Source organism: Myotis nattereri, assembly GCF_964212035.1.
Source record: "Myotis nattereri genome assembly, chromosome: 1".
Taxonomy (NCBI): Eukaryota; Metazoa; Chordata; class Mammalia; order Chiroptera; family Vespertilionidae; genus Myotis; species Myotis nattereri.
In genome coordinates this window covers 130934998-131079176 of record NC_138075.1, presented here as the reverse complement: position 1 = coordinate 131079176, position 144179 = coordinate 130934998, and the positions used below count along the sequence as shown (strand labels likewise).

The 144179-nt window shown below is 42.1% G+C and overlaps 2 protein-coding genes across 5 annotated transcripts in view; both read right to left on the bottom strand.

Moving 5' to 3' along the window:
• The window catches only part of LOC308523140 (coiled-coil domain-containing protein 144A-like), a 64325-nt gene extending 11642 nt beyond the window's left edge, over positions 1-52683 (bottom strand). Inside the window, exons 1-10 of one of the 3 annotated variants that reach the window (XM_081096831.1) lie at positions 50578-52683; positions 46329-46505; positions 46059-46219; positions 28230-28290; positions 24042-24408; positions 23302-23924; positions 19243-19403; positions 10891-11068; positions 7870-8796; positions 5938-6090 (exon numbers count right to left, since the gene is read on the bottom strand). In XM_081096831.1, the coding sequence (XP_080952957.1) occupies positions 5938-6090; positions 7870-8796; positions 10891-11068; positions 19243-19403; positions 23302-23924; positions 24042-24408; positions 28230-28290; positions 46059-46219; positions 46329-46505; positions 50578-51588 (3819 nt within the window). In that variant the 5' untranslated portion in view covers positions 51589-52683. Of the gene's footprint in view, positions 1-5937; positions 6091-7869; positions 8797-10890; positions 11069-19242; positions 19404-23301; positions 24409-28229; positions 28291-46058; positions 46220-46328; positions 46506-50577 lie in introns of all 3 variants that reach the window. The other 2 variants (XM_081096830.1, XM_081096832.1) reach the window with 2 other exon arrangements.
• Positions 52684-60448: 7765 nt separating this feature from the next.
• On the bottom strand, positions 60449-138204 carry LOC308523158 (uncharacterized protein). 2 transcript variants are annotated; one of them, XM_081096860.1, is made up of 10 exons: positions 137616-138204; positions 92416-92589; positions 91071-91168; positions 89677-89744; positions 83849-83905; positions 81093-81126; positions 73513-73580; positions 66163-66219; positions 63234-63267; positions 60449-60741 (listed from the first exon to the last, which is right to left on the bottom strand). In XM_081096860.1, the coding sequence occupies exons 1-10, from the start codon at positions 137724-137726 to the stop codon at positions 60636-60638; spliced, it is 807 nt and encodes a 268-aa protein (XP_080952986.1). In that variant the 5' UTR covers positions 137727-138204; the 3' UTR covers positions 60449-60635. The 2 variants fall into 2 exon arrangements, with proteins under 2 accessions (XP_080952986.1, XP_080952987.1); XM_081096861.1 differs by lacking the exon at positions 92416-92589 and having other exon boundaries at positions 137616-138187.
• Between the last annotated feature and the right edge of the window lie 5975 nt (positions 138205-144179).

Sequence of the window (144179 nt, the reverse complement as noted above, 5' to 3'; positions counted from 1 at the left end):
CAAAATCCAACACCCTTTCTTGATAAAAACCCTCAGCAAAATGGGAATAGAGGGATCATACCTCAACATAATAAAAGCCTTATATGACAAACCTACAGCCAACATCATACTCAATGGGCAAAAACTAAAACCATTTCACCTAAGAATAGGAATGAGACGGGGATACCCACTTTCACCACTCCTGTTTGCTATCCATAGCCATCAGACAAGAAAAAGAAATACAAGATATCAAAATTGGAAAAGAAAACGTAAAACTGTCATTTGCAGATGACATGATATTGTACATAGAAAACCCTAAAGAGTCCATCAAAAATTATTAGACTTAATTAATGAATTTGGCAATGTAGCAGGATACAAAATCAAGCCAAGGAATCTATGGCATTTTTATACACCAATAGTGAACTTACAGAAAGAGAGATTACAAAAAAGTTCTATTTACCATTGCACCAAGAAAATTATGATACTTAGGAATAAACTTAACTACGGAGGTAAAAGACCTATACTCAGAAAACTACAGGACACTGAAAAAAATAGAAGAAGACATAAACAGATGGAAGAACATACCATGTTCATGGATTGGTAGAATCAACATCATTAAAATGTCCATACTACCCAAAGCAATCTATAGATTCAATGCCTCCCCATTAAAATACCATTGATATATTTTACAGACCTAGAACAAACTCTCCAAAAATTTATCTGGAATACTAGTAAAATAAAGTCCCCAAATAGCTGCAGCAATCCTGAGAAAGAAAACAAAGTAGGAGGGATCTCAATACCAGATATCAAGCTGTATTACAAAGCCACTGTTCTCTGATAAGGGCCTAATCTCCAAAATTTACAGGGAACTCATACAACTTAACAAAAAGAAGATAAACAATTCAATAAAAAAGTGGTCAAAGGACCTATATAAACACTCTTCAAAAGAGGACATTCAGAAAGCCAAGAGACATATGAAAACATGCTCAAAGTCTCTAATAATTTGAGAGATGCAAATCAAAACAACGAGGTACCATCTCACACCTGTCAGAATGGTTGTCATCAACAAATCCACAAACAACAAGTGTTGGCAAAGATGTGGAGAAAAAGGAACCCTCGTGCATTTTTGGTGGGAATGCCACTGTGGAAAATAGTATGGAGTTTCCTCAAAAGTTAAAAATGGAACTTCCACTTGACCCAGTAATCCCACTTCTAAGAGTCTATCCCAAGAAATCAGAAACACCAATCAGAAAAGACATACACTCCTATGTTCATAGCCGTATAATTTATAATAGCTAAGATATGGAAACACCCTAAGTGCCCATCAGCAGATGAGTGTATTGAAAACCTGTGGTACATATACACAATGGAATACTATGCTGCTAGGAAAAAGAATGGACTTTTACCATTTGCAACAGCAATGATGGACCTGGAGAGCATTATGCTAAGCTAAATAACCCAGTCAAAGAAAGATAAATATCACATGATCTCACTCATTTGTGGAATATAATGAACAACATAAACTGATGAACAAAATAGATCCAGAGACAGAGAAATACCAAACAGACCATGAAACCTCAGAGGAAAGGCAAGGAGGATGGGGAGCGGGGGGCAAGAGATCAACCAAAGGACTTGAATGCATGTATATTAGCCTAACCAATGGAAACAGACACTGGGGTAGTGGGGGCTTGTCCTGGGAGGTGGGAGTGGACGGCGAGGGGTCAATGGAAGAAAAAAGAGACATATGTAATACTTTAAGCAATAAATAAAATAAAATAAAATAAAATAAAAACAGACTGCTGACACTAAAAAAGAAACACACACAAGTTGGGAGTGCCTTTAAACTGCAGGTGGATGGAACCTGACATAATGTAGAGAAGAGTGAGAATAAAAACCAAAAGTGCCTCCAAGAAATGATGAGTGGAGGCCTGATGGCCCCTGAGGAGGCTGACAGCAAGGGCTTCTGGACAAATGAACAAAATGACACTGAAACAAGGATGACAGGGATTCTTTCTAGGAAGCTGGTGAAAGTGAAACTGATGAGAAAGATAAGCTAAAGAAAGACAATCCTATATAATAGCCTTATATGCAAAATGACCGAACTGCAGAATGGTCAGTGAGGGGTGGGGCCAGCAAGCAGGTCAGCCAAGGTGGGTGGGGGCAGGCAGAGGGAGGGGATGGAGATCGGGGGGGCGGGGGGGCAGAAGTGGCATTCAGCGGCAGAGGAGGGGTAATTTGGGGACAGGGCCGGCTGCTCGCCTGTGGGTGCTGTGCCCTGATCATCCTGCCGGTCACCTTCCACAGAGAGGGGCCAGAATGCAGCTTAGGCTCCTGAGGGATCCCAGACTGTGGTGCAGGCTGGGCTAAAGGACCCTCCTCCTGCCCCCAAGTGCATGAATTTGTGTGCACAGGGCCTCTAGTTAAATATAAAAGAAACAGGACTTAAGGATTTTAATTATCCATTTCCCAATTATTGCTTCTCCCACAGGTCCAATTGTTATATAATCCTATCTAATAAAAGAGAAACATGGTGATTAGCGTACGTCCGCTACCCTTCCCATTGGCTAATCAGCGAGATATGCAAATTAACTTCCAGCCAAGATGGTGGCCAGCAGCCAGGCAACTTGAAGCTAACATGAGGCTTGCTTCTTTCAGTGATGGAGGAAAACAATGTTCCCCGCCTGCCTTGCTGGCCTCTGAGCTTGCAGTTTGAAACATTGTTACAAATATAGAAGCTAAACAAAACCCCAGAAACCTGCTTTCAGCCCGCCGGGATCTCAGAGCTGGAGCTGATACAGTGTTTCGATTATAGAACCCAAACAAACCAGATACCTGCTTTCAGCAGCAGAGGCCTCAGAGCTGGAGCCAGAGCTAAAGCTGGCCCAGAATAAAAAAGAAAAGAAAAAAAGGAGCAGTTGGGAGCTTTAGTCACCCACCAGCCTGAAAACAGCCCTCAGCCCCTCACCCAGACTGGCCAGGCACCCCAGTGGGGGCCCCACCCTGAAGGGTGTGTGACCAGCTGCAAACAGCCATCATCCCCTCACCCAGGCTGGCCAGGCACCCCAGTGGGGACCCCCACCCTGAAGGGTGTGTGACCAGCTGTAAACAGCCATCAGCCCCTCACCCAGGCTGGCAGGCACCCCAGTGGGGACCCCCACCCTGATCCAGGACACCCTTCAGGGCAAACCAGCCAGCACCGACCCATGCACCAGGCCTCTATCCTATATAGTAAAAGGGTAATATGCCTCCCAGGACCAGGATCAGCGGAGCTGAGAGGCCTCCTGGCACCGGGATCAGCGTGACAGGGGGCAGCGCCCCAATCCCCTGATCGCCCTGCAGTTCTGTGTGTGACAGGGGGCGGGGCCACAACCTCCCTATCCACCCTGCTCTGTTCATGACAGGGGAAGGCGCCCAACCCCCTGATCAGCCCTGCTCTGTGACTGATAGGGGGGAGGTCCCAAACCCCCTGATCGCCCTGTGGCTCTGTGTGTGACAGGGTGTGGCACCCCAACCCCCTGATCGGCCCTGCTCTGTGTGTGACGGGGTAGAGCCATAACCTCCCCATCGTCCCTGCCCTGAGGGTGAGAGTGGCGGTGCTCCAACCCCCTGATTGGCCCTGCTCTGTGGGTGATAGAGGGCAGCGCCCCAACCCCCCCTCCACGGACCCTGCTCTGTGTGTATTGGGGTAGAGCAGGGTGGGCAAACTTTTTGACTCGAGGGCCACAATGGGTTCTTCAACTGGACCGGATGGCCGGAACAAAAGCATGGATGGAGTGTTTGCGTGAACTAATATAAATTCAAAGTAAACATCATTACATAAAAGGGTACGGTCTTTTTTTTTTTTTAGTTTTATTCATTTCAAATGGGCCGTAGTTTGCCCACGGCGGTGGTAGAGCCATAACCTCCCCTTCGGCCCTGCCCTGTGTGTGACAGTGGCAGCGCCCCAACCCCCTGATCGGTCCTGCTCTGTGGGTGATAGAGGGTGGCGCCCCAACCCCCTGATTGGCCCTGCTCTGTGCGTGACAAGGGGTGGCACTACAACCTCCCCATCGACCCTGCCTTGAGTGTGACAGGCGGCGGTGCCCCAACCCCCCAATCAGCCCTACCCTGAGCGTAACTGAGGGTGGCATCACAACCTCCCGATCCGCCCTGCTCTGTGCATGACAGGGGGCGGCGCCCCAACTCCTCAATCGGCCCTGCTCTGAGCCCGACCAGGGGCTGCACCTAGGGATTGGGCCTGCCCTCTGCCACCCGGGAGCGGGCCTAAGGCAGCAGGTCGTTATCTCCTGAGGGGTCCCAGACTGCGAGAGGGCACAGGCCGGGCTGAGGGGACCCCCCCCCCACGAGTGCACAAATTTTTGTGCACCAGGCCTCTAGTCAATATAATAAAAGTCTAAGTGACCCTTATGGCAGAATGATCAGAATGACCGGTCGCTATGATGTACACTGACCACCAGGGGGCAGACGCTCAATGCAGGAGCTGCCCTCTGGTGGTCAGTGTGCCCCCACAGGGGGAGTGCCACTCAGCCAGAAGCGGGCTCATGGCTGGCAAGCACAAAGGAAGTGGCGGGGGTCTCTCCTGCCTCTGTGGCAGTGCTAAGGAACAGCAAGCCAAGCAGTAAGGAGCGAACAGGTGGGAGGTAAGGAGCAAGGGATCCCGGATTATGAAAATGATGTTTCCTAAGCCAGCAGGCGGACATTCCTCTAGAGGTTCTAGAATGTGAGAGGGTACAGGCCAGGCTGAGGGATCGCCCCCCCCCGCCACCGCCTGCACAAATTTTGTCCACTGAGCCTCTATTCCTATATAATAAAAGGGTAATATGCAAATTGTCCCCTTGGGTGTTCATTTGACCAAGAGTTCGACTGGGGAGACCAGGAGTTTGACCGCTCACTATGACATGGGTCTGTGACCTCTCACTGACTACCTGAGGGTGGGGGTGATGGGGACAGAGGTGCAGCGAGAATGCGGGTTCTGCCAAGCTCGCTCTCACTCCTCCTGCTACCCTCTCCCAGGACACCAGGACTCACACACGTGGTATGTTCTGGGTGATCCGAGACACAGCCACTGGGCCGCAGCCACTGTGACCACAGGGGCCGGTCAGGCTCCCCATGGGTTTGCACAGGAGCCGGTCTGTGAGCCAGCCAGAAGAGCTCACACTGCCTCCCGGTTTCTGTGTGGTGCTGCTGGGCAGCCCAGAGGCCCACACTGAGCCCGGGCCTGTGGCATCTGGCTGTACTCACTAAATCTACGTGTGGGCACTCAGGCACTGTGAATTAGGCAGAGGGGGGCGCGCATAGGGGCCTGGGAGCCCAGGTGCTGCCCAGGGCGCAGAGGTCAGCTGGGACCTGCCCTTCCACACCAGACACTTGCTCTTCGATTGCTGGTCAGGCCTAGGAACTGCATCCATGCACTATTTCATGCACCAGGCCTCTAGTGCTAAAATAAAGAAAGGGCTCTGGGCTAACATCAAATCCAGGGTGTCCAGGAAGACATGGTTTAAGGATGAAGCCAAGACTTATAAAACCCTTAAGACCTCAGAAACATTTATGTGGTGCCTCAAAGGATTTTCAGAATGTATGAGTTTTAAAGGCACTGTCCTACAACACCTCCAGGGAGCCCAAAGTGAAGAACAATTTGTGAGGTGTTTATATGAAAACAATTTCTGAGGTTGCTTTTCGAATGGCATGAACTGCAATGTTAGTTAATAGAAAACAATCCTCTTGACTCCTATGAAGAATGATGCATAATTCTCAACGTTCCTAAGGGTAAATACTTAAAAAAATATACAAATGGCAGAATAAAAGCCAGGGTTTAAGATATAAGTGCACTATAAAGATAATACAATTAATCACAATGAAATACATAAGAAAGCTGCCATGAAAAGTAGTATCCTAAAACACATTATATTATTTAACCAGCTATAGTTTAACTGATTACAGGTTAAATTTCATACATACTTGACTTCTGCTTTGATCCAGTTTGTTCTTGAAATCTTGTTTCTTATCTTCTAAATGCATATGATGACGTGATTCAATCTCCAGAAAAAACTTTATTGTAGATAGTTTTGTTTTGGTACCAGCCAGTACTTGTTGAAGTTGTTTCACAATGGCCTAGTAAGATATTTCTGTTACTCATTTTATAAATCACATTATTATGAAATTATGTTAATAACACATAACTTCACATAAAGGACGGGGCAAAAGATTTACAGTTGTGAGTACATGAAACACAGAGTTTACTCTTGTACAGTTATTGACTAATTCTTGTATTATTCTCCACACAAACAACTATAAAAAGTATAAACCTACTTTGGCCCAACCCTGGATGTACCTTGTTAGAGTCATATATTATTATCATAATTTTATTACGATAATCTATGACTGGAAAAATATCACCAGTTACATCAATTCACCTCCTTTTCCTCATATGGACATGTTTCTGTTTGCTTAATCAGGTTAAAGTCACAGAAAATGTAACACTTCTGTCAAATCAGACAGCTGATTCAGCCCCACTCTCATCCCCCTCTCCTATAAGTCTCAAAGCTATGCAATCTACTGACATCTCAAAGAGAAATGGGTACGTAGGTGGATCAAGTGGTAGTAAATTCAATATTATGGAAAATTTTCTCTTTTTATTTATTTTTTTAATCAGAGGCTTAAATTAACTTCAGAGTTCCTCACACATTCAATTCCCTGTTCAAGTCCTCCCAATAGGTTCCTGACTTAGAAGAAAAGTGAAGTCATTCCAATGGCTTTCAAGGCCCTAGCTAACGAGGCCTTTGCCTTCCCTCCCTGCTACACATAAACCTTGCCACCCCTCACTAATCTGAAATGGAGATCCAATGCCAAGTTACTAAATCACAGAGAGCTACAATTCTCTTTTTCTTGGACAAACTTATTTCCAAATGATAGTAACGAGGCCTCAAAATGAGAAACATGAGCACTTTATTTGTAAAAGTATTCAAAGAAATTTTTAAATAGTAGTGGAAAGATTAAATCAAGTGTGGGTTTGCTAAAAGTCATCACATTTGTCCCAAATTATGATTTAATGAAAAGTAGATGCCTTTAAAAGAGTTGAGAGGTCATATGAATATATTACTCGAGACTGAAATATTTCCAAATTTAATTTAGCATAAATAAAAATAACATTACACCAACTAAAATGTATAAGAAGCTATTGAAGGGAAGGTAGTATATGATACAGCATCTACATTTCAGTTCATCTGGGAAATCTGAACTTAGCGGTGAAATTAATCCACTTAATTGAATCTTAATTTCAAAATACTCATTTTTGGTAGAGCATTTCCATTTACTTGCTTCCTAATGGTTTTAAATTGGGTGACAGAAAGATTAAAATTATTATTCTATTAATATAAGACTAAATTATTGATATAAACCTATATCTACTAATAATCGATAACGTAACCTCTTAAAATTTCATGGGCAGCACAACGTCTTTACTCAAAACAAAGCACTTTTTAGGTTTAATGTTCATCTCTCTGGTACAGCGTCTGCTTTAAAGCTGACAGAGCAAACACATTTAGAGATGGAATATTATATATATACACACATAAGATTGATTTCAGAGAAGAAGGGAGAGGGAGAGAGAGATAGAAGCATCAATGATGAGAAAGAACTATTGGTTGACTGTCTCCTGCACACTTCTACTGGGGACCGAGGCTGCAACCGGGCATGTGCCCTAGACCAGAATTGAACCTGGGACCATGCAGTCCTCAGACCAATGCTCTCTATCCACTGAGCCAAACCAGCTAGGGCCATGATCTCTACATTTTTAATATTCAACTAGATTCAACACTTATCCATCATCAAATATTACTCTGAATTTTCTCTTAGGAAGTTTGAAAAATACTTATCTGTCTGGATACTTACATCTCTTTCTACATGATCATTTTCACACTGATGTATTCTTCCTTTAAAATGATGCCATTCATTGATTAACTTCTTAATTATTTTATTCAGCATAAGATAATAATTTTCAGTTTCATCATCAAATATTTTTATGATATCTAGAATCTGATCTTGGATGTTAATTACTGTCTTTTCTTCTCTGTCAACTTTGTTGTGAGCCTGATCCAGTTGCTGTCGAAGCAACATATTTTCACTCTGTAGGTGAAATAGCCTCTCCTGTAAGGATTCCTGCTTTCCAATGTCTTTATCAACTTTACCTTGTTCCTTTTGATACACATGTTCAGTTTCCTCCTTTTGACACTGCTTTTTAATGAGGTCTCTTTCTAAAACCAATGTCCTTTCATTGAGAGCAACTCTTGTGTGATGAAGCTCAATTTCTAAGCTATTAATTTTAGTTTCCATTTTAGAAAGTTGTTGAGAAAGAATCTCATTGTTATGTTTTAGGTTAGACATATCAGAATTCATTTTGTCACATAAACAAAACCATTCATATCTTGCTCTCTGGAAAGTAAATTGTAGGTCTCCTTTTGCTGTCTGACAATGCTCATGATCCTGTACAGCAGTAGCCAGTCTAGACCGGTTTGATTCAACTTCTGCTTCCAGTCTTCCTCTGTTTTGTTGTTCATCCTCCAGTTTACTGTTTAGCACAGTATTCTCAACTCTCAGAACTTCAAGCTCCACATTGTGTTGAAATACTGTTTTTCTTAATGCCTTTTCAAGACGGTCAGTCTTTTCTTGGACAATTGCAATTTCCTCAAAACAGTTTTTTCCCATTTCCTGGACCTGATTTTTTACTGTGTTCATTTCCCGTCTTAGCCTGGCAATTGCATCCCACAACATGCGATTTTCATGCAATCGACTTTTTTCTTCGTCAGAACTCTCAGAAACCTATGTAACACAAAGAAGACTTTTAGCTAAAACATTGAAATGACATGTCATGATAGGCTCTGAAATTAAAGAATAACCTATGTTTATAATAAAACGTTGCGATATGTGGATATCCCACTGAAAAAAAATAAATAGAGTTGGATCCAAACCTCTAACTTTTACAAACATAAATTCTCCAAAGTTAAAAAATGTAATATAATATGATGAATTTTTTAAGTGAAAAAAAATCACAATAGATTTTCAGAGTCTCAGAATTAGAAAGGGTTTTTCTAAATCATCACAAGCCCAGAATGCATTTAAATAAAATACTAATAACTGTACACTTACAAGTTGATATTATAGCCTGAACATATAGCTACACCATAGTAAAAGTATAAACCACGCATGTAATAGGACAAACTAAATTTCCTAAAATTCTTTTTCCCCCAATATTATCCCATAGATATTCTACTTTTCTAATACTTTCATAGTCATTTATAAAAACTACCTATACTAATAACTGATAATCAAGCATTTTCCTAAGCACTTCTACGTCCATCATTCAGTTATCACAATCTGGAATGGAGGGGTTAAAAAGATAAGGAAGTTCAGGATTTTCCCCAGGTTTTCAGACTCCACAATTCATGCTCTTGCACCAGTCCATAGTTCCTCTCCAGTGTGGATACAGAAACACAAATGAAGCCTATGTTTCAAAAAACAAATGGTGACTAAGTAAAATTTACAGAGCTCTTTTTAGAAAAACACGAGAACATTTGTCGCTTCAATAACTTTTATTTCTTGTTCATGATGTTTGAAGTAGTATTAAATATGAAATGGGGGGGGAATACACTAAAATACTTAATCAATAAATTACCACTAAATATAGTATATTATAGCTTGCATTCTCTTCAAAAGTCCCTTGTATTAAAATGGGGCTCTGAGTTTAGCACAAATTGTTACTTTTCTCAAAAGCAGAAGAATGACATCTAAAATGTGATCTCTGAACCTGCTATACTTTCCTCCATAACATCACTGGGAGTAAAAACTAACCTCTATATTAATATGTCAAGGAAATGAAATTACTGCCAAAATCTGGAACATCTGTTGTTAGTAGCAATATCTTTGGGATAATGGAAAACACATCAATTCTTATGGAAAATATTAAAAGCCTTTTCTTTGGATGAAGCCATTGTGAATGTCACTACTTGAGACAAATGGTTTTGAATTAACAATATAATTTTATCCAATGGACCCCAAAAGCCCTCTCTCTTTCTTTCTCTCTCTCTCTCTCTCTCTCTCTCTCTCTCTCTCTCTCTCTCTTTCTCTCGCTGTTTAAATCCTCTATAGTTTCTATATGTAGAGTATTGTTGTTTTTTTAAAATATATACAAACTCACACATACTCACATACTGGTATATTTGAAAATGACTAAATAAACTACCTCAGAATTCATTTTCTTATGAGCTATTTCTATCACTTTTGGTTTGCAAAAGTGTTCAGTCAGAATTCCACCTTGTAATATTCTGGCATTCTGTTTTGGAGAAGGTTGCCTCTGAGTGTAATTTTGCTCTTCTACAACCTAGAGACACATTTCATTTAGTTTTTGGTCTCATTCCATTAAAAAAAAAAAAGTCCAAAGCTTAAGAGCAGTACCTTAAACAAGCTGTGAAAAGGAAGTAGCCTGTTTAAGCACAAGGATCGTTCCTTTCCGTGAAAAACTAAAATTGTAAGTGATTGCTACATTTGTCATAGAGCAAAAATACAGTATTCTGAAATAAAATTTATTTATGAATATTTGACTCGTTCCATCACAGTATAAAGGCAATTTAGCCCATATGTTAACATTTTTCAAGAGCCAGAAATAACACTTATTTTAATGGGTAGGCTCAATTTATTTTCCATTTCTTCATTTAGAAAACATTCACAAGCATCTCTTAGATGCCAAAGATAGTAATAAATTAAGAATAATTTAACTCATAAATGTCACAGTTCCCATTTAGAATGAGAACATCTTTTGGTTTGTTATAAATGTAATAATATACATGAAATGACAGGGATATAAATATTGATGAAGTACTGTTAGAAATAAGAGATTTTTCCCAAAGATAAATTTACCTCATTCTCTCCTATAATCTCCAGTGTGATGGCTTGTGTTCTAATGTTGGTTTCAAGTTGTGGGTTCATTTCAACTTCTTTAATAGAGTGCTCTTCTTTCTTTCTTAACTGCACCCTATTTTTTTCACATAACAGATCAGCTTTTCGTCTCTTCTCTTTTTCTTCTCTTAAGGTAGATCTGCAGTTAAATATAAGCAAAGATGTAATCAACATAAGACAAACCGTTATATCGTAAGATGTCTTATGTAAACCTCATGGTAATCACAAAGCAAAAACCTCCAGCAGATTCACAAAAGATAAAGAGCAGGAATCAAAGCACACTATGGAAAATCTTCAGTTCACAAAGGAAGGCAGCAAGAGAGGAAGAATGGAACAATGCAACTACAAAACAGCCAGAAAACAACTAAATAGCATTAGTAAGTCCTTACTTGCCAAAAGTTATTTTGTAAATGGATTGAATTCTCCAATCAAAGGCATAGGATGACTTGGGGCAGTGAACACACAATGCAGTGTATAGATGATGTGTTCGTAGAATTTGCACCTGAAACCTGTATAATTTTGTTAACCAGAGGCACCTCAATAAATTCAATAAAATGAAAAAAAAGTAGAGAATGTCTTGATGGATTATAATAAGACCTAACTATATGGTGGTTACAGGAGACGCAATTCATGCATTTTCTTAATTTTTTAAACCCTCACCTGAGGATATGCTCATTGGTCTTAGAAAGAGGGGAATGGAAAGAGAGACAGACAAACAGGCAGACAGACAGGGAAACATCAATGTGAGAGAGAACATCGATTGGTTGCCTCCCATTCATACCCAAACCAGAGATCAAACCCACAACCTAGGTATATGCCTTGACTGGGAATCAAACTAATAAACTTTTAGTATAAGGGATGGTGCTCCAATCAACTGAGCCACACAGGCCAGGGCTCAATTCATTCTTAAGACACTTAAAAGCTCAGTGTGAAGAGATGGAAATGTTAAACTTGAACCAAACATTAGACCAATGGATATAACAAATATTTAGAGAACAGTCATACATCTTTTTATCACCGCTTGTAAGAGATAGCTGCATTCCCATGTTCACTGCAGCATTATTCACAATAGCCAAGATATATAAACTAAGTGTTCACCAATAAATGAACGGATAAGAGGATGTGGTATGTATGTATGTCTGTTTGTATGTATATGTGTGTATATTAAGTATGTGACTGCACTTGTATGTGTATGTTTATATAGTAAACTAGAGGCCTGGTGCACAAAATTCATGCATGGGGGTAGGTGGGATTCCCCTCAGCCCAGCCTGCACCCTCTCCAATCCGGGACCCCTTGGGGAAAAATCCCTCCCTGAGATTGGGCCTAAACCAGCAGTTGGACATCCCTCTCACAATCCTGGACCTCTGGCTTCTAACCACTTGCCTGACTGCTTGCCTGGTTGCACCTAACTGCTGCCCCCGCACTGGACTGATTGCCCCTCACTGCCTCTGTGTGCTTGCCTGATCACCCCTAACTTTCCCTCCTGCTGGCCTGGTCACCGCTAACTGCCCCTGCTGCTGACCATGTCACCCCCCGACTTACCACCTTCCTGCCAGCCTGGTCACCCCCAACTGCCCCCCTTCACTGGCATAGTTGCCCCTCACTGACCCGCCTGCCGGCCTGATTGCCCCCAACTGCAAACTCCTGCTGGCCTTGTCACCCCCAACTGCCCCCACTGCTGGCCTGGTCACTCCTAACTGGCCCCCTTGCCAGCCTGGTCACCCCTTATGGCCCCTCCACCAGCCTGGTTACCCCACACAGCCTGCTGTTCAGTCATTTGGTCATTCCTCACTAACCCCCCTGCCAGCCTGGTCGTAGACAGCCATCTTGTGAGGGTGTGAGGTTTAATTTGCATATTACTAGTTTATTATATATTATGTGTGTACAGACACACATATATATGTACACACACACACACAGGAATTTTGCCAGGGAAAAGAGAACGAAGGAAATCTTACTGGTAGGGGAAAAAATAGAATAGTAGAGACTAGCTATAGTTATAACAAATATTAATCATGCTCTGTTAACCATGATTGTTTTGTTCTGATTAAAGAAATCATACCCTCATCTGGCTGGGAGTTCCCCCCAGTCCCTTTGCACTTGGAAGTTAACCTGGAAATGTGGGCCATCCTCCTTAACTACCTGTATCATGGAAAGATTAACCACCTTTTTGATGAAACAATGGAGTCCCAGCCTTCATTGGTGTAATCTTTACCATTATACCCATTTTTATTCCTTTTGCCTATTTCCCCATGCCTGTAATACCCATTTCTGTTGCATTTGGATCATACCCATTCTTATTTCTTCTGCCTACTTCCCCATGTAATCTTTGTCTTTCTACCCCATATAAGCAGCTGGCGTATGGTGTGGGGGTGCAAAATAGATTTTCTTGGATAACCTGCTGCTCTTTCATATTGCCAGCATTATTTAAGTAAATGTCATGTATGTTCATATAGGATTCAACCCTGTCTGATGTACAGCATGGTGATTATAGTGAACAATACTGTATTATATATTTGAAAGTTGCTAAGGGAGTAGATCTAAATGTTCTCACCACAAAGAAAGAATTGGTAACTATGTGATGTAATGGAAATGCGAACAAAGAATCTTAAGGTAATCATTTAAGAACATAAAAGTGCATGGAATAAACACACTGTATCCCTTCAAAATATACAGGTTTACGTGTGAATTATAGCTCAATAAAACAGGGGAAAATTAGAAAAAAATAAAATATCTGCATGTCATTATATATATAGTTAGAAAATGGTAATAACCCAAGTAGTTATGATTTTCTTTGAAAATGAAATTATTTGGTAACTTTTTCATCCAATCTTAAATGAAAAGCTAAATTTACCAACAGGAAAGTATAATTACTTTTTTATGGAATCAATTCATGCATAAGAATATCATGATTATATACATCCACAAAGTACAAAAATGCCTGGCTGGGTGGCTCAGTTGATTGGAGCATCATCTTATACACCAAAAGTTGCCAGTTTGATTCCCTATCAAGGCACATACCTGGGTTTCAGGTTTAATTCCTGGATGGGAAGCATACCAGGAGGCAACCAATTGATGTTTCTCCCTCCTCTCTCTCTCTCTCTCTCTCTCTCTCTCTCTCTCTCTCTCTCTCTCATCTCTATCTGAAATCATTAAGAATATATCCTTGGGTGAGGATTAAAATAAAATTATAATCTATATATAGCTATACAAATCACTCTCCTGGTTAAAACTAAATATTTAAACACTAAACATCAATGTTGAGCATCAACCCATGAACCAAGAGGTCACCAGATCAATTCAAAGTCAGGGCACACGCAGGGTTACTGGCTTGATCCTTGGTAATGAGCATGCATGAGGCCACTGATTGATGATTCTCTCTCATAACCGATGTTTCTATCTCTCTCTCCCTTTCCCTTCCTCTCTTTCTAAAATTAATAAAAACACATTTAAGAGGATCTTCTTGAGAGCAATTATTAAACAATTCCTCTTGACCCAAACTTCAAAAATAAGTCTCTAATTATTGAATATGAAATATTGAACATAGCTGATGGAAGAGCACCTACCCAGGTTTTGGGTTCAATCTCCAGTTGGGAGGCCTGTGGGACTCATGTCCTTTGAGTGAAACAGGCAATTAGAAGGTATTGGCCAGAGAAACAATACAATCTGACTTACCTTTTAATAGGTCCAACTGTGTTTAGATTGAACAAAAGACTAGAATTGATGGAAAGAAAATAAATAAAAATAAAAGGGAGGGAGAGAGGCAGGGACGGAGGGAGGGAAAAAGGAAGGAAGGAAGGAAGGAAATCAATTAATTGACTACTAAGCTAATCTAGATAGCAGACGGTAGTGACCTGACCTGGAAGATGTGATTGCATTCTGGATATACAGTAAACTCTGGATTTTTGTGGACCTTGAATTAACAGACTTCAGATTTAACAGATAAAACTTCTGGTCTGTATGTCATATGTGAAAATTAACACCCCATTAAATTAAAATGCTTTTAACCAAGATTTGCTTATAGTTAAATTAACAGATTATTTTTTTGGTGATTAACTCACAGTTATTTTTGACAAATTTTATCAAATAGGCCATATGTTGTAAAACCACTGTAGTAATTTCACCACTTATCTACAACTATACTCTGCATATTTAAATCCAAGAATCACAGTTCCTAAACAATGTTTGGCAAATGATTAGGACATGATTACACCACATGGCACCTAGGAATTGGTTCTGTTGGCAAGTGGAGTGACTTTCTTTAGAAGTGTTAACATATGCCGGCCAATTCCCATGTGCACTGAGCCGCGCCCCAGTTGTGTGCATTTGTTTACTCTCGGTGACTGGAGGATGCACACATTACTAGATCCATTCAGTATAAAGTTAAAATTATGTATGTACCTTAAAACACATCACTCCAACCTTAACCTTTAAAGATAATTCTGGCAACCAAATGAATATATTGCAAAAAGTTTTTAGAGGAAGTAGTGCTTGTATTGCAGAATGAAGGTAATGATGAACATATAAGAAGACAGTATATCTTACAAAACTTACCATTTTAAAGAGTTACTGTTTAAAATCAGCAATTTTGCTGCAGCATGAAAAGAAGTGCAAACATTAGAAACTGGTTGGAAGAATTTACTTGACAATGAAGGGAGACTTGCATTTAGAAGGTGTAGAGGTTACCGATTACTGTGGGACAACACAGAATATTGGTGGGCAAGTAGCTGAGGAAGATGTTTTACAGTGGTTAGAAGAAGATGAAGGTGACCCTGGGTACCACACTGGCTGAAAGTGAAATAGCAGATGAGCTGATGACCTGGGAAGATGAGGGTAGAAGTGAAGATAAGGAGGAAGAAGAAAGAACATGCCCCAAACATAAAGTTATCAGTGCTTGGATCTCATCTCCACGATCTAATAACATTTATTGACAATTCATCGGATAATAAAATTCAACTTCATTTACCCATTTTCAAAATATTAGGGAGTTAATAACAAAAATAGCAGACTTCAAACGTTCAAGCTAGATCGTTTTTTTCAAAGCAGGATTACCTAAAGCAAGCCCCTCAGAATCAAATATTAAAGTGACACCTCAACAGGAGTGTCTGTATATATCATTATCCAAAGATGATTAAATAGGAAAACTTTTTTCCTGTTCTTATAAAATTTAAATTTTGTTTTGTTTTTAGAACATTGTTCATTTGTTTAGTTAAATATAATTAAAATGTATTTTCTGTGAAATGGTTATTTCCATTTAGATTCCATACTTATTACACAGTCTCAAAACTATGGTGAATATATAAGCAATAATGTGTTTGGAAAACTCTTCTTTGAAATGAAACTTTTCATATCTACTTAATTTTAATTATACAAATGTGTCTACATATGTAAAAACAGGTAAACTAATTTGTCAATTTTTTCACATACACACTCAGAAAACCTACTTTATTATATATAACTGATTTTCATCTTTAAAGCACACCCCTTGCCTGAATGAGTCCCTTATATCCAGGTTCCACTGTATTTTGAAAGTAATCTGACAGGATTTGCTGAGACAATAGATGTGAGGTTTAAGACAAAGAGAAAGACAGGCTGACACCAAGTTTTTGTCAGAGCAATTGGAAGAGCTGTTATTTACTCAAATAGGAAAGACCACGTGAAGGGTAGATGTGAGAAAGACTATCAATAGATCAAATTTGGAGATCTTAAGTCTGCAACACCCAATAGCGATATTAAAGAGAGAGAGAGAGAGAGAGAGAGAGAGAGAGAGAGAGAGAGAGAGAGATCAAGTTCTAGCTGGTTTGGCTCCATGGATAGAGAGTTGGCCTGCGGACTGAAGGGTCCCAAGTTCAATTCCAGTCAAGGGCACATGCCCAGGTTCTGAGCTCAATCCCCAATAGGGTATGTGCAGGAGGCAGCCTATCAGTGATTCTCTCTCATCATTGATATTTCTCTCTCTCTCTCTCAACCTCTCCTTTCCTCTCTGAAATCAATATATATATATATATATATATATATATATATATATATATATATATATATTATTTTTTTAAAAAAAGAGTTATTAAGCAGGCAGTTTGATATATAGGTCTGGCATTAAGGAGAGAGATCTTGGCTGGGAATATACATTTGAAGATCATTCGTGTATACAAGGTAGTAAAAGTCAATTTTGGTAGGAAAAAAAGACCAAGGACTGAATCCCAGGACACCTGATTGTGTAAAAGGTGGGAGACGAGGAGAAATCAAACAGACTAAGACGGACAGGCTAGGCAGGCAAGGGGGAAACTAGGTGAGTGTGTTCTCACCCCCTGAAAACTCAAAGTCCTAAAAGCCAAATGAAAACAAAGTTTTCCATGGGGTCAAATATTGCTGATAGGTTATGTAAAGCCAGGTCTAAAACATGATGTCTAGATTTATTAGAGGGAAAACAAGTACTAATCTTGAGAAAAACCATTTTGGAGATGAGTTAGGACTAAAAATTACTAGAGTGGCCTCAACAGTGCATGGAAGGGAAATTAGAATCAGTGAGTATAGATAGTGCTTTTAAGGACTTTATACTAAATGGCATGACCTTGGATGATCTCATCTTCATGTTTACCTGTAGCTTTCAATCCTTTCATAATGATCATAAAGTATTTTTGTAATACTTAAGAGTTTTTTCATTACATACCTGTAATATTACATGGTTTAAAACATGCCAGACTAGGTGTTACATAACAAATTCACAAATTATACAACTAAGAGACCCCATGAAATTTTTCTAGTTCTATAAGATTACATAATCTGATTGTGATGCTTCTCATGCTTACAAAGATGACAGAAGGATTTCTTGCTAGATGAAAATCATCCAATCCTAGAATATGTGACACTACTTAAATGTACAAAGCACACTGTAATTAGTCATATTAAAATTGTGTAATAGAAATAAAGGGGGAAACATGCAGGTAATATTCTTACTTTATAAACTGAATTTTTGTCAATTGTGTTGAAAAATTGTGTGTGGTGCGTACTGAAATGTATTCTCCTTAAAAATGAAGGATAAAGGCACGCGCGCAGGGTACTTTTCAAACAGAAGATTCACTACATTAGGAGCACCTTGGTTTATATTGCAAAGGTCAACAAATGAATGCCTGCAGGCCAAATCCAGCCCAGAGCCTGTTTTTGTCAATAAAGATTTGTTGGAACACAGCCACACCCACTCCTTTACCTAGTGTCTATGATTAACTTCAGAGACCCCATAGTTCACGAAGCCCACAACACTAACTTAACTATCTGGCACTTTAGAGAAAAGCTCTGTCAGCCCCTCACTTAGCAGATTAATCCCCTGATGTGTTTTAATAGGTTTTTCACAATATGCTGAAGTTTTTATGTAAGATATGGAATAAATTGCCTTGTGAAATCCCTCAGCTTTCAGATTAATTTGAGTGCCCAATATTAGGAATAAAACACAAATATCTAGTAACCAGCAACTTAGGTGGAAACAAAGTAGAGTGACAGTGTAGCATATAACTTCCTTTTATAACTGAACGGATATTAAAAATATTCTCACAAAATTTGCTTAGAACATGACATTAAACCCAATGCTTTAAGTACAAGTACATTGTGAAACAATTAGTATACTGTAGACCAGAACTACCCCCATTTTTCCAGTGGCTGCATACCACATTATTTTATGTGTATAATAATGTATTACCTTATAGATAGGTATTTACACTACCTACAATTTTTTGTAAGCAATGCTATAATAAATATTCTTATACATATGTATATATGTAACATTTGTATTAGTATCCTTAATGCATAAATGTATATTATATATCCTTAACATTTGCCATTATATATACATCTATATTACCTATAATGACCTACTTTATGTTTTATATACATAATAATATATAATTGATGTCCTTAGAATTTGTACATGTGTGTATATCCAAGTCATGTCTTCTTGTAGGATCTAGTTCTGGAAGTGAAGCTATTGGGATAAAGGAATGACATACTTGAAATTCCAAAATTCACTCAATTATCCTAGAAAAAGGTGTGCCAATGTCAGGTACCAGTAGTGCACGGGAGCGCCTTTTCCTCTCATGTGCCAGTTCTGGTTGTTATTTTTTAAATAAAATATTTATCATTTTAAATTTAAAAAATGGTATCTCATTGTTTGTTGATTTACATTTTTTCTGATTACCAGGCAAGGATCAATCTCCCTAGTAAAAATATAAAATTTGTTAATCATGAATATTTGCACAAATTGGAATTTGTTTTATAGGAAAAGAGTAATTACCTGTTATTAAATACTGCTGTAGGCTTACCTATCAGAATCTTCGCTCCCCATAACAGGAAGCTGCTGCTTATCAGTTTGTTCAACTTTGTTTTTCTGACTCCTTCCATCACTGTCAGCAGCAGCAGCATTATACATGTTTCCTGACACTTTCCTTTCACTGCTTTTCTGCTTCTTTTTTTCTTCTTCAGCCTTTGATGAAAGTTTGATATTAAGGATATTGTTACTACCTTATTCATTAAAAATACTGTGTTTTCTTTAATTTTATCGTTTGGCTTTTAGTTTAATTGCCATGACTTTAATAATAAAAATATTTTAATAATAAAAATAATCAATAAAAATATTTTGTGTGTTTATTTTTATCATTAGAGGTCATTGAAATTGTTGAAAATTCTGCTTCATTTCTGTTTCAGTAAAGAAGCAGAATTTTCCAAAAGTTTTAAAAGAGCTGTCTTAATTTTGTGCACCGATTCACATCACACCCACACTTGGTTACCTTACCTACCCCACCCCATTTATCTAGCAGAGACAGAGAAGTAAAAGGACAAAAAATGCAAAATGTGTCCTCCTCTGTCTTTCCCACCTGGGTCTTGCATTACCCACCAGATTTAACGAATGTGACATTGTGCGTCAGTAACAAATAGGAAGCTATCCTCATTCTGCAGGAAGCTATTCCTTCCCCTCTTGCCTTTTACAATTATTTTTTCTTTAAGATCTTTGAGGGCATCAAAAAAGTGGTGGTATTCATAAAATATATGAACCACAGTTTACCACAGCACTGGAGTAGAGTGAAACCAATGGATTGTTGGTTAATGTATAATTCTGGAAAATGAGTAATGCTCCCCTAACGTTACATACAATCACTATAAAATCTTATAGCTAGAGGACATAGAAGTCGTTATCTACTTACTTTAGCCCATATTTACTGATAACGGAAATCAAGGTTTAATGATCTGTCCAAAGTTTCTAAAGATGCATTACCTACCATTTTATGGCACCAAAAGAAGAGATATCTTGTATAATAAAAACCTAATGCTAAGTGTCTGGTCATCTGGTTGGATATTCAACCAATCAAAGTGAAATATGCTAATGATATGCTAAGGCCATGCAACCGCTGTCTATGACGTTCATTGACCACCAGGGGGCAGACAGTTGACCAGTTGACCAGTCTCTATGACATGCACTGACCATAGTAGGCAGATGTTCTGACCGGTAGGTTAGGTTGCTGCTGGGGTCCGGCCATTGGGACTGAGCGAGATGGGCCGGGCATACCCTGGAGCCCTCCCACAGTTCCTCCCCAGCTGGCCAACCTCCTGTGTCCCTTCCCGGCCTCAGTCATGACCCAGTGGGGTCCCTCGGCCTGGCCTGCACCCTCTCGCAATCTGGGACCCCTCAGAGTATAATGGAGAGCCGGTTTCAGCCCAATCCCGCAGGCCAGGCTGAGGGACCCACTAGTGCACGGATTTGTGCACTGGGGCCTCTCATAATTCTATAATGCTGAATCAGATAAATAAACAAAAAATTTTATTAAATTAACCAGGTAAAATAAGTATGACTTTTGAAAAGTAATTTAATGCCTTAATGTAATGAGAAGGCTCATCCACTTTTTCTTATAAAGGAGCATAATGTCTCAATTTTTTTTCCATCTCAAAGCTCAGGTTCTCTTTTAGAGACAAATATTGAGTTTATGGCAAATAACTTATGTGACCTATATGATACATACATGTCAAAATGATAATTGCCATGCTTTTATTTTTGGAAGGTATTCTACATTTCTATATTTTTAATCTTTCAATTACATTTCACATTCAACATTTTTGTATTAGTTTCAGTTGTGCCGCATAGTGGTTAGACAATCAGATACTTCACAAAGTGATCCTCCTGATATTCCAAGTGCCCACATGGCAGCATACATACTTATTACAATACTAGAGGCCCAGTGCATGAAATTCATGCACAGGGGGGTGGGTAACCTCAGCCCAGCCTGCACCCTCTCCAATCTGGGACCCCTCAGGGGATGTCCTCAACTGGCAGTCGAACATCCCTTTCACAATCCGGGACCGCTGGCTCCCAACTGCTCGCCAGCCTGCCCGTCTGATTGCCCCTAACCACTTCTGCCTGCCATCCTGATTGACACCTAACTGCTCCCCTGCCAGCCCAATGGCCCCCAACTTCCCTGCCCTGTAGGCCTGGTCTCCCAACTGTCCCCCCCCTGCTGCCCTAGCTGCACCCAACTGCACCCCCCTGCAAGCCTGGTCGCCCCCTTACTGCCCCCTCTGGCCTGGTCACCCCTTACTGACCCCCACCGGCCTGGTCACCCCTCACCATCCCCCTCTTCCAGTCTGGTTGCCCCTTACTGCCCCCTCTTGCCAGCCTGGTTTCCCCCAGCTGCTCCTGCTGTGGGCTTGGTTGCCCCACACAGCCTGCTGCTCAGTTGTTTGGTTGCCCCTCACTAACCCTCCTGCTGGCCCTGTTGCCCTTACTGCACCCCCTGTAGGCCTGGTCGTCCCACGCAGACTGTTCGGTCATCTGTTCTGTTGTGATGGTCGCTTAGGCATATATATATATATATATATATATATATATATATATATAGAGAGAGAGAGAGAGAGAGAGAGATGATTGACTACATTCTCTATGCCAGTTTTTCTCAACCTTCCTAATGCTGCGACCCTTTAATACAGTTCCTCATGTTGTGGTGACCCCCAACCATAAAATTATCTTCGTTGCTACTTCATTACTGTAATTTTGCTACTGTTATGAATTGTAATGTAAATATCTGATATGCAGGATGTATTTTCATTATTCGTTACCCACAGGTTGTACTTGACATCCTTGTGACTATTCATTAACTACCATTCTGTGCTTCTTAATCCCTATATTTTTTGCCCAGTCTACTGACCCCTTTTTCTCTCACATCCATCAGTCAGATTTCTGTCATCTATGAGTCTCTCATAAATTTCTTAGTTAACCTATTTTGCTCTTTACATTCCACATCTTAGTGAAATCATATGGGACTTCTGTTTTTCTGTCTGACATATTTCACTTAGCATCTATGCTGTCACAAATGGCAAGGGTTCATTTATTTTTATGGCAGTGCCACACAACATAATGTAAAGCTTTGACTCAACAAACACATCTGAGCATGGTGATAAAAAATATATGTGGAAGTATATATGTTTGTTATTAAAATATCTCAATAAAATTGCGATGATGATATACGGTGCAGGTGGGTACTTGAAATATTGGGGAGACCAATTTTAAAAGTATATGATTATCTAGCCATTATGCTGTACATGTGAAACTAATAGAATATAATATTGAATGTAAACTGTTAACAAAAATGAAATAAAAATATCTTGAAGCGATCATATTAGAATTCTAAGTGTCAAGGTTTTGAGTAAACTGTAGAAGACTGCACACTACAGCACAAAATAGAGAGTTTAGCTGGGGATATTTGTTCATATCCCTTCTCTCAGTCATAGCTTCCTTCCATTTTATTGTTTCTGGGATGCAACATAAATTCAATTTTTTTTAATTTGATTTTAGGAAGAGAGCATGGGACTGGGATAGAGAGTTAAAAACATCGATGAGAAACATGGATTGGATTCGTCCTGCACATTCCCTACTATAGATCCAGTCACCACACTGTGCCCTGACCCTGAATCCAATCAAAGACATCTTGGTTCATGGGTCAATGCTCCACCATGAGCCATACTCCCTGAGCTATGGGATGTGTTGTAAATTTAAGCCAATGGACTTAAAAAGCAACAGCATAGTACTTATTACATATTTTAAACAATTTCCTTCATACTTTTCACTGGTTCATAGTACATAGGTCACATGGTACATAGCTAAATTAGTTGCCCAATTCAGAGGGAAGGCTGACAGAGAGACTTAAGTCAATTAAAGAACAGAAGAATATTTTCCTAAACTATTACTTAGTTGACAGATTCTAATTATACACACAATTACATATTTAAACAACCTCATTTTACGTACAATATATTTTTCAGAAGTGGAAAATCAGAATGGATCAGAGAATTGATAAAGAGAAAAAAACAAATAGTAGCAGCAACTGAAGTTCTACCTCTTTTTGAAGTTGAATTTTCTCTCTTTTCCACGCCAGGTGCTCTGCTTTGTACATGTCTACTTCATTCATAATCCTTTGTAATTTTTCATTTACATATACTCCAGGTGTTCTGTCATTGTGCAGTGCAGAGGAACTCTCATCTTTTAATTTAGAGTCCATGCTTTTACAATAATTAGCACGGCAATGATCTGCACATAATGGCTTCTGGAACACATCTTGATTTGGCTTTGTTTCCTTATAAGCATTTGTAACAGCAGGCGTATCGTGGCTTTTTATTTCAATGATGAGTCTGATTTCATTGCAGCAGGGATACTGCAATTCAAGGTGGCTTTTCGGATCACGGGACTGAGGTGTAGGTCTGATGCCTAATTTCCAATCCGTGGTATTTGGGTTCATATTTTTTGTCATCTGCATAGCAAAGTCTTGGTCTTCTCTCACTTCAGACGTAACTACTGGGTGTCTTTCTTTTTTATTTTCTGTATCATTATAAAAACTCTCCTCATTTTTGTTCAAAACGTGTTCAGCGTCAGGTTTGTGATCATTTCCAGAGTGTAATTTCCTTTCTCTTAAACAAAGCTCAGAGGATGATGATGAGGGAGAGTCTTCCGGGGACCCAGGGTCTGCATGAGATGGAGAAACAATTTTGAGAGAGGTTTCTTCTCCTTCAGGAAATGTTTGTAATGCTGCAGAGACAGACTTTCCAAGTGCATCTTTCCCCTCACAATCAAGCATTTTACCTGTCAAATTAGAAGGCCTTTGTCTTAAGTTTGCTTCTTCTTTAGAGTTATCACGTAGTGGCTCTTCCTCAGGGCACTCCGTCATTTTGAATTTTACAGAAAATTCATGTGACCTCTGCTTTGACTCATCTTTGGAAAGTTGTAAGTTCTTCCTCTGCTCTAATGTGCCTTGTTTGATGCCTATTTCCTCCTCCTTTTGCACAGAAGGGTGTCCTGAATATGCCGATGTATCCTCTTTGTCACATGCCCTATTTATTTGTGATTCTTGAGTCATTTTTTCCAGATGCAAAGGTGGAAGACAAATATGCTTGCTTTGATTTTTAGATGTCTTTGCTGTCGGGGTATGTGTTTCTGAAATAACTTTATCCTTAAGTAATCAAGTATGGACAAAGAAAAATTAGAATGTAATTTAAAATTAACGGTTAGAATTCCTAGTCTGTGACTACCTATTCCCCCAAATCAATGAATTGTAACTGAAAAGTAAAAAAAAAAGAAGAAAAGAAAAACTTGCCTTGGTCTAAATTAAAATAAAAACATGTGCCCTCAAACCTAACTGTAACACTACTGAAATCAAAGAATTCATTAGATGTTAAATCTATCAGAAATAAATTAGTAGCTAAATTTTAACATTACAAAGTCTTCCTCACTTAAAATATTTCACCTCACCATATCCTAAATAGTGAGCCACTGTAGTGCATTTCAGAAATTTTAGGGTGATTCAAAGTGGAGGCAAAAGAGGTGAAAGTTACACTCACTTCCTCTGTGGACCAGATTGGGATTACAACTCAATTATGTAACTACTAACCTGAATAACCAACTGAACATTATCTGAATATCATTCTTATAACCAAGGATCTACAGACGAAGCCTCAGCTACACTGGCAGGAAGGACAGAGACCCAAAAAGGGCTGTCCCCGCATCCACTTGTGGTGGCTGAGAATGCAGAGGCATGTCTCAGTGCAATGGTCCCCTGAGGAGCATGTGGTCTCAACCCCACGCTGGGCTCCCAGCCCTGAGAACCAGAGCCTGGAAGAGGAGCCCACAGGACAGCTGGTTGTGAAAATCAGAAGGGATTCTGTCCTCCAGGAAGAGTTGGGAGTCTGCTAGAAAAACAGGAGCCCTCGTAAAGGGCCAGCACACAAGTATCCTTCCTACCACCTACCCTGGGCCTATGAAGAAAGGGTGGCTCAGAGTGGCCTGGGAGTCCTGTGAGGAGACTGTTTTGTGTGGCTCTGGGAGAGAGCTGAGGGGATGGCCTCTGGGTGCCCTCCCTGTGCTGAGTCCCTCTCCCACGATGCCCACAGATGCCATCTACCCTGGGTCAAGCCCTCCCTTCGTTATGGCCTCAGCCTGGGGAATGTACTAGCCCATCGTCCTGAATCCTTGTTCAAAACCCTGTGGAGCTACTTATTGCAAAGGAGTGTGGGCCCGTGGTGTTTTGTGATCTCTTAAGGAGGTCGGGATGGACTCAGGGGGTGTCAGAGACTGAGTTGTGTGACTTTGGGTTGAGGGTCTTTATTCCCTTGCTGGTCTTACTAAAGCCACCATTTCATTGCTGAGTCCTCCCTCCATGCAGCCAAATCTTGGTCTTTGAGCCCTGATGAATTTTGATGGCCTTCCTCTAATGTCTCCCTGAGGCCCCACCCAACCACAACAGTCCACAGGTACCTGGTGGGTGATAAGTGGCATTTGTGTTCCCTGGGACTTGTGCTGAGTGGCCTCACACCCAGAAATGAAACCGAATTTGAATCTGTATCAACATGGCAAACACCACTTGCACCTACCTGATGACTCACTTACCTCATGCAACTCACATACCAATGGGAACTTCTTGAGTTCCCATTGACTGACCCCAACAGAAAGCTGGTAGGTAGAAGTAGCCCAAGTGTCCAAGTGACTTGGGCTTTTTGCTCAGCTGTCCCATGGGCTTGATGCTGGTGGAAAGAGGCACCTCCCAGGCACCCCCTGGCCCAGCAGAGGCAGTCACACATACTGGATCTCTTTATAGCTCCACATAGGCAGCCCAAGGGAGATCACAGGCAGAGACTGACATTGCCTTTCAGCAGAGACCCTTCCACAGGCCCCAGAACCAACACACCCAGGGTTGAGTGGGGGGACTTCAGAGCATGACCCAGTTAGATCCACAAGTAGAACACCCAAGGTCTGGACAGACAGCAAACCGAGCTGGCCTGAATTACTCAACATGGGGTCAGTCTTTGCACAGCAGCTTGTACACTGTGTGTAGTCAGCCAGCCTGAAGATCAACCCCATCCACAAACAGGCCAAAAGCAATCAAGACTTTACAAAAGGAGGGTTCACAGAACACTCACAGTGACATTCCAGGAGCACCTAACTGAGGTGATCAGAAAGATTGTGTCAAGGCATATACAAGAAGCAACCAAGGAATGCATAATTAAGAGGAACAACAAATCAATGTTTCTCTCTCTCTCTCTTAAGTCAGAAAGTAAAAAAATTAAATAATTTTTTTTCATTTTTAACAACCCAAAAAAGCCAGGATAGCAATAATTACATCAAATAAATGGAATTTAAAACTAAGGCTATAACAAGAGACAAAGAAGGCAGTTATATAATGATAATGGAATCAACCCGAAAACAAGAAATAACCTTTGTAAACATAAGAGCACCTAATTATATACAGCAAATATTGATATAATCATAGTTGGGAGTTTAATACCACATTGACATCAATGGATAGATCTTCCAAAAGAAATAAAAAAGATAAGAGCACCCTGAAAAGACACATTTTACCAGACAAATTCCATTTATTTTTTCAGAGAATTACACTGTAACACAGAAGGGTATACATTTTCTTCAAGTACACATGGAACATTTTCCAGGATAGACCAGATGTTAGACCATAAAAAAAGCCTTAGAGAATTTAAAAAGATTAAAATCATTTCACACATCTTCTCCATTCACATTTGTAGTGTTATCAAACTACAAATCAATTACACACAAACACACACACAAAAAAACAAACCACACCTGAAAACCCACAAACACATGGAGGCTAAATAACCTGTTACTAAACAGTGAATGGGTTAATAATGAGATCAAGGAAGAAATCAAAAGATACCTTGAAACAAAGGAAATGAGAACATGACAACCCAAAATCTATGGAACAGTGAAAGCAGTCCTAAGAGGAAAATTCACAGCAATGCAGGCCTACCTCAAGAAACAAGAAGAATCTCAAATTAACAATGTAACCTTTCACCAGAAGACCTGCTTTAAATGAGCCTATTGGATTGTTTTGAAAGGTGTAATATGATCTTAATTAGATCTGTTGATAATTATTATTATGAGAGTATTCTTTTTGTAGTGAGTATAGTCCACCAAACATAAAATAAACCCTGGGTACCACACTATGACCGAAAGTGAAATAGCAGATGAGCTGATGACCTGGGAAGATGAGGGTGGGAGTGAAGATAGGAAGGAAGAAGAAACAACATGCCCCAAACATAAAGTTATCAGTGCTTGGATCTCATCTCCACGATCTAATAATCCATTTTAAACTAAAAAATTCAGTAACATTTGGTACATTTACAATATTGTGCAATGATGCCCTCTATCTAGTTCCAAAACGTTTCATCACTCCAGAAGGGAACTTCATTCCCACAAAATTGAGACTCCCCATCTCCCCTACTGCAGTCTCTGGCAAGCACTTGTCTGATTTCTGTCTCTATGGACTCATTTATTGTGGAAATTACATATAAAAGGAATCACACAATAAAATAAACATATGTTCTGGCCTGGCCTATGTGGCTGAGTTGGTTGGCGCGTCACCCCAAGCACCAAAAGGTCACAGGTTCAATTCTCAGTCAGGGCACATACACAGGCTGTCAGTTCAATCCCAGTTGGGGCTCATGGGGAAGGAAACCAATCCATGTTTCTCTCTCATGTCAATTATTCTCTATCTATCTATCTATCTATCTATCTATCTATCTATCTATCATCTATCTATCTCTCTCTCCCCCCTAACCCTCCCTCTCTCTCTATAATCAGTTCTTAAAAAGGCATATCTCAGTTGAAAATTTAACAATAAAAAGACTAATTTTGCATTACAATCATAAATCAATGACAGGTAAGCCGCTATAAAATTTTAAGAGTAAGTTCCACACAAAATTAAATTGACAGCAGGAAAATTAATTTCACAAGGGAGCACGTTACCTTCAAGTCTTCATTGTGTGATGTAGGTCTTGAATCACCAATGCCAGGTTTGCTGCAAAGTCTTTACAGTAAAATATATAATAAAAATGAGTGAGTTCATTTCTTTCAAACAAGCAACAAAAAAATTTAAGTGAAAGATCTGTTATCTGTATAACAAATAAAGATTTTTTAAAATATATTTTATTGATTTTTTACAGAGAGGAAGGGAGGGAGTTAGAAACGTCGATGAGAGAGAAACATCGATTCAGTTGCCTCCTGCACATTCCTCACTGGGGATGTGCCCGCAACCAAGGTACACACCCTTGACCAGAATTGAACCTGGGACCCTTCAGTCCGCAGGCCGATGCTCTATCCACTGAGCCATACCATTTAGGGCACAAATAAAGATTCTTGATATAATTAATGCTGGTGCTCTGTTTAAAAAAAGGCTTTAGTTATCTATTTCTGCTGCCACCTCTCCCAATCTATAAACTATTTAATTGAAGACACACTCTGCCTGAGACTAATTTGTTTTTACCTATTAATGGCTGGCATATCTTTTGTTTCCTGAACTGGCACACATCTGATGACCTAAATCAAAATAGGAAGATACACTGTCCCTTCCCCCTTGTCTGACCCTGGTTTAAAGACTACTGGGTTTCAGTCAAAAATGGTAGTCTTGCCGAAACTGGTTTGGCTCAGTGGATAGAGCGTCAGCCTGCGGACTAGGGGGTCCCAGGTTCGATTCCGGTCAAGGGCATGTACCTGGGTTGCGGGCACATCCCCGGTGGGGGATGTGCAAGAGGCGGCTGATCGATGTTTCTCTCTCATCGATGTTTCTAACTCTCTCTGTCTCTCTCCCTTCCTCTCTGTGAAAAATCAATAAATTATATTAAAAAAAAATGGTAGTCTTGCTTCTTTAGCATAGAAACCACTTATTAAGGAGAATCCATTCCTTCCTTTTACCCTAAAACCATATAAAAAGTTCCCTGAAATGGTGGAAAGTTAAATGTCCAAATGTCAAAGAGCAAAGTATTATCTTGTTAGCCATCCCACTCCCAGATCACCCTCTGCTGGCTCCATGCCAGTCTCCAACATTTAAATCGCCAGCCTATGAGGCACAGACTCCTGAAACAAGCACAGGCTCAAATGGCCAAGAACAGGAGCTCTCTATTTCCCTGCTCCTGGAAAACAATCTAAAGGGAGTCTCAGTAATCCACGCATAACATAGGTGTGTTACCAACTACCCAACTCCACTACTGATTTGACAGCTTGTCCTGTCCCTGCCCAACTCTCAATGTACTTGGAAAGCACATCAGCTAATTGGAAAAAGTTATACAAATAACTCTCCTGGTTAATACTAAACATCTAAAACACACACACACACACACACACACACACACACACACACACACACACACAAAACGGGAATTGCCTTGGCCAGTGTGTGTCAGTGATTCAGCATCAACCCATGAACCAAGAGGTCACCAGATCAACTCCAAGTCAGGGCACATGCCCAAGTTGCTGGCTCAGTCTTTAGTAGGGGGCGTGCCTGAATGAGGCAGCTGATCAGTGATTCTCTCTCATCATTGATGTTTCTATCCCTCTCTCCGTCTCCCTTTCTCTCTTCCTAAAATTAATAAAAACATATTAGAAAAGGGGGGAGGAGCTTCCTGAGACCAATTATTAAACAATGCCTCTTGACCCAAACTTCAAAGATAAGTCTCTAAATATTGAATATGAAACAGTTTTCATTTTGAACATAGCTGATGAAAGGCAACTTTTAAACAGAACACATTTGGTTAGCCCTGGCCAGTTGGCTCAGTTGTTTGGAGCATTGTTCCATACACCTGAATTCAAGTTTGATTTCAAATCAGGACACCTACCCAGGTTTCAGGTTCAATCCCAGGCTGGGGCATCTGTGGGACTCATGTACTCTGAGTGAATCAGGCAATTTGAAGGTATTGACCAGAGGAACAACACTATCTGACTTATATTTTAATAGGCCCACTATATTTAGAATTGAACAAAAGACTAGAATTGATGGGAAAAAAGAAAATTAGGGGGAAAGGCAAGGAGAGAGGAGTAGGGGGAGAGCAAGAAGAAGGAAGGTGGCAGGAAGGAGGAAGGCAGGAAGGAAGACAGGAAGGAAAGAAGGAAAAAAGAAAGAACAAAATCAATTAATTGGCTATTAAGCTAATCGAGATAGCAGATGATGCTGACCTGGGCCTGGAAGATATGATTGAATTTTGATATACAGTCACCTCTTAAGTTTGTGGACCTTGAATTAACAGACTTTAGGTTTAATGGATAATACTTCTGGTCTGTATGTCATATGTGAAAATTAACAACCCATTAATTTGAAAATGCTTTTAACCAAAATTTGCTTATACTCAACAGGTGTTTTTTTTTTTTATTAATTCACAGTTACTTTTAACAAATGTTTTCAAAAAGCCATATGTTGTAAAACCACTGTAGTAATTTCACCAACATAAATACGTATTACTTATCGGCAACTATAGTCTACATATTTAAATCCAAGAATCATCGTTCCTAAACAATGTTCAGCAAATGATTAGGACAAAATCACACCACGTGGTGCATGGGTAATTGGTTCTGTTGGTGAGTAGAGTGACTGTCTGCAGCAGTTTTAACATGTGCCAGCCGCCATTCCCATGTGCACTGAGCTGTGCCCCAGCCGTGTGCATTTGCTTATTCTTGGTGACTGGTGAATGCATGCATTATTAGACCTATTCACTATAAATTTAAAATTATGTATTAAACACATCATTCCAACCCTCACCTTAAAATATAAACAAAAGGAAAGGACTTAATTTAACGCTAAATTGCAAATTAGAAGAGTCAGGAGTAGGTGTGTTCATCCGTGTCAGCAACATGGCATAAAAAAAGCAAACTGTATTTGACATTAAAAAGTAACAAAGATGACCCTGGACATTGTGGCTAAGTGGTGAGAGCATTTGCCTGCACACCAAAAGGACCACAGATTCAATTCCTGATCAAGGGCACATAACTGGGTTGCAGGTTCCATCCCCAACCCTGGTCCACTAGAGGTGCTTCTCCTACATGGAGGTTTCTGTCTCTCCCTCCCTCACTTCCAATCTCTCTAAAAAATCAATGGAAAAAATATCCTTGAGTGAGGGTTAACAACAAAACAAAGACACAATAAAAAAATATGTTAATATGTGGTACAGGGTAAACACCAATCACAGAAAACATGGGAAACTGATGAAATTGGCACCAGAAAGCAAATGAATGGGCTGGTGACACTTCAGTTGAGGAAGCATTGTTGAAGTGTGCACACAACAGCGTTCCTGTGGGCCCGGTGCAGGCAGCTGAACTGAAATCTGCAGCAGTTTAGTTTGCAAATCATATGAACACACCATTCAAAGCAAGTGATGGGTGGCTTGGGTGCTCTCACAAAAGGCACGAAATTATGAGAAAATGAATTTACGGTGAAAATTTAAGTGCTCCAACAGAAGAGTCTGAACCATTTAGGCAAAAATTAACAGAACATATAAATAACTCAATGTCACTACAGCCTCAGGTTTACAATGCTGACAAAAGTGGTTTGTTCCGGCTTCTGTGCCTGAAAACACACCAGCCTGCAAATAGCGGAAACCGACACGGGAAGAAAAGCCAGCAAGGACAGGATCTTGGCACTGCTGTGTGCCCACACAGATAGGTCATGTCCTAGTAAACTGACACCTGCAATCACTGGCAGAACTCATAAACCTGGAGTTTTAAAAAACAGAATGCGTCATCTGCCTGCTTTGTATGGCAACTCTAAAAAGGCATGGCTCAACTCAGACATTTTGCAAGAGTGGATTTTGAAAGCATTTTCACCTGCAGTCAGGAAGTTTCAAGGCGAAGAGCTTGGAATACCACCAGAGGATGCAAAATGTTCATTGCATTTAGACAATGCTCTTGCTCATCCATCTAAAAATACTTTCTGTTCAGAGGATGGCAAATTTAGATGTATGTTTTTGCCAAAAAAATACATCACGTATCCAGCCCATGGACCTGGGGGATAATTCTGGCAACTAAATGAATATACCGCAAAATTTTTTAGAGGAAGTAGTGGTTGTATTGCAGACAGAAGGTAATGATGAACATACAACTGGACAGCGTATCTTACAAAACTTACCGTTTTAAAGAGTTACCATTTAAAATCAGCAATTTTTAAATGTTGATGCAGCATGAAAAGAAGTGAAAGTGCAAACATTGGAAACTGGTTGGAAGAATTGGCTTGACAATGAAGAGAGACTTGCATTTAGAAGGTGTAGAGGTTACTCATTACTGTGGGACAACACAGAATATTGGCGGACAAGTAGCTGAGGAAGATGATTACAGTGGTTAGAAGAAGATGAAGGTGACCCTGGGTACCACACTGGCTGAAAGTGAAATAGCAGATGAGGTGATGACCTGGGAAGATGAGGGTGGGAGAGAAGATAAGGAGGAAGAAGAAACAGCATGCCCCAAACATAAAGTTATCAGTGCTTGGATCTCATCTCCACGATCTAATAACACTTATTGGCAATTCATCAGATAATGAAATGCAGCTCTATTACACCCATTTTTGAAATATTAGGGAGTTAATTATAAAAAACAGCAGACTTCAAAAGTTCAAACTAAACTTGACAGGTTTTTCAAGGCAGGATTACCTAAAGCAAGGGCCTCAACATCGAACATTAACGTCACACCACAATGGGAGTGGTTGGATATATCATCATCCAAAGATGATTATATAGGAAAACTTTCTTCTGTTCTTATAAAATTTAAATTTTGTTTTGTTTTTAAGAATATTGTTTATTTTTTAGTTAAATATAACTAAAGTGTATTTTTGGAAAAATGTTTATTTTAATTTAGATTGCTTACTTATCACAGTCTCTAAACTATGGTAAGTACATAAGCAATAATATCTATAGAAAATTTTTCTGTGAAACTAAACTTTTCATACACACTTAATTTTAAACAAACGTTGTCTACAAAAGTAAAAGCAGGTAAACTAATTTGTCAGTTTTTCCACATACACATTCAGAAAACCTACTTTATTATATATAACAGACTTTTGGCTTTGGGACACCTCCTTGCCTGAATTAGTCCCTTACATTGGACATTGGGGTCTCTCTTTAATTTGAAGATAACCTGACAAGAGTTGCTGACAGATTTGATGTGAGGTTTAAGATAAAGAGAAAGATAGGAGTTGAGTTTGAACCCAAGTTTTTGGCAGAGCAATTGGAAGAGCTGTCATTAACTCAAACAAGAAAGACCACATGAAGGGTGAGTGTGAGAAAGAAGATCAATAGTTCAATTTTGGAGATCTTATGTCTGGAACACCCAATGGCTATTAAAAAAAAAAGATACCAAGTAGGGAATTTGATATATAGGTGTGGCATTGAGGAGAGAGGTTTGGTCTGGAGATATAAATTTGAAGATCATTAGTATATACAAGGTAGTAAAAGTCATGAGAAAAAAGATCAAAGCCTGAATCCTGGGACACTTGCATGTGTAAAAGGAGGGAAATGAGGAGAAACCAGACTAAGGACAGACTAGGAAAGGCAAGGAGGAATCCAGGTGATTATGTTCCCCCTCCCCACTGAAAACTCAAAGTTCTAAGAGACAAATGAAAAAAGAGACAGTTTTCCATTGGGTCAAATATTGTTGATAGGTTATGTAAAACCTGGTCTAAAACATTATGTCTAGATTTATTAGAGGGAAAAAAGTACTAACCTTGCAGAAAACAATTTTGGAGATGAGGTGGGACTGAAAATTACTAGAGTGGGCTCAAGAGTGCATGGAAGGGAAATTAGAATCAATGAGAATAGATCATTCTTTTCAGGACTTTGTAGCTAAATGCACAGCCCTGGATGATCTCATCTGCTTCATGTTTAGCTGTAGCTTTCAATCCTTCCATAGTGACTATGAAGTATTTTTGTAATATGTAATACTTGAAAGTTTTTTAATTACACACCTGTGGCACTATATGGTGTAAAACATGCCAGTCTAGTGTTACATAATAAATTCACAAAATTATACACCTAAAAGATGCCATGATTTTTTCTAGATATATAATATTCACTAACCTTATTATCATGTTTCTCATGCTTACAAAGATGACAGAAGGATTCCTTTCTAGATGAAAATCATCCAACTCTAGAATATACTACTCAAATGTACAAAGTACACTGTAATCAATCATATTAAAATTGTGTAATAGAAATAAAGGGGGAAACATGCATGTAATATTCTTACTTTATAAACTGAATTTTTGTAAATTTTGTAATATGCAGTCCCTGTTGAAAAATTGGGTGAGGTACATACTGAAATGTATTCTCTTTAAAAAAGAAGGATAAAGGTATGCACTCATGGTACCTTTCAAAAAGATTCACGACATTAGGAGCACCTTGGTTTATCTAGTGTCTATGACAGATTTCAGAGACCCGATGGTTCATGAAGCCCACAATACTGAGTGTCTGGCCCTTTACCAAAAAGGTTTGTCAACTCCTGATCTAGCAGATTAATCCCTTGATGTGCTTAATAGCTTTTACTCAATCTTCTGAAATTTGTATATAAGATATGGGACAAATTGCCTTGTGAAATCCCTGGGCTTTCAGATTACTTTGAGGGTCCAATATTTGAACACTCAGGAATTAGGGACAAGCACAAACAGCTAGTAGCTAGTAATTTAGATGGAAACAAAGTAGAGTGACAGTGTAGCATATAATTTCCTATCATAACTGAGCAGGTATTAAAAGTATCCTCACAAAATTTGTCTAAGACGTGACATTAAACCCAATGCTTTAAGTACACTTCAGAAAAACAGGAATAACAGGAGTGAAGAAAAAGATGGTGGCTGGCAGGATGGAGGTGAGGGATAGGAAGTGAGTGAGTGAGGGTATGAAAGGAGAGTGTGTGGATGTGTGTGGTATGTGTGTGAGTGAGGGAGGGACAGTTAAATCTGGCAGGAGAAGCCGAGGCTGGCAGACCAGGCTCTCTGGGACAGGGAGAGACTACCACCGCTGCGGGCACTCCCCAGACTGCAGGACTTGGACTGGGAGCCCAGACCATCTTGAAAGGGAGAGTGGCCTCTTCTAGGAACTCATCAGCACCACCACCCAGATAGGCCTTGGACACTGCCTGTGACCTGCAGCCACTCCAGCCAAAATCCTGCTGCCATACCCGCAGACTCGCAGAAGCTGGGATCTCCACCTCTAAAGGAGCACTGCGCCTGCAGCAGTAAGTGCAGCTTCCCCCTCCCCAGTGGCAGACCTCCAACATCGCATTCATGCATCTCCAGTGAGCAGGTCTCCAAGGCACACCACTCCACAAACTTCTCTTAGGAGTCATTGTGAGCCCCAGCTGGGTGTGATTTTGTACAGACACAGGCACACTGCCCCCCAATAGAAATTCTGAATTCCCTCTGCCTGAATAACTGCCCACACACCCAGCTGCCCAACTTTAGCGCCAGGGCCTCTCAGTACCAGGGCCCCTCAATGCCAGGGCCCCTCAGAGTGCATCAGAGGTCAGCACCTCTGGCAGATGCACTGCCACAGTTGCTCATTCCCCCTGAGCCCACCTATCCACAGGGCACTTTGGGAAGCCTCAGTGAGCCTCCGCTGGGTCCGATTTTGGACAAATAGGGACTCACTCCCCGGGGCAGTAGAAATCTGAATTCAACCATCCTGGATACCTGCCCAAAGATGCCTCGATTAAGCATGCTAGGGCCCTTCAGAGTGCTTCAGTGTGCCTGTCTTAGCAAACTCAGGGCGGGTGCTCCTGTGTGCCACCACTGGGAACACGCACCTATCCACCACAGGAGCGTCAGCAAAAATTGAGTTTCCCCACCCCACAGATGCAGATCTCTGGACACTACAGTTGCATGCTTTTCCAGCGTGCAGTTCTCCCAAGACCACTGCTCCACAGGCAGCCCTGGGGCCCCGCTGTGAGCCCTGCTGGACACACATTTAAACAAACAGGGGTGCACTGCTGGGCTGTAGAAACACTGAATCCCCTCTTCTGGGATACCTGCCCACAGACACTGCAATCCAGTGGCTTCAGTGCCAGGGCCCTTCAGAGTGTGTCAATACACCCTGCTGGCAAACACACCACAGGTGCCTCTGTGAAGTGCCGCTGGGATCACATGTACCCAACCATGAAGGCAGCAGCAAAAGCCGAGTCTGCCCACCCCACAACTACAGAACTTTGGACACCATAGTCATGCCTTGCCAGAACAGAGGCCTCCTGAGCCCCAACACCCCAATAGGTGGTTCCTGGGTGCCACTGTGAGTCCCTGCTGGGCACACGTGATTTCAACCAAGGGCATAAGACAGCAAAAATTGGAACACTCCCTCCACAGCTGCTGACTTCTAGACACCTCAGTTGTGCATTTCCAGCTCACAGGCCTACATCAAGAGAACCCAAATAGCTCAAGTAGGGAGCTACACTAGACTACCAAGCCCAGGAGGCCTGAGAGGTCACACCAGTAGCACCATACCCAAAAGAAGCTGGGTAGCAAAGCAATCTGAGCTACAATTAAAACATTACAGCAAAACATGGGAAGACAAAAAAGCAACCCACAAAGGAAAGAAAAATAAGAATCACTAGAAAATGAGTTAAATGAAATTGAGGCTACTAACTTATGAGAGAAAGAATTCTGAATAATGGTTATAAGGATGCTCAAATGGCTGGATGACAAATACACACAACTCAATGAGAATCATAAGGAGCTGAATGAGAATGTCACCAACATGAAAAGGAACCAAGAGGAAATGAAGAACGACATAGCTGCAATAAAGAACACATGGAAGGCTTAAAAAGCAGACTAGAAGAGGCTGAGGACCACATCAGTGAATTAGAAGACAAGGTAGGAAAAAACACACAAACACAGGAGCAACTGGAAAAAAACTTAAAAAGCAAGAGGAGAGCCTAAGGGAGCTTTGGGACAATGCAAAATGAAACAACATTTGCTTAATAGGGGTACCAGAAGGAGAGGAGGAGAAGCAAGGAATAGAAAACCTGTCTGAAGAAATAATGACAGAAAACTTCCCTGATACTGGCAAGAAAAAAGCTACACAAGTCCAAGAAGAACATAGAGTGCTAAACAAGATGAACCCCAAAAGACCAACATCAAGACCCATCACAATTAAATTCGCAAACACCAACGACAAAGTAAGAACCTTAAAGGCTGCCAGAGAAAGACAGAAAGTTACCTACAAGGGATCTCCTATTAGAATATCAGCTGACTTCTCAACAGAAACACACCAGGCAAGAAGGGAATGGAATGAAATATACAAAGTGATGCAGAGCAAGGGAATGAATCCAAGAACACTATACCCAGCCAGGCTATCATTCAAAATTGAAGGTGGAATCAGGAGCTTCACAGACAAAAAAAAAAAAAAGGCTAAGAGAGTTTATTACTACCAATCCAAAAGGGACTGCTGTAAAAAGAAGAAAAAAAGACAAGAAGAAGCACAAACATTAAGAATAAAAATAACGAGAAACCAAGACGGCGGCATAGGTAAACACGGGAAATTGATGCCTCCCACAACAAAATGAAAAATACAACTAAAAGACAAAAAGGACATCATCCAGAATCACAAGAAGGCTGGCTGAGTGGAAACTCTACAACTAGAAGGAAAGAGAAAAGCACACTGAGACTCAGAGGAGGTGCGGAAATAAAGTGCAGAGGTACAGAGGCGCACGTGGAAAGGGTTGGCAACTGAGGACACAGTTGTCTTTTTCAATCCGGAAGGAGTCTCAAGCTCCCTACTGCTCTGAACTCCAGTTCCGGGCGAGTCTCTGGGGACCCAGACTCATACGGGGAGAAACTGGACTGTTTGGCAGCGGGGGGAACTCGAGGGCAGCTTTCTCTCAGAGGTGCTTGCAGCGATTACCTTACTGGGACACTGAGACACAGGGCCTCTTGGGTAGGACTGAGTTTCAGCCATAGCTGTTTGCTCTGCCTTGTTGCTTCCCTGAGACCCCGGCCCACCCAAGCTGTTAGCAGAGGCTTTTGCATATGAAAGGCCTGGCCCTTTGCAATCTGAAAATTACCTAACAAACTGCAGCTGGGTCAGAGAGTCCCAGAACTTCCAAAAGAAGGCCCAAGGCCCCACAGCAGCTTGCATTGCTTCACAGCTGGGCCTCATCTGGGCACCTCCAAATCCCAAACAAAGAAGAGGAATCTTCAGATATCTCCATAGCTCCTGCTGGGTAGCCTCAGGCAAAAGCTAAATTAGCACCTCCTTAGAGATCCAAGAGCCACTGCACCCAGTGGTCAGAGTGGGACCATCCAGATTACAACTCCTCAGATCCATAAGGGACACACTCCAGGGGCAGACTCAGTGAACACCAAAGCCCCACTGAAGCAAGTCCTTCCCCAGAAGGGCGTCTCCAGCACAGAAGTTCTCCCACTGCAGACACAGCTGATTCTCAAAGCCAATTGGCCTGGAGGTCAATTCCTCCCAGTGATACCTACAACAATCAAGGCTTAACTACAACAAGACTGTGCACAAAGCCCACAAAGGAGTGCACCAAGAGTGTCCACCTCAGGTAATTGGGGAGGCTGAGCCACTGGGCCCCATAGGACACCTAGCACAGAAAGCCACTCTATCAACACAGGGAAGTATAAAAAATGTGGAGACAAAGAAACAGGTCACAAATGACAGAAATAGAGGAAAGCAAACTACTGGATATAGAGTTCAAAACCACATTTATAAGGTTTTTCAAGAATTTTCTAGAAACCGCTGATAAATTTAGTGAGACCCTCAAGAAATCTAGTGAGACTCTCGAGGATATGAACAAGGACCAAGTGGAAATTAAGCATACTTGACTGAATTAAAGAATATTATACAGAGTTCCAACAGCAGACTAGAGGATCGCAAGAATTAAGTAAAAGTTTAGAAATACGAAGAAGCAAAAACACCCAACTGGAAAAACAAAAAGAAAAAAGAATCCAAAAATATGAAGATAGTGTAAGGAGCCTCTGGGACAACTTCAAGCGTACCAACATCAGAATTATGGGGGTACCAGAAGAAGAGAGAGAGCAAGATAGTGAAAACCTATTAGAAAAAATCATGACAGAAAATTTCCCCTACCTGGTGAAAGAAATAGACTTACAAGTCCAGGAAGCGCAGAGAACCCCAAACAAGAGGAATCCAACGAGGACCACACCAAGACACATCATAATTAAAATGCCAAGAGCAAAAGACAAAGAATCTTAAAAGCACCAAGAGAAAAAACTCAGTTACGTACAAGGGAGTTACCATATGACTGTCAGCTGATTTCTCAACAGAAACTATGCAGTCCAGAAGGGAGTGGCAAGAAATATTCAAAGTGGTGAATTGCAAGAACCTACAACCTAGCTGAAACTGGTTTGGCTCAGTGGATAGAGTGTCGGCCTGCAAACTGAAAGGTCCCAGGTTCGATTCCGGTCAAGGGCATGTACCTTGGTTGTGGGCACATCCCCATTAGGAGATGTGCAGGAGGCAGCTGATCGATGTTTCTCTCTCATTGATGTTTCTAACTCTCTATCTCTCTCCCTTCCTCTCTGTAAAAAATCAATAAAATATATGTATTTTTAAAAAGAACCTACAACCTAGACTACTTTACCCAGCAAAGCTATCATTCAGAATTGAAGGTCAGATAAAGAGCTTCACAGATAAGAAAAAGCTAAAGGAGTTCATCACCACCAAACCAGTATTATATGAAATGCTGAAAGGTATCCTTTAAGAAGAGGAAGAAGAAGAAAAATGTAAAGATACAAATTATTAATAACAAATATACATCTATCAACAAGTGAATCTTAAAATCAAGTAAATAAATAATCTGATGAACAGAATAAACTGGCGAATATAACAGAATCAGCGGCATAGAAAGGGAGTGGACTGACTATTCTCGGGTGGAAAGGGGTGTGGGGGGTGTGGGAAGAGACTGGACAGAAATCATACACCTATGGATGAGGACAGTGGGGGGAGGGTAAGGGCAGAGGGTGAGGTGGGAACAGGGTGGAGGGGAGCTATGGGGAGAAAAAAGAGGAACAACTGTAATAATCTGAACAATAAAGATTTAATTTTTTTAAAAAGAAGGATAAAAATGACCACAAACAAGTACTTTTCAATAATAACATTAAATGTAAATGGATTAAATGCTCCAATAAAAAGACACAGGGTAGCTGAATGGATTAGAAAACATGACCCATATATTTGCTGTCTGCAAGAGACCCACCTCAGAACAAAGGATTCACACAGAGTGAGAGTGAAGGGATGGAAAAAAAAATTTTCAGGCAAATGGAAATAAGAAAAAAGCTGGGTTGCGATACTTATATCTGACAATACAGACCTCAAAATAAAGGCCATAACAAGATATAAGGAAGGCCACTACATAATGCTAAAGGGAGCAATTCAACAAAAAGATATAACTCTGGTAAACATATATGCACCCAATATAGGAGCACCCAAAAACATAAAACAACTCCTGGAAGATATCAAGGGAGAGATCGATAGCAATACAGTCATAGTAGGGGACTTTAATACCCCACTGACACCACTGGATAGTCCTCTAAACAAAAAATCAGCAAAGAAAAATCAATCCTAAATGACTCACTAGATCAGATGGACTTAATTGACATATTCAGAATATTTCACCCCAAAGCTACATTCTTCTACAGTGCACATGGGGCATTTTCAAAGATAGACTATATATTAGGAAACAGGAAAAGTCTCTTCAAATTCAAGAGAATAGAAATTATAACAAGCATCTTCTCAGATCACAATGACATAAAATTAGAAATCAACCACAATAAAAACATTGAAAAAGAAATCTAACACTTGGAGGCTAAATAGCATGCTATTAAACAATGACTGGGTCACCAGAGAGATCAAAGAAGAAATAAAAAGCATCCTGGAAACAAATGACAATGAAAACACAACAATCCAAAATCTATGGGACACATTTAAAGCAGTCCTCATACGGAAGTTCATAGCTCTACAGGCCGACCACCCCCCCCCCCAAAAAAAAACAAACAAACAAAGAAAAACTGATAATAAATTATCTCATTCTACAACTCAAGGAGTTAGAAAGAGAGCAACAAGAAAAGCCCACAGTATCCAGAAGGAAGGAAATAATAAAGAGCAGAGGAGAAAGAAAAAAACATAGAGACAAAAAAAAAAACAACCCACAACAACAAACAAACAAACAAACAAACAAAAAAAACCACAATACAAAAGATCAATGAAACCAAAAGCTGGTTCTTTGAAAGGATTAACAAGATTGATGAACCTCTAAACAGGCTCACCAAGAAGCAAAGAGAGAGGACCCAAATAAAATCAGAAATGAAAGAGGTGAAGTAACAACTGACCCTACTGATATACAAAGTATTGTCAAAAAATACAATGAACAACTCTACTCCAACAAACTGGACAATCTCGATGAAATGGACACATTCCTAGAAAAATACAAGCTTCCAAAACTCAACCAGGAAGAATCAAAAAACCTGAATAGGCCAATAACTACTGATGAAATTGAAACTAATCAAAAAGCTTCCAGCAAACAAAAGCCCTGAACCAGATGGCTTCACAGGGGAGTTTTACCAAACATTCAAAGAAGAACCAAAGCCAATCCTTCTCAGACTATTCCAAAAAGTTCAAGAGGAAGGCACACTTCCAAGCTCTTTCTATGAAGCCAGCATTACCCTAATCCCAAAACCAGAAAGGGACACCACAAAGAAAGCAAATTATAGGCCAATATCCCTGATGAACATAGATGCTCATATACTCAACAAAATTCTAATAAACTGGATCCAGCATTACATTAGAAAGATCATACACCATGACCAAGTGGGATTTATTCCAGGAATGCAAGGCTGGTTAATATCCGTAAATCAATAAACGTGATACATCACATAAACAAATTGAGAAGCAAAAATCACATAATCATATCGATGGATGCAGAAAAGGTATTTGACAAAGTCCAACACCCTTTTCTGATAAAAACACTCAGCAAAGCCCTAACCGGATTGGCTCAGTGGATAGAGTGTCGGCCTGCAGACTGAAAGGTCCTAGGTTTGATTCCAGTCAAGGGCATGAACCTTGGTTGCGGGCACATCCCCAGCAGGGGGTGTGCAGGAGGCAGCTGATGGATGTTTCTCTCTCATCATCGATGTTTCTAACTCTCTATCCCTCTCCCTTCTTCTCTGTAAAAAATCAATAAAATATATTTTTAAAAATGCTCAGCAAAGTGGGAATAGAGGGATCACACCTCAAAATTATAAAAGCCTTATATGCCAAACCTACAGCTAACATTATACTCAATGGGCAAACACTAAAACCGTTTCCCTTAAGAACAGTAACAAGACAGGATGCCCACTTTTACCACTCCTGTTCTACATAGTACTAGAAGTGCTAGCCAAAGAGATCAGACAAGGAGAAGAAATAAAAGGCATCCTAATTGGAAAAGAAGAAGAACATTGTCATAATTCCCAGATGACATGATACTGTACTTAGAAAACCCTAAGGACTCCATCAAAAAAATATTAGAATGAATAAATGAATTTGGCTATGTTTCAGTATACAAAATCAATGCTAAGAAATCGATGGCATTTTTATTATGCCAATAGTGAACTTACAGAAAAAGTAATTTTAAAAAAACTCATTTACCATTGCACCAAAAAATTAAGATACCTAGGAATAAACTTAACTAAGGAGGTAAAAGATCTCTACCCAGAAAACTACAGGACGGTGAAAAAAGAGATAGAGGAAGACATAGACAGATGGAAGAACATACCGTGTTCATAGATTGCTAGAATCAACATCATCAAAATGTCCATACTACCCAAAGCAATCTATAGATTAAATGCACTCCCCATTAAAATACCGAGAGCATATTTAACAGATCTAGACAGAACTCTCCAAAAATTCATCTGGAATAAAAAAAGAAAAAAGAAACGAATAGCTGCTGTGATCCTGAGAAAGAAAAACAAAGTAAGAGGGATTTCAATACCAGATATCAAGCTATATTACAAATCCACTGTTCTCAACACTGCCTGGCACTGGCACAAGAATATACATATAGACCAATGAAATAGAACAGAGATCCCAGAAATCGACCCAAACCACTATGCTCAATTATTATTTGACAAAGGAGGCAAGAACATACAATGGAGTCAAGACAGTCTCTTCAATAAATAGTGTTGGGAAATTTGGTCAGACACATGCAAAAAAATGAAACTAGACCACCAACTTACACCATACACAAAAATAAACTCAAAATGGATAAAGGACTTAAATGTAAGATGGGAAACCATAAAAATATTAGAGGAATCCACAGGTAGCAAAATCTCAGATATATGCCGAAGGAATTTCTTCACTGACACAGCTCCTAGGGCAATGGAAACTAAAGAGAAAATGAACAAATGGGACTATATATATCAAAATAAAAAGCTTCTGCACAGCAAAAGAAACCATCAGCAAAACAACAAGAAAACCCACTGCATGGGAGAACATATTCGCCAATGATATCTCTGATAAAGGTTTAATCTCGAACATTTACAGGGAACTCATACAACTTAACTAAAGGAAGATAAACAACCCAATAAAATAATGGGCAACAGACCTAAATAGATACTTTTTGAAAGAGGACAGACATAAGGCTGAGAGACATATGAAAACATGCTTAAAGTCACTAATCATGTGAGAGATGCAAATAAAAACGACAGTGAGGTACCACCTCACACCTGTCAGAATGGCTATCACCAACAAATCAACAAATGACAAATGCTGCGAGGATTCGAAGAAAGAGGAACCCTTGTTCACTGCTGGTGGGGATGCCACTGTGGAGAACAGTATGGAGTTTCCTCAAAAATCTAAAAATGGAACTTCCATTTGACCCAGTGACCCGACTTCTAGGAATATATCCCAAGAAACCAGAAACACCAATCAGAAAGGATATATGCATCTCTATGTTCATAGCAGCACAATTTACCATAGCTAAGATTTGGAATCAGCCTAAGTGCCCATCAGCAGATGAATGGATTAAAAACCTTTGGCACATCTACACAATGGAATACTATGCTGCTGTAAAGAGGAAGGAAATCTTACCATTTGCAATAGCATGGATGGAGCTGGAGAGCGTTATGCTAAGTGCAATAAGTCAGTCAGAGAAAGATAAATATCACATGCTCTCACTCATTTGTGGATTATAATGAAAAACATAAACCGATGAACAAACACAGATGTAGAGACAGAGAAGCATCGATCAGATGCTCAAAACTCAGAGGGAAGGTAGGGGAGGGTGGGGGTGAGGGTGAAAGATCAACCAAAGGACTTGTATGCATGCATATGAGCATGAGTGATGGATGTGGACAACAAGGGTGAGGGTGAGGACAGGATTGGGGGATGAGGGGACATTGGGGGGATAAGGACACATTTATAATATCTTAATTAATAAAGAGGAAAAAATGTAAAAAAAATAAAAAAATAAATACACTTCAATGGTCTAACAATCAGTACACTGTAGACCAGAACTACCCTCATTTTTTTTTTCCAGTGGCTGCATACTACATTATTTTATGGGTATAACAAAGTATTTCCTTATAGATAGCTATTTATACTATCTTCAACTTTTTGGTATGCAATGTTGTAATAAATATCCTTAACATACATATGTATATTTGTAACATTTATATAAATATCCTTAATGCATATGTGTATATGATATATCTTTAACATCTATGTCACATTTTATATATATACTAGAGGCCCAGTGCACAGAATCGTGCACCGGTGGGGTCCCTTGGCGTGGCCTTGGGATCGGGCCGAAACTGGCAGTCCAATGCTGCCTGCTCTCCTGCCTGCTGCTCCTGCTCATCCAGGCCCAGCTGCACCTGCCCAGTCAGTCCCAATCAGGAGAGGCTCGCACAGCTGCAGCGGTGGTGGCCAGCCATGAGCTCTGCACCTGGCGCCCCTTCCAAGGGGATTGCCGCCGGGGGAGGGGGGCTGGGATGCCATCAGTGATCAGCCCTCTGGGTGGACAGTGAGGTGCCCTTGCTGGCCTGGGATCCGTATCCATCCTGCTGACATTCGCACCAGTTGTTGGGAGCCACCTGACAGCTGCTTTCACTAGTATATCTTTTTTCCTTGCCAAGCTTGCATGGAGGGGAAGTGGCCGTGGTGCTCGAGGCCGACTTCCAGGAGGCCAGTGTCACTGTCAGGATTGTGCCAACAGTGCAGGTCCATCAGCTGGTGGCTGCTGGGACAGGTCAGACAGCTGAACAGTGCTCCCGCTGTGGGAGCCCACTGACCACCAGGAAGAGCTCCTGTCGATCAGTCATCTGGCCATTCAGTCATTTGGTTGCTTAGGCTTTTATATATATATAAATAATACATATAATGACCAACTATATGCTTGATATACATAATAATATATAATTTATGTCCTTAGAATGTATACATGTGTGTTCATACAAGTCATGTTTTCTTGTAGGATCTAGTTCTGAAAGTGAAGCTATTGGGATAAAAGAATGACATACTTGAAATTTTGAAACTCAATTACCCTTCAAAAGAAGATGCACCGATTTCACCTCCCAATAGTGCACAAGAATGCCTTTTCCTCCCACATGCCAATTCTGGTTTTTATTTTCTTTAATAAAATAGTTATCATTATGAGTTCTAAAAATGGTATCTCATTGTTTGTTGATTTGCATTTTTCTAATTACCAATCAAGGTTCACTCTCTCTAGTAAAAATATAAAATCAATCAGTAATATTAGCTCAAGTTGGAATTTTTTTATACGAAAAGAATAATTACCTACTGTTAAGTACTGCTGTAGGCTTACCTGTCAGACTCTTCATTCTCCATAGTAGAAACCTGCTGCTTATCAGTTTGTTCACTGTTGTTCTGCTGACTCAATCCACCACTGCCAGTGTCATCAGCACCCTCATCCATGTTTCCCGACACTTCCCTTTTACTGCTTTTCTGATCCTTTTTTTCTTCAACCTTTGATGAAAGATTGATATTAGGGATATTGTTATCATCTCGCTCATTAAAAAGACTGTGTTTTCATTAATTTTATCATTTGGCTTTTATTATTTGGCTTTGTTATTACCTTATTCATGAAAATGACTGTGTTTTCATTAATTTTATCACTTGGCTGCTGGTTATCAGTGTGTTCATTGTTGCTCTGCTGACTCAGTCCAATACCGCCACTGTCCTTATCAGCACCATCATCCATGTTTCTTGACACTTCCCTTTTGCTGCTTTTTTGCCACTTCTTTTCTTTAACCTTTGTTGAAAGTTTAATATTATGGATATTGTGATTATGTTATTCATTAAAAAGGCTGTGTTTCCTGTAATTTTATGAAATTAATGAAATTGCTATGACTCGAACCAATAAAAATATTTTGTGTGTTGAAGTTTATTATTAAAGGTCATTGAAATTGTTGTCAATTCTACTTCATTTGTGTCAGTAAAGAAGATGACTTTTTCAAGATTTCTAATAGGGCTTTCTTAATTTTGTGCTCCTATTCACATCACACCCACACTTTGTTACCTAACATTCTCCTTACCCACCCCCACCCCATTTATCTAGCAGAGACAGAGAAATAAAAGGACAAAGATGCAAAATGTGTCCTCTTCTGTCTTTCAAACCTGGATCTTGCATTACCCACCAGATTTAGAGGATGTGAAATCGTGCTTCAGTAACAAATAGGAAGCTTTCCTGGGTCTGCACTAAGCTATTCCTTTCCCCATTGTCTTTTACAATTCTTTTTCCTTTAAGATCTTTGAGGGCTTCAAACAAGTGGTGGTATTCATAAAATATATGAACCACAGTTTACCACAGCACTGGAGCAGAGTGAAACCAATGGATTGGTGGTTAAAGTTCAATTCTGGAAAATGAGCAATACGATCACTATAAAATCTTATAGCTAGAGGATATACAAGTAGTCATCTACTTACTTTAGCCCCATAGTTACTAATAATGGAAATAAAACCAAGATTAAATGAACTGTCCAAACTTGGTAAGGATGCAATTCCTAGCATTTTATGGCACCAAAAGAAAAGATATAATTGTATAGTGCTCAATCAGATAAGTAAACAGAAAATTTTGTCAAATTAATCAGGTAAATTAAGTATGACTTTTGAAAAGTAATTTAATGCCTTAGTGTAATGAGAGGGCTCATCCACATTTTCTTATAAAAGAGCATCATATCTCAAGCTTTTTCCATTTTAAAAGTCAATGAACCTCAAAACTTAATCTTCTATAGAGAAAAATATTGATTTTATTGCAAATAATTGATGTGACATACATATATATATATATGTCAAAATGATAATTGCCATGATTTTAGTTTTGGAAGGTGTTCTATCTCTTTTTATATTTTTTTAATCTTTACATTGCAGTTCACATTCAACATTATTTGTATTACTCTCCGTTGTGCCGCATAGTGGTTAGACAATCAGATACTTTACAAAGTGATCCCCCTGGTATTTCAATATCCATCTGACACCATTCACACTTTTTACAATACTAGTGGGCTGATGCATGGATTTGTGCACATGGAAAGGAAATTAACTAAAAGAAATATTTTAATATTGCTGGTCACCCTTTCTCTCTAATAGAAGTGTCAGAGATGAAAGGAAATTAGATGCATATGAAAATAACATTTGAATTGATTACTAAATAAACAATAACAACATGGTATAACAACAAAGACATGATATAAAAACATTGATAAAAACAATGACTGATAAATTGATTAAACTTATTCTATATCTCCCTGAATACTACATTAAAGGTAAAAACATTTTCAGAGTTCTTGACTAATTTCCCTTGTGATAAAATATTTACAACTTTAATGTCACATGCTCTTTTACCTCGAGAGAAAGCAACATGTAACTGACCATGTCCGAAAACGGGTTCAGGTAGGAATATTCCTACTCTGTCTAGAGTTTGTCCTTGTGATTTATCAATAGTCATCACAAATGCTGGCATCACGGGAAACTCTCTTCAAATTAATTTAAATAGGAGGCCAGTGTCAGACAGGGACAATCAATTCTTAGAATCAGAGCAACCTCTCCTTTCACAGCATCTGTTAATACTTCAGCTTTAATTATGTTAGGTCGCAATCTTGTGATAATAAATCTAGTACCATTACAAAGACCCCATTTACTATTAAGATTCCTCAATAGCATGATAATTGCACCTAATTTCAATTTTAATTTATGACATGACATTCCCAAGGGAGTAGTACTATTAAGAAATGCAATGGGAAAATATGCCTTCCCGGCATCATCCATTGAATCAGTAGATTCATCACTCAAGTAAGTGTGAAAATCTCCATTGAGTCTATCCAAAATTTCTTCATTTAATTTATGAACATGCTTACTTTTAGGACAAAGAATCACACATTCAGATATATTTTTAGTATTACCTATAGATATACTATTTTCAAAGCTAGCTTCAATAATAGATCCGTTACAAATCATTTCATGGGGTATTTCAATAATATCCATTCCTAAATGAAAACTGCTATCTAGTTTGCCATCTCCAAGTTTTACTAACAATTTACTATAAGCAGAATCCTCTGATCTCATATTTGTTTTAAGGGACAACTGTCTGAAACATCTCCAAACAGTACAGTACTTTAAGCTCATTTGTACTATAGCCGATGGCAGAGCATGCAGCAAAACACTGAGATATTGTCGAAAATCCCCTCCAAGGAGAACTTTTCCACCAAATGCAACATTCAAATTAATAATTTCTCTTAGTAATCTATCTATGGTGTTTATAGCATGACTGGATGCCATGGTGCATTCATCAATAATGAGCCTTTTTAATGGTTTTAGCAACTTCACTCTTTATATCGAGTCTAGAAATTGAAGTTTCATTGGTGCCAGAGAGAGCTTTATATGTATCACCCATGCACGAGTCAATGTTTATTTTTAAGTTGCCAGTGTGTGTCATATGTACCAGCAGGTGGGTCAGTGGAACTTTCAGATGGATGTATGGTCAGTCACTTAGCCTTTTATATATATAGATGGTTGACTATATTCTCTATGCTGTACTTGACATCCCTGTGACTTTTCTATAACTACCAGTTTGTACTTGTTGACCCTACTTTTGACTCAACCTACCAACCCATTCCCTCTGGCATCCGTCAGTCAAATCTGTCTGTTATCTATGAATATCTTTTAAATTTCTTAGTTCATTTATTTTGCTTTTTGCTCTTTACATTCCACATATAAGTGCAATCAATTGGGACTTATCTTTCTCTGTTTGATTTATTTCACTTAGCATAATGCCCTCTAGGTCCATCCATGCTGTCACAAATGGTAAGTTTTTGTTTTTTTTATGGCACCATCATACTTTATTAAACAATATAATGTGAAGGTTTGACTCAACAAACACATTTGAGAGTGATGATAAAAATATATATATGAAAGTACGTATGTTTGTTATTAAAATATCTAAATAATATTCCAATGATGATATACAATGCAGGTGGGTACTTGAAATATTGGGGTGACTATGTTATACAGTATATGATTATCTAACCACAATCCTATACATATGAAACTAATACAAAATAATATTGAATGTAAACTGTAACTGAAAAGTAAAATAAAATAAAAATATCTTGATGTGATCATATTAGAATTCTAAATTCTAAGGTTTTCTTTCAGTAAGCCATAGAAGATTGCACACACTATAGCACAAAAATAGATGAGTTTGGTTGGGGATATTTGTTTATATCCCTTCTGTCAGTCATAGTTTCCTTCACTTTTATTGTTTCTGGGACGCTATTTATGGGTATTTTAAAAATTAATTTTAGAGAGAGAGGGAGAGAGAGAGAGAGAGAGAAACATCGATGACATAGAAACATAGATCGGCTGTCTCCTGCACACACTCTACTGCAGATCCAGCCACAACACAGGCATGTGCCCTGACCCTGAATTCAATCAGGAGCCTCTTGGTTCATGGATCAATGCTCAAATACTGAGCCACACTGGCCAGGATACGGGATGTAAATTATATTTAAGCCAATGAACTTAAGAAATAAAACAACCCTAGTGCTTATTACATTTTTTAAACAATTTCCTTTATACTTTCACTGGTTCAGAAGATGACATAATACATAGCTAAATTAGTTTCCCAATTCATAGGGAAGACTGACAGAAAGATCTAAGAACAAACCTGAGAACGTTTTCTTAAAATCCTATTACTTAGTTGACTGAATCTATTTATATTTACAATTATATATTTAGACAACCTAATTTTACACACAAACTTTTTTCAGAATGCATAAGAGAATTGATAAAGAGAAAAAACAGAGTAGCAGAAAATGAAGTTCTACCTCTTTTTGAAGTTGAATTTTCTCTCTTTTCCACGCCAGGTGTTCTGCTTTTAAGATGTATACCTTATTTTTAACCTTTTGTAATTCTTCATTTACATATACTCCAGGTGTTCTGTCATTGTGCAGTGCAGAGGAACTCTCATCTTTTAATTTAGAGTCCATGCTTTTACAATAATTAGCATGGCAATGATCTGCACATAATGGCTTCTGGAACACATCTTGATTTGGCTTTGTTTCCTTATAAGCATTTGTAACAGCAGGCGTATCGTGGCTTTTTAATTGAATCATAGGTTTTGTTTCATTACAGCGGACAAGCCACAAATCAAAATGGCCTTTCGGATCACTAGACTGAGGTGTAGGTCCGATGCCTAATTTCCAATCCGTGGTATTTGGGTTCATATTTTTTGTCATCTGCATAGCAAACTCTTGGTCTTCTCTCACTTCAGATGTAACTACTGCATGTCTTTCTTTTTTATTTTCTGTATCATTATAAAAAATCTCATTTTTGTTTAAAACGTGTTCAACGTCAGATTTGTGATCATTTTCAGAGTGTAATTCCTTTTCTCTTAAACGAAGCTCAGATGATGATGATGAGGGAGAGTCTGCTGGGGACCCAGGGTCTGCTTGAGATGGAGAAACAATTTTGAGAGAGGTTTCTTCTCCTTCAGGAAATGTTTGTAATGCTGCAGAGACAAACTTTCCAAATGCATCTTTCCCCTCACAATCAAGCATTTTACCTGTCAAGTTAGAAGGCCTTTGTCTTAAGCTTGCTCCTTCTTTAGAGTTATCACGTAGTGGCTCTTCCTCAGGGCACTCCGTCATTTTGAATTTTACAGAAAATTCAGGTGACTTCTGCTTTGACTCATCTTTGGAAAGTTGTAAGTTCTTCCTCTGCTCTAATGTGCCTTGTTTGATGCCTATTTCCTCCTCCTTTTGCACAGAAGGGTGTCCTGAATATACAGATGTATCTTCTTTGTCACATGCCCTATTCATTTCTGATTCCTGAGACATTTTTTCTAGATGCAAAGGTGGAAGGTGAATTTGCTTGCTTTTATTTTCAGATGTCTTTGCTGTCAGGATACATGTTTTTGAAATAACTTTATCCTTGAGTAATCAAGTATGGACAAAGATAAGTTAGAATATAATTAAAATTTAACTGTTAGGATTCTTAATCTATGATTAGCTACTCCCAAATCACAGGATTGAAACTAAGAAGTAAAAAAATAACTTGCCTTGGCCTAAATACAAATAAAAATATGAACCTAATTTTGACGCTGTTGGAGTTAAATAATTCATTAGATGTTAAATAAATTACCAGCTGAGTTTTAACATTACAAAGCTTCCTTCCTCACTTAAAATATTTCACCTCACCATATCCTGAATATTGAGTCCTTGCAGTGCATTTCAGAATTTTTTAGGGGTGCTCCAAGATGGAGGCAAAGAGGCAAAAGTTAAGTCACCTCCTCACTGGGCCAAATTGGAATGACAAGTAAATTACATAACTACCAACATGAACACTAGGTGAACATTCGTCTTATAACCAAGGATCTACAGAAGAAGCCTGAGCTACACTGGCAGGAAGGACAGAGATTCTAAAGGTAGGCCCCCACATCCACTTGTGGTGGTTGAGAATGCAGAGGCATGTCTCAGTGCAATGGTCCCCTGAGGAGCATGTGGTCTCAACCCCACTCTGGGGTCCAAGCCCTGAGAACCAGAGCTGAGAAGAGTAGCATACATGACATCCGATTGTCCTTCAGGAAGAGGTGGGAGTCTCCTAGAATCCCAGGAGTCCTTTTAAAGGGTCAGCACATGAGTATCATTCCCACCACTCACCCTGGGCCTATGAAGAAAGGGTGGTTCAGAGCAGACTGGGAGTCACGTGAGGAGAGACTGCTTTATGTGGCTCTGGGAGAGAGCTTTATGGCCTCTGGGTGCCCTCCCTGTGCTGAGTCGCTCTCCCACAATGCCCACAGATACCATCACCCTTGGGTCAAGTCCTCCCTTCCTTCTGGCGTCAGCCTGGGAGATGTACTAGCCCATCATCCTGAATCCTTGTCCCCAACCCTGTGGAGCTACACAGTACAAAGGAGCCAGCTGCCTGGGCCCATGGTGTACACTTTCATGAAGATCTCTTAAGAAGGTTGAGATAGCTGAAACCGGTTTTGCTCAGTGGATAGAGCGTCGGCCTGAGGACTGAAAGGTCCCAGGTTCAATTCTGGTCAAGGGCGTGTACCTGGGTTGCGGGCATATCCCCAGTAGGAGATGTGCAGCAGGCAGCTGATCGATGTTTCTCTCTCATCGATGTTTCTAACTCTCTATCTCTCTCCCTTCCTCTCTGTGAAAAATCAATAAAATATATTTTTTAAAAAAAGAAGGTTGAGATAGACTGAGGAGGTGTCAGAGACTGAGTTGTGTGACTTTGGGTTGGGAAATTTTATTCCCTTGCTGGTCTAATTGAGGTCACCTTTCTAGTGCCAAGCCCTCTCTTCACACAGCCAAATCTTGATACTTGGGGCCTGATGAATTCTGCTGGCCCCACCCTACCAGAAAGGTCCACAGGTCCCCGGTGGGTGATAACTGGCATTTGTATACCCTGGGACTTGTGCTGAGTGGCCTCACACCCAGAAATGAAGCCCAGTTTAAATCTGTATCAATCAGGTAAACACCACTTGCACCTACCTGATGACTCACTTACCTCATGCAACTCACATACCAACAGGAGCTCTTTCAGAGACTGACCCCAACAGAAAGCTGGTAGGTGGAGGTGGATCTTGGTATGACTTTGGCTTTTTGCTCAGCTGCCCCATGGGCTTGGTGCTGGTAGAAGGAAGCATTGCTGTGCAGCTTGGCCCCTTCCAGGTGCACCCAGGCCCAGCAGAGGCAGTCACAAACTGGATCGCTTTGTAGCTCCACACAGGTAGCCCAGGGGAAATCACAGGCAGAGACTGACATTGACTTGCAACAGAGTCCCTCCCAAGAGGCCCCAGAACCAACACACTCAGTGGGGGGCTTCAGAGCATGACCCAATTAGCTTCACAAGCAGAACACGCAAACAGAAATCTGGGCAGGCACCACACCGAGCTGGCATGAATTACTTCACATGGGGTCGATCTTTGAACAAATGCTTGTATGCTGTGTAGTCAGCCGGCATGAGGATCAACCCCACCCATGAACAGGCCAACAGCAATGAAAATTCTACCAAAGGAGGGCTCACATAACACAATAAAACACAAGTGACATTCTTGGAGCACCTACATCATGTGATCAGAAAGACTGTACCAATGTGCCTCACTAGACACCTAGTTCATAAGGCCATTATACCAAGACTGGGAGGCAAAGCAGATCTACCCAATACACAGAAACAAGTACCACGTCGCAGCCAAAATGGAGAGACAAAGATGCCGCAAATAAAAGAATGGGAGAAATTCCCAGAAAAAAAATCTAAATGAAATGAAGGCAAGATACAGAGCTCAAGAATATGGTTACAAAGATCCTCAAGGAACATAGTGAGAACATCAACAAAGAGGTAGCAAGTATAAAAAAAGGACAAAGAAACCACATAAGATAACCACTCAGAAATAAAGAATACGATATCTGAAATGAAAAATACACAAAAAGGAATCAATAGCAGATTCAATGAAGCAGAGAATAGACTCATTTTTAGAAAAATATATTTTATTGATTTCAGAGAGGTAGGTATAGGGAGAAAGAGAGATAAAAACATCCATCATGAGAAAGAATCATTGCATGCCCCACACTGGGGATCAAGCCCACAACCTGAGCATATGTCCTAACATGGGATCGAAGCGTGACCTCTGGTTTATAGGTCAACACTCAACCACTGAGCTATGCCAGCTGGGTGAAAATAGAATCTTTGATTTAGAAGACAAGGTATCAGGAAACACCCAATTAGAGCATAAATGGTGTTTTTTTTTTTAAATACGGCTAGTTTAAGGGACTTCTGGGACAACAAAAAGCATAGTAACATCCACATTATAGGGTACCAGAAAGGGGAGAGAAAGAGAGAGAGAGAGAGAGAGAGAGAGAGAGAGAGAGAGAGAGAGAAATGATTTGAAGAAATAATGACTAAAAACTTTCCTGACTGGGTGAAGAAAAAGGAGACACAAGTGCCCGACACAAAGAGAGTCCCATACAAGAGGCCCACAGCAAGACACTGTATAATTATAGACAGTGACAAAGAGAGGATCTTAAAAGCTAAAAGAGAAAAACAGATAGTTACCTACAAGGGAGGCACCATAAATCTATCAGATACTTTCTCAACAGAAACTTTTCAGGCTGGTAGTGATTGGTACAAAATATTCAAAGTGATGAAAAAGAAGGACCTACAACCAAAACTATTCTACCCAGCAAAGCTATCATGTAAAATTGAGCTTTTCACATAACTTAAAGGAGTTCATCTCAAAAAAAGGCAGCGTTAGAGGAAATATTAAAGGGACTTCTATATAAAGAAAAAGAAAAAAGGCAGAGACATAATTATTAAGGGTAACAATAATTATGAAGAATAAAATGGCAATATGTGAGTACTTTCAATAATCCCTTAAATGCTTCAATCAGAAGACAGAGAGTAGATGGATGGATAGGGAAACAAGATCCCTACATGTGCTGTCTACAAAAGATCCACCTCAGCAAAAGATACACACACACTGAAAGTATAAAGAAATGGAAAAAGATATTTCCTGAAAATGCACGCAAAAAAGGCCCTGGTCTGCTGGCTCAGTTAGTTAGAGTATTGTCCCAATACGCCAAGTTCGTGTGTTCAATCTCTCATCATGGCATATACAAGAAGCAACCAATGAGTGCATAAATAAATGGAACAAATTGATGTTTCTTTCTATCTCTCTGTCTGTCTCCCTCTTCCTCTCTCTCAAAATAAAAAATAAAAAAATAAACAAATTTTTGCCTTGTCAGTGTGCTCAACGATCAAGTGTCCATCCAGGAAACAAGAGTTCACTGTTTTGATTCCTGGTCAGGGCACATGCCCGGGTTATGGGCCCAATCCCCAATAGGGAGCATGCAGGAGACAGAGGATTGATGTTTCTCTCTCATTGATGTTTATATCTCTCTATCCTCTTCCCTACTGTCTCTCTCAAATCAATAACACATCCTTAGCCAGTTTGGTTCAGTGGGCAGTGTCAGTTTGCAGACTGAAGAGTCCCGTGTTCCATTCTCTTCAAGGCACATGAAAAATGTATTTTTCCAAAAATAAAATAAAACATATTTAAAAAAAATTTTTTTCAAGCACAAAGAAAAGCCTGGGTAGCAATACTTATGTCAGACAAAATAGAAGTTAAATCTAAGGTTATAAAAAGAGACAAAGAAGGCCATTACATAATGATATGGGATCAATCCAACAAGAAGAAATAACCCTTATAAACATATATGTACCCACCAGAGGAGCATTTGAATATATAATGCAAATATTGATACAATCATAGTTAGGGTATTAAATACCCCATTGACATCAAAGGACAGACCTTCTAAAGAAAAAAAAAAAATCAGGAAGGTAACAGCACCCTTAAAGGACCCATTTTACCAGAAGAATTTCATTGATTTTTTCAGAGTATTACACCCTAAAACTGCAAGGTATACATTTTACTCAAGTGCACATGGAACATTTTCCAAGATAGACCACATGTTAGGCCATAAAACAGGCCCTTGTAAATTTAAAAAGATTGAAATCATTTCACACATCATGTCCAGTGACTATAAGTGTGTACCTATTAATAATCACTTTAAATATAAATGGCTTTAACGCTCCAATAAAAAAAAAACACAGAGTAGATGAATGGACAAGAAAACAAGACCCCTATATGTGCTGTCTGCAATAGAACCACATCAGCAAAAGATACACACAGACCGAAAGTAAAGTGATGGAAAAAGATATTTCTTGAAAATGCAAAGTAAAAAGGCCCTGTCCTGGTAGCTCAGTTAGTTAGAACATTGTCCCAAGTTTGTAGGTTCAGTCTCTCATCAGGGCACATACAAGAAGCAGCCAATGAATGCATAAATAAGTGAAACAACAAATCAATGTTTTTCTCTCTGTGTGTGTCTCTCTTCCTGTCTATCTGCCTGCCTCTCACTCTCTCTTCTTTCTTTTTTCTCAATAAGTAAAAAAAAACAAAACATTATTCAGGAGAATCAAGGTGGTGGCATAGGTAAATGCCTATACTTGCTGCCTCCCACAACCACATCAAAATTACAACTAAAATACAGAATAGCTATCATCCAAAGCCACTGGAAATCTGTCTGAGTGGAAGTAGTACAACTAGAGAAGTAAAGAAGAAAGCACACTGAGACTGGTAGGAGACACGGAGGCTCAGAACAGGCTGGTCCGGCACCCGGATGTGTCTCTTTTTTAATCAGGAGGGAGACTGCCTCTGCAGAGGCCATCCAGAGGAGCGAGGGATCCCAGCCCAACACCAGACCCCCAGCCCAGGGTTCCAGAGCTCAGGAAAGAAGTCACTATGGGCAGTAAGAACTATGGGCTGTAAAAACCAGTGTGGATTGGGGCTGAGTGACACACAGGCTGCTGGTAGCACAGCTGCTCCTCTTAAAAGGCTGGCACCAGGAACTGCATTTACAAGCTCCCAATTCCTCTGAGCTCCAATGCCAGGCAAGGCTCTGGGAGACCCAGACACATAAGGGGAGAACTAGACTGTCTGGTATTGGGGCAGGAACTCGGGGGCAGCTTTCTTCCAGATGGAGATGCTTAAAGAGGTCATTGTTCTCGTGCTGAGACTTCCCCAGTGCAGGGCTGACTGGTAGCCATTTCTGTTTGCTCTGCCCCGGTGATTCCCTGAGACCCAGTCCAACCCAATTTACAACCTCCAAGCTGTGCTCAATGGCTTTTACATATGAATGATTTGTCCTTTCTCAGGCTAAAAATCTGTCAAACAAGCTGCAGCTGGGCCAGGAAGCCCCAAACCTATCAATAAAAGTCTCAAGAACCAGCACCAGTGCCAGCCTGCCTTGCTTCACAGTTGGGTCTCATCTGGGCACTTCCAAATCTGATACAAAGAAGAGGAATCTTCAGATTTCTCTGTAGCTCCTGCTGGATGGCCCCAGGCAATGGCTGACTTTGTACCTCTCTGGAGACCCAAGAGCCAGTGTACCAGTGGTCAGTGTGAGACTATACCAGATGATAAGTCTTCACATCCATAAATGTCACACTCAAGGGACAGACTCAGTGACCACCAAAGCCCCACTGAAGCCAGTCCTGCTTCATAAGGGTATCTCCAGAACAGCAGCTCTCCCACTATAGTTGCAACTAATCCCCCCAGCCAATTGCCCTGGAGGTCAATTCCTCCCAGAAACACCAATAGAAATCAAGGCTCAACTACAACAAAACTGTGCACACAGCCCACAAAAGGGTGCACCAAGAGTGTCCACCATAAGTGATTGAGGAGGCTGAGCCACTGAGCCCTATAGGACATCTACTACACAAGGCCATTTTATCAACTCAAGGAAACTTAGCAGCTACCCAATACATAGAAACAAGCACAGGGAAGCAGCCAAAATGCAGAGACAAAGAAACATGTCACAAATAAAAAAAACAGAAGAATGTAAACTACTGGATATACAGTTCAAAACCATGGTTATAAGGTTACTCCAGAATCTTCTAGAAACTTCTGAGGAACTTAGGGAAACTTTCAAGGATCTTACTGAGAATGCCAAAAAAAAGAGAAAAGGTTCGGTCAGAAATTAAGCCTATAGTGACTGAAATAAAGAATAAAATACAGGGATTCAATAGTAGACTAGAGGATCCCGAGAACCACATCAATGATTTGAAATATAAGGAAGCAAAAAACACCCAACCAGAAGAGCAAAAAGAATAAAGAATCCAAAAATCTGAGAATAGTGTAAGGAGCCTCTGGGACAACTTCAAGTGTACCAACATCCGAATTATGGGAGTGCCAGAAGAAAGAGAGCAAGATATTAAAAACCTATTTGAAGTAATAATGACAGAAAACTTCTCTCTCTGGTGAAACAATTACACTTACAAGTCCAGGAAGCACAGAGAACCCTAAACAAGAGGAATCCAAAGAGGACCACACCGAGACACATCATAATTAAAATGCCAAAAGTAAAAGACAAAGAGAGAATCTTAAAAGCAGCAAGAGAAAAAAAGTTAGTTACATAGAAGGAAGTGCCCATATGACTGTCAGCTGATTTCTCAACAGAAACTATGCAGGCTAGAAGAGAGTGCCAAGAAATATTCAAAATGATGAATAGGGAAAACCTACAACCAAGATTACTCTACTCAGCAAAGCTATCATTTAGAATTGAAGGTCAGATAAAGATCTTCACAGACAAGAAAAAGCTAAAAGGGTTCATCACCACCAAACCAGGATTATATGAAATGCTAAAGAGGATTTTTTAAAAAGAAGAAGATAAAGATAAAAAATATAAACAAGGAAGTGATAACAAATACCTATCTATCAACAATTGAATCTAAAATCAAATGAATAAAAAATCTGATGAACAGAATAAACTGGTGAATGGAATAGAATCAGGGGCATGGCAATGGAATGGATTGATGATTCTCATTGGAAAGGATGTGTGGGGGGTGTAGGAAGAGATTAGACAAAGATTTTATATGCATGTATGCATTACCTAAGGACACAGACAATATGGTGTTGACGGCCTAAGGTGGGGCGAAAACCAGGTGGATGGATGGGGCGAAAGGGGGAATATCTGTAGTAATCACAACAATGAAGATTAATTTTAAAAAATTATTCAAATGCAAACAAAAATAAGCTAGATAGCAATATTTATTCAAAAAATTTGAATTTAAAATTAAGACTTTAACAAGTGACAAAGGAGACCATTACATAATGATAATGGGGTCAATCCAACAAGACACTCAACCACTGAGCTATGACAACTGGGTTAGAATAGAATCTTTAATTTAGAAGACAAGGTAACAGGAAATAGCAATTATTCACCTACCATAGGAGCTGAGTCTAAAAATTAGACTCAGAGTCTAAAAAATATTGATACAATCATAGTTGGGGGTTTAACACCCCATTGACACCAATAGGTAGATCTTCCCAAAAAAATCAAGCACAATGGTATCAAACTAAAAATTAATTACGCACACACACAAAAGAACACCTGAAAACACACATGGGGGCTACATAACCTGTTACTAAACAGTGAATAAATTAACATTGAGATCAAGGATAAATCAAATGATTCCTTGAGACAAATGAGATGAAAACATGAAAAACCAATAGGACATAGTGAAAGCAGTCCTAAGAGAGGAATTCAAAGCAATGCAGGCCTACCTCAAGAAACAAGAAAAATCTCAAATTTATAATGTAACTTCATCAGAAGACATGTTTTAAATGAGCCTATTGCATTGTTGTAAAAGAACAATATGATCTTAATTCGATCACTTGATTGACTATTATTCTGATAGTATTCTTGTTTTTTTAGATAGTAAAGTTCACCAAACAGAAAATAAACCACTTTAAAGCGAGAAATCCTGTAGCATTTGGTACATGTACCATGCTGTGCAATGACCACCTCTATTTAGTTTCAAAACTTTTCATCACTCCAGAAGGAAACCTCATTACCATGAAATAGGAACTCCCTATTCCTCCTATCAAAGTCATCTATGAATTAACTTATTGTCAAAATTACATATAAAAGTAATCAGATAATAAAATGAACATATTTTCCACCCTGGCCTGCATGGCTCAGTTGGTTGGAGCATCATCGCATGCACCAAAGGGTCACAGGTTGAATTCCCACTCAGGGTACATACTCAGGTTGCCAGTTCAATCTTGGTTGGGACCCATGCAGAAGGCAGCCAATCAATATTTCTTTCTCACTTCTCTCTCTCTCTCTCTCTCTCTCTCTCTCTCTCTCTCTCTCAGTGGCTCCCTCTCCCTCCCCCTTCCTCTCTCTCTAAAATCAATTAAAGAAAATATACCCTCACTTGAGGATTTAACAACAAAAGACTCATTTTATATTACAAACATAAAACAATGACAGGTAGGCCACTACAAAATTTTAAGTTAGGCTACATAAAATTATATTGAGATCAGGAAAATTACTTTCACAAGGGAGCACGTTACCTTGAAGTCTTCATTGTGTGATACAGGCCATGCATCATCAATGCCAGATTTTTTGGAAAGTCTTTACAGTAAAATATACAACAAAAACGAGTGAGTTAATACTGTAAAATAGCAACAAAAAGGGGGCGGGGGAGATCAAGCTGGGAAAAAGGAGTCATATGTAAAATTTTAAACAATAAAAAAGGGAAAAACAATTAAGAAGCAACAAAAAATCCAAGTGAAAGATCAGCTACCTATAAATGAAATAGTTTCTTGATACAAGTAACACCAGACCTCTGTTTTAAAAAATATTTTAGTTACCTATTTCTGCCACCACCTCTCCCAACCTATGATCAATTTAATGAAGGTACACTCTGCTTGAGCTTAATTTGTTTTCACCAATTAAGGGCAGACATAAGTTTTGCTCCCTGAACTGGAACACATCTGATGGCCTACGTCCAGGTAGGAAGATATACTGATCCTTCTTCAACATCTGTCCCTGATTCAAAGACTAATCAACGTCAGAAAAAATGGCAGTTTTGCTTCTTTAACATGGAAACCACTTGTTAAGGAGAACCTATTCCTTCCTTTTATCCTAAAACTGTATAGGAAGTTCCCTGAAGTGGTTGAAAGTTAAAAGTCCAAATGTCAAAGAACAAATGTATCCCAGATCACCCTTTGCAGGCTCCATGCCAGTCTCCAACATTTACATCTTCAGCCTGTGAGGCACAGACTCCTGAAACAAGGACAGGCTCAAATGACAAAGAACAGGAGCTCTCAATTTTCCTTGCTCCTTGAAAACAATCTAAATGGAGTCTCAGTAATTCACGCATAACATAGGCGTGCTACCAACTCCATTACTGATCTGACATCTAGTCCTACCTCTGCCCAACCCTCCGTGTAGATGAGAAGCACATCAGCTAATTGGGAAAACAGGTAGCAGTGAGAAGACACCTGCCTTGGGGCATAGATCTATGTAGTTCAGCAATCCCCGTCCCCTAGGCCTCAAGGAGACCTAAGCCCCACTCTGTGAATCAGCATTCACGTAGCTAACATCACAATCCTTTATGCGATCAAAAGATCTTTCCAGTAGCTCCCAGTTTTTAAATATCTTTCTAAAGAAAACTTGAATGTTGCTAGTTCCTCCAATTAAACAAACTAACAGAAGAGCAGCAAACTTGTCAGGACTTCTTTGAGCCCCATATTTTAATCTGCCTTTCTAGAGAACTCCCGACACCCTATGGCCTTCCTTCTTAATACTTTTCTGTAACTTGTCACAAACCCCAATATTCTCATCTCCTTTCCAAAACTCTTATTTCAACCTTCACCCAGTGTTGTTCCTCTTGAAACTTAGACAGTCCTGCTAATTCCATTCTTATCCTCTATTGACTGTGTTCACTACCCAAGCTCTGTATGTCTATTATTAAAACTCGCCAACAGAATGATCAAGAAGAGTACTACACTTAGCAACCTGAATTTACATATGAATTCCACCACTTTTTATATCCCCATGAGTCAATTTAAACCAGTTTCCAATAGTCCATGTGAACAACCACTGGGCCAGGATATTAAACAAGTTAAAGTACTACAGGGAGTTTTGATGAATTAATTGATAGCCTTCCTCAAAGTCCTGAAATTCTACGTGCCTGTCTTTCTGTCTATGAAAAAATGAAGAACACTGGAGCTGGCAGAGTAGAAAAAAAATTACACAATAAAAGACACACCAAAAAAAGCAGAGAAGAAAGTAAAATAAATAAATAAGTAAATAAATAAATGTCATGGAAGAGGAAAGAGGGCACTAGGGAAAAAGAAAAAAACTTCATACAACTAGACAAAGTTACAACCTGAAGGAAAATCCACAGTGGGAGTCAGTAAATAGAGAAATCAATTAGGAATATCCTCTAAATACATGCTGAATTTAATTAACATAACATGGTTTATACATAGAGACTATTCACTTACAGATAAATAATTCATGTCAAGAAGAGTAGATATCATTTTATGTAAAAACAGCTGCCTGATTAGGCCTTGCTGAGGTAAAACCTTTGGTTCTGTGGCCATAGCTAACTGAGATGTGCCCTAAAAGCTTTGGTGGGAAGAACAAGGTCCTATTTACCACTACAATGTTCAAGTACAGTAAGATAAATACTTGGACTAACTGAGCTGCTTAATAAAACTCTAAGTCAGAGTTAATACTCAATCGGATTTGACTTCTGAGTTATCTGAATGCCATCCATATCTCAATGCCTGTGCTACACAGGAACTTACCAGTGTATGTTGAGAGACAAGAGAATAATTTGGGAGCCAGCCTGGTTAACAATCAAACCATGGGTCAGCCCCTTGCTAACTATGGAATCATGGGTCAATTCATCCACCTCCCTGAACCACAGTGGCCTCACTAGAAAAAGTAGGCTAAATAGCACAGCTACTTTGCAGAGCTATTGTGAACACTATAACACGGGTTAATAACATGAAGTAGTGACTGGCTCATGGCAGAACACTTTAGAAATGTTAGGTTTTTTTCTCTGCACTCCCTTAGTTAACATATAGTTTTGAAAATCCATAAAATCCTACCTGCTTAAGGAGTCTTTTTCAGAGCTCTCATCCACTATTAAAGAAAAACATAAAATACATTTTAAAACAATAAAAAAAACTGGACTTTAAAAGTACTGGAGTAATGCTTTGTTAGGGAGTATTCCTTTGGGACCACACCTGAAGACTACACTGAGTGAATATGGATCACATTACTGGTAGGCCATGAACACATTAAGAACATTTACTTTCTCTTTTAACATATACCAAATGCAAGAAAAAAAAGAATGGCATCCATCACAATTTGATACTTACCTTTGAACTATTATTTACAATGAACATATTCCTAGCCAAACCCCACCAGACTGATAGAAAATTGTTTCACTAGTTGAAGCAGAACCATAGACTGACAATGGAAATTGTAAATCGCATGAGTCTTCTGGACCTCTCCCACTGAGAGCGGTTGGAAGAGAGCACACTCACTCTGCTCTGACACAGCACAACTCCTCCCGCTCTTCAGTGAGGACCAGCCAGTTCAGGATGGAGCACCCTATCACAGGGAAGCCTGGCCGCTGGCACCACACTCTGCAGCACAGCAACACATAGGAAACAGTGTTTATGGCCGCATTACCGGCTGCAAGGTAAGTAGGAAAGATTCTGTGATTCCGGTTGTGTAAAATATAACGATATGAGATTGTCCCCTTCCAGTGCTAGAGTCTACCTGGGCCCACATCATAGCTCAGGGTGGTCCAAACAGTTAGTGCTCTGCAAGAGTGCGTGAGGTCATTTTTTCAGCTTGTACACTATATGTCAGCAGAGCCTGTGCTGATGAACAACAACAACAAAGAACAAAAGACTAAGAACATCTTGGATAACTACATCCAAATACCTTGGATGTAATTTTTAAGCATTTAAAAAGATACCCACTGTATGATTCCAACTATACAACATTCAGGAAAAGGCAGAACTGTGGAGACAGTGAAAAGGTTCAGTGATTTCCAGGGACTAGGGAGAAGGGAGGGATGAATAAGAGAGCACAGAGGATTTTTAGGGCAGTTAAGTGATTCTCTATGGTACTGTTAACAGGGGATAAGTGTCATTATACATTTGTCAAAACCCATAGAATGTACACCAAGTGTGAACCTTAATATAAACTATGGACTTTGGTTTATAATGATGCATCAATGCACATCTACCCATTGTAATAAAAGTACCTTTCAGGTGCAGGATGTCAAAAATGAGCAAGGCTGTGTGTAGGGGATGTAGGGTTTAAGGGAACTTTCTGTGCTTGCTGCTCAGTTTTACTGTGCACCTAATACTGCTTTAAAAAGTAAGATTATGAATTTCTGTGAAAAATGTGTTATTTGCATACATGACCACATTAGTACTATTTTCAAGACACAGTCACCTTGGAAATTAAGAAAAACCCAAGTACCAGAAAATTGGCATTATTCCCACAATTGAGTGAAACATACGGAAAAACATAAATAAAGCCAATAATTTTAACTGTGTACAGGGCAGGGATATAACTGATATGATTGAATATCTTGCTTTATTATTATAAACTAGAGGCCCAGCGTGCGATTGTAATCACGGGAGGAGGCGCCCTGCTGGCCAGGACCTGCACCTGACCAGCATAGCAGCAGCCACCGCATTGTGTGGCTGGGGTGGGGGCCTGCTCTATGCTCTGAGCCAAGCAGCAGCCACTAGAAAAATGCCCCCCCCCCCTCCACCCTGCCGACCACCAGCATTGTGCCCGCTGGGGTGGGGCAGGTGCTCCTGTGTGTTGTGTCTCAGCTGTGGCCAGCCCTCTCCTCAGGTTCTCCATGTGTTGTGTCTCCACTCTGGCCCGCCCTCAGCCCCAGCCTCCCCCTGGCCACCGGGGTGGGGCGGTAAGCAGTCCCCTCCCGCCCATCTGCTTGCTCAGCTCCACATGAGCTGTCATGATGCAGCCTCCTCCTCAGTGGTGGTGATGGTCGGCTATCATATTCCCTGTTGATATATGTAGATGGGGATTTAGCATGACATAAATTAAAATTAAATCATCCATATAATTAAAGGATATTTTCTAATTTTAAGTAAAAAATCATTATTATGATTTTACAGAAAAATTGTCTTGAAAAGTTGATTGTACAAAAAGGAAACCTTAAAATTGCCTAAAATTACACTAGTAATTTATGGCCAAAAACCTGTTAAATAGCCACCAAGCATCACAGAAGTAACCAGCATTGCAAGCAACTATGGATGCTGTGACAAACCAGTACCATATTACATTATCATATTGCTTGTTTTAAAAATAAATTTTTAAGTCAACACCAAAAATTCAGTCAGGGCTATACCTGCTGTGCAGAAACATTTCCTACAGCAGGCTCAAGACTGCTATCCTTAGAAAGTCCTGCTTAACTGGCTGCCCTTCAGTTGGTGTCTGAACCTGAATCTGGGAGGGTTTCCACCTTTCCCTAACTGAGAAGAGTGGCTCCCTGCATCTAAACACTTTGTACAACCAATGGGGATCATGCTGAACACTTCCTTTCCTTCTGTGAATCTAGTAGTTTGGTACATGCTATCAGAAGATGTCCAGGTGACTATAGTGCCATAAAAACCTTGGCACTGAGTCTAACAAAACTGGTAGATGACATACTTCATGTGTGTTGTCAGAATTAGACACTGGAGTAACTCAGCACATCCTGGTAACTCCACAGGGAGAGGACTCTTGGAAGCGTGTGCCTGGTGTCCTCCACACTTTCTCACACACACCTTTTCTCTTTCTGATTTTGTTTTGGCCTTTCCCAAAAATAAACCTTTTTTTTTTTTTTAAGAGTAAAACTATATGCTGACTCCTATAAATTTTTCTTGGGAATTAGCAAACCTAGGTGTAGGTTTAGGAACCTCTAACAAAATTGCATTATGTGAAATTGGTATTATTTGGTGTGTTATACACGATGATAGGCAGAAATTGATTTCAGAGTACCTGTGTTTGATGTTGTTTCGGTCCATGCTTGTTTTTGAGTGTGCTGAAGATTTATAACTATTGGAATAAAGACATGAAAGGGATAAAGAAAGTAATGATGTCAGAAAATAATGTCAAACTAGCAACATTACTATTTACTCAGAATAAGAAATAGAGAATCCTAATGATTGACAACATGTTCTATACTATCAAAGTTCCTATAAAGGAAAGGAAGACATCACACTGACAATTTTATACAACTAAACAGGGTTTAATTCCTTTCTACAATAGTCATGAATCAATCGATATTGGGAGAACTGTAGAAAAACAAAAATGATCATATATACCAAAATAGGGTTCTCGTTATTTCAAAGTTCTTTTTATTTGTTCCTAATGTCTCACAAATTTCTTATTAAACTAAAATCATGGCTCACCTATCAAAAGCAGTTCTTCACAGGACAAGTCAAAAAGTCAAAGGTATTGTATACAAACTTTAGAGATATCCATGGATATTCTACTAAACTCAACATGTGTGGACAAATACTGGTCTTACCTCTGGAACAGTGGCTCTTTCCTGTTCATCTGATAAAGTCCTATTCTTCATGTCTGATCTAAATGCCAGTGCACTACCTGGAAACCTGTCAGTCACCTTAGATTTCTTTCTCCTCTCCACTTTTTACATGCAATCACCAGGAAATCATATGAACTCGGCCTCCTACTGTCTCCACTTATTTTGCTACTGTCAACTGCCCTAGTCAAACATGAGCTCTTTACAGATAGCTCTCACAGGGGGATAATACCACTAATTGTTACTGTTCTTTCTTAAATTAATAAAATTAATAAGATATTTTAAGCAAAACAAATGAAAAAGGCATAGAATTAGAAAAAAGTTAACATTGTAAATGGAAATAATTGAGCTTCCTGACTCGTTTCACATACGAGTAAATGGGTAAAAACTTCATAATGGACTGATGGTAGTCCAAGGAGGAGAAATCTTCATTTGTCTCCCAGTCTCTTTATGTGCTTTCCTTCCATCTATGCTCTACATGAGGGGTCAGTCAGCAAAGGAGGGCTCACAGGCCAAATAGAAGCTGCCATCTGGTTTTGTAAATAAAGTCTCACTGGAACACAGCCATTCCTATTCACTTGCAGATTCTCTAGGACTGCCCTCACACTGCAGTGGCAGACTTGAGTAGATATGCAGACCACATGGACTAAAATCAGGCCCTTTCCAGAAAAAGCTTGCTGATCCCTGCTTCATACCACAACCACCGGGCCCTAATCAAATATAATCTTCTTACTCTTCTCCCAAGAACTACAATGAATCCCTGCAGCAAATATTGGTGGCTCCCTACCTAGGTCTTCATTTTTGCTGGAGAACCACAACTGAATTTGGCCATTCACTGTCCTGATACACAAAGAAGGTGGTATCTCTCCAGCTCCAAAGAGAGAAATGATTATACTAAGCTCATCACAGTAACAAGTTGACCACTGTCTGGTTTAGGAAGGAGCAGGGGATGTAACCCAAGCCTATAAAATGTTAGAGGAAGTGAGCTGCAGGCCACTCAGTTTTCTTCCTATTTGAAAAGAAACACATAGGCCCAGCCTGTGTGGTTCTGAGGATTGAGCGTTTTCCCATGCACCATGAGGTCACTGGTTATATTCTAGGTCAGGGCACAGTTAGGCTTGATCCCCCATTAGGGGCCGTGTAGGAGGCAGCCGGTGGATGTGATGGCGCTCTGTCTCCATGTTTCTATGGCCCTCTCTCTAAAGACAATAAAAACTTATTTTAAAAAAGGTTAAAGGGAACACACAGATCAACATCAATAATCAGGGAAATGCAAATGAAAACCATAAGAAGTACCAGCTCATTATCTAAGAATGGCTGTCATCAAAATATAAATAAATAACAAGTGTTGGTGAGAATATGGAAAAAAGCAAAAGCCTCATGCACTGTACAGGTGTTTAAAATTGGTATAGTCACTGTGGAAAGCAGCATAGACATGCTTCAAAAAAATGGAAATAGAACTGCCATTCCACTTCTGGGTATTTATCCACCAGAAACATGAACACTAATTTGAAAAGATATCTGCAGCTGTATGTTTGCTACAGAATTATTTACAATAGCCAAGATATAGAAGCAATGTAGGTGTCCTTCCTTAGATAAATGAATAATGAATATGTGGGTAGTATATACATATACATATATATATATATATATATATATATATATATATTTATTATTTATATATAATAAAATACTACTCAGACATAATAAATAATGAATTCCTGCTACTTATGGCAACATGGGTGGACTGAGAGGGTGTTATGCTAAGTGATATAAGACAGAGAAAGACAAAGACCATAGGTTCTCACTTACATGTGCAATCTAAAAGAATATAATAGAAACAGACCCATAGCTTCAGAAAACAAACTGATCCCTTACTTGCCAGAGGATAGTAAGTTGAGGAGAGGGATGAAATAAAGAATGTGTATAACAAGTGCAAACTTCCAATTATACAATGTATAAGCCACGGAAATCTAGTGTACAGCACAGGGAATGTGTCAAATCTATCCTATCTAATAAAAGAGAAACATGGTAATTAGCGTATGACCGCTACCCTTCCCATTGGCTAATCAGGGCGATATGCAAATTAACTGTCAGCCATGATGGAGACCGGCAGCCAGGCAGCTGGAAGTGAACATTAGGCTTGCTTGCTTCAGTGACGGAGGACTGCAACGTTCCCCGCCTGCCGCTGACGGCCTCTGAGCTGAAACTCTAAGCAACTATGTTACAAATATAGAAGCTAAACAAAACCCCAGAAACCTGCTTTAGTCGCCAGGCTTCAGCCAGCAGGATCGCAACATTGTTTCAAATACAGAAGGTAAACAAAGGCCAGAAACCTGCTTTCAGCAGCGGAGGCCTAAGAGCTGGAGCCTCAGGGCTAAAGCTGGCCCTGCTCTATGCCTGATAGGGGGGAGCTCCCCAACCCCCTGATTGCCCTGTGGTTTTGTGTGTGACAGGCTGCTGTGCCCTAACCCCCTGATCGGCCCTGCTCTGTGTGTGACAATGTGCGGCGCCCCAACCCCCTGATCAGCCCTGCTCTGTGTGTGACAGGGTGTGGTGCCCCAACCCCCCACCCCCCATGGGCCCTGCTCTGTGTGTGACGGGGTAGAGCCATAACCTCCCCATCGACCCTGCCCTGAGTGTGACAAGGTGCGGCACCCCAACCCCCTGATCCGCCCTGCTCTGTGTGTGACGGGGGGAGCTCCCCAACCCCCTGATCGACCCTGCTCTGTGCGTGACAGGGTACGGAGCCCCAAACTCCCTGATGGGCCCTGCTCTGTGAGTGACAGGGGGAAATGCCCCAACCCCGATTGGCCCTGCTCTGCGTGTGACAGGGGGTGGCGCCGCAACCTGCCCATCAAGCCTGCCTTGAGTGTGACACGGGGCAGTGCCCCAACCCCCCAATCAGCCCTACCCTGAGCGTGACTGAGGGTGGCATCGCAACCTCCTGATCCGCCCTGCTCTGTGCATGACAGGGGCAGCGCCCCAACTCCCCAATCAACCCTGCCTTGAGCCGGACCAGGGTCTGCACCTAGGGATTGGGCCTGCCCTCTGCCACCCGGGAGCAGGCCTAAGCCAGCAGGTCGTTATCTCCCGAGGGGCCCCAGACTGCGAGAGGGCACAGGCTGGGCTGAGGGACCCCGAGTGCACAAATTTTTGTGCACCGGGCCTCTAGTATATATATAAGCCTAAGAGACCATTATGACTGAATGATTGGACAACCATTCTGTAGCTATAATGTGCATTGACCACTGGGGGGCAAATGCTCTACGGAGGAGCTGCCCCCTGGTGGTCAGTGTGCTTCCACAGTCAACCTCCCCCAGGCAGCCAACCTCCCAGCCCCAATTGGCCCAATCAGGACTGGGTGAGAGAGGCCCTGATCAGCCCTGATCACCGGCAAGGCTGAGGGATGAATTCGTGCACCGGGCCTTGCTGGGGTCCAACCCCAGCGGGTCCAGGGGTCCCCAAAGGTGTGGACGGAGTCGGCGAAGAAGGAATGACACGGAGACAGCGTTCAGTTGATCAGCAGCCTAGCCAGGATCTCCAGCCAAGTTCTGGTCTGGATCTCCAGCGAAGTTCTGCTTAGGATCTCCAGCCAGGTTCTGTGTCCATGGTCTCTTGCTAGATTCTCCAGCCAGATTCTCCAGGTTCTCCAGCCAGGTTCTGTAGCCATGTTCCCTCGCTAGGTTCTCCAGCCAGGTTCTGTCCAGGTTCTTCAGCCAGGTTCAGTCACCAGGTTCTAGTCAGGTTCTCTTGCCAATTTCTGTAGTCAGGTTCAGTCCAGGATCTTTTGCCATGTTCTCTCGCTAGGTTCTGTCTCTAGGTTCTGAGGCCAGTTTCTGTCCAGGATCTTTTGCCATGTTCTCTCTAGCGAAGTTCTTCTGTCTCTAGAGAACGTTCTGTGTAGGTTCTGTGCCAATTTCTGTCTCTCTCCGTTCTGTCTTCTTACATCTGTATTTATACCAGTTGATTCCAATCCTATCAATCTCTATTTCAAAGGTTAGGGCGTTTCTTATCTCCATTCCAGGGAGTAAAGATTATGTAGCTTAAGCATGATTGTTCGTAAAGTGATTAATTACCCACCTGGCACTTAGTTAAGAGGTTTTATTCCCTCCCTAACTTCAGGGGAAAATCCCTACCTGGGGAAACAACCTTTCTCAGAGACCTTGGTTAAAACACATAGTGCCTAGAAGGTGAGCAAACATATTAAGAACAGTGTGCCATATATGCCAGGTCCCTTGAAACAGCAAGCATGGACTGGCTCCCGGCAGGGCCTGCACAATAACAGATGAATACTAGACATATCATTGTGAAAACATCATGAAGTACCTAAATCTCAAATCACTATGGATACACACCTGAAAGCAATATAATGTGTGCCAACTCTACTGTAACAAGAAGTTTAAGGAAAAAGAATGCCTCAGGAAAAGCAGGCCTTTCAGCTTCACATATTGCCATATGAGAATAGGATGCTTTGGCACCATTGCTAAATACGGACCAGGTAAGCAGACATAAACACTGACAACCTCACAGCTGAAAAAAAGGACAACTAGGATCCTGATGACATTACTGAACCACAAAAACAATCCTGGTTCCTAATGTTTCAGCCTCTGTTAATTAGACCACCTATTATCTGAAACTAAAAGCATTCTATCTGATAAATTTCCCAAGTCCTAGAGCAGTGATGGTGAACCTATGACACACGTGTTAGAGGTGACTCACGAACTCATTTTTTGGTTGATTTTTCTTTGTTAAATGGCATTTAAATATATAAAATAAATATCAAAAATATAAATCTTTGTTTTACCATGGTTGCCAAGATCAAAAAATTTCTATATGTGACACGGCACCAGAGTAAAGTTAGGGTTTTTCAAAATACTGACACACCGAGCTCAAAAGGTTTGCCATCACTGTCCTAGAGGATAAGACCAGGTCCTTTCTGTAGCACTAAAGACTTTCATCAGCCTGCCTTAGCTAGGCACTCACCTCATTCCCAACATTCCCATTGCACACATCTTGCACATTGAAATGGTTCTGCTCATAAACCCCGCCAAGTTCACTAGTGCATCTCAGCCCTTGCACTGCTGTTCCTGCAGCCAAACCTGTAATCTCAATAGTGGTTCCACCTGCCAAACATCATCCTTCTGCCACTTTACCTGGAAAACTTCTTTGTGGTCTGCATGCTTACTTAAACTCTCATCCACATTTTTACTTCTATTTTTAAAAAATATTTTTAAAACATTGATTAGAGAGAGACAGAGACAGAAACAGGGATAGAGAAACACTAGTTTATAGTTCCACTTATTTATGCATTCATTGAGTGATTCTGGATTATGCCCTGACCAGGCATCAAGACCACAACCTTGGCATATCAGGGACAAGGCTCTAAGCAACGGAGATACCTGGACAGGTCCTCACCCACATTTTTCTAACTGCAATTCTCATCATGGACTTAAAGTGGCTGGCACACACTACACACAATACACAAGAATAAACAATGATAATTATAAGCTCCTAGTGCACTCTGGCACATAATAAGAATTGAATAAACCATAGTAAATAATAGAAATGACAAATGATAATAATAAACTCTTAGAGGGTAAGAACTGTGTTTTTAAAATATTTCAATTCTGTATCATCAAAATAATACTTAGTACCTAAAAGACACCTGATGTAAATAGCGTGATCATTAAGCAGAAAAATGAATTAACTGAATTTAGATATTTTCTTTGAAAATTCTGTTTAAAAAGTACAGAAATAATCCAGGACATTTTTCTCATATTATGAGCACCTTCAAGGTCAAAACACTACTTTATCTTTGCATTTTCCATAATTTGCAAAACAAACCAACAGAATTCCTTTGATAAAGGACTACTAAGTCCAAGTTGTCCTCGTACAGTTCAGATTACACAATGAACTATGTGCCACATCTGGGTAGCACACTGACATTTTTGTTATTGTGAAACACTTTTGTACTTTTATGATAATTTGCTGAGTCCCGAGTGGGACTATCTGAATATTTATGATTATCTTTTGACCAATGGCAACAGAGCACCTTGTTCTAAAGAAATTAGTGTCCTGACATTTATTTAACAAACAAAGATAACATGTTCTAATAAATCAACATATCTCATTCTGTTTTGACTTCTGAAGAGTAAAGTTAATAACAGTGAGACCTAGTTGGTATAATATGTAAAATACCCTATGATGCTCAACAGATATTGCCTTTCTGACTTCTGTACTATGAGTACATATCTTTCAAAAACAACTTCATTGAAATCCGTGCACACTGGCTAAGTAAGTAACTCTATCATTTGCCATTTGTTTGTGCTTCTAAGAAGTAATGATGAGTCCCTACTTTTAGTTACTTTTTTAGTAAGACAAATCACTGTGTATAATAAGAATTCATGTACTAAATGTAATCCATTCAGTACAAAATCTAAACAAAAGATCCATTTTTAGAACAAGTCCAATTTGTCATAATGTGAATATAGTAGAAACATACAACATTCTAACTTAACATCTTTTTTCTTTTTTACATAAAGATATCATATGGGCTTTTAGGGGTCAGAATAAATAAATGAACTTGTTTTCAAACAAAATACCCCAAGATTTTAAATTACCCACAATTAACATTTTTGATCATACTGAATATTATTCTATCAAGAATGAGATAAAGAAAAACTACATGCAAGTTGCACATTGTTTTGTTTTTTTTCACTGCTCCTTCATTATCAAAATTTCCTCATTCTACTGCATCTATGTTAGGAGCACCAAGAGTAATTCACTATCAGAATTCTTACCACGATGAGTACTTTCAGATGTGTGAGATCTCCTTCTTTCTTGATATTCAGAAGTTAGTTGTTGCTTGCTGTGCACAAAAAAATAAAAATGGTGATAAGTAATATTAGTGCCTTAATACAAATCCTATATAATAAAAGGCTAATATGCAAATAAACCAAACAGTAGAAGACTGTTCACTATGATGCACACTGACCACCAGGGGGCAAAAGCTCAATGCAGGAGCTGCCCCCTGGTGGTCACTCAGCCAGAAGCCAGGCTCATGGCTGGCGAGTGCAGCAGTGGGAGCTTCTCTTGCCTCTGCAGCAGCACTAAGGATCCCCCTCAAGGTATGTCCAACTGCCGGCTTAGGCCTGCTCCCTGAGGGGACATCCCCCAAGCAGTCCCAGACTGTGAGAGGGTGCAGGCCAAGCTGAGAGACACCCTCTCCTCCAGTGCACAAATGTCATGCACCTGGCCTCTAGTCCTATCTAATAAAAGAGAAACATGGTAATTAGCTATACCTCCGCTACCCTTCCCATTGGCTAATCAGGGCGATATGCAAATTAACTGCCAACTAAGATGGCAGTTAACTGCTAACAAATATGGCGGCTAATTTGCATACTGAAGGCAGGGTAGGACAGCGCAAGCCGCCATCCAGGCTCCTGTATGCCATGGGGGGAGGGGGGGTGGGGCTAAGGCAAGTGGTGCCAATTCCTTCTCCAGCCTACCAGAGACAGGGGGCCCACTCCCGTGTGCGATCTGGGCGGCGGGTGGGGGCTGGGGCCAAGGCAAGTGGTGCCGATTGCTTCACCAGCCTATGAGAGACAAGGGCCCACTCCTGTGTGTGACCCGGGGGTGGGTGGGGGCTGGGCCAAGGCAAGCAGTAGCTATCGCTTCGCCCGCCTACCAGAGACTCGGGGCCCATTCCTGTGTGCGACCCGGGGGTGGGCGGGGGATCGGCAGCATTGCTTGCCTTAGCATGAGCCCCGCCCGCCCGCCAGGAGCCATCCAGCCCAGGGCCAAGAAGGCAGGAGGCAACCCTGGAGCGCTGGAGCCACCCGGCTCTCCCAGCTGTCCGCACTTCATGAATCCCAATTTTCCACTGAGCAAAGGCTGCAGGACCCAGAGCAGGAGACAAGGGAGTGGGCCAAGCTCGGCTCTGGCTCGGGCTTGATAGAGGGCACCGATGATGCTCGTGGAGGAGATCTACCCAGGGGGCAGCGACTCCCCCTGCTGCCTGGGAGATCTCCTCTGTCCCAGTGCCCTCTGTCCAGCCCGAGCCACACTCAGCCTGCTCCCCTGTCTCCTGCTCTGGGCCCTGCAGCCGCTGCCTCTGGGGAAACTTGCGATTCATGAAGCGAGGGCGGTGAGGAGGAGGAGGCACCTAGGAAGTCCCCAGCCGCTGGCACTGGGAGCTGGGAACTTTGTGCCTGGCGCTCCCGGCGGGGCCATGGCACAGGGGAGCTGGGACTCTGGCCACCACCGCCGCCACCCCCCAGCTGGCTACTGCTGCTGCTTTGGCTGCTGGAAGCTCCGCTGCTGCTTGGGGTCCAGGCGCAGGAGGCTGGCCACGGGCCTGGGCCAGGTCAGCAGCCCCCGCCGCCGCCTCAGCAGCAACAGAGCAGGCAGCAATACAATGGTGAGCAGGGCCTGAGCCCCGCCAGCCCACCCAGACACTGGGCCCTCTGAGAGAGAGGGAGAGGGAGAGAGAGAGAGAGAGAGAGAGAGAGAGAGAGAGAGAGAGAGAGAGGCGGAATTTGGCACCCCGCATCCCTCCCTGATCAACCACTGTGATTCAGGCCGCAGCTCCAGGTCCCTCATCCCCACCCCAGGCCCTAGAGCACAGTGCTGGGCAGAGGCACCCAGTGCTTCCGGAATGCAGAGAAGTGAGGGGCCAGAATGAGGTGGGGGTGGGGATTGTGTTTACACCACCAAGTTCCCCACTTCTTCCCTGGCCCACATCCCTCCTCCTTCCCCTCAGAGGCCCAACTCCTGCCTACATGCTTGCTGGGCAGGCCCAACTGCACCAGAAAGTGAGCTATGGCAATCAGGATGGCCACTTCCTGGGATGGGATGGCCAGACCACGGGGATTCACGAGGGCGATGAGGCCCATGGGGCATGCACAGCCCTCCGGCAGTGGGGGTGGCTGGCCAAGCCAAGTCTGGCTACAGTGGGGCCAGTGGGAGCCCGAGGCTACCCCAACCCCCACAGGTCCTGGGCAGACGGTGGCTCAGTGGAGAGTGGTATCTCCATGCATGGTGCCCAGGGGCGGCTGTGAGCTGCTGCAACCCCACCCCATGCTTCAGGGATGGGGAGAAGGCTCGCAGCCACCAGCACCCTATGCTGCACCGCCTGGCCTGTGCCTCAGCCTGCCAGGTTGGCAGGGTCCAGAGAAGGTGAGCTGTTCCCTTTCCCCAGTGGTAGGACAGGGAGGAGAGCGCTGGGTGGAGGGAGGGGACCTTAGCTGGGATCCTCCTGGTGTGGGCCCTGGCAGGGGCCGGTGCAGAAGTACCAGGGCACAGTTGCTTCGGGGTCTCGGTGAAGTTTGCAAATGACCCAAGGAGGAAACCCGAGAGGGGAAAGGCCGGGAGGCATGAATTGCCAGCACTGTAGCCACTTGAAAACAGCTCCACTTGGAATGTGAGGTGGTTGTATGTTCAGCTGAGAAGTGAGGGGGCTGAACTCCACCATCGCTGGGCTCCTGTCAGTCCGAGGCCCAAGCGTCCACCACGACAAGGGGAGAACAAAGCGAGGGGCCCGGAGGAAGGGAGGACAATTGAAGAAAACCATGTCTAGACTTTCCCAGCCCTCTCCTTCCTTCTGCTGCCTACAAGAGCCCCAGGCCCGGCCACAGTTCTGTGTCCACCTTTTAGTCCCCTGTTCTCCAACCGCAGAGGAAAGAAATAAGGAAGGAGTCTGTGCTGCCTTCAGAAAGTATCTATATACCTGATTGGCCAGTTGCCTTCGACAGAGGGAGGCCAGACTGTGGCTTAGGCCCACTCCTCACAGGGACATCAGTAGGACATCCTGTGAGGGCTCCCAGACTGTTAGAGGGGGCAGGCTGGGCTGAGGGATGCCCCCCAAGTGCACAAATTTTTGTGCACCGGGCCACTAGTCTATATATAAAAGCCTAAGTGACCATCCGACCTTTCGACTGTCTAACCGGTAGCTATGATGCATACTGACCACCAGAGGCAGACGCTCAGTGCAGGAGCTGCTGAGCTGCGGTGACTTGGCAGCTTTGGTTCTCAGGTGATGCACCCAGAACAAGGAAGGACGGAGCCCGATTCCTGGGTGCATCACCCGAAAACTGCCCTCTCATAATCCAGGACCCTTCGGGAGATATTGGAGAGCTGGTTTTGACCTGATCCCCCAATGGCCAGGCGGAGGGAACCCACCTGCCAGAAGGACCCTACCCTTAGTGTGGCCCCCCAGGGAGGGTCTGCAGGACGTTGGCTCCAGGGTGTGTCTGTCCCGTTTTGCTCAGTCCCACCTAACCACCTTCTAATTAATTTCCTTTCAATGTGCACAAATCTGTGCACTGGGTCACTATTATAAATATATTTTCCAAATGTAGTAAATTCTTAGAATATTTTAGATAATATTGGATCTAATATTAAAACTTCAATTATATGATACATTTCAAATACATAAGGTCTATAACGCTTTTTAGGAAGCATGTAATTTTTTAAAAAAAGTAAACTGAAATAGTCATGATTTTAGGACAGTATAGTTTAATGAATTAATTAGAGTTAGCTTATCATAAGGGCAAGTGTCTTGAACTCATACATCCTAGTTCTATAATCAACAGCTATTTGTTCTCAAGTCACTTTTCTTTGACTCAAGGTCCTCCTTTCAAAATAACAATCTTACTGCCTTATTTTAGAAGGTCGTTAGGAGGACTAAATGAGCTAAGACAGCAAAAAAAGAATGCTCAGAGAAACAGTAAAGTCAAGCAAAAATCAGTTCATGAACATTATTTGTTGAAATTGTTTTGGAATCTGAAATAAGTCCCATTGTGGGGTTTTCAACATTTCTAACATAAAATGTTGCAGTTTTCAGAAAATGTTATTACTTCTGATTATTACCTGTTCTTTCTTTGTGTTTTGTAAATCAGGGTATCTCAGCTACTATCTAACTTGCAACTAAATTTATCTACAAATATATTACCTCCTGAAGTCAGATAACACAATGCTCCCTTATTTTGGCAGCAAATCATACCAATGGCAGAAAGAAAACTAATAGAAATCACGACCTGGTCTGGACCACTACTATCCCTTCTCTACCTACTCACTCTGTGAACCAGCAGATCTTATTGAGAATGATCCTTAATCTCCCTGTTCACCCCCATTGGCTTTGAAGATAGAATCCTACTGGTCACACATGGATACTGATGAGTCATGGATGGAGGCTTAGGTATTATATGGGCCAATAACCTACTTTTATTTATTGGATTTTTAAAAAATAACTCTTTACTATAGGAATTATTACATAAGTCCCCTGCTTCTCTCTATTAACCACCTCCAAACCACTCTCCGCCATCCCCTGGCCCCAGGCCCTCTCCATCCCACTGTCTAAGTCCATGGATTATGCACATATGCATATAAGATCTTCAGAATAACCTACTTTTGATTCAGAGCTTTAGGTTAACTGGCTTCCATATGAGGCAAAATTTAAAATATTTTGAAACCTGAGGTAAATTCAAATCACTTGGGCATGTTTCAATGTTATGGCAAAGAGATCACTGGAGGAGCCAACCTCAGTTATGGAATCTCAGGCGGGGTGTTGCCCACTACTCTGGGAATTGTGACATGGGACCTTCCACTATCTGAACAAAGATTCTCTGTAGGATTTAAAGTGAACCTAAGGTACAGGACTGGTAACAAAGGAGAAAGGAATGTCTGGCCTTTTCCTGAGGCTTTATTTGAACCTTTATTTGACAGCTCAGAACGGGTCTGACTAACACCTGCAAGCAGAAAAATACAAACAAGAAGCTCAAAGGTAAGTAGTCCACAAAGGTCCCGGCAAGGAAGTGAGCACCATGTAGGCTTTCCAGTGTGTGTGTGTGTGTGTGTGTGTGTGTGTGTGCGTGTGTGTGTTCGTGTGTGTGTGAGAGAGAGTTGGGGGAAGACTTTGAGCTTTGAGTGCTAAAGCTAGGAGGCTCAGCTACCAATATAAGATGGTGGTAATTGAAATAGTGGCTTAGTATAACAGCATATGGATATGAACTAATAAAAAGCTGTGACCCTCAAATCCAAGAGAGAATGAACATGAAGACTCAGGAATCTGGATCAGCAAGGACAATCCAGGAGCAAAGATCAATCATGACTACAGGACCAGTTTCAGTGGCACGACTGCAGCAATAAGATCAAAGGAAATGACAGAACAATTAGAATGTCCTCTTTTTACCTCTGCATCTGACTTGTGAAAGAAGATTGTCTCCCTTGGACTTAGGGAATCCCTTATGTTCCTAAAGAATTCAAGGGGAAGAGTAGGCGATAACCTCCAGAAAACACAGATATTTCTACTAAAGAGAACAAGTCAAAATCGCACATAATGAATTAGAAAAATCAGAGATGAGACTTTATTTGTAATCACATGCATAGAGGTTCTACTTGGAGTGAAATGGATAAAGATCTTAAAAGTTCTGAGATAAGAGTCTGGCTCATTGCTCATCCTAACTAGTTGAGCCTTTGCTGGTTTCTGGCTGAAGACGACAGTAACCCACTGCTATTCCTAAACTGCCTGAACTAAACTATGAAATCTCACCTGGTACATAGGAAGGAACAGGGAAGCTATTTTAAACCTCAATTTAGTCATAAACACCATTTTAAAACAAACACGAATTAGCACCACTCACAAAAGCATATTCTTCGAAAGTCCACCTACAGTTACCTTGAGAAAAGACATCAGTACCTTGCTGAAGAGGAAACCTGGTTGTACTTGTGGACTCATCATTTCTAGCAAGCCTGAGGGCTGTGCATGTAACACAGAGATCACTTCCCTCTCAGCATCTTCAATACAGCTAACTATTTAAACAGTGAATTTGGTGTACTCCCCGAGTTAATGCCCTGTGTGTCTGTCTAGAGTGGCCCATTTACATGCCAAAGTGCTCATCTTTGTGGGTTACCTCAAAGGCCAAAATGAAGGGACAAAATGGATGCCTCTTGCCCCACTTGCGTATTGCTAATTTAAAGTCTAACCTATAATCAACTATGCTGAGGTCACTAGTCTGAAGTAGGGAAAGATTTAATGAAGATCCACCACTGGCTAGGATTTTAAACACATGCTAATGTACAATAAGGTGTTTTTTATTAATTAACTAGAGGCCCGGTTCATGAAATTTGTACATGGGAGGGTTGCCGGTGCACCCCCTCGGAATCTGGGACTGCTGGCTCCTAATCGCACACCTGCCTGTCTGCCTGATCACTCCTAACCACTCGCCAGCCTGCTTGATTTCCTCTAACCACTCTGCCTGCCTGCCTCATTGCCCCTAACCACTCAGACTGCCTGTCTGATCATCCATAATCGCCTCTGACTCAGACTTCGCTGCCGTGGCTTCGTCCAGAAGGGCATCCGGAATGATGTCCAGAAAGTTGGTCAGCTGTTCAGTCTAATTAGCATGCTATGCTTTTATTATTATAGATTGCTGGACTTCCTTAAACTCTTGAAATTTCACATGACTTTGATTCTGAATATAGATAAATGGAGAACCCTGGAGCTTGCAGAAGTAGAAAAAATAACACACTGAAAGAAACACCAAAAAAAAAAGCAGAGAAGAAGTAAAAATCATTAAAAGTCATGGAAGAGGAAGAAAGGACTAGGAAAAAAGAAAAAACTTCACACAGGTAGGCAAAGGTACCATCCTGAAAAGAAACCAGACTGGGAAGTCAGTAATTCGAGACATCAATTAGAAATATCTTCTAAATACACTCTGAGTTAAATTAACATAACATGGTCTATACAAAGATATTCTTTACTTACAGATAAATAATTCATCTCAAGAAGAATAGATATTATTGTACCTAAAAATGCTTTCCTGATTAGGCCTTGCATAAGTAAAAACTTTGGTTCTGTGGCCATAGCTAACTGAAATGGGCTCTAAAAGGTTTGGTGAGAAGAACAAGGTCGTATTTACCAATACAATTGTCAAGGATAGTAAGTTAAATGCTTGGACTAGCCTGGCCTCTCAGAAAAACTCCTTATCAGAGTTAACACACAAGCAGATTTCACTGAGCTGATGTGATTCTCATATGTATCTCCATGCCAGTGGTACACAGGAACTTATCAGTGTATGTTGAGGGACAACACAGTAGATTTGGGAGCCAAGCTAGTTGACAGTCAAATCATGGGTCAGCAACTTGCTAACTATGAAATCATGGGTCAATGCATCCACCTCCCTGAACCACAGTTGCCTCATTAATAAAAAATAGGCTAAATAGCACACCTCCTTTGCAGAGTTATTATGATGACTATATTACACAAATTCATTACATAAAATAGGGTCTAGTCCACAGGAGAACACTCTAGAAATGGTAGTTTCTATTCTCAGCATTCCCTAAGTTAACATATAATTTTTAAAAATCCATAAAATGTTACCTGTTTAAAGAGCCTTCTGCAGAGATCTCATCCACTATTAAAGAAAAAATTAAAATACATTTTAAAACAATAATAAAAAACGCAGGTATTTAAAAGTCCCCAACTAATGTTTTGTTGGAAAATATTCCTTTGGGACCACACCTGAAGACTATACTAGAGTGAATATTAATGATAGTATGGGTAGGCCTTTAATACATTAAGAACATTTACTTTCTCTTTTTCAATGCAAGAAGAAAAAGAATGGGATCTATCAAAATCGGATCTACCTACCTTTAAACTATGTACAATGAATATCATTCTAATCAAACCCCATCAGACAGAAAGAAAATGATATTATTAGTGCAAATAGAATCATAGAATAACAGTATCAAACGTACATAACATGAGTTTTCTGGACTCCCTCCTTTTAGAGTAGTTGGAAGAGAGTATATTTATTTTGTCCTAACACATACAGCTTCTCCAGCTCTTCAGTGAAGCCTAGCCAGTTTCGGATGAAACGGTCCATCACCAGGAAGCTTGGTTGATAGGCCCTCCATTTTGCAGCACAGCAAAACATAGGAACCAAACTCTTTCTGCCCCATTTCCAATTGCAAAATAAGTATGAGAGACCTTGGGATTCCAATTGTATAAAGTAGAACTACTTGAGATTGTCTCCTTTCATTGTGAAAGTCTCTCTGGACCCACCTCATAGAGAAGGATGGTCCAAACAGTCAGTGCTCTGCAGTAGTGTGTGAGGTCATTTTTCTCAACCTTCCCCATTAGGTGTCTAATAGAGAAATCATGCTACCTGAGTGCATATGGCACATGTCATCAGAGCCTAAGCTAAAGAACAACAACAGAAAACCACAAAGGACAAAAAACATCTTGGATAAATGCATCCAATTACCTTGAAATTTTAATTTTTTAAACACTCAAAAAGATACCTACGGTATGATGCCAACTATACAACATTCAGGAAAAGATAAAGCTACTATCACTGGTGTCCACTGTTTAGGGAGAAGGGGTGGATGAATAAGCAGAGCATAGAGGATTTTTAAGGGAGTGAAAGGATGGTATATGATACTGTAATGGGGGATACATGTCATCATACATTTGTCAAAACCCATAGAATATACAACAGCAAGAGTGAACGTTAATGTAAACTATGGACTTTTGTTGATACACCGCTCTATTACAGGATGTAAAATGAGCGAGGCTGTTTGTGTAGGGGATGTGGAGGTTATGGGAACTCTCTGTACTTTCCCCTCAATATTGCTGTGATCCTAAAACTCATCTAAAAGCTAAGAATTATGAAGTTTTCTTTAAAAATAGGTATTTGCTGAAACTACTATTAGCATATATCAACATAGTAATGCTATTTTCAAGACATAGTCACCTTAGAAATTAATATGAAGATCCAAGTATCAGAATATGGGTATTGAAAGATGTAGTAGCATGGAACAGACCTTCAAACTACAGAGGGAAGGCTAGGGAGGGTGAAGGGGAGGCCTAGGAGATGAACCAGAGGACTTGTATGCATGCATATATACATAACCAATCAACACGGACAATAGGGGGATGAGAGCATGTGATGGGGGCAGAAGCAGGCAGGGAGAGATCAAGGGGGGAAAAGGAGACATATGTAATACTTTCAACAATAAAGAATTTTAAAAAGAATAAGGGTGTTATCCCCACAATAAAGTGAAGCATATGGAAAGACATAAATAAAGCCAATAATTATAATTGTATACTAGGGCAAGAAAATAACTGATAAATACGGTTGAATATCTTGTTTTATCATTATAAGTGGGGAGTTAGTGCAATATCAACTGAATCATCCATGTAATTAAATGACACTTTTTATTCTAATTTTAATACAGAAATTGTCATACAGATTTTATCTAAACATTACCTTGAAACATTAATTGGATGAAAAGGAAAGTTTATAATTGCCTGATATTGCACTAGTAATTTATGTATAAATAGCTATTAAATACTCACTAAGAGTAATAATAGTAACCAACATTGCAAGCAATTATGGATGATGCAACTGAAACCAGTGCCATGTTATATTACAATATTACTTGCTTTAAAAATAAATTTTCAAGTCAACACCAAAAATTCATTCAAGGCTATAACTGCTGTGCAGAAAATTTTCATGCCGCAGGACTAAGACTCCTATCCATAGAAAGTCCTGCTTAAAAGGCTACCCTTCAGTTGGAGTCTGAAAACCTGAATCTGGGGAGGGTTTCCTCATTTCCCTAACTGAGAAGAGTGGCCCCCTGTGCCTAAATACTTCCTACAACCTACAGGGTTCGTGACAAACACTTGCTCTCCTTCTGGGAATCTAGAATTTAGGTACAGGCTATGGGGCAGATGCCCATGTGACTATAGTGACATAAAAACTTTGGCACTGAGTCTAACCAGACTGGTAGATGACACAGTTCACGTGTGTTGTCAGAATTTGACCCTGGAGTAATGACGACCTCCTGGTAAGTCCACAGGGAGAGGACTCTTGGAAGCTTGTGCCTGGTGTCCTCCACCCTTTGTCACACACACACACCAATTCTCTTTGGGGACTTTCCTTTGGACTTTTACTGTAATAAATCTCAGGTATGAGAACAACTATATGCTGAGTCCTGTAAATTTTTCTAGTGAATAAACAAACCTAGGTGTGGGTTTAAGAACCTCTAACAAAATTGCATTATGTGGAATTGTTATTATTTGGGTTGATATATTATACATGATTACAGTCAGAAGCTGATTTCACACAATACCTGTCTTTGATTTTGTTTCGGTTTGTGGTGATTTAGGAGATTCCTGTAGATTCGTAGCTATTGGAATAAAGGCAGAAAAGGGATGAATGAAACAATGATGTCAGAAAATAATATGAAACAAGAAACAGTACTTTTACTCAGAATAGAAAATACAGGATCCTAATGATTGACAAGTTCTATAGCATGAACGTTCCAATAAAGAAAAGAAAAAAATCACACTGACAATTCTCTCCAACTAAACAGGTTTGAATTCCTCTTTACAATAACTGTAGAAAAGTAAAAATGATCACATATTCCAAAATAATGTTCTAGTGATTACAAAGTTCTTTTTATTTGTTCCTAATCTTTTTTTTTTTAAATGTTATTAAACTAAAACCATGGCTCACCTATTAAAGGCAGTTCTTGACAGGACAAGTCAAAAAGTCAAAAAAATTGTACCCAAAATGTACATATCCATGGATATTCTATGAAACTCAACATGTATGGCCCAGCCAGCATGGTTCAGAGATTGAGTGCTGACCTGTGAACCAGAAGGTCAAGGTTGGATTCCCTGTCCGGGCACATGCCTGGGGTGCAGGCTCAATCTCCAGTACAAGGCCTACAGTAGGCAGCCGACCCATGAATCCCTCACATCAATGTTTCTATCTCTCTCTCCCTCTCCCTTCCTCTGAAATCAATACAAATATATTTTAAAATAACTCAACATGTATGGAAAAGTACTGGTCTTTGCTCTTGAACTGTTGTTCTTTCCTGCTCCTCTGACAAAGTCCTATTCTTCACGTCCAATCTAAATGCCAGTGCACTGACTGGAAGCCTATGAATCACCTAGGATTTCTCTCTCCCTGATCACTCTTCACTTGCAATCATCACGAAGTCATATGACCTAGACCTCTCTACTCCCTCTGCTTTTACTTTGCTACTGTCAGCAGCCCTAGTCAAACATGGGCTCTTAACAGGTGGCTGTGACATGGGGGAAAATACTAACAACTGTTATTGTTCCTCCTTAAATTATTAAGATTTTGAAAGCAAAATGAATAAAAAAGACATAGACCTATAAAAACTCCAACATTTTAAGTGGAATAAATTGAGCTTCCTGACACCTTTAGCATGGATGGATGGAAACTTCATAATGGACTGATGCTAGTCCAAAAAGTCAAGAGCTATTTTCGTCTCCCGGTCTCTTTACGTGGTTTCTTCCATCTATTCTCTACATGAGGGTTCATCAAACTAGGGCCCACAGGCCAAATACAAGCTGCCATCTGGTTTTTCAAATAAAGTCTCACTGGAACACAGCTGTGCCTACTCAGTTGCAAATTCTCTAGAACCGCCCTCACACTGCAATAGCAGACTTGAGGAGATAAGGCAGACCACATGGACTAAAATCAGGCCCTTTTCAAGGAAAACTTTGCTATCCCTGCTTCATATCACAACCAGAGGGCCCTAATCAAACCTAATCTTGTTACTTTTCTGCTCAAAACTCCAATGCATCCCTGCAGTATGCACTGCTGGCTCCCTGCCTCAGTCTTCATTCTTGCTGGAGAACCACATCTCTATCTGGACATTGACTGTCCTGATACACAAAGAAGGTGGCATCTCCCCAGCTCCAAAAAGGGAAGTGATTATACTGAGCTCATCACAGTACCTACTTTACCAATAACTGGTTTAGGAATGAGCATGTGATATAACTCAGGCCTATAAAACTTTAGAGGGAGTCAACTGAAAGTCTGTCCCTTTTCTCCCTATTTAACAGAAACATATAGGCCAGGCCAGTGTGGTTCAGAGACTTGAGCATTGTGCCCTGCATTAAGAGGTCACTGGTTCGATTCCCAGTCAGGGCACAGGCCGGGTTGCAGGCTGCTTCCCCAGCAGGGGCAGCAGGTAGCAGCTTATCGAAATGATGTTTCTCTCTCATTGATGTTTCTATCTTACTTTCCCTTTCCCTTCCTCTCTCTCTAAAAATAAATAAAAACATATTTTTAAAACAATTACAGGAAACACATAGCTCAACATCACTAATCAGGAATATACAAATGAAAGCCATAATGAAGTACCAGCTCACTCCTCTCAGAATGGCTGTCACCAAAATATAAATGGAAAACAAGTGTTGGCGAGGATATGGAGAACAGAGAAAGCCTCATGCACTGTCCATGTGATTGTAAATTGGTACAGTCACGGTGGAAAGTAGCACAGAGCTATTTCAAAAAACTGGAAATACAACTGCCATTCCAGTTCTGGGTGTTTATTGTACAGAAACATACACAGGAATTTGAAAAGATATCTGCATCCCTAATGTTCACTGCAGCATTAATTACAGTAGCCAGGATATGGAAGCAACCTAGGTGCCCTCCATAGATAAACGAATAAAGAAGATGTGGGATGTGTGTGTACATATACAGAAAGAAATATTACTCAGACATAAGTAAGAATGGACTCTTGCCATTTATGGCAACATTGATAGACCAAGAAGGTGCTATGCTAAGTTAAATCAGAGAGAGAAAGTCAAACACCATAATGTCTCTCTTACAGGTGCAATCTAAAACACCAGAAACAGACCCCATGGCCACAGAGAATAAACTGATGGTTGCCAGAGGGTAGTGAGTTGAGGATTTGGATGAAAAGGAAGAATATGAATAAGCAGCGCAAACTTCCAGTTATAAAATATATAAGCCACAGGGATCTAGTGCACAGCACAGGGAGCGTGTCAAAGTTGCGATAACTTTGCACAGTAAGATGGTTATCATTTGCTTATCATTGTGAACACATCATGAGAAACATAAATTACTCTGTCATATACCTGAATGTAATCTATTGTGGGCCAAATATATTTTAACAAAAAAAATTATAAAAGAAAAAACATCTAGTCCTTTCTGTGGTACTAAAGACTTTCATAAGCCTGCCTTAGCTACATATATACCTCATTCCCAACCATTCCCTTAACGCACATTGGGCCCCATCAAAAGAGTACTGCTCCTAAATCCCTCAAAGCTCATGTGTACACCTTAGCCCTTGCTCTGCTGCTCCTGCTGTCAAACATGTAATCTCTATAAAGATTCCTCCTGCCAAACATCACCGTCTGTCTCGTTACCTGGCAAACCTATTTGTGTTCGCTACTTTAAAACACACCCACCAATGCAGACTGGTGCAGCCTCTGTGGAGAACAGTATAGAGCCTTCTCAAAAAACTGAAAATGGAACTCTCATTTGACCAGTGAACCCACTTCTAGGAATATATCCCAAGAAACTAGAAACACCAACCAGAAAGGATATATACACCCCTATGTTCATAGCAGCCCAATTCACCATAGCTAAGATTTGGAATCAGCCTAAGTGCCCATCAGCAGATGAATGGATTAAAACACTGTGGTACATCTACACAATGAATACTACGCTATTGTAAAAAAAATAAATAAATAAAAGGAATTCTTATCATTTGCAACAGCATAAGTGGAACTGGAGAGCATTGGTATAATGCAAAATAAGCCAGTCAGAGAAAGATAAATATCACATGATCTCACTCATTTGTGGAATATAATGAAAAACATAAGCTGATAAACAAAAACAGATCCAGAGACAGAGAAGCACTGATCAGACTGTCAAACCTCTGAAGGTAGGGGAGAGTGGGGGCAAGGGGGAGCGATCAAGCAGAGGACTTGTATGTATGCATATAAGCCTAACCAATGGACACAGACACCAAGGGGTGAGAGACGAGAGGGGGTTTGGTGGGGAGGGCATTGGGGGGTAAGGACACATATGTAATACCTTAATCAATAAAGAAAAAAACAACAAAAACATACCCACTTTTTAATTTATTTTTGAAGGTTTTAAAAGAATTCATTAGAAAGACGAGGAGAGACAGGGAGAGAGAAGGAGTATTGGTTCCACTTATTTATGCATTCATTAGGTGATTCTGATATGAGCCATAACCAGGCAGCAAAACCACAACCTTGGCATATCAGGAACAGCACTTTAAGCAACTGAACCACCATGCCAAGGCCTCACCCACATGTTTAAAACTTTAGTTCTCATCATGGACTTAAAGAGGCTGGCATCCTACATGCCAATACAAAAGAATAAACAAGGGTAATTATAAGCTCCTAGTGCACTCTGGCAGCTAGTAGCACTGAATGAAGTAATGTGAATAATAGAAATGACAATGATACTAACAAGCTCTTAGAGGGCAAGGACTGTGTTGTTAAAATGTTCCCATTCTGCAACATCAGAATAACACTGAGCACCTAAAAGACACCTGAGAGTTAAATAGCAGACCATTCAGTGGACAAATGAATGACTTATTTTTGACATTTTCTTTGAAAATTCTGTTAAAAAAACAACAACACAGAAATGAACCAGGGACAGCTCTCTCATATTATGCACACCTTCAAGGTCAAAACGCTAGTCCATCCTTGTATTTTCTATAACTTGCAAACCAACCTACACAAGTCCTCTGATAAAGGTCCACTAAGTCCAAGGTGTCCTCAAACATTTCCAATTGCACACATTGGGTAGCACACTGTGCCACATCTGGGGAGCACACTGGCATTTTTGTTATTGTGAAACACCTTTGTACTTTTTTAAAAACATATATTTCATTGATTTTTTACAGAGAGGAAGGGAGAGGGAATAGAGAGTTAGAAACACCGATGAGAGAAAAACATTGATCAGCTGCCTCCTGCACACCCCTTACTGGGGATGTGCCCGCAACCAAGGTACATGCCCCTGATCAGAATCGAACCCGGGACTCCTCAGTCCACAGCCTGATGGTCTATCCACTGAGCCAAACCAGTTAGGGCTATTATCATTTCCTGAGTCCCAGGTTGGGCTCTTTGAATAGTTATTATCATTACCTACTGACCAATGGCTACAGAGCATCATATTCTAGAGAAATTACAATAATCCAACTAATTAAGTCAACATATCTCATTCTGTTTTGAGTTCTGAGCAATGAAGCTGATAATAGTGAGACCTTGTTGGTATAATATGTCAAATCCACAATGCTTCTCTACAGGCATTTTCTTTCTGACTTCAGTACTATGGGTAGAAATCTTTTAAGAAACAATCTCATTGGGATGTTGCACACTGGCTAACTGCTGTAACTCTTATGGTTTGCTGTTTCTTTGTGGTACCCAAAAAATATTGTTGCGTTTCTAGTTTTAGTTACTTTTTTAGTGAGACAAATCCCTATGTATTACCAAGTGTTCATTTACTACATGTAATCCATTTGCTATAAAAACTAAAGGTAAGATCCATTTTTAGAAAAAGTCCAATTTGTTATCATGTGAATACAGTAGAAACATACAACATCTTTTTTTTTCTTTAAATATATTTTATTGATTTTTTACAGAGAGGAAAGGAGAGAGATAGAGAGTCAGAAACATCGATGAGAGAGAAACATCAATCAGCCGCCTTCTGCACATCCCCCACTGGGGATGTGCCCGCAACCCAGGTACATGCCCTTGACCGGAATCGGACCTGGGACCTTTCAGTCCGCAGGCCGACGCTCTATCCACTGAGCCAACCGGTTTTGGCACAACATCTTAAATTATGATTTTTTTCTTTTTTACATAAAGGTATCATATAGGATTTTAGGGGTCAGTTCTAAATAAATGAATTTCGTTCCAAATAATATTGCACCAGATTTTAAATTACCTACAATTAACTTTGTTAATAATACTGAATACTATGCTGTTAAGAAATACATTGAGAAAAACTATATATGCACCTTACATATTGTTTTGTATTTTTACAGTGTTCTTCCATTATCAAAACTTTCCTACTCTTACTTCATCTATGTTAGGGGCACCAAGAGTAATTCAGTATTTGAAGTCTTACCAAGATTGCTACTTTGAAATGTTTCGGGTCTTCTTTCTTCTTTATATTCATAAATTAGTGGTTGCTTCCTATGTACAAAAAATGGTGATAAATAGTATTACTCTCTTAATATCAACACAAAATATTTTCCAAATATACTAAATTCATAGAATATTTCACATAATATCAGAACTAATATTAAAACTTTAATTATACCATACACTTTAAATACGTAAGTTCTACAAGTGTGTTATGAAGCATGTAATTAAAGAAAATAAGGTGTAATAGTCATGACTTCAGGGCAGTATAGTTCAGTGAATCAATTAGAGTTAGTTTGACATATCATAAATGTCTTGAACTCACACATCCTAGTTCTATAACCCATAGCCATTTGTTCTCAAATGAGTCATTTTTTTTTTGTCTCAAGGCCCTCCACTACAAAATAAGAATCTTATTACCTTATTAAGAAGGTTGTTAGGAGGATGAAATGAGATAAGACAGCAAAATGACATGCTCAGAAAAATAGTGAAAGAAAGAAAACAATCTAGTTATGAACTTTATTTGTCGAAACTATTTTGGAATCCCAAATCAACCCCAATGTGGGCTATTCATGGCTTCTAACATTCAAATGCTGCAGTTTTCAGATGTTATGAATTCTGGTTGTCACCTGTCCTCACCTGGTGGTCTGTACCTCATGCATCTCAGCTGCTATGTAACTGGCAGCTGAGTGTTTGTACAAACACGTGACCTCCTGCAGTCAGACAGCACCTCCCTCCCTGTATTTCTGCAGCGAATCACCAGCAGCAGAAAGGAAACTAACAGAAGCCAGGACAACTATTCCTCCTCTACCTGCTCTCACTGTGAGCCAGCAGATCTTCATGAGAACGACGCTTACTCTCCCTGTCCACCCCAACTGGCTTGGAAGATGCAATCCTACTGGTCACCCACGGATACTGATGAGTCATGGATGGGCCCTTAGCAATTTTAAGGACCAATAACCTACTTTTGATTCAGGGCTTTCTGTTGACTGGCTTCCATGTGAGGCATAATTTAAATTTTGAAACCTGAGGTAAAGTTTCATTGTTATGGCAAAGAGATCATTTGAGGGGACAACCTCAATTATGGAACCTCAGGCAAGCTGGTGCTCACTATTCTGGAAAGGCCTTATGCGACCTTCCACTCCCTAAACAAAGATGCTCCACGAGGTAGAGAGTGGCCTTGGAGTACAGATCTGGTAACACAGGACAAAGGAACGTCTGGTCGTCTCCTGCAGCCTTATTTGAATCTCTCTGGCAGCTTAGGATGTTCCCAACTAACACCCTCTTCTTCTATCCGAAGTGCTTCCTGTTTCACTGTCCCCAGCTTCAATAAATGTACTCTCCAAATAAAATTTTTAAAAGAACAAACTATTGTACCTTTTTCTCTGATCATCTTTTGCAGCTCTGCTTTCTAGTAATTCCACCATTTCATCATTGTTTGCAAGTTTAGCAAGTGCAAGTGGTGTGAGGTCACTCTGTAAGCAGCAAAAACAATTTATAATTTAAGAAATTACATATATCCAAATTGAATATTAAAAATTATGAAAGATCCTCTGAACTTACACGTATAATATAGAAAGTAAATAAAAAGCATCCAATTTTTTCCCTGGCCAGTGTTACGCAATGGCTGGAGTGTCAGCCTGCACATGGAAGGGTTGGGAGTTAGATTCCCATTCAAAGGCAAGTCCCTGGTTGCAGGTTGGATCCCCAGCCCTATGGGGGGTGGGCACCCAATCGATGTGTCTATGTGTCTCTCACACATAGATGTTTCTCTCTCTCTCTCTCTCTCTCTCTCTCTCTCTCTCTCTCTCTCTCTCATCTGTTCCCTCCCTCCACTCCACTCTCTCTAAAATCAATGGGGAAAACTATCCTCTGGTGAGAATTAAAAAAAAAAAAAAGCCCCTTTCTTCTCACCTCTGTGCAGTCACTGACTGTTCTTCCCTTTAAAATGCCCTCCATTCTCCCTTCAACAGATTAACTGCAACATCATTTGTCAAATCTCACTTCCAACATTTACAGTACGGGTGCCAAGAATCTATGTTCCTATCGTGCTATCCTGTTGTTATTTTGTTGCCTGTGGACTGGGGCTTCCTCTTCCCTCTTGCACTCACCCAGCTCCCCTTGCTGGGTACTAGGCCTCCTCCTCCCACCCATCCCCAGCAGCACCATTTCCTAAGCCCCTGGCAGCACAGCAGCCAGTCCCCAGCATCACTTCACTCCCCCAGGCCTTCAGCCTTAGTGGGCTCTGAGCCTATCTCCCACTCCCAGGCACTAACAGGAAGTTCTTCCTTCTGGGGTGGAAGGGAGACAGAGCTTTGCCCCCTACCGTGGACACTACATTTCCCCAGCCCCCTGATTGGGCTTTGGAGTGTTTCCATGGTGACAGGGCCTGATATATTACATTCAGTATATGTATGTGAGAAAGAAAATGCTTGTGCCCAGCTGGTGTGGCTCAGTGTTTGAGTGTAGACCCAAGAACCTAGAGGACATGGTTGATGAGAGGTCAGGGCACATGCCGGATTTGTGGGCTCAATCTTCAGTAGGGGATGTGCAGGAGGCAGCCAATGGGTGAGTCTCTCTCATCATTGATCATTGATGTTTCTCTCTCTCTCTTCCTTCCTCTCTCAATACAAAAATACTTTTAAAAAAAAAAAAGATGCCTTTAACTAAACTAAACACATGTATTTCAAATATTTAATAAATAAGGTTACTTGAGCTATACCTTGTTTCTCACTTCAGTATTTGCCTTGCACACAAGCAGCTTTTCCACTATAGCTTTATTGTGACCAAGGACAGCATAGTGCAGAGCGGTGTTGCCATCGTTGTCCATTGCATTCGGATCTGCACTAGAGTCTAGCAGAATAGCTGCACATTTCACATTCTGATATTGTAGGGCCTGTCAGTGTTATGCCAAGAAAGAGATTATAAGTTCTAGGAACCAAAATAAACATTTCGCAATTTCACCAATGACTTTTAGATAAATGAGATGAATTGAATTTTATTCTAAATAATTAAATGAACCCCATCTCATGTTGACATAGTTGGCGAGTGCATACCTGAATCAGAGCTGTCTTTTTCTCACTGTCACAGAGGTCCAATAGGCATTGTCTCTCTATTAAGAGTCTCACTATCCTTGAACGGCCATAGGCACAGGCCACATGGAGAGGAGTCCTATGGGAGTCAGAGGACTCGTTAGGAAATTAGAGGGCACTATCTCAAAACATAAATTATCCATGTAAATGTAAACATTTACCCCTATGATTCAAAACAAATATGTCGTTTTCTTCTGAAAACAGTACAGTATTTGTTAATTCTTGTTTCTCTCCACATTAATGAAGGAGCAGCCTATTTGACTAGAGGGAGGATGACCTGGGAATTCAGTTCAACTTGAGTCTGATCGTATTTTAACTGTCACTTATTAGCTATCACTTGGCCTTAATTTCCTCATCAACAAAATGGAGATAAAAATAATTATTTCCCAGGACACCACTGTTTGCTTAATGGGAATCTATGCAAAGTGTTTACTATAGTTCTTAGCACACACAAAAAACTGGCAAAATAATTGTTAGATAATATTAGTATCATTATTACTATTACTGCCACTTTATAAAGACAACATTTCAATTAAGTAAAATGATATCATTACATCTATTCTGCAGACCTGTTTTAAGGATCAGAAAGAAGACAGTATTTCAATGATTCTAACATGCTTATCTTCTCACACTTTAACATTTCTGACTTTGGAATCCAATTTTTAATTCAGAATGTGTTAAAACTTATTGACAGCATTAAAAAATTTTAGTGATACATAAAATACTGGCATCATTCCATCCATGGTACCTTACATTAAGTGAAATAATGGTGAATACAACAGAGCTCTTGCAGTTCTAATCAATGGTTGGCATTTAAATAAATTTTAGTTCTTAAAAACCTTGTGGGGGAAAGAGGACTAAAAAAGCAAAATAATAATTTTTTAAAGTAATTTGATGTTCAAGAAAACTTAAGCCAAAGGAAATGCAGGATTCAAATAAATAGGATGATTCATTTTGTCCAATATTTGAATGTACAGATTGTATGGAAAACAGATGTTCCCAATGATCAATATTATTTGATACTATTATACTTTTCAAAAGGGCAAGAAAAGGTCTTACAATTTCCTACCTTCAAAAATACTTTTGTTTGAAACCAGGGAGAAAAAAGCTTCAACTGTGACTAAGTCCTAATACTTTCATTTTCAGTTTCTCATTTTGCTCATATTGGCCAACATGAACATTTTAAGGATGAAAAAAGGGCCTGGTAGATAGACTGGAAGGGTCCTGTGTAGACTATGTCTGCTCCATAATAGATATTCAGGTTATGTTTCATGTAAAGATGGATTGAAAGAATGAATAAACATAGTGGGAGAGTTCAATATTTTTTAAGAAAACTTCTATAAGTTAAAATGACACTTCTGGAATAGGAATAATCACTGATATGTTCTATTTTTTAAAGAAATAAGCCAGTTAGAGAAAGACAAATATCACGTATCTCACTTATATGTGGAATCTAATGAACAAAATAAACTGATGAACAAAATATGTCCAGAGGTATGAATGCATGGAACAGAGTAACAGATCTTAGGGTGGAGATGGGGGAACAGGAAGAGATTAACCAAAGAACATATATACATATATTCATAAGCCATGGACAGAGACAGTAGTATGGGAAAAGCCTGTGGTGGGGTGGAGGCTGGGTTGAGGGGGACAAAAATGGAACAAATAGGAGACATCTGTCATAAATAAGACAAAAATAAATTATTTAACTTAAAAATATTTTTAATTAATTGTAGAGAAAGAGGGAGGAAGAGAGGGGAATGAGAGAGAGAAAAATATCTATGTGAAGGAGAAGCATCAATCAGTTCTCTCCCATAGGTACCCCGACCAGGGATCAAACCCACAATCTAGATATGTGTCCTGACCTGGAATGAACCTGCGACCTTTGAGTGTACTAGAGGGGTACCAGGCAACACTCCAACCAATGGAGTTATACTGGGCGCCATTTTTGATTTTCATAAGTACACAACTAAAATGATTAATCTATAATCATTTACATATTATGTATAGTAAAGCTATATAAAGTAAAACACATATGTGTGTAATTAGATGTATGCATACACTCTACAGGCACAGACAAAAAGCAGCCCAAGTGCCCATCAGCAGATGAGTAGATAAAGATGTAGTACATTTTCACCATGGAATACTACGCTGCTGTACAAAAGAAGGAACTCTTATATGCTTGGTGACAACATGGATGGACCTAGAGATTATTATGCTGAGCAAAAATAAGCCAGTCAGAGAAAGACAAATACCATATGATCTCATTTACCTGTGGAACAAAATAAATTAACAAACAAATAGGACCAGAGGCATGGATACATGGAACAGTCTGACAGATCTCAGAGGGAGGGAGGGAATTGGGGGGACTCAAAGAGATTAGCCAAAGAACATATATGCATATTTGCATAGCCCATGGACACAGACAACTATGAAGTGAAGGCTGAAGGGGGCTGGGTGGACAGGCACTAAGAGGGGGGAAAGGAAGGGGAACATCTGTAACAGTGTCAACAATAAAAATAAATGTAAAAAAGATTCCCTTTCCTTCTGAAGATACCAATCCTCAAAAGAATTTCAAAAATAAGTCCACAAAACAGGAAGTGAGCAATCAATTTTATCTGTGCAGAATTCATATTATTGCTCTTACCCAGGATGATTTCATTCATAATAATATTTACTGGAACTTTTGTACATGTTCATTGCAGAAATCAGATTTTTTTAAAGAAATGCTCATTTTTAATACAAATGCTCAGAAATAAATTTTATCTTATTTTGCACCTATTTTTGGCTAAGACAAGATCATAATCTGTTTGTGTGTATGTATAACCAAATTGATTTTTTTTCTATTATTATATTGCTCTTTTAAGCAGTGCTGAATGAAACAAACTATGTAATTTATCTAATTATTTCATAAAGATACTTTAGTATAAATAGAATTGATGGGTGTAGGGAATATACATATATTTTTAAATGTGGTACTTGGTACCAAATTGCCTATGGAAAAGTCAAAAGCAACTTAAACTTTAAGCAGCAGTATAAGGATAATCACTGGTCATCTTCACAAACCTTGTGGATGGAAAATATTATTTTCCTCTTTCAACTTAAATTCCTTTTCCTACCAAGGATACTAAGTACTTTTCCTGTGTCCATTGGTCACTTGCACATATCCAAAATGTACTTAATCTACTTTCAAGTTAGTTTTTTCTTGTTGATTTCAAAAACTTCTCTGTAACATGAAGACATTTTTTTTTTGCTCTGATACACATTCATTGCAAATATTTTGCTACTACTTTTGCTGTTACCCTGCTAATATTATTTTCTGACAGAGGGTTTGAATTTTTTATATTGCTCAATCAATCTCCTGAAATCTTGCTTTTGAAGTGTTTGTAATCATTTAAAAAAAAAAGTATAAATAGCCCTAACTAGTTTAGCTCAGTGGACAGTATATCAGCTAGGCACTGAAGGGTCTCAGGTTTTACTCTCTTCAAAGACACATACCAGGGTCGCTGGCTCAATCCCCAGTGTGGGGGCATACAGGAGGCAGCCAATCAATGATTCTCTCTCATCATTGATGTTTCTCTCTCCCTTCCTCTCAGAAATCAATAAAATATTTTTTTAGTAAAGAACATATACATGTACACTGATATAAAGTGATTATTGGATTTTACCTAAACAACTTTTAGCCTAGTAGTTGATCTACTATGGTAATTCTCTCTCTGTTTATTTAATTTTCTAAGGTGTGTAACATTATGGTATAAAAATGTGTACATCAAATATAAAATGCTGTATATATTCAATTTCATTTCAATTATTGATATATAGTTCAATCACTTAAAAGTTGTCAATAAAGCCCTAACCAGTGTGGCTCAGTGAATAGCGTGTCAGCCTATGGACTGAAGGGTCCCGGGTTGGATACCTGTCAAGGGCATGTGCCTTGGTTGCGGGCACATCCCCAGTAGGGGGTGTGCAGGAGGCAGCTGATGGATGTATCTCTCATTGATTTTTCTAACTCTCTATCGCTCCCCCTTCCTCTCTGTAAAAAACTAATAAAATATTTTTTTAAAAGTTGTCAGGAAAGTGTTCTGTAAGAGGAATTATGAGTGGGTCTTTATGTTTTGCGGCTCATAAAGTTGGTCTGAGCGCTATCCCCCAGGTTAGGTGTCCAGCAGGGAGGTGCTGCGGGGTCCCAGGAGGGAAGTCAGCCCAGAGCCCTGGCTGACAGGAGGCTGCTCTCCAGCTGCTGAGCCAGGCAAGGGCGTGCCTCTCCCAGGTCCACCCACCTCTTCCCAGGGCACCTCAGACCCCCAGCCTTGCAGTCCCAATTACCTGCGCTTCTTATCTCTTGAATTCAGGTCACTTATCCCGAAAAAGAGGATGTGCTTCAGGAGCTGCCGGCTGCCCTCTCTGGCTGCCTTGTGGATCACATTCAAATCTTTGTCTTGAAAGCTAGGCCTCCTGGGTTCCATGCGACTGTGCCCCTGGCTTGTAGGGGAGGCATTGGCCACACTGGTAGGGGAACCCATGGCCCTGCTGGTAGGGGAAACCAGGGCCCCCCTGGTAGGAGAGGTCTTGGTCTGGCAGGTAGGGGAGACCGTGGCCCCACTGGTAGGAGAGACCGTGTGCCCAGTAGTAGGGGAGACCATGGCCCCGTTGGTAGGGGCGACATTGGGCACGGCAACAGGGGTGTTCACAGCCACCATGATAGCATCCCTCAAAAAATGAGACAACTTTTTCCTGGTGGGGAGTCTAGGCTTCAGAGAAGCCTCACTGGTAGGGCAGACATTGGTCCCACTGGTAAGGGAGATCTTGGTCTGGCTGGGAGGGGAGACCATTGTCCCACTAGTAGGGGCAACCATGGCCCCAGTGGTAGGGGCAACCATGGCCCCACTGGTAGGGGAGACCGTGGCCCCGCTGGTAGGGGAGACCGTGGGCCCAGTGGTAGGGGCGACCGTGGGCCCAGTGGTAGGGGAGACCATGGCCCCGCTGGTAGGGAAAACCATGGCCCCCCTGGTAGGACAGGTCTTGGTCTGGCAGGTAGGGGAGACTGTGGGGCCAGTGGTAGGGGAGACTGTGGGCCCAGTGGTAGGGGAAACCGCGGGCCCAGTGGTAGGGGAGACCATGGCCCCGTTGGTAGGGGCGACATTGACCACGGCAACAGGGGTGTTCACAGCCACCATGATAGCATCCCTCAAAAAATGAGACAACTTTTTCCTGGTGGGGAGTCTAGGCTTCAGAGAAGCCTCACTGGTAGGGCAGACATTGGTCCCACAGGTAAGGGAGAGCTTGGTCTGGCTGGTAGGGGAGACCATTGTCCCACTAGTAGGGGCAACCATGGCCCCGCTGGTAGGGGAGACCGTGGCCCCGCTGGTAGGGGAGACCGTGGCCCCACTGGAAGGAGAGACCGTGGGCCCAGTGGGAGGGTCGAACATGGGCCCAGTGGTAGGGGTGTTCACAGCCACCATAGCATTCTTCAAAACATGAGACACCTTTTTCGTGGTGGGGGGTCTAGGCTTCAGAGAAGCCTCACTGGTAGGGCAGACGTTGGACCCACTGGTAAGGAAGACTGTGGCCCCACAGGTAGGGGCGACTTTGGCCCCGCTGGTAGGGGAGACCATGGCCCCGCTGGTAGGGGCAACCGTGGCCCCGCTGGTAGGGGAGACCATGGCCCCGCTAGTAGGGGCGACCGTGGCCCCGCTGGTAGGGGCGACCGTGGCCCCGCTGGTAGGGGAGACAATGGCCCCGCTAGTAGGGGAGACCGTGGCCCCGCTGGTAGGGGAGACCATGGCCCCGGTGGTAGGGGCGACCGTGGCCCCACTGGTAGGGGAGCCAGTGGGACAGGTGGTAGGGGCGACCATTGTCCCGGCGATAGGGGTGTTCACAGTCACCATAGCATTCTTCAAAACATGAGACACCTTTTTCGTGGTGGGGGGTCTAGGCTTCAGAGAAGCCTCACTGGTAGGGCAGACGTTGGACCCACTGGTAAGGGAGATCTTGGTCTGGCTGGTAGGGGGATCCATTTTCCTACTAGTAGTGGCAACCATGGCCCCACTGGTATGGGAGACTGTGGCCCCACTTGTAGGGGCGATCGTGGCCCCACTGGTAGGGGAGACCGTGGGCCCAGTCGTAGGGGCGACCATGGCCCCGGCGATAGGGGTATTCACAGCCACCGTATCATCCTTCAGAAAATGATACACCTTTTTCCTAGTGAGGAGTCTAGGCTTCAGAGAAGCCACACTGGTAGGGCAGACGTTGGTCTCACTTGTAAGTGAGATCTTGGTCTGGCTGGTAGGGGAGACCATTTTCCCACTAGTAGGGGCAACCATGGCCCCGCTGGTAGGGGAGACCGTGGCCCCGCTGGTAGGGGAAACCGCGGCCCCACTGGAAGGAGAGACCGTGGGCCCAATGGGAGTGGCGACAGTGGGTCCAGTGGTAGGGGTGACCATGGCCCCGGCGATAGGGGTGTTCCCAGTCACCATAGCATTCTTCAAAACATGAGACACCTTTTTCGTGGTGGGGGGTCTAGGCTTCAGAGAAGCCTCACTGGTAGGGCAGACATTGGACCCACTGGTAAGGGAGAAATTGGTCTGGCTGGAAGGGGAGACCATTTTCCCAATAGTAGGGGCAACCATGGCCCCATTGGTATGGGAGACTGTGGCCCCACTTGTAGGGGCGATCGTGGCCCCACTGGTAGGGGCGACCGTGGCCCCGCTTGTAGGGGAGACCATGGCCCCGCTGGTAGGGGAGACCATGGCCCCGCTTGTAGGGGAGACCGTGGCCCCACTGGAAGGAGAGACCGTGGGCCCAGTGGGAGGGTCGAATGTGGGCCCAGTGGTAGGGGTGTTCACAGCCACCATAGCATTCTGAAAAACATGAGACACCTTTTTCGTGGTGGGGGGTCTAGGCTTCAGAGAAGCCTCACTTGTAGGGCAGACCTTGGACCCACTGGTAAGGGAGATCTTGGTCTGGCTGGTAGGGGGGACCATTTTCCCACTAGTTGGGGCAACCATGGCCCCACTGGTATGGGAGACTGTGGCCCCACTGGTAGGGGCGACCGTGGGCCCACTGGTAGGGGGGACCATGGCCCCGCTGGTAAGGGAGATCTTTGCCCCAATTTTAGGGATTAAGGAGGGCCGGATGGTAGGGGAGAACTTTGCTCCACTGGTAGGGGAGACCGTGGGCCCAGTGGTAGGGTCGACCATGGCCCCGGCGATAGGGGTGTTCACAGCCACCGTATCATCCTTCAGAAAAGGATACACCTTTTTCCTAGTGAGGAGTCTAGGCTTAAGAGAAGCCTCACTGGTAGGGCAGACGTTGGACCCACTGGTAAGGGAGATCTTGGTCTGGCTGTTAGGGGGGACCATTTTCCCACTAGTAGGGGCAACCATGGCCCCACTGGTATGGGAGACTGTGGCCCCACTGGTAGGGGCGACCGTGGCCCCGCTGGTAGGGGAGACCATGGCCCTGCTGGTAGGGGCGACCGTGGCCCCGCTGGTAGGGGAGACCATGGCCCCGCTCGTAAGGGCAATCGTGGCCCCGCTGGTAGGGGAGACCATGGCCCTGCTAGTAGGGGAGACTGTGGCCCCGCTGGTAGGAGAGACCATGGCCCCGGTGGTAGGGGCGACCGTGGCCCCACTGGTAGGGGATACCGTGGGCCCAGTGGTAGGGGCGACCATGGCCCCGGCGATAGGTGTGTTCACAGTCACCACAGCATTCTGCAAAACATGAGATACCATTTTCGTGGTGGGGGGGCTAGGCTTCAGAGAAGCCTCACTGGTAGGGCAGACGTTGGACCCACTGGTAAGGGAGACTGTGGCCCCACCGGTAGGGGCGACCTTGGCCCCGCTGGTAGGGGAGATCATGGCCCTGCTGCTGGGGGCGACCGTGGCCCCACTGGTAGGGGAGACCATGGCTCTGCCGGTAGGGGCGACCGTGGCCCCGCTGGTAGGGGAGACCATGGCCCCGCTAGTAGGGGAGACCGTGGCCCCGCTGGTAGGGGAGACCATGGCCCCGGTGGTAGGGGCAACCGTGGCCCCACTGGTAGGGGAGATCGTGGGCCCAGTGGTAGGGGCGACCATGGCCCCGGCGATAGGGGTGTTCACAGTCACCACAGCATTCTTCAAAACATGAGACACCTTTTTCGTGGTGGGGGGTCTAGGCTTCAGAGAAGCCTCACTGGTAGGGCAAACGTTGGACCCACTGGTAAGGGAGATCTTGGTCTGGCTGTTAGGGGAGACCATTTTCCCACTAGTAGGGGCAACCATGGCCCCGCTGGTAGGGGAGACTGTGGCTCCACTTGAAGGGGCGACCGTGGGCCCACTGGTAGGGGGGACAATAGCCCCGCTGGTAAGGGAGATCTTTGCCCCAATTTTAGGGAATACGGAGGACCGGATGGTAGGGGAGACCTTTGCTCCACTGGTAGGGGCGACCGTGGCCCCACTGGTAGGGGAGATCGTGGGCCCAGTGGTAGGGGCGACCATGGCCCCGGCGATAGGGGTGTTCACAGTCACCACAGCATTCTTCAAAACATGAGACACCTTTTTCGTGGTGGTGGGTCTAGGCTTCAGAGAAGCCTCACTGGTAGGGCAGACCTTGGACCCACTGGTAAGGGAGATCTTGGTCTGGCTGGTAGGGGGGACCATTTTCCTACTAGTAGTGGCAACCATGGCCCCACTGGTATGGGAGACTGTGGCCCCACTTGTAGGGGCGATCGTGGCCCCACTGGTAGGGGAGACCGTGGGCCCAGTGGTAGGGGCGACCATGGCCCCGGCGATAGGGGTATTCACAGCCACCGTATCATCTTTCAGAAAATGATACACCTTTATCCTAGTGAGGAGTCTAGGCTTCAGAGAAGCCTCACTGGTAGGGCAGACGTTGGTCTCACTTGTAAGTGAGATCTTGGTCTGGCTGGTAGGGGAGACCATTTTCCCACTAGTAGGGGCAACCATGGCCCCGCTGGTAGGGGAGTCCGTGGCCCCGCTTGTAGGGGAGACCGCGGCCCCACTGGAAGGAGAGACCGTGGGCCCAGTGGGAGTGGCGACGGTGGGTCCAGTGGTAGGGGTGACCATGGCCCCGGCGATAGGGGTGTTCCCAGTCACCATAGCATTCTTCAAAACATGAGACACCTTTTTCGTGGTGGGGGGTCTAGGCTTCAGAGAAGCCTCACTGGTAGGGCAGACATTGGACCCACTGGTAAGGGAGAAATTGGTCTGGCTGGTAGGGGAGACCATTTTCCCAATAGTAGGGGCAACCATGGCCCCATTGGTATGGGAGACTGTGGCCCCACTGGTAGGGGCGACCGTGGCCCCGCTTGTAGGGGAGACCATGGCTCCGCTGGTAGGGGAGACCGTGGCCCCGCTTGTAGGGGAGACCGTGGCCCCACTGGAAGGAGAGACCGTGGGCCCAGTGGGAGGGTCGAACGTGGGCCCAGTGGTAGGGGTGTTCACAGCCACCATAGCATTCTGCAAAACATGAGACACCTTTTTCGTGGTGGGGGGTCTAGGCTTCAGAGAAGCCTCACTTGTAGGGCAGACCTTGGACCCACTGGTAAGGGAGATCTTGGTCTGGCTGGTAGGGGGGACCATTTTCCCACTAGTTGAGGCAACCATGGCCCCACTGGTATGGGAGACTGTGGCCCCACTGGTAGGTGCGACCGTGGGCCCACTGATAGGGGGGACCATGGCCCCGCTGGTAAGGGAGATCTTTGCCCCAATTTTAGGGAATAAGGAGGGCCGGATGGTAGGGGAGAACTTTGCTCCACTGGTAGGGGAGACCGTGGGCCCAGTGGTAGGGGCGACCATGGCCCCGGCGATAGGGGTGTTCACAGCCACCGTATCATCCTTCAGAAAAGGATACACCTTTTTCCTAGTGAGGAGCCTAGGCTTCAGAGAAGCCTCACTGGTTGGGCAGACGTTGGACCCACTGGTAAGGGAGATCTTGGTCTGGCTGTTAGGGGGGACCATTTTCCCACTAGTAGGGGCAACCATGGCCCCACTGGTATGGGAGACTGTGGCCCCACTGGTAGGGGCTACCGTGGCCCCGCTGGTAGGGGAGACCATGGCCCTGCTGGTAGGGGCGACCGTGGCCCTGCTCGTAAGGGCAACCGTGGCCCCGCTGGTAGGGGAGACCATGGCCCTGCTAGTAGGGGAGACTGTGGCCCCGCTGGTAGGAGAGACCATGGCCCCGGTGGTAGGGGCGACCGTGGCCCCACTGGTAGGGGAAACCGTGGGCCCAGTGGTAGGGGCGACCATGGCCCCGGCGATAGGGGTGTTCACAGTCACCACAGCATTCTTCAAAACATGAGACACCTTTTTCGTGGTGGGGGGTCTAGGCTTCAGAGAAGCCTCACTGGTAGGGCAGACGTTGGACCCACTGGTAAGGGAGATCTTGGTCTGGCTGGTAGGGGAGACCATTTTCCCACTAGTAGGGGCAACCATGGCCCCACTGGTATGGGAGACTGTGGCCCCACTGGTAGGGGCGACCGTGGGCCCACTGGTAGGGGGGACCATAGCCCCGCTGGTAAGGGAGATCTTTGCCCCAATTTTAGGGAATACGGAGGGCCGGCTAGTAGGGGCGACCGTGGCCCCACTGGTAGGGGAGACCGTGGGCCCAGTGGTAGGGGCGACCATGGCCCCGGCGATAGGGGTGTTCACAGCCACCTTATCATCCTTCAGAAAAGGATACACCTTTTTCCTAGTGAGGAGTCTAGGCTTCAGAGAAGCCTCACTGGTAGTGCAGACGTTGGACCCACTGGTAAGGGAGATCTTGGTCTGGCTGGTAGGGGAGACCATTTTCCCACTAGTAGGGGCAACCATGGCCCCGCTGGTAGGGGAGACCATGGCCCCGCTGGTAGGGGCGACCGTGGCCCCGCTGGTAGCGGAGACAATGGCCCCGCTGGTAGGGGAGACCGTGGCCCCGCTGGTAGGGGAGACCATGGCCCCGGTGGTAGGGGCGACCGTGGCCCCACTGGAAGGGGCGACCGTGGGCCTAGTGGTAGGGGCGACCATGGCCCCGGCGATAGGGGTGTTCACAGTCACCACAGCATTCTTCAAAACATGAGACACTTTTTTCGTGGTGGGGGGTCTAGGCTTCAGAGAAGCCTCACTGGTAGGGCAGACGTTGGACCCACTGGTATGGGAGACTGTGGCCCCACTGGTAGGGGCGACCGTGGGCCCACTGGTATTGGAGACTGTGGCCCCACTGGTAGGGGGGACCATGGCCCCGCTGGTAAGGGAGATCTTTGCCCCAATTTTAGGGAATACGGAGGGCCGGCTGGTAGGGGCGACCGTGGCCCCACTGGAAGGGGAGACCGTGGGCCCAGTGGTAGGGGCGACCATGGCCCCGGCGATAGGGGTGTTCACAGCCACCGTATCATCCTTCAGAAAAGGATACACCTTTTTCCTAGTGAGGAGTCTAGGCTTCAGAGAAGCCTCACTGGTAGGGCAGACGTTGGTCCCACTTGTAAGTGAGATCTTGGTCTGTTTGGTAGGGGAGACCATTTTCCCACTAGTAGGGGCAACCATGGCCCCGCTGGTAGTGGAGACCGTGGCCCCACTGGAAGGAGAGACCATGGGCCCAGTGGGATTGGCGACCGTGGGCCCAGTGGTAGGGGCGACCATGCCCCCGGCGATAGGGGTGTTCACAGTCAGCATAGCATTCTTCAAAACATGAGACACCTTTTTCGTGGTGGGGGGTCTAGGCTTCAGAGAAGCCTCACTGGTAGGGCAGACGTTGGACCCACTGATAAGGGAGATCTTGGTCTGGCTGGTAGGGGAGACCATTTTCCCACTAGTAGGGGCAACCAAGGCCCTGCTGGTAGGGGACACCGTGGCCCCACTGGTAGAGGCTACCATGGCCCTGCTGGTAGGGGATACCTTTGTCCCAATTCTAGGGAAGACCATGGCCCCGCTGGTAGGGGAGACCTTTGCCCCAATGGTAGGGAAGACCATGGCCGCGCTGGTAGGGGATACCTTTGCCCCACTGGTAGGGGACACCGTGGTCCAGGCACTACGCGATTCCACATCCAGCCTGACAGCTTCCTTCAAAACAGAAGACACCTTCTTCATGATAGAGAGTCCAGGCTTCAGAGAAGCCTCACCCTCCGTCCACTTTTTGCACCTTCTGAGCCCAAAACTAGCTCTCTTGCCAACCACCTCATGCCACAGCATTCAAGCATGGCAGTTCAGCAGTTTGACAGTTTGGCAGTTTGGAATCTCCCAGCTCAGAATCATAGTAACCAAGCAACAGCCTCTGACATAACTGCCCATGTGCACAGAGCCTTGTGGTCAAGGGCAGCCAGAGCCCATGCCCAAGGCCCAAGCCTCTCAAATCCCAGGAACTGCCTGTGAGCAAGTGTGGGTTCTGTTCAAACACCCCTGGGAGTTGGCTAAGTGTTTCCAGATGCTTACAAAGGTGACTCACCCCCCGTTAAAAAGCAGTCTGTGCCTAAGACAAGGGCTAGGGTGGTATGGAACTTCAGGATACTCAAGGTCTAGTGCCCCAGAAAACTCCCCTTAAAAACATCTCTAAATCTCCTTGTGACTCAGTTTATTTCTCTTCCTCATCCTTTTGTGCCCCAGCCAAGCTCCAGGGAATGTACCTGATGCAAGAACAGACGGACGTTTTCATGGCTTCAGAGATTGTGGCAACATGTGTCTGCAAGTGTAAATTTATGAGAAACCAGTGCCTGTTCTGCTTATGAAATGAAACCCCTTTCTGCAATCCTCCTAATCTCCTCTTGGGCCCACCTCTTACACTTATGTATTATTTCCGTCAAATAAATGTTTTACTCAATCGAAGATGTATTTTGGCGCATGGTGTTAACCTTTAAGAACTTTTTGTTAAAAATGGCTATTCACCTGTCACAAGCCACCTTTTCTCGCCTCGTTGAAAATGTCACTTTACTGTGGATTAAATTCTCAAGTTATGATTTTGGTTTTGAAGTTTTCTGTTGTTATCCATTGAATGGTCAGCTTCTTTTTGCATCAGTAATACCTCTGTAATAAACCCAGTTACAAATAACTAGAGAGGAGCAAAGGGAAGGCCGAATTTCATAGGCATGTCTTTTACGCAGCTTTGCCAGAAAACTGCAATTTAACCCTCCCCAGGGCTAGTCCCCACAGATGGTGGGGGGAAGGGACCGGACAGGGGAAGAGTACTAGTGACTGCATGCCCAGGCAAGTCTCAGTGAAAGAGGGAAAGTACTTGACTGTCAGTAACACCTGAGAACAGGTCATGGGCTAGAGTAGGTGTGGCCCTCACAAGTGGAGAAGATTTGAGACACTTACTTCCTAAACAAAGGAGTTCTCTCTCTTGCTACGCCCACCCTCCTGGCCTGTGGGACTTTCATGCTCCTGCATTTGCCCACATAGGCCAAGGCCATGTGGCCCCCACACACAATGGACTAATGGACTGCAAGTAGCCTGATGTTATGCAGCAACCAGCTCCACTGTGGGAAGGAAACTCTGGACACTGGCTCTGCTTCAAGCTCTGCCGAGTCCCCAGCTGCACATTTTCTAGGCCTGGATGAAGGGAAATTGGACTTTGCAAACCCAGGGATGTAAATCACTCCTCCTCCTGTGTGAGTCTCAGAAATTTCTTTTTCTTCAGGTATTGTAAGGACTCAACTCCAAGCACCCAGGGGGAAGGGGACTGATAACACTGGGTGGTTACTTTAGGTCTCTGAGTTTGTAAGGCCTGCCATGCACCTGCCATGAGCTTGTCAGGTTTAGTAGGTGGTCACTTTTTTGTTCACACTTGACCTGTTAAATATTTGTTTATTGTCTACTTTCTCCCAACTAGAATGTACCATCCATGAGAAAAGTAATTATTTTCTTTGCTATTTATCTTCATTGCTTTTAGAAGAGTAGATGCTTAATAGTTTCTCATTAACTAAATGACTGAACTGTGAAATTGCCTAACATATGTCTAATTTATGTCTCTACCACCTCTCCACATGGAAATACTTGAAGACAGCTGTATAGGGGAAGAGGAGGAGGTTACTGCAACCCTATTTACAAATTGTAATGGATTTTAACTGCTGTATTTTCAGATCTCCCCTCATTCTCTCAGGAGACTCCCCTCCCCAAGGCCACTGGGGTTATTTCCACTCAGTCCTTGGCTGTTAAAAATAGGAGTGCCCAGAAAGACCCTGTGCATATGCATTACTTCTTTTCATCACTTAATCTCTGTAATACATTCTTAGAAATGTGATCTCTGCGTCAAAGTTGTAATTCCATATGTAAATTAATTAGCTATTGCCTAACACCACTCCCATCCCCACCCCCCACCGCCCACCCCACCCCCACCCCACCCCTAGAACTCATGCCACTACTATTTTGGATTTCCACCAAATATGTGAGAGGCTACAGCCTCACATGCCATCTGAGTGTGGTTAAGCTTTGGGGGTGAGAAGGTTGTCAATCTGATCCTTAAGTAATGGCCTCTGCTGGGTGCACCTGTTCCCACCCCTACTCCAATCCCTCCAGCCACTCCCAGGTCCCATAGAGGCAAGCTGATCTCCAACCAGAGGGCAAAGGAACAGCAGGTGAGTCCCCACCCGTGCACAGGTGGAATGCATGGGCAGCTCCCCTCCCCACTCTGAAGCTGCCTGCCCCAGGTGGGATGCACAGCCAGGAAGGGGCATTTGCACAGCTGGCCAGACAGAGGAAACACAGGAAGGACTGAAGTAAACACTTAGAAAGACAGTTTAGAAAGAAATCTGGTCTTCGGGCTGTGGCCAAACCATCTTCTGGCCCCAAATTCCTTTGCCATTTCCCACTAATATATTGAGGCGACAGAGGGGTCAGTTCACCAGGGTCACTCCTGAGAGAAGGGGCACTTGGTGCCAGTAAGGAAGGGATGAGCCAGGAAGGCACAACTTCACCAGAATTTTTGAAACAACAAACAAACAAGAATAAAACACCTCTTTTCTTCAAGGTTATCAAGGTTGTAGTGTAGAGGGGGCAAGTAAGAGGAATTGAGGTACAAATCCAATGAGGAGGACAGATCAGCCCTGATTATTCCCAGTGGTTCTCCAGCTGCGTTTCTCCCTGTGTGTCTCCAACCAGGTGTCCCCCTTGTACCAGGATGAGAAGCTGAGCTGACGCACTTCCTCCCTGAGGCGGGGACCTCAGCTGGGTGCAGCCTAGTCCATCTCTTTGCCTACCCAGCAGGAGTCCAAGGCCGACCAGCACCCTGCCCGCACCCCCACCAGGTCCCCCTACAGCCTTGGATGTAAGCACTGCAGGCAGGCCTGGGAGCAAAGGGAGCTGCAACCAGCACCCTGGGGCTCTCCCCTCAACATGTGTCAAGCCCCTGGGGTCCCAGGCCTCACACAGCGTTTCAGAGGAACAAGCGCTCCCACCTCCTCTTAGACCCGCTCCCCACGGTCCCACCACTGATGTCTGCACTTGACCCAGCTCCATGGAAGTTTGGGGCTGAGGCTGGACTTCCCCACACCGGATTTCATCAGATTTGACTGATTTCCTACCCAGAAAATTGCTACAAGTTCCCATGAGGAACAGGGAGGAACCGCTGTCTGTCCCCCAGGTCCAGAAGCCCAGCCAACTGGAAGGGATTCCTGGGGCATTTCTGGGCGCTGTAGATTAAATGCAAGTCTTGTACAATTTGAGTTGCCTGCCTTGAGAACTTTCAGACAACTGTTTCTTCTTTTTAAAAATAACTTTTCTTCCAAATTGTTGGGTTGTTTTTGTCTTGAAGGAAGATAGAGGGAAAATATGGACACCAGGCAGAGGTTTGTAATTTGGCTTGGAAATTAATGTCCAGGGTGTGGTTTTATAGCATGAAGGAAAGTAGTAAGATGCCTGATACACTGGAAGGCCTCAGATCAAGGGCCCCACTGAAAACTTTGCTCAGTGTACCTCTCATTTTCCTCTGGGGAGGGGTTTCTTATTATTCATACCAGTCATACCATAACTGTGCTGTTTCCTAGACATTCACAGCAAAGTGGTTCAAAAGAATATTCAGTGTGACCGTTAGAGAAAGAGAAATGGAGTAACAGAGGAAAGTAACAGAGAGGAAAGGTCACATGAGTTTATTACTCCCCAGGGTATTGTTTCTGGTGGTATAATGTGGCTTAAACAAGGCAAGGATCCCACACTGCTTCCAACTTTGAAGTCTAGGCCTTTGAATGGAAATTTCAGAAAGAGAGCCTTTGTCCCCTTGCATAAGCCCCCAGTGGCAATTTTCCTCTGGCCTCACTGCAATACTGGAATGGCACAGTAATGCTGGATGACAAAATTAACAGAGGTTCCACTAAGAAATGTGTCATGTTTTCCAGATGGTATTTCCTGTGTGAAAGGTCAAAGAAATTGAACATAATCTTTGGACCATCAGTCCGTAATAATTCTTACAGTATTATTCAATACTTGTGTCTTTTCTGGGTATTTGGGAGACTTTAACTAGAGGAAGGATGGTCTTGAATAAGTTGCTTTAACCTCTCTGAACCTGAGATAATTTACCAGTAAAGTGAGATTATTGCACTACATTATGTCTGTCATTAAAAGAGCAATTAGCGAATTGCTATAATTCTTTGAATTTGTCCTGCCTGGAATGCCAATAAAGTTAGAATTGCTGATTACTAACCAAAAAGAATGGAGAAAATAATAATGACAACAGATTTTGTTAGATGCTGAACCACCGATACTTTAGAGGCCTTTTGTTTCTCTGAATACAGTCAATTTCTGGCCTATAGATGGCAAATTTTCATTCTGTTGAAAAACTGAGTTGATGTGCCCAAGTTTGGGCAGGTCAATATTAGTTTTCAAAATTCTTCAATTGTTATTTCTCAAGAAATATAACTTTGTAATATGAATGACTTGGTGATTTAGTTACTTTAAATCTTAAACATAATACTTACTGAGTGAGGATAGTGTCCACTACATTTTTTGTATTTTTATATCCCAAGAATGTATACTAATTACCCACTCTATTTTTTGCCTTTTTTCAATTAAAATAAGTTTTTCTAGATATTTTCATATTTTTCTCCCAATAACGTTTTTATAAAATTATTGTTATAAGTTACCGTTTAATATGCCACTTTGAATTTTTTAAACCATCCTACTTTCAAAAAGTATTATTATTTTCATGTACTCTAATCATCCTCAACCTTATTTTAATTATTTTTATACTTAACACCTTTTAGTGATTCCACAAATCTTATAATAAACTAAGTTTGAATTTTATATTCTAGTAAAATAAAATCAATTTTATAGAACTTCATCAGTTTATTTTTATAGCTAATAGAATTATCTTAGTAATTATCCCTGAAAATAGAACAATTCTTATTAACATGATTAATATTTTAGTATGGAACATCTTACCTAATAATAGACAAACATGCAAATTGACTGTCTGTCTGCTACACCCACCAGCCAATTGGACTAGTATGTAAATTAATCCAACAAAGATGGCGGTTAATTTGCATACATAGGCACCCAGCGGTCTGGGTCCCGGGAACATCATCAGCACCCAGGTCACTCAGAGGTAGGCCCCGTGTGGGCCCTGAGCAGCCTAGAAAGGGCCAGAGCCAGGGGGCTCCTGGGCAGAGCCAAGCCTTCTATTGGAGCCGAGGGGGCCCCTGCCCATGCCTAACAACTCAGCCAGAGGTATTAGGCCTGGGCAAGGGCAGAGCTGGCAATCCCGGGAAACTGGGGGTATCCTGCCCAGGCCTAATGCCTTTGCCAAAGGCGTTTGGCCTGGGCAGGGGCGGGGCCGGCAATCGCAGGGATCTGGGGGTCCCCTACCCAGGCCCAATGCCTCGGCCAGAGGGTAGCAGCTTTGTATGCTGTGTGGATGGGATGGATGGTTGGAGGCACCTACATCCTCCTGAAGAAGGAGGAGGAAGAGGGGGAGGAGGAGCTGGACACTCTGCAGGGCATGGCCTCTGCTGTCCTGGTGAGAAGCGGGGTGGGGCTCATTTCTTGAGCCTTTAGCAGCCCCTGTCAGGTCTTTGTAGCCCCGTTCCCTACCCCGTGTCCCAGAGGATCAGCAGCCTTTCCTGGGAGAGGAGCACTCTTCCCGAGTTCTGGGCCTGGGGGCAGGGGGTCCTCCTTCTCAGGGTGTGAGGAAGCAGGAAGGTTGTCGGTGCACAGAGAGGAATGGCTTTCCATGTCCTGGGGACAAGGCTCCTGATGCCCGTGGTGAGCCTTCTTCGGGAGGCGTTGAAATGTCTACCTGGGAGTTTACCACCAATGTCTGACGCCCAGTCTCATTCCCATCCTCTGGCAGTGGCAGAGGGGGACAAGGTGCTCTGGGCTGTCTCTGTCCTGGAGGAGGGGGTGCCAGGGCTTCCCAGGAAAAAAACCTCTTGTTCCTATGTTGGAGGGAGGAGTCCAAACAGGTGAGCCCGGTAGAGGTTTCCAGGCCCCGGCAGAAGTGAAGGTATCTGGTGCTTTATCTTTTACTAGAGGCCCAGTGCAGAGATTCATGAACTTGGGAGGGGGAAGCGGGGGCCTTCAGCTCGGCCTGCACCCAACTGACAGCTTAGGAAGAAGCCCTGAGCGGTGCTCCCCTTGTGGGAGGGCACTGACCAAGAGGGGGCAACTAGTGCATTGAGCGTCTGCCCCCTGGTGGTCAGTGCACATTATAGTGACTGGTCTTTCTGCTGTTCGGTCGATTTGCATATTAGCTTTTTATTATATAGGGCTTATTATATAGGATAGGATAGTATTTATAAATGCAGTAGTCATTGCTGTGTGTGGGGCGAATACCGGGGGGTGAATGGGAGTAGGAATAAGAGATCAGAGTTTTTAAAAAGAAAGAAATACTTGGCCCTTAGCCTCTTAGAGGCAGATTCAAGAATTCAGAAATGTGTACTTTAAGCTGTGTTTAATAGGGGGCCATCAAATTGTCTGCTTTTCCTCATTTCTGCTGCCTTCATCTCCACCAACACGTGGGGAAAGGGTAACATACTGATCAGGTGCGTGGCTGCAAAGTAACACTGATGCAGCTGTCCCAGGACCTCCTGGCTAGGCCCCAGAGCACGCTCCGGTGAGATGGGCTTATTTTTGGGAAAGCCTTAGCACAGCTTGTGATGCAGCTCATGAGTTCAGTGGAAATACAACACAGTAGGATCAATTCTGTTTTTTTGGACCCTGACAGTATAGGTTGTAGAGCAGCGGTTTTCAACCTGTGGGTCGCGACCCTTTTGGGGGTCAAATGACCCTTTCACAGGGGTCGCCTAAGACCATCGGAAAATACATATATAATTACATATTGTTTTTTTGATTAATCACTATGCTTTAATTATGTTCAATTTATAACAATGAAAATACATCCTGTATATCAGATATTTACATGATGATTCATAACAGTAGCAAAATTATACTTATGAAGTAGCAACAAAAATAATTTTATGGTTGGGGGTCACCACAACATGAGGAACTGTATTAAAGGGTCATGGCATTAAGAAGGTTGAGAATCACTGTTGTAGAAGGAAAGAGTAGAATGTAAGCCATTTTAGTTAGTTTTTATTTCCAGCTGGGAAGTTTCTAATACTCCATGAAAAAGAAGTTGTTGTAACTTGGGTACCCATTGGTACCAAGTCCTTGACCTGTTTTTTTCATGGTGTCATTATTTGGAGCTGTATGTCTGCTGATTAAGACAGGCATGAATTTGCCTTAGACAATTAATAGTCTCTTGACATGAAGGTGATAAACCTTGAAGAACATACTGAGTTGAGTATATCGGCCAAAGAAGAGTTCACAGAGGAGAAGGGCTTTGACGTAGGCAACAGGTTGTTGCTCCAAAAGAATGAGGAAGACTGCCCTGAGTTGTGGGAATCCTTTCCTCTGGATCTTGTCAGGATGGAGTGGGTGCTTTTGACCTAGCAGGTGTGGATTCTGGGACTCGCACACAGGATTACTTCTGCGTCCAGAGCCTCGGAGGGAAACGTACTCTCTGTTGTGTGGCTCCCAAACCCTCTTCCTGCTTTCTTCTCATCACCAGCTATGCTCTCTGCATAGGCTTTGTTCAGGTTGAGGGGACCCTAGGAAATTAATTAATTGATCTTCTTTTCCAACCAGGAAGAAGATTCCCTTCTTAACATATGCAAGGAGATTGTGGAACGATGGTCAGAAACTCAGAAAGTTGTCACCAAAGTGAAAAAAGAAGGTAGTTCTGATGTCTAGCTTGCATTGTGTTTTCCAGTAACCCAGTGGTTCTCAACCTTCCTAATGCCGCAACCCTTTAATACAGTTCCTTATGTTGTGGTGACCCCCAATTTCATTGTTACAAATTGAACATAATTAAAGCATAGTGATTAATCACAAAACAATATGTAATTATATATGTGTTTTCCAATGGTCTTAGGCGACCCCTGTGAAGGGGTCGCGACCCCTGTGAAGGGGTCGCGACCCACAGGTTGAGAACTGCTGCAATAACCTTTACTAGTAAGCTGTCATGGAGAGAGTTTTTAGTTTTCTCCTGTAAATACTCATTATCCCTAAGATAATTTAATCTGTCAAACACCCAACAGCTTTAACTTTTTAAGTGAATATTGGTTTCCTTTTCTCTTTTCTATTTTTTCACTTCAGCTAACCAGTTATCTTCATTTTGGTTTATGCTTTTTTTCTTTTTAATCCTCTTTTCACTGCCCCTCGTAGATTTGCATTGCAGGGATAGGATCACCTATAATTTCCCACTTTTTTGGCTTGATAAACTCTTTTCTGTTTTTATTTTTATGTTTTAATTAAATATTTATTGTTGAAAGTATTACCTATGTCCCCCTCTTCCCCCCATTGGCCATCCGGATCTGGGCTTTTCTTTGCTGGGAGCTTTTTGACTACTGCTTCTATTTCATCAGTTCTTATTGGCCTATTCAACTTTTGTAGTTCTTCGTGATTCAGTTTTGTGATATTGTGTTTTTCTAGGAACTTGTCCATTTCATCCACATTGCCTAGCTTGTTGGCATATAGTTGTTTATAGTGTTTTCTTACAAGCCTTTGTATTTCTGTGGTGTCCACTGTTATATCATCTCTTTTGTTTCTGGTATTATTCATTTGAGTCCTCTCTTTGTTTCCTGATGTGTCTGGCTAACGGGTCATCAATCTTGTTTATCTTTTCAAAGAACCAGCTCTTAGTTTCATTGTTTTTTTTTTTTTGTTTGTTTGTTTGTTTGTGTTTGTTTTGTTGTTGTTTTTTGTCTCTGTATCATCTTTATGCTCTAATCTTTATTATTTCCTTCATTCTACTTACTCTGGGCTTTTCTTTTTCTAATTCTTTAATTAGTGAGGTTAAATAGTTTATTATTAATTTTTGTTATTTTTTGAGACAGGCCTGTAGTGCTATGAACTTCCCTTTCAGGACTGCTTTTGCTGTGTCCCAAAGATCTGGGATTGTTGTGTGTTCATTTTCACTTGTTTCCAGGAAGTTTTTGATTTCTTTCTTGATCTCATTGGTAAGCCAATCATTGTTTAATAACATGCTATTTGGTCTCCATGTGTTTGAATGTTTTGGGGTGTTTTTACTGTAGTTGATTTCTAATTTCATTCCACTGTCATCTGAGAAGATGCTTGATATGATTTCAGTCTTCTTGAACTAGGGACTTGTTTGTGTCCTAACATGTGGTCTGTCTTTGAGAATGTTCTATGTGCACTTGAGAAGAATGTATATTCTGTGGCTTTTGGGTAAAATGTTCTATAAATGTCAATTATATCCATTTGACCCAGTGTGTCACTTAGAGTCACTGTTTCCTTGTTAATTTTCTGTCTAGGAGATCTATTCGGTGAAGTCAGTGGGTGTTAAATTCCCCTACTATGACTATACTGTTATCTATGTCTCCAAGTAAAGTCCTCTGGAAGTTTTTTATATATTTAGGTGCTACTGTATTGGGTGCATATGTGTTTACCATGGTTATACCCTCTTGTTGGATCAATCCTTTTAGTATTATGTACTGACCTTTGTTGTCTCTTGTAATGGTCTTCATTCTGAAGTCTATTTAGTCAGAAATGAGTATTGCCAACCCAGCTTTTTTTTTTTTTATTATTCCATTTGCATGGAATATTTTTTTCCATTCCCTCACTGTAACCCTATGTGATTCTTTTGCTCTGAGGTAAGTCTCTTGTAAACAGCATATAATTTGGTCATATTTCTTTATTTCTATTCAGCTACCACATGTCTTTTGATTGGAGAATTAAATGCAGTTACATTTAAGGTTATTATTAATCGGTACTTATTTATTGCCACCTTAAGTCTGTATGCCTGTTTTTCTCTCTATTTCTTCTCATGATAGCTGTCCCTTTAACATTTCTTTGCAGTGCTGGTTTAGTGGTGACAAACTCCTTTTATGTTTTTGTCTGGAAAACTCTTTATTTCACCATCTATTGTGAATGATAACTTTGCTGAATATAGTAATATTGGTTTCATATTCTTGCTTTTCATTACCTTGTGAACTTGGTCATTCCCTTCTAGCCTGTAGAATTTCTGATGAAAAATCAAGCTGACAGCCTTATGGGAGATGATTTGAAGGTAGAAAATTGCTTTACTCTTGCTGCCTGTAAGATTCTCTCCTTGACTTTAATTTTTGGCATTTTAATTATGATGTGTCTGAGTGTGGGCCTGTTTGGGTTCTTCTTGCTTGGGAGTCTGTGCCTCCTGGACCTCTTTGACTTTTTCCTTTACCAGGTTAGGGAAATTTTCTGCCATTATTTCTTCAAACATATTCTGTATCCCTTGCTCTCTTTCTTCTCCTTCTGGCACACCTATTATATGAATAGTATTACATTTCATGTTGTCCTGTAGCCCCCTTAAGCTGACCTCCTGTATTTTAATTGTTTTTTTCACGTTGGTTCTCTGATTGATTTTTTTTATGCCATCTTCTAATTCACTGATCCAATCCTTGGCTTCCCATACTTTTCTGTGTATTCATTCCCCTGTGTTCTTTATTAATGCTATATCATTCTTCATAGCTACTATATGTTTTCTAATGCTTATGATCATATTTGCCATCATTATTCTGAATTCTATGGCTCATAAATTTTTTTTTCTCAATTTCTATTAGCTCTTCTTCTAGAGAATTCTCTTGTTCTTTCATTTCAGAGTGTTTTGGGGGTTTTTTTTGTCTCCATTTTTGCTTCCTATTGGGTTTGTGACTATATACTAGGTAGATCTGCTACCTTTCCCAATCTCTTGTGTAGGACAGTATCAAAAGCTATTTTTGACTCATTAGATCAGGCAAAGACTCAAAGCCTTCAGAGACCCACTTTTGCCCTAGACCAATTGTATTCAGTTGCAAGAAGCCTCAAGCTCTCACCCACAGGTGGGGATGAGAGGTTTTTCAACAGACTGTGGCAGAAGCAATTGCCTAGAGCAGGGGTGGGCAAACTTTTTGACTTGAGGGCCACAATGGGTTTTTAAACTGGACCGGAGGGCCGGAACAAAAGCATGGATGGAGTGTTTGTGTGAAATAATATAAATTCAAAGTAAACATCATTACATAAATGGGTACGGTCTTTTTTATTTTTTTTTTATTTTTAGTTTTATTCATTTCAAATGGGCCGGATCCGGCCCACGGGCCGTAGTTTGCCCACCCCTGGCCTAGAGGCTAATTGTTATTCTCAGTCTCTTAATGGGCCTGAGAAACTCTACGTGTGGAGGAAGGGGCTTTCTAATACAGCAGTGGTTCTCAACCTTCTGGCCCTTTAAATACAGTCCCTCATGTTGTGACCCAACAATAAAATTAATTTCGTTGCTACTTCATCACTATAGTGTTGCTACTGTTATGAATCGTAACGTAAATATCTGATATGCAGGATGGTCTTAAGAGACCCCTGTGAAAGGGTCTTTCGACCGCCAAAGGGGTCGTGACCCACAGGTTGAGAACCGCTGGAATAGAGTAAGGCAACTGCCTTCCCAACCAGGAAAAATACACTTGGATAGCAAAGGTCTGCCTGAGAAATTTGTCCTTAGGAGTGTGATGGAATGACTCAGCACAGGAAACCAATGTGTCTGCCTTCCGAGCTCTAACCCCAGAGCCCCCAACCCTGGCTTCTGCTCACACAGCTCCAGTCCACTCTGCCCTCCCTCTGCTGAAGCCCAAGTTGAGTGGCTGCACACAAAGTTTTGTGTGATGGCCCTTTAAGAGGATGCCTGCATCTCTTGCTCTCTCTCCTTGGCAGACAGCAACCCTTCTGCTTTTTATAGTCAGATGTTATGTGGGCATCTTTCTCGGTTCTGTTGCTCTCACCTGGGGCCCCAACTTGGGGTTTAGACACCAGAATTCTCAGTGGCAACCCCCCAAAGCTGAGATATCTCCCCAGATGCTCAGTTGCTGTTTGTGAGAGCACAGCCAGTCCCTTCACTCCTCTGCCCTTCCTACCAGTCTCTATGCAGTCTCCACTTTCTGTCCTTGGTTATCAGCATTCTCTCCAGCTAGTCTTCAGTTGATTATTCAAGATGGTGTTTTGTGTTTTGTTTTTGGGTTTTTTTTTGATATTTGAGTAGTAATTCCAGTTTGGTCCTGGGAGCATGTCTGTGTAGAATCCACTTACTCCACTGCCATTTTTTTTGTAATTATGTGTTGTTGTTGTTTTTGTGTTTTGTTTTGTTTTTAATATATTTTATTGGTTTTTTACAGAGAGGAAAGGAGAAGGATAGAGAGTTAGAAACATCAATGAGAGAGAAACATCGATGAGCTGCCTCCTGCACACCCCCCACTGGGGATATGCCTGCAACCAAGGCACATGCCCTTGACCGGAATTAAACCTGGGACCCTTCAGTCCACAAGCCAACGCTCTATCCACTGAGCCAAATAGGTTAGGGCTGTAATTATGTTTTAATAGAATATTGCTTAAGTCATTGCTTACCGTGTAATAGCCTATGTTTTTCATAGGGCATAAGTCCAGTTTTCAGTTAAGTGCATTATTAGGGTTTCATCTCAAGAAGTAAAGAACAAATTAGTTATTTGGCAGAAAAAGTACCACAAAATACTTTTCAGGTGATTTAGAGTGTATTATCCTCGTTAAGTTACTGGTTAAGTATATTTACCTGAGGTCACTATATTTATAGTTTTACAAATTTTCATCTCTGCTGATATCAAATTCACAACTGACAGTTGAATGAACTGATTGGGCTTGGGATGTAGTATTGGTTGGTTCTGGTGTTATTAGGACAGTGGCTTCCTTCTGATTAAATTCAGAACCCATGTATACTAATTAGTTAAAGTGTATTAGAGCATGTTACATTTTCTAATCGCACTTATTTTTTGTGTGTGTTTTTCTTCTCTCAGTCCTCTTCAAGTCCTTTGTGGATGGACACTTGCTATTTATAAACATTTAATTTTTGAACAATATACAGCTAAAGTAATACATTTTAAAAAGGGGAACCTGAGTGACATTATATTAAAAATGTGATACATAAATGTGGAAGTATAGATAACACTTAAAATGCAGAATATCATGTTTTAGTATAATAGTGGCAAGTTTTCTCTTCCCATACAAGGACAATGTAGAATATTTTATGGAATGTGATCAATCGGCAAAGTAATCTCTAAAGTATAAGTAACTTAGATATGACATTTTATTTTTAACTTTTATTTATTAAATTCAGAAAGAGGGGAAGGGAGAGAGAGAGAGAGGAATATCGATTTGTTGTTTCACTTATTTATGCATTCATAGGTTGATACTTGTATGTGCCCTGACCAGGGATGGAACCGCATGGTTGGCTATGGGGTCAATGGTATGATCACCTGAGCTACATAAGGCTAATATGATATTTTATACAGCCACCTATTTCTACTCACAAACAAATGGAATACAAAAAGAATAAGACTATATCCTAAAGTTATCTGCACTTTAATAATATCTTGATGGAACACTAAGATTTTTCTTTTCCTTAGAAGTTTATTTTAACATATTTCATGTTATCTACATTCAGTTTAAGGGCTTTTATTTTTTGTTTGTTTTTTGTTTGTTTTTTAAATTAAATCTTTATTGTTCAGATTATTACATTTGTTCCTCTTTTTTCCCCCCATAACTCCCCTCCTCCCAGTTCCCGCCCCACCCTCCGCCCTCACTCCCCACCCACTGTCCTCATCCATAGGTGCACGATTTCTGTCCAGTCTCTTCCCGCATCTCCCACACCCCTTCCCCCCGCCCCCCCGCAAGAATAGTCAGTCCATTTCCTTTCTATGTCCCTGATTCTATTATGATCACCAGATTATTTGTTCACTTGATTCTTAGATTCACATGTTGATACAGGCATGTTTGTTGTTCATAATTTGTATCTTTACCTTTTTCTTCTTCTTCCTCTTCTTAAAGGATACCTTTCAGCATTTCATAGAATACTGGTTTGGTGGTGATGAACTCCTTTAGCTTTTCCTTATCTGTGAAGCTCTTTATCTGACCTTCAGTTCTGAATGATAGCTTTGCTGGATAAAGTAATCTTGGTTGTAGGTTCTTGCTATTCATCACTTTGAATATTTCTTGCCATTCACTTCTGGCCTGCAAAGTTTCTGTTGAGAAATCAGCTGACAGTCGTATGGGTACTCCCTTGTAGGAAACTGAGTTTCTTTCTCTTGCTGCTTTTAAGATTCTCTCTTTGTCTTTTGCTCTTGGCATTTTAATTATGATGTGTCTTGGTGTGGTCCTCTTTGGATTCCTTTTTTTTGGGGTTCTCTGCACTTCCTGGACCTGTAAGTCTATTTCTTTCACCAGGTGGGGGAAGTTTTCTGTCATTATTTCTTCAAATAGGTTTTCAATATCTTGCTCTCTCTCATCTTCTGGCACCCCTATAATTCTGATGTTGGTACACTTGAAGTTGTCCCAGAGGCTCCTTACACTATTTTCGCATTTTTGGATTCTTTTTTCATTTTGCTTTTCCAGTTGGGTGTTTTTTGCTTCTTCGTATTTCAAATCTTTGACTTGATTCTTGCGCTCCTCTGGTCTGCTGTTGGGTGTCTGTATAATATTCTTTATTTCAGTCAGTGTATGCTTAATTTCTAGTTGGTTCTTTATCACAACATCGAGGGTCTCATTAGATTTCTTGAGGATCTCACGACATTTATTGGCAGTTTCTAGAAAATTATTGAAAGACCTTAAAATTGCGGTTTTTAGCTCTATATCCTCCATTTCTGTCATATTTCTTTGTCTCCGAATTTTTTATGCTTTCTTGGTGCACCCCCTTGTGGTCTTTGTGCGCAGTCTTGTTGTAGTTAAGCCTTGATTGAGGTTGGCAATACTGGGGGTGATTTGACCTCCAGGCCAACTGGCTATCTTAAGTGCTTTTTTAATTATTTTTTAATTGAAGCAGATAATGAATATTGCAATATATGTATTCTTTAAATTAAAGAAGTGACCTGTAAGCTTTATTATGAAAGCTTTTCTTTTTTTAAAAAAATATATTTTATTGTCTCTTTTTACAGAGAGGAAGAGAGAGGGATAGAGAGTTAGAAACATCAATGAGAGAGTAACATTGACCAGCTGCCTCCTGCACGCTGCCTACTGGGAATGTGCTTGCAACCAAGGTATATGCCCTTGACCAGAATTGAACCTGGGACCCTTCAGTCCGCAGGCTGATGCTCTATCACTGAGCCAAACCAGTTAGGGCTGAAAACTTTCTTAATAGTCAATTAAGTTAAACATTCAAATGGTTTATTCTTTTGTTGTTGTAAATACTCATCCAAGGATATTTTTTTCCATTTCTTTTTATAGACAGTGGAAAGGAGGGAGGTACGGGGAGAGAGAGAATGAATGAAAGGGAGAGAGAAACTTTGATGTGAAAGACATTAATTGGTTTCTTCCCACAGGCCTGGGGATTGAACCTTCAACCCTTTGGTGTATGGGCCAATGCTCTTACCACTGAAAACCACCAGCCATGGCCAAATGGTTCATTCTTTTTAAAAAAATCACCTGGATTTAAAAATGCTTTTGAATGAGTCAGTATATGTATGCATCAATTATATATTCTGATCAAGTTTTTTTTTTCCAGTCATGTGACTTCATTTGGATAGCCTAAGAAACCAGTACATTTTATTCTTCACTTTAACATAATTTCTGCATTCCATGGGAGGGTTTCATTTTCTTACTTTTATGATAAACTACTTAAATACATGTATATCATGTATTCAACATAATGTGAAAACCATTTCCATATATGCATCATGATAAATCAATAGTTCCTTTGTGAATAATTTTTTTATTCATTCATTGTGAAAGGAACTTTAAAGGTGAAAATCAATGGGATTTTATTTCATTTTAATATCTGCTCTTTTTCATTGTGTTTTTGATGTACAAATGAGAGAATTTGCCTTATTAAATATGTCCAAATAAATTACTGATTCAAACAAAGTGTTGCGAGATATATTCTTCACAATATTTTTACAAAAATAATTTTATTTCATACTTGCTTCTATAAAGAACTGTGTACAATGTGTCTATAACCTAGAGTTATTTTTCTCACTGTGCTATTATTCCTTCTAAATCAAAGGAGCATATAAAAAACATTAAAAAGTTTAGTGTTTGTTATGAAGTCTCTATATGCCCCTCAAACCCTGACTGCCTTCTCTCCAGGGTTTTTTGAGGACATGAGGTAGTGCAGAGTGAAGGGACAGGCACTTGATAGATATAAACATATAGTTAACATTTCCCTTTGTTTTTTATTTAATCATACTTTGTGTAAAGGACCTTTATTCCATGTTCTTTGTGGGCAGAGCTTTGGGAATTCTATTCAGAGATATACTGACCCTAACAGAATTCCAGAGCCACACCTTGAGAAAAATTTGGCTTTGCCTTAACAGTGGGTGGGATGGCCAATCTGAACACAAGTTAAACTTTCTTAATTTGCAAAGTAAAATAAAGTTTTGGTTTTGCCGTATGCCCCATATTTTCTATTATAAGAATAGCTCATTTTAAAATTTATTGTTTATTCAAGTTTTGTTAAAAGTCCAGGTGAAAACACATAACATTTGCTTTCATGTGTATGTCGGTATGTATATCCAAAGGAAGTGATCTCTATCCACTTTTCTCTATCAAGTTAGTATCACTAATAAGTTATGTACATTTGCCAGATTAGTTTTTCATAGAATGTCTTTGGAGAATTAGTCTAATAACATTTTTTCTTTTTAATTTTTAAATTGAGAGCTTATTTTTAAAATAGACAGTTTTGCCCTAGCTGGTTTATTTTTATTGATACATAAATGTTCAAGTATAGATAATACTTAAAATACAGAATATTATGTTTTAGTATAATAGTGGCAGGTTTACTATTGATAGAGTGTTGCTGTGGAATAAAGGGTCCAGGCTCAATTTCACTCAAGGGCATGTACCTTGGTTGCAGCTCAATCACTGGCCCTGCTTATGATGCATGTGGGAGGCAACCAGTCAATGTGTCTCTTCACATCCATGTTTTTCTGTTTGTCTCTCCCTCTCCCTTCCACTCTTTCTCTAAAAAAAAAAAAAAAAGAAAGAAAAGAATAAAAAAGAAGAAGAAAGAAAAAAAAGTAAAAATATATCCTCCAGTGAGGATTAAAATAAAAATAAAATGGACATTTTTCCCATAGCTTTTTAAAATCCATCATTGAAGATATTATCCATTTTGATATTAAAAGTTTTAACATACAGATACTTACTCTTTCACTCAACCAATCTTTTAAAAAACGTTTTTAAATGACGAGAGTGAGAGCGAGAGCGAGAGCGAGAGCGAGCGAGAGAGAGAGAGAGAGAGAGAGAGAGAGAGACATTGATTTTGCTCTTCCACTTGTTTATGCATTCATTGGTTGATTCTTGTATGTCCCTTGACCAGGGATTAAACCTGTAACCTTGGCATATTGGGCCAGCACTTTAACCACCTGTGCTATCTGGCCAGGGCTCAACCAATTTTTATTAACTATTGTATGTGAAGCTAGTTCTTGGTATGAAATTTCACGGCGGGGGTGTCGGGGGGGCGGGGGATTGCTCCTACTTTCTTTTATTTCACAAAGTATTTTCCGTTTTTACTTTTGCTACTATTAAACTCAGTACTATGTTCAGAGCTCAATTGCAGCAACTATCCCTAACCTATGTTTCTAATAGAACTGTCGGTCCCTGTCTCTACCACATGGCTCTTAATATTTATCTTTGTATACATGTATTTTAGAGTGAACTATCTAAAAAGAATTTATAGTAGGTAGAATATAAATAAAACAAAGATTATTTTTACCTGAAGATATATTTTTTAACTGACTGCCTTCCAAAAATTTCCTCTTCAATTATTATTCATGAAACCTCCTAGAGCAGACAGTCCTTTTAGAACTGTCCTATTTATTCTCTACATATAAATTTTCAGTTTGTTCATTCATCATTCAATAAACATTTAGTGAGTGTCAAAGTGCCAGATGTATGCTTAGATGCTGATCATGTAGAAATAGAAAACCCTCAAGGATCTTATTTGTTAATTAGTGGCATGGTGCATGAAATTTGTGCACAGCAGGGGTTTGTCCCTCAGCCCGGCCTAAACCCTCTCCAATCTGGGATCCCTTTGGGGATGTCCGAATGCCGGTGGGATCATGCCTAAACTGGCAGTCAAACATCCCTCTTGAAATCCAGGACTGCTGGCTCCTAACCATTCACCTACCTACCTGCCTGATTGCCCCTAACCACTCTGCCTGCTGGGCTGCTTTCCCCCAACTGCGCCCCCTGCCAACCTTCTCTCCCCCGGTTGCCCCCCCTTGCTGGCCTGATGGCCCCCAACTGCCCTCCCTGGCCAGCCTCATGGTCCCCAACTGCCCTCCCATCCCAACCTCATGGCCCCCAACTGCCCTCTCTGGCCAACCTCATGGCCCCCAACTGTCCTCCCTGACTGGCCTGCTCACCCACAGCTGGCACCCCCACTGGCTTTCTTGCCCCCATTGCACCCCCTGCTATCCTGATTGCCCCCAACTTCCTCCCCTGCCAGCCTGTTCATCCCCAACTGGCCCCGTGCCGGCCTGCTCTCCCCCAACTGCCCCCCCCCACCAGCCTGATCACCCCAACTGCCCTTTCCTCTTGGCCTGATCGCCCCTAACTGCCTCTGCCTGGTCCCCACCACCATAGCTTTGTCTGGAAGGTCTCCCGGTCTAATTAGTATATTACCCTTTTATTAGTATTGATGGAGAGATATATAAATAAAATAACCATTTCATAAATGTCTAGAGATAGATAGAGCACATATGGAGGATACTTAACTCAGGCTTTGGGAGTGAAGGGTGGTGTCTATATGAGGCTTTTAGGAGGATTTCCTAGGACCAAAAATGGGAGGGGGAAACTGCATTCAGCTGGAGGGAAATTACGTGTAAAGGCAGAGGCCAGAAATAATGTGGTGTGTACTTGATAGAAAAGGCAAATGTTCAGGTATGACGGGAGCTTCTTAGAGAGAGAAACGTCAGTGCTCCAGAGAAAACAGGCCTAAGTATGAAGGACCTCATCTGAAGGTTGGATTTATCCTGAGATTGATAGAAAGCCATTCGAGAGATTTAATTAGAGGAACATTGGGATCCCTTTTGTGTTTTACATGATTTTCACAGTTGTGTAGAGAGCAGATTGGAGGGGATTAAAATGGGATCAGGGAGACCAGGTATGCATGTTTGCTCTACCAGTCTAGCTGGATAAGAGATATGCAGGACTTGTGACTTAGCAGAAGGGAGCAGGTGGCAGGTAAAGAGAGGTGAGTTCAAGATGACTCCCAGGCTTCTGGCTGCTTAGGTTAGTGCCATTCATTGGTGGAAAAAGAGGATACAGAAAGTGGAGGAAATGATTTCACTCAAACAGTGTTGAGGTGGTAGTGCGTCTGGGGTATTTATGTGCCAGTGACCATGGTAAGCAATTTGGATATGTGGGGCTCTGGAGCCCAGGAGAGATATCTTAGCGGGGGATAAAGGTTTAGATGTGTGGAACTTACATGCTTACTTGAAAACTATAGTCAAAGCTCATTTATATATTTCTTTATGTAATTATACACATGTAAGTTCTAGTCATTTTATCTAAAGTATATGTAAGTTGCACCTACCATAACTTGTATGCTCTACATGCTCACTCAGTTCATGGTGATGGCTGTGACCTAGTCTAGTCATACAGTTGAATTAGTTTAATACAGGATCATGGAAGACAGCTACAGTAATGTTAATAGTAGGATAATAGCAGTTCAGCAGATTATACCCTTGGGTATGCATTCTAAACCTAGCAATAAGCCTGTTTCATTGGTAAATGGTAAATGTTATATAAATATATGTTAAATAAATAAATAAATAAATAAATAAATAAATAAATAAATACTGCACTTCCTTTCCCTCTTAGAAGAGTTGCTAGCTTGTTCAGTGAGTCAGTGATCTTGGTCTCATCTTCCTTTCACCTCGCCCCACCCAAAAATGACCTATTAGGTGTGGTAGCCCTTCACTCATAAACAACTGAGTTAATAGTGAATCACGAAACAAAATTCAGAAGACGCTAACTGTAGTATTAATTACAATGAGAATAATTTAAAAAGGAGAAAATGGACTACTTTGGATCATAATGTAAAAAAACTAGATATGATTTGTGATTCATTCTGACCCTTTAAATAAATTATAAGACTTTGTGTTATAAGGGATATAGCATCTAAAATCATAATTGACATGCCCAGCTGGTGTGGCTCAGTGGTTGAGTGACAACCTATGATCCCGGAGGTCACATTTTGATTCCTAGTCAGGAAACATGCTTGGATTACAGGCTCAATCCTCAGTAAGGGTGTGCAGGAGGCAGGTGGTAGACGATTTTCTCTCATCATTGTTGTTTTTATCTCTCTCTTCCTCTCCTGTATTCTATGAAATCAATAAAAGTATATTTTTAAAAAGCTGATGTTTTAAGAAAATTTTAAATCATAAGTACCTTGATAGTTATGACAGTGAAAACGTATTTCACAGAAAACAAAACAAATAGACATGTGATACCAAAATTTATGATTTCTTAATTAAATGTAGGGATAGTGGCCAGAGGTATGTAATCATAGAGGATGGGAGAAACCAAATCAGGTCCTAAAAATTCTTACTCTAAAAAATTGCAAGGGAGGAACACTTAAATATTTTCAAATAAAAAATGGCCAGTGAAAGAAATTGAGAACAAGTTGTAAAATTCAGCACCTGCTTCAGTGTCATGACACTTGCTTCCTGTAAATGTAATATCTTATTATAGAAATAAAATTTTAAATCTGCTAAAGTTGGTAAGCGTAGTTGCAGTTATTCTGTGATAGAGCAGATAGTGCTTACAGTAGTGAAATCAAAGTGAGTGGTGGCTTCGAGAGCCAAGACCACACGTTTTTCAATAAGAGCTAGCTGTGTATTCAGGACCATGCTAGGTAATTTGAGAAACAGAAAACAAGTATAAAACGAGCTCTTCTCTGGATATGTTTATTATTTTCCTACTAGAGGCCCGGTGCACAAAAATTTGTGCACTCGGGGGGAGAGGGGGGGTACTTCAGCCCGGCCTGTGCCCTCTTGCAGTGTGGGACCCCTTGGGAGATAACGACCTGCTGGCTTAGGCCTGCTCCCGGGTGGCAGAGGGCAGGCCCAATCCCTAGGTGCAGCCCCTGGTCGGGCTCAGAGCAGGGCCGATTGGGGGGTTGGGGCACGGTCCCCTGTCACACTCAAGGCAGGGTCCATGGGGAAGTTGCGGCGCCACCCCCTGTCATGCACAGAGCAGGGCCAATCAGGGGGTTGGGGCACTGCCCCCTGTCACTCACAGAGCAGGGCCTATCAGGGGGATTGAGGCTCTGTACCCTGTCACACACAGAGCAGGGCCAATCAGGGGGTTGGGGCGCTGCCCCCTGTCACGCACAGAGTAGGGGCGATAGGGGAGTTGGGGCACCGCCCCCTGTCACACACAGAGCAGGGCCCATCAGGGGGTTGGGGCACCACCCTCTATCACCCACAGAGAAGGACCGATCAGGGGTTGGGGGGCCGCCACTCTCACACTCAGGGCAGAGCTGATGGAGAGGTTATGGCTCTACCCGTCACACACAGAGCAGGGCCCGTGCGGGGGTGGGTTGGGGAGCTCCCCCCTATCAGGCACAGAGCAGGGCTGCTCAGGGGGTTGGGGCGCCTTCCCCTGTCACGAACAGAGCAGGGCGGATAGGGAGGTTGTGGCCCCGCCCCCTGTCACACACAGAGTCACAGAGCGATCAGGGCGTTTGGGCGCTGCCCACTGTCACGCTGATCCCGGTGCCAGGAGGCATATTACCCTTTTACTATATAGGGTAGAGGCCTGGTGCATGGGTGGGGCCGGCTGGTTTGCCCTGAAGGGTGTCCTGGATCAGGGTGGGGGTCCCCACTGGGGTGCGTGGCCAGCCTGGGTAAGGGGATGATGGCTGTCTGCAGCTGGTCACACACCATTCAGGGTAGGGGTCCGCACTGGGGTGCCTGGCCAGTCTGGGTGAGGGGCTGAGGGCGGTTTTCAGGCTGGGGGTGACTGAAGCTCCCAACTGCTCCTTTTTTCCTTTTTTTTTTTTTATTCTGGGCCCGCTTTAGCTTGAGGCTTGGCTCCAGCTCTTAGGCCTCGGCTGACAGTAGGTTTCTGGCCTTTGCATACAATGTTGCGAATCTGCTGGCTGAAGTCCCGCGGTATCTGTTACAATGTTTTAAACAGCAGGCTCAGAGGCCTGCAGCCGCAGGCGGGGAACGTTGGTTTCCTCCGTCACTGAAGCAAGCAAGCCTCATGTTAGTTTCAAGCTGCCTGGCTGCCGGCGCCATCTTGGCTGACAGTTAATTTGCATATCTCGCTGATTAGCCAATGAAAAGGGTAGTGGTCGTACGCCAATTACCATGTTTCTCTTTTATTAGTGTAGATGGTGATAAGTAATTTATTCATATAAACAAACTAGAGGACCGCTTAAGATGGTATGTCAAGGATGGCTGCTGTGCTTTGCATGACTTTGGGTGTACCATTTATGTCATGATCTATGTGAGTGTCATCCCCTGGACTTGCGCAGCACACAGCCTGCTCGGCCATTCATGGCGGACCTGGGGACTACTCAGTCTTCATTTTCATTTATTTCCCTGAGAGTAAGTGATGTAAACAATAAAGCTCCCCATGGCTTCCCATTTCATTTAGAATAACATCACAAAATCTTAATTTGACCAGTAGCCAAATTTGATCTGGCCCCAACCAAGCTCTCCTGCTTTATTTCTTGCCAAGTCACCCCCCCACTTGACATGTGAGGATGGTCTGACTTTCTCATGGCTTCTTCTACAGTCCGCCACCATCATGCACTCCTTGTCCAAGCCAGAAACCTGAAGTGTCACCAATTTCTCCGTCTTCCTCACACTAATCAGTTTCTCTTCTAAATCTCTCCCTGTCTCCTCCCCTTTGCCATTGCTGCTCTCCAGGCTATCTTCACATCCGGTGTAGGTTCCTACAGCAGCCTCCCAAGTGGTCTTCCTGCCTCCAGTCTTGTCTGTGTTTATCCTTTCTTCCCAGCGTAATCAGAGGGAGCCTCCTTTACAAAGTGCAAATCTGATTCTTTCAGCATACTGACATTAATGTTCAGATTCAATTCAAAATACTTCAGGATTTTGGTTTCTGTTAATTTCTTAGCCTCCTTTCTCCAACCTTCTCTCTCCACTCTGACACTGTAGTTATACTGCAGTCTCAGTTTTGTCAACACATCAAACTTTTTTGTTTTGAGCTTCATTTATATAGTTCCTTCTGGTTGGAATACTCTGCAGTCCACTGACCTCTCTACTCCCTCCAAATTTTTAGCAGGCAATCTGCCGAAATACATTCAGCTGTCAAGTTAGATGTCACTGTTCCTTGGTTGCCTTTTCTGTGTTCTTTAAAGCCTGCTCTAGTGCATGTTGGCAGAGCACACTCTACTTCTCATTTAGTTGCATACACCATAATGTGTTGCATTTGTTTACCTCTCACAGCCCCTTTATAAGTTCTTTGAGATCAAAGACAATTACGTTTTTAACACCGTGCCTATTCTTAAGATATACTTCTTTTATTTTCAATTACAGTTTACATTTAATATTATTCTGTACTAGAGGCCCGGTGCACGAAGTTGTGCATGGGTGGGGTCTGGCTGGCGCAGCCCCAAAAAGAGCAGATCAGGGCCAGGCCTGTCAGGAGGAGGAGACGCAGGAGGTTGGCCAGCCAGACCACCCCAATTGGGGCCCAATCAGGACCAGGCCAGCTGGGGGAAGGGGCACAGGTGGTTGGCTGTTGGGCCCCACCCCCAGTTGGGATTGGGGTGGTGATCAGGGGCGGGGCCAGCTGGGGAGAGGGGCTGCAGGCCGATCAGGGTGGTGGGGGCTCATTGGAGATGGGGCTGGCCAGAGGGAGGGGCTGCAGGAGGTTGGCTGGCCAGCCCCACCCCCTATTGGGGTGGAGGTACAATCAGGCACAGGGTGGGCCCATTGGGGGTGGGGCTGGCTGAGAGGAAGGGCCGCGGAGGGTGGCCACCAGGCCCCACTCCCAATTGGCCAGTTCCTTGGCTGCAGTGGGTGTCATAGTAACCAGCCATTCTAGTCATTAGGGCGTTCTGGTCACTGGCTTTGTATATATACATTACTTGCAGATGTACAGCATAGTGGTTATTAAATCATGTATTTTACAGACTGGTTCCCCCAATATTTCAAGTACCTACATGGCCATATACATAGTTATTACGATATTGATTAGTCCCTGTGCTGTAATTTACATCTCTGTGACTATTCTGTAACTACCGATTTGTACTTCTTAGTCCCTTCACCTTTTTCACCCAGTGCCCTCAACCTTCATCCCCTCTGTCAATTGACACTCTGTTCTCTGTATCTGTTTCTATTTTTTTGTTTATTTTGTTCTTTAGATTTCATATGTAAGAGAAATCATACAGTATTTATCTTTCTTTACTTGACTTATTTCAGTTAGCATAATACTCTCTAGGTCTATTCATGCTGTTACAAAGGGTAAGATTTCATTTTTTTTAATGGCCAAGTAGTATCCCATGTGTATATGTACCACAGCATGTGTTTTTTTTAATCCTCAACCAAAGACATGCTTAGAGAAAATGGGAGAGGGAGGGAGGGAGAGATGGAGGGAGGGAAGAAGGGAGGGCGAGCGCATTGATGTTAGAGAGAAACATCAACCTATAGCTTACTGTATGTGCCCCTACCAGGGATGGAACCCACAACCTGGGTATGTGCCCTGACCAGAAATCAAATGTTCAACCTTTAAGTGCAGGGGATGATGTCAATAATCTGAACCACACTGGCCAAGGCCCAACAATTCCATTTTAAGGTATGCACTAAAGGTAATTGAAATCTGGCACTCAAGTGGATATGTGTACACCAAGGCTCATAGAAGCATTATTTACAATAACGTAAAAGTGGAAATAACCTAAATGTCCATCAACAGATGAATGGACAAGCAACAGTTGTATATATATACAACACAATATTATTCATTTTACAAAGGTAATGAAATTCTGATTCATGCTGTAATAGGTGAACCTTAAAAACATGGTAAGGATGAAGTAAGCCAGGGGGAAAAAATGACAAATGTTTGATTCCCTTTATATGGGATATCTACAGTGGACAAATTCAAAGAGATAGAAAGTAGAATAGAGGTTACAAGGCACTGGGCGTAGGAAGAAATTGGGAGTTAGTGTTTAATTTGTATAGAATATCTGTTAGCAATGATAAAGGAAAGTTCTGGAAATGACAATGGATGGTGGTTACACAATATTATGACTGTACTTAATGCCACAGAATTATACATTTAAAAATGGTTAAAATAATAAATGTTAGGTATATTTTACCACAATAAAAATAAATTAAATTGAAAAGCAAAACAAAGATAAGAAGGAACCAGTGAATCTAATGAACAAAGTAAACTGATGGACAAAATAGATCCAGAGACATAGAAGCATGGAATAGTCTGAGGAATCTGAGGGAAGGTAGGGGTAGGATATGGGTGGGCAGACATTAACCAGGGGAACTCATATGTATACATGCATAGCCCTGGGACACAGACAATAGTGTGATGAAGACCTACAATGCACAGATATAGGGTGGAGGTGCTTATTTAGGAAGGGGAGAGAGGGGGAGACAGCTGTAATACTTTCAACAATAAAGGTAAATTTATATAAAAAAAGAACCAACCAGGGAAACCAGAAATCTTTACTATGATGGAAATAGGACCAAAGACCCAGTTTACAGGGACTTGTTTTTAAAGAAACAAAGTTGAGATGTTAAATATCTTTATAAACAGAAGATTGAGGTAATATGTATATGAACTATATATATGTAATGTGAAAATGAATGGGTAATATTTTTGTCTTTGAAAATGTTTGACATTCCCTAATTAATATGCAGTAGGCATGCAGAATCAAAGTAATTAGGCCTATGTGGCATTGAAAGGAATTAAAGGAAAGAGCTAATAATTAAAGGAAAGAATTAATAATTAAGAGGGATTATGTGAGGCTATTTTATATTCTCCACTTGATTATTAGGTTCTTCAGAGTAGGAGCTGCCTTAACTCATGTATGTAGTTCTATTCCTTGCCACTTGGTAAGCCCTGATCTGTTTTCTGAATGAATGATTATGGGCAGGATCAGCAAGGTTGTTTCTGTTTGGGGCATAACTGGATTGCAACGTAGGTATTAGCAGCCATGTCTCCAGTATGGCACTGGAACAAGAAAAATACCAAAGGAGCTCAAAACTATAAAGCTGGGAGTAGGGGAGGATTGTAAAGATGTAGCCTATAAGTTAAAGTTCAAAAATGGTTTCACACTATTTTATCAGTTTGTATAGAGTACACTAAATTATTTTACAAATATTAGAGTACAATATGTGAATTATTTTAATGTTAGGTATTAGATAGATGTTGGCTCCTTCAGTAAAGACCCCATGAAGTCATTAGCTGCTCCCTAGAGTTATTATAGCAACTATTTCAGGGTGCTGTAATTTGTGGATTCTCAATTGTCATGCCTTTGCTCACCAAGGATCAATCACTATGGATTCCTAATGGATAGTGCTTTGTGCCTGCAAAGTTTACCAGCCTGTGCAGTTTAAACTTGCAACTGTGGCCTTCTATAAGATGGTCTAACCAGGCAATTTAGGCATAAAAATGATCTCTAAATGAAGTGCGAGACTATGAAAAGCCACAAGTCACATCATTAAATGTATTTGAGATAAGCATCATTATTCTCTGTTCATGTTACTTGGAAATACTATTTACGTTACTTTAATCTAATCCTAAATGTTATTGTAAATGTTTTCTTTTTATTCTTTTTTTTTAAATTTTTTATTGTTTAAAGTATTACATAAGTCTCCCTTTCCCCCATTGACCTCTCCCCGGCTGCCCCGACCCCTCAGCATATGCCCTCACCCCTCTACTGTTTGTGTCCATTGGTTATGCTCATTTCCTTGCATTAAATTCCTTTGGTTGCTCTCTTTCCCCCTCACTCCCTGCCTTCCCTCATAGGTTGGACAGTCTGTTAAATGCTTCTATGACTCTGGTTCTATTTTTGTTCACCAGTTTATGTTCATTATATTACACATATGAATGAGATCATGTGATATTTATCTTTCTCTGACTGGCTTATTTTGCTTAGCATAGTGCTCTCTAGTTCTATTCATGCTGTTGCAAATGATAAGAATTTTTTCTTCTTTTTTACTGTAGCATAGTATTCCCTTATCTACACGGTTTTCTAATCCACTCATCTGCTATTGGGCACATAGGCTGTTTCCAAATCTTCACTATTGTAAATTGTGCTGCTATGAACATAGGGGTGCATATATCCTTTACGACTGGTGTTTCTGGTTTCTTGAGATATATTCCAAGAAATGGGATTACAGGGTCAAATGGGAGTTCCATGTTTAATTTTTTGAGGAAACACCATACTGTTTCCATAGTGGCTGCACCAGTCTGCATTCCCACCAGCAGTGCAAGAGGGGTCCTTTTTCTCTGCATCTTCTCCAGCACTTGTTGTTTGTTGATTTCTTGATGATAGCCATTCTGAAAGGTGTGAAATGGTACCTCATTGTTGTTTTGATTTGCATCTCTCAGATGATTAGTGACTTTGAGCATCTATATATATAAAAGGCTAAGTGACTAGCTGGTACATATGATGAACACTGACCACCAGAGGGGAGATGCTCAACGCAGGAGCTGCTGAGCCGCAGTGACTTGGCAGAGGTAGTTCTCCAGTGATGCACCCTGGAACCAGGGAGGAGGGAGTCTGATTCCTCGCAGAGCCGTGCTATTCCACCTTTGGCCATGGGTTATGTTGTTGCTGGGGCAGTGTTGGCACACAATCTGTTTTACTGTACACCTGCATTTGCATTCTGTTGGGGGCCAGATGTAAGCTGGCAAGGTCCTTGCAACCTGTAGGGGCTAGCAAGGCTGGGACCCTTACCCACACAGTTTTCCCAGACTTGTTTGCATGGCGATTATCAGTAGAATGAGAGAAACATTTGTAGAATGAGAACAGCCTTTCATAGCTTACCAAGAAGTCTGTAACTATTTACTGAGATATGCTGTACTGAGAACTTGTCCTTCTGCTGTGTCTCTCCCTTAGAGATTAAGAGGAACAAAGAGCCAAAACCGGTTTGGCTTAGTGGATAGAGCGTCGGCCTGCGGACTGAAAGGTCCCAGGTTCGATTCCGGTCAAGGGCATGTACCTGGGTTGCGGGCGCATCCCCGGTGGGAGATGTGCAGGAGGCAGCTGATCGATGTTTCTCTCTCATCGATGTTTCTAACTCTCTACCTCTCTCCCTTCCTCTCTGTAAAAAATCAATAAAAATATATTTTAAAAAAAGAGGAACAAAGAATACATTCCTCTTGACAGACCTCCTATTCAGTGTGTTGTGTATAAATAGGATTGTATAGCTAATAAACTCGCTTCAGTTCATCGAGACAGCTGGAGTCCTCCCGACCCCGCTTTCCTGTCTTTCTTTCTTTTCTCAATTCCCACCTCCCTGCCTCAGCCCGGCTCAACCTGTCAGGCTGGCCCTGACAGATCTGGCACCTGAACAGGGACTGAGGAGGGAAGCAGACAGTGAGGAACTCCTCCGGAGAAAGAGTGCACTCGTTAAGGTAAGGAAGGAGCAATTTTTTGGTAATCGGGAGTAAAGTATGGGGCAATTAGAATCTAGAGAAAATGCCCTTTATGGGCAAATGTTAAAGTTTATGCTCAATAGTAGAGGAACTAAGGTTAATGACAAGCAAGTAGAAAAATTTTTAAAATTCATTCAGGAGGTCTGCATTTCCTTATCGAATTTAATACAGGATTGTTTGGATCCCAGGCATGACCATAATCAACCGTCTCTTAAGCCAGAACAAAAGGAGAACAGTGTGATAGCACAAAACAGGAGTCTAAAAAAGACAGTATATTAAAAAGAAATAATGCAACTTTTAAAGATAATTTAACTCCTCAAGATGAGGAGGAGTTTGAGGAAGCTGCTGTTCTTTGTCATGATGATAATACAGGTATTGTTCAGGCAAAAGAGGAGGAAGAATATTTTTCTGCTGGAACTGAAGAGGGAAGTGATATAGAGGAAGTGTTGGAATGCTTTTTAGAAACATTAAAGCTTCTTGGCAAGAAAAAGAGAAGCCGCAGGGGCCGTTCCCGCCGCTCTCCGCTGCTTTGTGCGGCACCAGTTCCAAGGAAAAGTCAAATACACAAGTGTTTTACTTGTGGAGGAACAGGACACATGGCAAAACAGTGTCCTTCTAATAAAGGGGTTAATAAAGGAAATGGCAGAGGTCCCAAACAACCTGGACTATGCCCTAAATGTAAAAAAGGAAAACATTGGGCAAATGAGTGTAAATCTAAGACAGATATCCAGGGAAATTCTTTGCCTCAACACAAGTCGGGAAACTACCAAAAGGGGCCAGCCCAGCCACGGCAAATAACAGGGGCATTGTCTATTTACCCTCCTGTCCCTGTGCTGTCTCAAGGCCAGCAGGCTGCACAGCACCCAGCCCGCCCCAGAGAGCAAAACAGATACAAGAGCTATTCCGAGCAGCCCCCGGAAGCGCCGGGCTGGGCCTTGGATCCATAGGAATAAGACACTCTGTCTGCCCTGGGTGCTGCCCTTGCCCACTGAAATAAACAAAATATCATTAGATTTAAAACCTGCCACATAGAGAAGAAATGATGGTTTCCTTGCATTTCCGATACAGCTACAGCAAATGCCACCAGATCTGAAATTTAAAAATACGTCAGGGATTTCTGTACATGTGTAAAGAGAAAACTGGCTTGGAACTGAGGCGCGCAATGTCCGATTTTGGACATTTAGATAGAGTTTTGAGCTGAAATCTCTTTACAAATATACAAAATAAAACCCAAGACTGATTATTTCCTAAGAAAAATGGAAAATTTAACCCAAAGGAAAAAAGATGCTGGCTAGATTCTAGCAGCAGGATTGGCATTTCCATAATAAAGAACAGTTGTTAAATACTAATAAAAGATGTTAAAATGTTAACTTCAAGGCCAAAAAGGAAATTCAGTAAAATTATCTCTGTTACAAAAATTTGCTAAAGAATATGCCTTAAAATAGTAAATTGGATTTAAATCTCAAGAATTATTAAACTATCTACACTAATAAAAGAGAAACATGGTAATTGGCGTACAACCGCTAGCCTTCTCATTGGCTAATCAGCGAGATATGCAAATTAACTGTCAGCCAAGACAGCGGCGGGCAGCTAGGCAGCTTGAAACTAACATGAGGCTTGCTTGCCTCAGTGACAGAGGAAACCAACCTTCCCCGCCTGCGGCTGCAGGCCTCTGAGCAGGCAGTTTAAGAAACATTGTAACAAATACCACCGGACTTCAGCCAGCACATTGGCAACATTGTAAGCAAAGGCCAGAAACCTACTTTCAGCCGGAGGCCTAAGAGCTGGAGCCAAGCCTCAAGGTAAAGCTGGCCTAGAATACAAACAAAAAAGGAAAAAAGGAGCAGTTGGGAGCTTCAGTCACTCCCAACCTGAAAACAGCCCTCAGCCCCTCACCCAGACTGGCCAGGCACCCCAGTGGGGACCCCCACCCTGAATGGTGTGTGACCAGCTGCAAACAGCCATCATCCCCTCACCCAGACTGGCCAGGCACCCCAGTGGGGACCCCCACCCTGATCCAGGACACCCTTCAGAGCAAACCAGCTGGCCCCACCCATGCACCAGGCCTCTACCCTATATAGTAAAAGGGTAATATGCCTCCTGGCACCGGGATCAGCGTGACAGGGGGCAGCGCCCAAACCCCCTGATTGCCCTGCAGCTCTGTGTGTGACAGGGGGCGGGGCCCCAACCCCCTAAGCAGCCCTGCTCTGTGCCTGATAGGGGGGAGCTCCCGACCGCCCCCCGCCACGGGCCCTGCTCTGTGTGTGATGGGGTAGAGCCATAACCTCCCCCTCGGCCCTGCCCTGAGTGTGAGAGTGGCGGTGCCCCAACCCCCTGATCAGCCCTGCTCTGTGGGTAAAAGAGGGCAGTGCCCCAACCCCCTGATAGGCCCTGCTCTGTGTGTGACGGGGGCAGCGCCCCAACCCCCTGATTGGCCCTGCTCTGTGCATGACATGGGGTGGCACCCCAACTCCCCAATCGGCCCTACCCTGAGCGTGACTGAGGCTGGCATAGCAATCTCCCAATCCGCCCTGCTCTGTGCATGACAGGGGGCGGTGCCCCAACTCCCCAATCGGCCCTGCTCTGAGCCTGACCAGGGTCTGCACCTAGGGATTGGGCCTGCCCTCTGCCACCCAGGAGCAGGCCTAAGCCAGCAGGTCGTTATATCCCGAGGGGTCCCAGACTGCGAGTGGGCACAGGCCGGGCTGAGGGACGCCCCCTCCCCCCCCACCCCCCAGTGCACAAATTTTTGTGCACCGGGCCTCTAGTATTAATTATAAAAATCTATGTAGCCCAGGTAAAAGACGGCTACACCCTCTATTTAAGGCTGGCTTCCCAAAGCAATTTCTAATAGAGGAAGGGCTAGCCTCCCTTCCCCCAACAGAGCAGGTAGGTCATAAATTTCCTGCCAGTGACAACTTTTAAAAAGAGGCTTGCTTCTCAGTTTCCCATTCTTGGTAGAAAGAATGTAACTAATTTGCATTTTAATGGTTACCTGTTTTCAGTCAATGGCACCCCAAGGCTTAGGAGTTTGCTAAATTGAATTAGATATTCTGAAATAACAAAATGCTAAAATATTAATCTAAATGTCCCTCAGGAAAAATCTAGAGGACAGAATTAAATCTATTGATTATGTCTTGTATTTTTGAAGTTTGGGAGCTTCAGTCACTCCCAATTGCTTCCAGCATTACAAGAAGGAAAAAGCTAGATATATGAAAATTAACAACTTTTTACAAAATCTATTAGGGAACTGAGGTCACAAAGAAAATAATAGGGAACCCAAAATATATTGCCATGGCTGTGTGATTTTCAAATATTAAGTTTGCATAAAGAATCAGCCTGAGAGTGTGCCTTCTCCAGAGCCACCCCAGAAGAGGCAGCCCAAGCTGGAGGAATTCTTTGCCCTAAATCCTACATGGCTGGCCATTAGGATTATGGCCTTCCAAGGGCAGCTCAACAGCCACATGGAGACCTACCACCAAGAGCCACAGGCCAACTTTCTACCCGGCTTTGCCCCGCACCATCTATGAGGTCGTCACCAAGAACATGTAGCAGACATCCATGAATCAGACAGGCTAGAACGGCATCATCATGGAGGAGCCCTTCAGGAGGAACCTAAAAGCACTCCAACCAGCTTCCCACCCATATCTCTCCCCTATTCTGCGAGGATTAGATCTACCGCATCAACCGCAACCTGGGCAAGAAGATGGTCCAGAATCCCATGGTGCCGAGGTTTGCCAACGGGATCTTGGCCCTATCTGGAGCCAGGACAACATCGTCAACCGCACCCTTACCTGCAAGGAGCGTTTCGGTCCTGAGAGCTGCGGAAGCCACTTCGATGAATTTGGGCTCATCCTACGTGTGATGCAGAACCGCCTCCTGCAGATGCTGTGTCTGGTGGCCATGGAAAAGCCCGTCTCCACAGACTCAAAAGAAGGCCGAGGGGTTGAAATGTATCTCAGAGGTGTAGGAGAACAACGCTGCCCTGGCCCGTGCAGGGGGAATCTAACAGAGGACGAAGCCACCGAAGGGCACCTGGACCTTCGTGCAGAGCGGCCCTTCCTCCTCCTCCGCTGCAAAGCCCTGCGTACGTGCGAGACGGAGCCGTAGCTGCAGCGCCACGACGCTGAGGACAGCTCCCGGCAGCGTGCAAGCGCAGTGAGCTGCAGGCCCGTGGGCAGTGCAAGGGCCTGCACAGCCACACGAGGGCCAGGAAGCCCGGCGGGTTCTTCCGACCCGAGGCTTCAGAGCCGGACCTGACACGCCGCAACAGTAACAAGAAATGAAGCTCCCCTGTCCATTTGAGCGCCTCTGCTGGACTAATGTAACAGAAGCCACGGTGTGTGCCTGTGTGCCCGTGTGCCGTGAGGCGCTCCGGCCCCCTGGCAGGTCTTTACGCCACTGCTGCACGAGGCGGAGCCTGGGAGGCGCGCCCGGGGCTGCTTTATGGCAGTGGAGGCCGACAAGCTGAGGAAAAGAGGGAGCGTCCTCTACCAGGACGCCTGCAAGTAGGTGAACCCCCAAAAGCGGGGAGTCCCTGGACCCCCAAACTCTATCTCTGCTTGGTCCTGTCTGTCGCTGTAGCTCCCAGCCCCCGAGGATTTCAGAACCACGCTCAGGCCCTGGCTGGGTGCTCGGTGCATAGAGTGTCCTTTCCAGGCACCAGGGTTGCAGGTCCCATCCAGGTCAGGGCACACACAAGAATCGACCAATGAATGCATAAATATGTGGAGCAACAAATCCACATCTCTTTCTCTCTCTCCCTCCCTCAAGCCCTGCCCCCTCTCTCATCAATTAAAAAATAAATAAAAATTTACGGCCTGCCCAGGCCAACCCCGGCTGCCCCTAGCAGCTGCAGCCCAAGCCCAGCTCCATTCCTCCAGCACCGAGCGCTGGCACTGTGCCTGTCCGCAGCCCTGACTGAGCCAGCTCTGCCCACAGGACTGAGCCCCAACAGCAGGAAGGAGAAGCATGGTCCTTCTGTCTGTCTCAGCCACCTGGACCTAGGACAGGAGTTAGTAAGGACAGGGAAGGGCAGCGGGTAGACCTCAGGGGCGTGGCCAACCACACCCCCGTGTGTCGTTCAGTGGGGAACATATAGCCTTTGTCTGTCCAGGCAAATAATATTACACAGGAATAGAAAGAAGTAAACTGCTGTTTCACACAATTGAATTTTGAACGCATTTTCTAAGATCCAGAAGGCTGCACAGTGCTCTCTGGCTTTGACCTTTACAATAGCTGTGTGAGTGAAAGCAGTCGCCCAAAAGTACATTAGGGCAATGGAGCTGTTCTTCTGGGTACGGTCTTGTGTGCTTGAGGTTAGAATAAAGAAAAGTGATGAACGGGATTTCTGTGAGTACTGGATTGGGAGTGAGAACATGAAAAATTAAGATTAATCATTTCAAGTTAGTAACTATAACTCAGGTTTAATTCCATGCATGCCCCAATCACTTGTAAGATTAGTGAGCTTAGAAAAATAATTTACTCTCAACACTTCAGTTTTTCCATCTGATAAATGTGACACTAAAAATACCTGCTTAATAAGGTCAGTATGCAATTTGAACATTAAAATAAATAATGATGGCAATAAAAGATAACCCATTACATAAAATAGGAAATCAAAACCACATATAGATATAGATAAAGAGTTGAATAAATTGAAATTTTTAATGAGGTATAGGGAGTTCTATGATTATAATACATCTACCAGAAAAAATGCTTATTAATTGTGATAGGGAAGCATAACTTTATAGTGAAGTCTGGCAGACAGCAAGTACCTTAATAAAGTGAGCAAGGTGAACTTAATCAGTAACAAAGCAAATTGAAATATTGAGCCAACCGATAAGATGCAAGAAGTATACAACAACAGATAGAATGACATTTCTCTGATATTCCTACCTAAGATACACAGTTTGAATCTAGTCGTGATGAAACATCAGGCAAATGCGGCTTGAGGGACATTTTACAAAATAACTAGCTTGTAACCTTCAAAATATCAAGGTCATAAAAATCAGGAAGTGCCTGAGGAACTCACCCAGACTGAATAAAACCAAAGAGATAAGGCAACAGCTCTCTTGAGCTGGAACCTTTGCTCTAAAAGGCATCGCCAAGACATGAATTCAGCCCAGGATCAGAGAGTATTTATAACAACTGATTTTGACAGTGTTTTTTAGTCACATAGGAAAATGTCCCTGTTTGTAAGAAATATATACTGAAGAGGAAAGATGAGACATCCAGTCAGCAAATTACTCTCAAGTGGCACAGAATGGATTGTTATTCTGTCATCTCGAGATTGTAAGTTTAAATGATAAATATTAAAATAAGATGGACAGCAAAGACTTCCCCTTCAATTCTTAAGTAAAACTAGTACTGTTATAATTGAATTTGTGGAAATTCAAATGAAAAAAAAAACACACACACACAGAAGTACAAACTCATTTATGTGACATATGTTTTCAATCTTTTTCCATCCTGGTAAGGTGGGTCCAACCTCCATAAAATAGTGGAGTATTTGATAAATTGATGTTGACTTTTCTTTGCTCTCATTTTGCTAAACTCACTTCATATTCAAGTCATTTAAAAAAAATGTAAAGTATTTTATCCCTGGCCAGCTAGTGTGGCTAGCTGGTTGGAACATAGTCCTATACATCAAAAAGTGGCAGGGGCAAGTTCCATTCTCTGTCAAGACACTGAACCAGGTTGTGGGTTGGATCCCATGCTAAAGACAACTGATTGATCTCTCTCTCGCTCTCAAGTCACTAAAAAAAAATTAAGTATTTAATTTATAACTAGCATTTGTTTTGTATAAATAACTTATGTATCTTACCTAATTTAATTTTCCAGATATAACCACATTCTAAGGAGTACCTATATAATTGAACAGATATCTATACCTACTATATGTGTAGATATAGATATAGATACATATATATGTAGCTCACACATATATTCATATACACAAGTATATTTATAACATAAGTATACATGAATGTAAACATTTCTATTTACATATATATATATATATATAATATATTCATGCATAAATAGTGTATGCATACACACATATATTTTCCCAAAAAGGATTATATTGGATAACTTTTTAAAAGCTTGCTACTTTTACTTAACAGGTAATTATATACACATTTCTCATACCAGTTTCTCCAGATGTTTAATACTTTGTTTTACATATTAAGCAGTATACTTGAATTCATAACTGGATGTGTTACAAATTTTAATGTAACGGATATGCTTCAATCAATATCTTAGTATGTGTATACTTAGTATATACTAACATATATGTAATGATAGCATTACAAATGTAAATATATCTAGACATATGCACTACTATCTAATACTTTAAACAATAAAATAAAATAAAAAATAAAACTAAAAAAACCAAAAAATATAAATATATCTTGTAGAATAAATTGCATGATGTTTCTAGGTTAGGAATTTATATACATAAGCATATATATGTATATATATGTGTGTGTATATATGTACATATGCGTATATATACATATATAATACATGCTAGTATATATACATATAAAATTATTGCCAAACTGATATTAAAGAATTTGTACTCATGAACATTCATATTAACAATGATAAAGACCAGGTTCTCAGATAACTAACAACACTGGCTAGAATCAATGTTTTAAATATTTACCAAGCTAATAGTTGAGAAATATTATCCATTATAGTAGTTTTCATTTATTTAAGTACAATATAGCTGGCCTCAGAAACTTTCATTATTTACATAGTTTAGGGATTGTTCAGGGATCAATTCTTTCAGGCTTTCTATACATTTTTTTTTACACTTGATCTCATTTCCCATGCACAACTATATGAATTCAATGCAATTATTTCCATTTTAGAGACAAAGAAAGGGAGGCAAGAGTTAATAATTTACCTGCAGACAGAGGACTATAAGTGGTGAGATTGGATTCAAACTCAAGTCTATCTGTCTCAAACCCTGCTTTTATACTAGACCACCCCCCTCCCTGAAAACTTTTGGTGAGCGTAAAACTAGGTACTAAGCATATAATTATGAGAATAGTCATTGGGTTGGCAGGTTAGACATGAATATACATGCTGCCTGATTAGTATCAAATTGAGGCGCTCTTCTAAACAAATGGTATATCCTATTTCCTTTTCCACAGAACCTGAAGGATTTCGATGCCTTATTTATTTATTTATTTATTTATTTATTTATTTATTTAAAATATGTTTTTATGGATTTTAAAGAGGGAGAGAGAGAAACAATGATGAGAGAGAATCAGCGATTGTCTGCCTCCTCCATGCTCCATCTTGGGGCTCAAGCCCACAACCCAGACATGTGCCCTGACCTGGAATGGAACTGAGCCACACCAGTGGGGTATTGATGCCATTTTTAAGTGTAAGGGACTCAAACAGTTTACAGAACTAGTAGCTGATGCAAAGATGTTCCCATTTGAAGACCTTTGTAATGAGCCCCTCTATATACCCCACACCTGCCTATTTGAATTGTGCTCATAGGAGTGACTAAAAATGAGTATTTCCATTTGTTTGGATTCATCCTTTAAAGTGTGAAGAGAAAGATGTATTTCCTTGGCATGTGTAGTATAATATGCTTTGCACTCAGTGGTTGCTCAATAAAATTTGATGTTGGCTGAATAGGTGGTGGTGATGGTATCCAGAGTTGTTTTCTTTCAAGTCAAGACCATGGGCTTTAGGCCAATTGTAAATGTAAGAAACTTTCAATCCTGCGAAGAATTTTTGTGGGTTTACTTGAGCCAAACTGTCAACAAATGCTGGGAAACAGAATCTCAATGGATTGCGATAATGCTCCAGAGAACAGCAGTTTTGCATCTTATTTTATACATTACAATCAACAGTGGAGATGCAAGTGGGTTACATGAAATCCACTGGTGATAGATTAGGAAGGTGGGAGAAAGCAAAGCGGGGAAACTTCTCAGGTTGAATAAAAAGTAAAATGATAGTCACAGACTTCTTTTACTTAGGTGGGTGCAGGAGAGTTAACAGTCAACAATTACCTATAACAATGAGGGGATTTGTGGTCTCCACAGAGTGGTACCTGAGCTTTGAGGGGTTCTAAAAAAGAAAAATTATTTTGACATTGCAAGAATATGTTATCAAAGATGCAGAAAGATAATGGGCCAGCTCAGTTAAGGTAAAGATTGACCTTTTTCAGGGAAGATGCTGGCCTAGGACAGTGGTCGGCAAACTGCAGCTCGCGAGCCACATGCGGCTCTTTGGCCCCTTGAGTGTGGCTCTTCCACAAAATACCACGTGGGCTGCGCACGTACAGTGTGATTGAAACTTCGTGGCCCATGCACAGAAGTCGGTGTTCGGCCTGAGTGAGTCTGTTTTGAAGAAGTAGTGTTGATATTTGGCTCTGTTGACTAATGAGTTTGCCGACCACTGGCCTAGGACATGACTACTCACAATAAGCTGCTGTTGGTTTAAAAAGTTTTAATTTCAGACCATACTTTGTGGTTACTTTAGGTCTCTGAATTTGCAAGGCCACCACACAGGCTTCCTCTGAACTAGCCAAGTTAGCATGTGGCCCCCTTTCATCCACACAATCAAAAAGAAAACAAACCTGTTCTGTCCAACGCTAGAGAAAGTCCTGCAGTCATTAAAAAAAGCCACTTATTTTTCACTGGCCAGTGGTACTAAGTAGTTAGAGCATAGGCCCATGCACCAAAGGGTCTTGGGTGTGAATCCTGGCCAAGGGCACATATCTGGGTTGCAGGTGTCATCCCTGGCTCCAGGGGCACGTGCGGGAGGCAGCCAATTGATGTGTCTTCTTACATGGCTGCTTACCTGTCTGTCTGTCTCTCCCTCCCTCCCTTCTACTCTTTCTAAAAATCAATGGGAAAAATATCCTCCAGTGAGGATTAACAAAAACTAAACATTTTTTAAAATCCACTTAATTTGAAATGCCAAACATTTTTCTTATAGCACCCTAGTGTCTATTTAGGATGCTTAGACCAGAGAAATTTAGTGGTTCAACTGTTTTCTGTCATATTATAATGTTTAATACTATATTGTCAGGTGATGAATCAGAGGGTAGGAGTTTACAAATCAGTCCCTAGGGTCTTTGCATTTCATCTTTCCAGGCAACCTGGAGTGATAGGCCTCCCTTAAGAAAACTAGTTCAAAAGCTAAGAAAACTTTGGCACAAAAAGAGGAAATATGAGCTAGGGCACTCAGCGGCCAATGAATAGAATGGCCCCATGGCATTCACATAGTTCATGTATGAGGAGACAAGAAGAAATCCTAAGTCCTCAGGCTGGATGTGGGCAACCTCTCCTGTGGCTCCATGCGTGGTACCATCTAACCAGAACCTT

Bases quoted from the DNA above. Each gene is read 5' to 3' on its own strand.
- LOC308523158 (XM_081096860.1), bottom strand. From the start codon at position 137,726: ATGGCCACCAGACACAGCATCTGCAGGAGGCGGTTCTGCATCACACGT. The intron at 73,581-81,092 runs GTAACATTTTAT...TTTTGTGCACAG, and splicing joins GCAGAAGGCTCTTTAAACAG to CAAGCAACAACTAACTTCTG. The intron at 66,220-73,512 runs GTAAGAATTCTG...TTATTCCAATAG, and splicing joins ATCTGAAAGTACTCATCGTG to TTATAAATCTTCAGCACACT.